The 144,179-nt window shown below is 40.1% G+C and overlaps 1 long non-coding RNA gene across 3 annotated transcripts; it reads right to left on the reverse strand.

The window, feature by feature from the left end:
* Positions 1-35,463: 35,463 nt before the first annotated feature.
* Positions 35,464-114,207, reverse strand: LOC134294779 (uncharacterized). 3 transcript variants are annotated; one of them, XR_010001481.1, is made up of 4 exons: positions 114,070-114,207; positions 107,861-107,945; positions 53,241-53,342; positions 35,464-35,885 (listed from the first exon to the last, which is right to left on the reverse strand). It is a non-coding gene; the product is annotated as an uncharacterized LOC134294779 (long non-coding RNA). The 3 variants fall into 3 exon arrangements; XR_010001478.1 differs by having other exon boundaries at positions 35,464-35,888; XR_010001477.1 differs by lacking the exon at positions 35,464-35,885 and adding an exon at positions 39,430-40,220 and having other exon boundaries at positions 114,070-114,206.
* Between the last annotated feature and the right edge of the window lie 29,972 nt (positions 114,208-144,179).

Here is a 144,179-nt window from a genome sequence, read left to right on the forward strand (position 1 = left end):
TAATAATATAATATATTGTATGTAAATATGACTTGTAAGCCGCCCTGAGTCCCCTTCGGGGTGAGAAGGGAGAGATATAAATGTTGCAAATACAAGGACTGGAGAGAGAATGAGCAATACAGTTGGTCATCCACATTCATGGCTTTCATTTTTGTGGTTTCATATATTTACAGATTAGCCAATCCTCCTAGAAGTTGAAGGTGGGAGGGCCAGGAATCATTTTTCAGTCACCTCCTAAGGACAAGAAGTGTGGTGAACATTCCTAAGCCAATCCCAACACCAGGAGATCAGCACAAGGGGGCAATGGAGCTTTCCACCACCACCACCACCATCTCAACTTTGGATAGTTCCAAACATGGCCCACCCATGGGGGATGGCAGGTTGTTTCTCTCACCCAATCCTGACATTTCATGAGTATGTGACCTCATTAAATCTTTCTGAAGAGTCTGGGGCACTCAAGGAAGAAGGGGAGACAGTTCTTTTGCCTGCCCAGTCATCTGCTTCATCCCATCCTATGTTTTCTATTTCCGTATTTACAACTTTTTCTAGTATATTTTTGTAATAAACATGTAGTCAATCCTTGTATATGTTTTTTGCACTTCTGAGAAGTATGTATACCTTCTCTCATCTTAAAAAGTCTCCAAACATCTTTCAATCCCCATTTACCCATAGTCATACTTAGTTTTGTCATGTTATTACTTTTATCTCTAACTGTTAGATTAGATTTATCTTTTACCGTGTCCATTGCCATATTCATATCTCCTCCAAAAATTATATATTTTTGTTGCCAGTTAGTTATTCTCTTTAACACTTTCTCATAGAATTCTTCTTGTTTTTCATTGGGAGCATAAATATTTACGAATACATATTTGTCTTGTCCAATTTCCCCTTCCATTATTATATATCTACCTTCTGTATCTTTTAACACCCCTGTTTTCACAAAATTACATTTTTTCGCTATGATTATAGCCACACCTCTAGATTTAAAATTGCCACATGCTTTCTCATAGTATTTTGCCCAGTTTAATTTTAGTTCATTCACTCCTTCCCGTTTTTGGTGAGTTTCTTGGAGAAAGTAGATATGTGCAGCATTTTTTTAAAGCAAACCTTCAATTCTCTTCCTCTTATACACATTCCCAAGACCTCGGACATTTCGTGTTGTCACTTTTAGTTTACCCATCATTCTTATACCATATTATATTAACTTGTGGACTCCATATTGTGCTTCCCATCCCACTTCCCCTTGAACGCATTACCATTGTGCCCCTTGTCCCCCCCCTCGTTCCTTCCCTCCTCCCCATTTATAAGGCATTCTGCCCCATACCCTGCCGCAAGGGCCATTGTGGAGAGTGGAGCCATGTTTCCTCAAAAGTCCAGCCAGAAAACCCCCCTCCCGCCCATGCTCCATAGTCTCTTTTCTTCTTTGTTTAGACTGTGGAATGTCTTATTGCCTAGTCCTGTCCTCCAACAGCTCCTATCAGTTCTCCTTCGCCTCCTCCTCCTTCTTTTCCAAAGAGACTGGCATGTGAGGGAGCAGCAGAGAGACAGTGTTCTCCAGTATCTTCTTTCTCAGAAGATAGTGGCATGGGAAAGGGAAATATTCATGGTTTCTCCACATATTCAGGGGTTGCTTTGCTCTAACTTCTGCAAATGTGGAGGGACGTCTACAACTGGAAATTGCTTCTTTCCTTCCATTAGCAGGAATCTTCATGGGGTTAAGCACCCTTCTGTAAAACAGAACTCTTCATTTCACAGGAAGATGATGCTAGGTCCAAACCATAGTCAGCGGAATGTCAGTTTAGGCTTTAACGTGTTTCTGAATTGATTCTAATTTTGTTGTCGGAATATTGTATTTATGAAAGTGTTGGAGAGATTTCTGGTATGTTAACATGGCTATCCTCTCTTGCATGTTTAATTGGGAAGGATTTACATTTTAAAAAACCCAGGAAATTAATTTATTCAACGAAGTGTATTAACATTCCATCTATACTACTTCTGTAGTGTGGAGGGAATTGACGAATGGTATTGCTGCTGAAACCTTGCACCAAATCCTACATGGTTTCTAAACTATTACTTTCAATGTGTAATGCTACATCACTTTTAGAAGCTCAGACAGAAAGAAGACTGGTTAAAGTGATTGTGAGTTTCATAGATTCCATTGCAATGAAAATTAAATAATTTTGCATTTGCTAACTGCGATGATTATAACTGGAACAAGCAAAAATTATGAATGGCTTAGGCTTGTTAAGGTCTGGTTCAGTTTAATTACAACATTCATTTGAAGGCAATATATAACCGAGCCTACATGCAGACATACCGATACAGCACATCCATACAGATGTTAAATATGTATGCACGCAGGAGTATAAAATACATACCCAGACTTGTTCATTATACCTAAACTTTTGCTTTAATCACAAAGCTTTATACATTATTTTAAACACATTTTAACACATGTTAATAATATTCATGCCGTCACTTTGAAAAATCTGCGAGATGTGGTTAATGAAGAGAAACTGCAGTATAAATTGCATGTAAAATATGCAATCCACACCAGCATAAAAGACCACACTATTTTTCATTAAATGTCCGTTAGCTTGTTGAGATTTATTCTCTATAGTTTATAAAGAGCATCCTCAGGAAACACCTCTTAAAACAACTTCGTGTGCACAAGGCAATCTTCTTGGTTTAATGAGATCCTTTTGTTTTGTTTTTTTTAAAAAAAAATTGCAAGTCTATCTCACATTATGGAAAATAAATCCTAATGAAAAGACATTCAGAATTCTCTCTCTCTCTCTCCCCCCCCCCCCCCCCCAACTTCCTTTTGAGGTCTGTGCATAGAAAAAACTCTGAGATCACACAATGTACTCATATTCCGGTAGCTATTACATTATTAATTTTTTTTTAAAACATGGTTGACAGATTGTACTAGGACTTACAAATGGAGTACTTTTTACAATTTAAGAAATAAAACAGTTCACCTTCTGCACTACCAAATGGCAAACTGGTTACCTGATTCTTATGTTGATCAGAATGCTTTTTTTAGTTCTCATAAATATAAATCTCTAAATAGGTTTTTAACACAATGATCAGAAATACTAGCAATATATGATGCAATTCAATAAACCACCAATATGGAGATTATCAACACTGTTTTGTTTTTAATTGTGAAACATATCATAGCAAGACAATAATCATTGCTTTATTGTTACAATAGACATGCCCCTGAGATTAATTTTTTAAAAAAATGCAAGCTTTGAAGTCTCCTGTAGCAACCATGGTAAACATGAGGGTAGCAATGGTTACTATAGTTCCTCTGGAAACAATACAAATTGAAGGACCCTTGGACACCCTACCTGACAGCTTTATTTGGAAGGAATTTGTGGAATACTTCAGTTTAAAATGAATGTATATTATGAATCTGCCCCAGTGGCAAAGTGCGTTAAAGTGCTGAGCTGCTGAACTTGCAGACCTAAAGGTCCCAGGTTCAAACCCCGGGAGCAGCCACTGTTAGCTCCAGCTTCTGCCAACCTAGCAGTTTGAAAACATGCCAATGTGAGTAGATCAATAGATACCGCTCCGGCGGGAAGGTAATGGCGCTCCATGCAGTCATGCTGGCCACATGACCTTGGAGGTGTCTATGGACAACACCGGCTCTTCGGCTTAGAAATGGAGATGAGCACCAACCCCAGAGTCAGAAATGACTGGACTTAACGTCAGGGGAAACTTTTACCTTTTTTATTACAGCTAAAAGCTTAGTCTCTTACCAGAATGATACACATGCTAACAATCTACTTTCCCACAAAACCAGAAGCACACAGCAGAAAAAAGTCCACAAAATTGAAAACAAGGAAGGAATGTTTGAACGTAGTGAAGAGAAGGCTCTGAGGTACTGAAAATTGTTTCGGCTTCCCATCTTTTTTAATGGACTGCACACTTAAAAATGGTACTGTTTCATTTACCATATGTTTTGAAGGGAGGGAAGGGGAAGATAAAGAGAAAGGAAAGGGAAGGAAAAGGAAAGGGAAAAGAAAGAAAGACTATGCAAGTTTTAGTTGGGGGAAAGAATATTTTGTTGTTATTTGCTGTCAAGCTGATTTGGGACCTCATCACATTAACAAAAGGATTCACCGAGGCTGGCAGGGCCCAGTGAGGGGCATGGGGAACCCATCATCCCATGTCCCGTATCACCCGGCTTCCCCCTTATGTGAGAACCTGGAAGGTCTTGGAAATAAGGCACACTCACAATGAGATTTCACTGGAAGCAAGTCTTTATTTTCCCACTTGCCCAAGTTCAAAAAGCTAGTTCTATCAATCTATTCTATTCCCACTGCTATATACTCTAAGAAAGTCACAGCAGCCCCCAGCAGGTTACATTCTGACATCTTCAGTTCCCATAATTTATTATTTATTATTTTTTTACAGTATTTATATTCTGCCCTTCTCACCCCGAAGGGGACTCAGGGCGGATCACATTATATACATATAGGGCAAACATTCAATGCCCATATACACATAGAACCGAGACAGAGACAGACGCAGAGGCAATTTAACCTACTGAGGGGATGTTCGATTCTGGCCACAGGGGGGAGCAGCTGCTTCATCATCCACACTAACGGCACTTCCTCATTCCAACGTCGTAAATTAGTTAAATTTGCCTCCCCACTTTATAAGTTGTACCTTATTTCCTACTTGATAGAGGCAACTATCTTTCAGGTTGCTAGGTCAGCAACGAGCAGGGGCTATTTTTTATTTTTTTAATTGATGGGTGCTCACCCCACCACAGGCTGGCCTCGAACTCATGACCTCATGGTCAGAGTGATTTATTGCAGCAGGCTGTTCACCAGCCTGCACCACAGCCCGGCCCCAACCTTGGGCCAAATGGGCCTTATCTCAGTTGCAACTTCTAGTCCTTGTCTCTCCCTCTTTTGTCCCAATCCTTGGCCTCCCATGTCAGAATGAGCAGTCAGTCAATTCTCATGCCTGTGTGTGGCTTCCTGACACTTTAGCCCATTTCATGGGGGAAGTGTCCACCGCCTGGTTTCCCCCATTGTTGTCTACGCAACTCGGGAAGCTTCTTGTGTTGCTACAGTGGCAGCATATGATGTGCCCTCTTCATTTTTACCATGGAGCTCTGCCGGAAGTAGATGTATATCATGGGATGGGAGCTGGTGGGCTCCATGGCAATAGTGAAGAGGAATCATCATATGAGAGGCAATTTTGCCAGTCTGATGAGGTCATTGGACTTATGACATTTCTATGAACTACAGTTTTCTGAAAGCCCATTTACACTACAGAATTATACAGGTAGTCCCCGAGTTACAAACGTCTGACTTGCAAATGACTCATAGTTAACAGGGCTGGGACAACAAGAAATGAAAAAAATCTACCCTTCAAAAGGGAAATTGACCCCTGGAAGAGTCGTCATGGGGACTGAAGCCTGCTCAACTAATCATTGTTTCCCGAAAAAAGCAATTTTTTTCCAAATCCAATTGTTACAGGGACAGAAAGTGAGGTGAAATTTTTTGAACTGGGGCACAGACAGCAAAATAAACACCATGACGTGTTAACTCTTCCCTATGCTATCCAAAGCATACACACACACACACTAGCTATGCCCGGCCACGCGTTGCTGTGGCATATGGGAATCATTTGTTGGCCAAGTAGAATAGCAGTGAATAGCCTTGCAGCCTCAAAGCCTGGCTGTTTTCTTATTAACATGGGAATCCTCGTTTGGTGAGCTGGAATACAATGGAATAGGCTTACTGCTTGTAAGGCTGGGTACTTGTGTTCTAGGGGAATGGTTTTTGGGGCTGCTAGAATTGCAATAAATAGCCTCGCTGCTTCAAAGTCTGGCTGCTTGCTACTTAGCGGAATCTTTGGTTGGTCAGCTTAAACAGTAGAGAGTAGTATCTCTGCTTCAAAACCTGGTTGCCTTCTACCAAGGTTAATCCTTTGTTAGTCTGGTTGAACTACACTGGCTGTGTTATACCTAGGGGAATCCTTGTTTGGCAAGTTGAAATAGCACCCTCAATCAAAGAGCCACTTTGAAGCCTGGCTACTTCCTTTGTAGGGGAATCCTTGTTTGGCCAAGTTGAACAGCACTGAATAGCTTTGCTGCTTGCAAGCCTGGCTGCATTCTACCTTGTGGAATCCTTGATTGACCAGGTTGAATGTCAATGAATAGTCTCAGTGAGACAAGCATGAATGCTGCAATTAGTCTCCTTGATTGGCATTAATGACCTTGCAGCTTCAAAGCCTGGCTGCTTCCTACCTGGGGGAATCCTTTGTTGGGAGGTGTTAGCTGGCCCTGATTGTTTCCTGTCTAGAATTCTCCTGTTTTCAGAGTGTCGTTCTTTATTTAGTGTTCTGATTTTAGTGTTTTTAAATACTTGGAGCCAGATTGTGTTCATTTTCATGGTTCACAGAATACACAGTAATAATAATAACAATAACAACAACAACAACAACAACAACAACAACATAATGTCTCTGATAATACACACTACTTCCTTCCCTCCTGCTTGGGCAAATTCTTTGTTGGGAAGTGTTAGCTGGCCCTGATTGTTTCCTGTCTGGAATTCTCCTGCTTTCAGAGTGTTGCTCTTTATTTATTGTCCTGATTATCAAGATTATATTGTTCTGCATTATTATACCACGGTAATTGTTATAAATTATATTTATAATCTTATATTATCTGCTTAGGACTGGATTATATGAGGCCCCTTCTACACAGCTGTATAAAATCCACACTGAACTGGATTATATGTCAGTGTGGACTCAAGATAACCCAGTTCAAAGCAGATACTGTGGATTATATTTGCCTTGGTATTCTGGGTTATATAGCTGTGTGGAAGGGCCTTGAGTCTACACTGTCATCTCAAGTTCAAATCAGATAATCTGAATTCTATCAGCAGTATGGAAGAGGCCTAAATGAGGCCTAACTCTGCCTGTCACCATTGTGACTGAGTGGGTTGCTAGGGACAAAGGGGCGGGGCCTAAAGGGGGCGGGGCCTACCCATATGACTGGCAGGTGGGGAGAAAACTGTTTTTTCACATCTTCTAATTTGGACTTTATTTTTCTAGGGTTTTTTTTTGTTTGAAAGACATAGATTTGATGACTATGTCCTTTGTGGCCAAATTTGGTGTGATTGGAATCAGTGGTTCTGTTGTCTACTCCATAGTAAAACCGCACATTACACACACACACACACACACACACACACACACACATATATAGGACTAACCAGACCAATATATATATAGGCTGTGCAAAAGTATCATTAGGCCTCGTAAGTCGGATCAAATTCTTTGAATTCGTACTTATCCAACACGTGAGCATGGCCCATGGCAAAAACTTAAGAATAAAAACCAACACTTTTTCATTTGAATTTTGTAAACCTCAGAAGCTTCCAAAAGTCAGTTTCATTTTCAACACAAGCAAGCAAAGCAAAGCCAAAAGGCTGCCATTCCTCTTTAAATTAATGGCATCATTAGGAGAGAGAGCACCAGGGAGAAAGCAGAGCTCACTGGGAAAGAGGCTGAGAAAGCACAGAAATGTTGTTTGGGAAGGCGAGGAGCCCTATGCCAGAGAATTCAAAAGGCCCAGCCCTAGAATTCTGCTCAGCACCAGAAAGTCCAATCAGGATAGAGGAGAGATTTGTTCCTCTGTAGCAGCAGCCAGCCAGAATTCCAATAAATTGTTCAATCTATAAAGAGGACTGACTAATACTTCTAGTAAGTAAATCTCGGTGCTGGTTTGGGAAGAAATCCCAAAATGGAAGTTCTATTGGTTAATATAAAAGACATTCAATGAGGTAGCTGTGGTGACTTTAAATATATATATATATATATATATATATATATATCCCTAAAATCCGTAGATGCATGAATATCTCTGAAAATTGGGATGAACGATCCCCTGTTATCTTGTGTTATTGTGTAGAAAATTCAAGAAGAGAGCTCTTGTAGTTTTTTTTTTAAAAAAAAGTTTATAATTTTTTTTAAAAATTCCCCAAAACTCTATGGATAGATGAAATGTTCTGAAACTTGATGGGCTAACAGTGGTAAATGTATTCTACCATTGTCTTAATGATGTGGAAATTGTTTTTGTTATTGTTATTGTATCTTTATGTCGGGCATGGCCCTATGTAAGCCGCTCCGAGTCCCTCCGGGGAGATGGGGCGGGGTATAAAAATAAAGTTATTATTATTATTATTATTATTATTATTATTATTATTATTATTATTGTAGCAAGTTTCACCCCAATAGCTGTAAAAAAGAAGAAGAAAGGACTCTCTGACGTTTTCCCACTTGCTCAATTACTATAACGAAAAAGTAACGAAATTTCATTACTCTCATTATAGTAATGAAATTTTCACTAATGATTCTTTAGAAATACTTTAGAAATGAAGCACCGGTGCCCCCTAATTTTGAAATGAGTTTTGAAACATTTTTTCATCGTTTGCACAGCCTATATATATATATATATATAGAGAGAGAGAGAGAGAGAGAGAGAGAGAGAGAGAAAGAGAAAGAGAGGGAGAGGGAGTGTTGTATGTTTTCCGGGCTGTATGGCCATGTTCTTTCCTAGGAGAGAATACTTCTGGAACATGGCCATACAGCCCAGAAAACATACAACAACCCTGTGATCCAGGCCATGAAAGCCTTCGACAACACAGAGAGAGAGACAGTTGTACTTTAAAAATGTACTTGTTCTGACTAACATACAAATTTAACTTAAGAACAGACCTACAGAACTTATCTTGTTCATATATTAGGGACTGCCCATAGTGCTACTACTTCACTTTAAAGGTTCTGTTCTATATAAATTAGAGATTTGCAGCCTCACCAAACCGCAATCCCCAGAATTCCATAAGGTAGAACTATTGCTATTAAGGTGAAATCATAGTGCTGTAATTCTGTTGTGTGAATGAACCCTGGTTAGCAGCTATCAGGACGTGCAAACTGAGGTCTGTGGCTTCCTTGACTGAAACAATCCATCTGTGTGATCAACCCTATACAGTCACCAAGTTTCCAAGGACAAATCAATGTGCTCTTAAATATTCCAAACACATGACTGAAAGGTTGTGCAAGATGATTTTCTAGATGGAGTTATTAAAATATTTAAGAAGTAGATCCCTGCAAAAAAAACAACAACAGATATATGGAACAATGGCTGTATTATTATTGTTTTCAATTTTTTATTATAAAGGTAAAGAAAGTGCCGCCCATCATCTTTTATATAATATTCTCCATCAGTCTATAGCAGGAGTCCTCAAACTTTTTAAGTGGAGGGCCGATTCACGGTCCCTCAAACTGCTGGGGGGCCGGACTAGGATGAAATAGTCCAAAATTAGGATTGTTGTTGTTGTGTGCCTTCAAGTCGTTTCAAACTTAGGTCAACCCTAAGTCTAAAGTTTAGGACAGAGGCCAGGTCAATGACCTTGGATGCCCATGGGCCTTAGTTTGGGGACCCCTGATCTAGATGATCATAAGACCATAGGTAAGAAAAGGGCCCCCCAAAGGCCATCTAGATAATCTCATAAAACCATAGGTAAGGAAAAGGACCCTCAAAGGCCATCTAGATGGTCTCATAGGACCATAGGTAAGGAAAGTGACCTCTAAAAGCCATCTAGATGGTTTCATAAGGCCATAGCTAAGCAAAGAGACCTTCAAAGACCATCTAGACGATCTCATAAGACCCTAGGTAAGCAAAAAAGACCTCCAAAGACCAAGTAGACTTAGGTCAACCCTAAGTCTAAGGTTCAGGTCAGGGGCCAGGTCAATGACTGTGGAGGGCCGCATCCGGCCCCCGGGCCTTAGTTTGGGGACCCCTGGTCTATAGCCTCTATGATGGCTCCTTGTCCATTCTCTCCTAGACACTGTTTTTGTGTTTTATTTTTATTACATATTTTCTGAATTCATTTTTAAGCCTTACATGTTTTACAAAGGTATCCATGTGTCTCTCCAGCTTAAGTGCAGACATAAAGCAAATCAAATTTGATTATTCATTTCTTTCAACATATATTCACATCTGATCCATGCTCAATCAGAACTTCAACTTTGATTAGTTCACCTCAACAACCTTTCATATCTTTAATTCTTTTCAACTACATTTCAAGAAGCAACATTTTTTCACTATTGAAATCTATGTTATGATGTCATTCAGGGATCTTGATCTTAACATTTCAGTTAGGATAGCTTTCTGCAACCCAAGAGCAAAACCTTTGCAACAATAGCAGAAAATCATATTTTAACCTTCCTCTGTACAAAATCAATTTACTAATCATATACCTGGATTAAATTGCTCCCAATTTCACAATGCACCTTTTTTTAAAAAATGCACTACAATATCTTCATTAATGACTCTAGTTTAGTGGTAAATAATAAGGGTGGTCAGATATTATGCTAAACCATGATAATATATGAACTACTAAGGGATAATCATTGTTGCTAGGAAAAACTATGCTTTTAAGTGTGATTGTATACTATATTCAGCCACTATCTTCACTGTAAAATTAATGCAGCTCAACATCACTTTAACTGCCATAGTTCAATGCCATGGAATCATAAGAGTGGTAGTTTGGTGAAGCTTGAACACTATTTGGCAGAGAAGGTAAAGACCTCATAAAACTACAACTCCCAGGATTCCATAGCATTGAGTCATGGTACTGTATATGTATCCCATGTCTAATACTTGCCTAGTTCATCACAATTCAGTATCCAGTACCTAGTAGAAACATTATTATTATTATTATTATTATTATTATTATTATTATTATTATTATTATTATGTCATGATCTCTGAGTAGTAGTAGTAGTAGTAGTAGTATGTTTATTTATGCCCTGCCTTTTTTCTCCACAGGGAGCAGCTTAATTTCATCACAATTTCCCCAAAGCATTGATGCATTCCCTGTTTTCAAATGTTGCACTTATTATGTGTTACTTGTTAGTGTGAATGTACTTAGAATAACAAATATAGTTATAGCTATTGGTTGACTTATAGAGAGCCCTGCGTTTCAAGAGTGGAGTGCTGACCACACAATTATGGTTTTAATTCTTAACTGTGGTTGAGTAAGCCATGTTTTGGTATGATGTCACTGAACCATGATGTATGGAGTAGCACTGGTTAGTTTAAAAAAAGAAAGTTCAACCTTTGATCCCCATTTTAGTTCAGTTTTGATTACTCAAAGCCATAGGAAAGTTAGTGATGTTTAAGGTCATGAATAAATTATGAACAATATATTTCAAGTTCACAGACAACCAATTGGAATGAATCTGAATGATGTGATGAAATGCAAAGTGGCAAAAGGCTTCCAAAAATGTCAACTGTGATTTAGGAGAGATTGAATCTGATTTCTGTGAATTCAGGAAAATGTACTTGCTCTTAATAGCTTGAAAAGTATCAAAAAAAAAAACTATGGAATTGGTTCCTCCATATATTTTATTGGCATCTGGATGACATACCACTTAAATATCCTAAAACAATGGAAAAGATGCCATTTAAAAACAGTCATCCACCTGTTTGTAAAATATACTAAGCAACAGGAAGCTGGATCTAAAAGGAGCCTCTCTTAGATGGTAGGACTTTCCCCTTCAAATTGAGGTTTTCATCCAATAGAGTTTGTCTGGATGAACAGAGGAAACAAACTGGATTGGGACCATGGAAAAAGATAGGTGTAGAGAAATTAGAATCAGTGAAGGTCAAATCTCCATGGTTTATACAAGTAGGCATATACCTAGTTAAGCTTCCACTGGCATAATAAATATCCAATCAAAAAAAAAAAAAGAAATAGTCATCTCATACGTATGAAGCTCACCTAGTTAAGTAATGTAGGGAAGGTGTAGAATTTAAGCTGAATGCAACCACTGAGCTTATTTGGAGCTTCAAATCCCTAACGCATTAAAATATCACCCCAACAGGTCTGAACCTCAAAAATGTGGATGCATTAAACCAGGTGACCAAACCTGGAAGTGCCTTCTCCTCACTTCTGGACTCCCTTTTTGGCAGAAGATGTGGCCCTGAAGCTGGCAATAGGGCCCAAGGTATGCATGAAAAATTTCTATCCCTCTTGATTTGCATTGGCACATAAATTACATCTGCTTCTACTTTTCCTTGCAGTCCTATCTAGAACCTCTCCCATCCTAAAAATCCAGCAATGAACCACAGCACTAACAGTAGCTGAAAGAATGTATTCTTCTATGTCATTTGCAGAAGTCATTTGCAGAAGGCACACATGAGTCGGTTTTGTTATGCATAAAACTTGTAGCAGCTATTATTATTATTATTATTATTATTATTATTATTATTATTATTATTATTATTATTTGAAACACAACAAGATGAGTCAACAGCAGACATTCTGCTGGCTGTTGAATTAGATCTCACGTCGGACACTTCCCAAGTGTTAGGACTGTGTGATGTATCGGCGAATAATGCGAGCAGATCCCAGTAAGGTGGCCTTCTGCAGCTGGCAGATGGTAATTTTGTCAGCGCCGATTGTGTTTAAGTGCAGGCCAAGGCCTTTAGGCACTGCACCCAGTGTGCCGATTACCACTGAGACCACCTTGACTGGCTTGTGCCAGAGTCTTTGTAGTTCGATTTTTAAATCCCCATATCATGTCAACCTTTCCAGTTGTTTCTCATCAATCCTGCCATCACCTGGGATTGCGACATCAACAATCCATACTTTGTCTTTTAACACGATTGTATATATGATTATTTACAATATATGATTACCACAGCAAGAATCACTTATGCCCAGAAATGGAAAGAACCAGTTATCTCAATGCAAGAAAAATGGCTGATAAAGATTTGTGAATTAGCTGTGACAAACAAACTGCCAAGATTTATCAAGAAGAATTCCTTGACTAAGTTTAAGAAAGAATGGGATGTATTTATTAGAGATGTGCATTTTTTCATTAGTCCACATAATTTGGATCAAATTTGTTAAATTCGTACTTACTAGGCAATATCTGATATGAAGGCATGGCCTACACCAAAAATGTAAGAATCAGAAATTTCCCATACTTGTTCATTTTAGTTTTGTAAATCTCGGAAAGCTCCCAAAGTCAGTTTTATATTCAGTACAAGGACGCAAAGCTGACAGCAAATCCAAAGGCTGTTTTAGTGCCTCTGTAAAGTAATGGAATCTTGCCATTAGGAACAGGGAAAAGAGGGAGAGGTTTTCTGGAAACAGCACAGAACTCTGGGAAATGTAGTTTGGGGGAAAAAGAGCCCTATGCCAGAGAATTCAATAGTCCCTGCCCTAAACTACATTTCCCAGAATGCAGTGCATTGTTCAGCAACAGAGACATCTGCCCCTCTTTAGCCAGCCAGAATTCCAGTAAATTATGATTTTTTCCTTGGGTTATAAATGTTACTTCCTAATTGATTCTATCATAAAAACATGGCAAAAGTTTATTAATCTGTAAAAACTTTGTATTTCCATGAGGGTCATCATGTTATAGCATATTTTGCTATCCAGTCCACCAATTTAACATAGTAATCCACCCATTTAACAAAGTTAAATGGTGCAAAAACAACGTTTCCAGAATAGAACCACTACTGTCAAAGTAAGGACTACACAGTTACACAGGAAATAATACTTTCAAACTAGGAACATGTTGTCTTTATTATTTAAAATGTTAGAAAAACTTTGAAAATCACCCAAAAATATGTGAATGAAACGTTCTGAAATTTGGTGGGGTAAGAGTGAGAAATGTGTTCTACCATTGTAGCAAGTTTCACCCCAATAGCTGTAAAAATGAGGGCGAAATAAGCTCTAGAAGTTTTCCCAATTATAGTAATTACGCACAATAGCTATAACGAAATAGTAATGATATTTTGTTATTCTTATTACAGTAATGAATTTTTCACTAACTATACTTTAGAAATCCTTTAGAAATGAAACGTTAACACCCCCCCCCCCCCAGTTTTGTAATGACTTTTGAATCATTTTTATGGATTGCACATCCTTAGGATTTATCATTGTTTTACAGCCAAGATATGGATAAACTTCAATTATTGGTTTTCTGATTTAGAAGAGCATTATTAAAAATAGAAGGGTGGCTATATCATGGTATTTAAAAGGAGCAGAAAATAAGTAAAAATCAGCAGGCAACAAATGTGAAGATGGTTTATTAGTGCGGGTTTGTTTACGTTGGGCTGATTGTCCTAAATATATTTTTGTTGGTTGTTGTAATTTAATCTATGTATATAAAAGAGTGATGGAATCCTGGCACCGAGCAAAACAACAAAACTAAACACCCCCCAACCTCGAAATTTCACAACACAATCCATCATCCACGCCTCAAGGTTGAAACCACAAAATATCACGTCACGAACCTCCACAGGGTCTAAAAAATCCCAAAAACCAGAGTTATTCAGTGCAATTCCAATAGGCCACAGCAACGCATGGCAGGGCACAGCTAGTGTTATATATTATGAAAAACTGTATACAAAAAAGTTTTGAGGAACACAGCTCCTTGAGTCCCATAGGCAGTTAAGTTCTAGGAAATGTCAAAATATTTGTTAAGCTTGAACTTTATCCCAGTTGGCCTTTGTCTTCATTGGAAATAACTCCCCCTCCAAATTTTATTCTTACACTTTCCCCAATCAATTTTCCTACCAGAAAGCCTGATGGGATACCTGAATATAATACTTGGCTCCTCTCAAGTCTTTATTTTTAAAAAACCTGTTTCCATAACCCCACTTGTCAAACAGATCTTGATTGTTCAATGTGTTGTCGAAGGCTTTCATGGCCAGGATCACAGGGTTGTTGTATGTCTTTCGGGCTGTGTGGCCATGTTCCAGAAGCATTCTCTCCTGACGTTTCGCCCACATCTATGGCAGGCATCCTCAGAGGTTGTTACCTCACAACCTCTGAGGATGCCTGCCATAGATGTGGGCGAAACGTCAGGAGAGAATGCTTCTGGAACATGGCCACACAGCCCGAAAGACATACAACAACCCAGATCTTGATTGTTATTGATTATTTTAACCTAAATGGGCTTTTCTTTAATATAGTGATTGTTCCTATTATTAAGTGACTTGGCACTGCAGAAGACTGCATTTTGTAAGATTTCTAAGCACTAAACCACAGGCTAAACAAGATTTCTACAGCTGCACAACATTATTGATCCTTTATTTGGAGCTTGACAAGCCTGGATCGGAACTTTGTGCCTGATTATTACTTCCTAGAGCTGAAGTCTGCCTGGTGCTATCTTTTTTATCAAGAGTAAATGCTACAGAAATATTTCCAGGTTTTCAATTTACAAATCAAATTCCAGTTTTCTATTATTTTAAACAGTAGACACAGGACATTATTTAAAAAAATTAATAATATCTACAGACATAGTCCAGCTTTTAGAAATTAACTATTTGTTCAGTGGGTGTGGATGCCAGCATCTTTACCCTTTACAGTCTGTCCTTGTTAATTGTATAATGACATTGAATTTTGCCACATATATATTCTGTAATCTGCCCTAAGTCCCCTCAGGGAGATAGAGCAGAATGTAAATTAAGTATACTATTATTATTTTACTGACACAAAAACACAGTATGACACAGCAAATGAGATGTATATGCTGTATTTTGTATCACAAAATTACAAGTCGAACACTTCCCAAGTGTTTAAGACTGTGTGATTTATTGTATTTATCATCATCATCATCATCATCATCATTATTATTATTATTTTATTAATTTTTAATTGTTAAGGGAGGAAAGCTAGTTGCCACCACCAGGCAATTCTGGGCCTCCTATGAGTATGCTTTACACTGAATCTCTATGTAGCTCAGTATCTCCTGCATTGACCCCCTCTCCATCTTGTCATTGCTCTGGTCACTGAAGGAGAGAAGTGCAGCCATCCACAACACCATCATGCCTTATTTCCAGCAGATAATGAAAGATTCTCCCTCCATACCAACTCTGGCTTTAGAGGGGGAAAAGCAATACCTAGGCACAGTAGCATCATGCCTTGTTTGCAATGGCTGAAGAAAAACCATCCCTCCATCCCAATTGTTACTGCTGTGGCTTGTAAGGGTGAGAAAAACATCCAGCATATGCTAATTAAATTCCCTTTGCTGGCATCCTCTTTGCCTTGTGTGTCTCGTCTTTTTAGATTTTAAGACTTATGGCAGGGAGACGTCAAATTAATAATTTTGAATTGTTCATATAAAGCACCATGTACACTGATGGTGCTATATAAAGAAATGACAATAATGATAGTTTCAGACAAGACCGTTCCCATTCTGACCTGGAGAGACCGGGAAACTATACATGGGACAATGTATATGCAAAGCCCATGCAGTACAACTGTCCTGGTTCTTCTTGTACTGGTGCAGGTGTGTGTGTTGTAGTGTATAGTGCTGTCACTATGCATTTCTCCCACAAGTGGCAGTTAAGGAAAGGAAGTCATGCCAGGGGAACAACACTCAATGGATTGTCACCTTTGATTGATGAATGCACTGGGGATGTTGAGGAGGAGGACAACACTTTACACCTACATGATTCACTTCAACAGGAACACTCTTCAGGGGACATACACAATGTCTTGCACAAAAGGGACCCTGTCAACCCTCAAAGGAAACAGGTCTTGATAGTAGGTGACTCCCTCCTTAGAAGAACGGAAGCTATTATTTCCAGACCGGATGGGATTGCTTGAGAAATATGCTGCCTCCCGGGGGCAAAAATACACCATATCACTCAGAGGCTCAGCAGGCTCATAAAGCCCCATCACCCTCCCCCCCTTATGTTGATTCATGTAGGAACCTGAGGGCACAACCACTGGAGTCATGCACTCCCAGGAGGGGCCACAGGGGAGGATCCAGACCAAGAACAATCCGAAGACCCTAAGACCTCAATGGTGGAGCAGGCGGAGGATAACATGATACATGTTACAATGGCTGTGAAGGTGGAAGAAGGCTGCAACAGACTGAGAAGCCACTCTCATTGTGTTAGCCACACCACTGCTGGGACCTCACTCTGTGAAGACTGTGTGTTGACCATCTGTGCACCGACCTCCACACATTAAAAAAAATCACGCACAAGCATCTTCCAAGAAAAATAAAAACAAACCAACAAAAGCCCCATGGCGATCAGTGAGTGGCAACAGGGGCGGGACTGTGAAATCTGGAAGCCCCTAGTCACAGACTGGCACATGGGCGGTGGATATGGACTCAGTCATTCTACCTCAAGGTCCGAGGCAGTTGAGTAGTCCGGCAGCTGTATCCATGACTGAGCAGCCCTTTTTAGGATCCGCTCTGCTCACCCCACATGGAGAAGGGGCTAGAAAAGGTGCCCTAAACATAGTCTGCCTCTCTTATCCCTGACTGGACTGCCACGTCCAGAGGGGTCACCACTCTGTGGCCAAAAAATTAAAATAAACTTTGGAACATCACACTCAACTCCTAGTGCGTTTCCATCAGCATTGCCTCAGAAAAATCCTGCAAATCTCTTGGGAAGACAGGAGGACAAATGTCAGCATGCTTGAGGAAGCAAAGACCACCAGCATTGAAGCGATGCTCCTACACCATCAACTCCGCTGGACTGGCCACGTTGTCCAAATGCCCGATCACTGTCTCCCAAAGCAGTTACTCTACTCCGAACTCAAGAACGGGAAACGTAATGTTGGTGGGCAGGAAAAGAGATTTAAAGATGGGCTTAAAGCCAACCTTAAAAACTGTGGCATAGACACTGAGAACTGGGAAGCCCTGGCCCTTGAGCGCTCTAATTGGAGGTCAGCTGTGACGAGCAGTGCTGCGGAGTTCGAAGAGGCATGAATGAAGGGCTTAAAGGAGAAACATGCCAAGAGGAAGGCCCGTCAAGCCAACCCTGACCAGGACCGCCTTCTACCTGGAAACCGATGTCCTTACAGTGGTAGAACATGCAGATCAAGAATAGGTTTCTTCAGCCACCTACGGACACCCCCCCCCCCAAGACAAGAGATGGAAGACATTTGTCCTCGAACTACGAGGGATCGCCTAAGTAAGTAAGTAAGTAACTGGTCCAGTGTTATATTTTATACAACTTCTAATTACAAAACATAAGAGTAATAATTGAGAGGACAGTTACAGGTTTCATATATCACCTATTGGCTCCTTTGCTTTAAAACTTGAAAAGGTTACTTTTAAAAATTACTGTTTCCAAAATCCTCCAGTGGGAACTGCTTGTGGTAGAAAGCCTACTGAGTTCATTATCCAATTCTTCCTCTAGTTTTTCTGGGAAATTCATAATCAGCATTGATTTGTTTAGTAGAATGAGCTAATAGAACATATGAGCACTCCCAATATTGTTGGACTCATCCCTTCACTATTGTCTATACTGGCAAGGGCTGATGGGAGCTGCACTCCAAGACTACATGATCCCTAATCCTGCTGTATGGAATGGTTTCTCTGAAAAACACCCCTAAAGGGTTACATTCCTATTGACTTGCCTCAATTCCTCTCTTCATCTGGAGAACTCTGCTTTTCTTGTTGTAGTTTGGGCCAACACATGGAGACAGTCACATTTAACTGATCTTAAGGGGCCACAATTGTAGTTCTATACAACTAAGCTAAAGGTACTGTGGTCAGTTTCTGAGCTGTATGAGGAAAGGAAATTGGAAAGGGAAACTGGAGATATTTTACTCCTATGAATTATGCACAAATGCAGATTTATGGCCTACATATGTGTTTTGTTTTTACTGATGGCTGTAACTAGACACACCTGTAAGCTGCGGTAAAGGGGAAGGATTAAAACTAAATGCAGAGAGACTGTAATAATAGGAGGCTTTGTTGAAGGAATATCTGGAGCCTTTCCTGTAAAATCTTTTATTTTCCTGGAATGCCTTCGATCACATAGCTATTAATATGAAAACTGTGATACATGAAGTAGTGGAGTTGTTTTGGTTTTGGTTAAAGATCCTTTATAATCTCCAGTGGAAATATATAAGTTTAAAATTCATGGGACTAGTTAACCTATAGCTCATCATTCCTTTGCCCCAACATCCAGATTTCACAGTTCATTCAGTAAAGCAATTAACATCAATAAGTTTGAGAATAATTGCCATTCATTTGGTGTGGATCAGTCCAGAAAAGATGTAGGTATCTATTTCCCACATTCTCAATGCAACTCTAACCTGGCTATAGAAAGGCATTCTGATGAAGGTAAATAATGAATGCTGCCTGACATATGTTTGCCATTACTTCCTGTTCCTTGCGTCACACATTTTCCCTGTTTGGGGGGATGATTAACATTTTTCCGTGGAAATCCTCACAGTGGTTATTTTGTTTCATGTGATACACTGAGCCAAACCTGGCTTGTCATTAGGCTTTGAAAGTTTTGATCGTGTTTCTTACTGCTCAGCTGAATTTCATTATGAGATGACTTTACCTCCAGTAGTTACAGATAAAGTTTCTAGAGCCTGGATTCTGCTGGAGGGCCGTGTTGTTAAACACTTCCAATTTACTTGGAACCACACTCATCTTTGGGCAGATTCTTCTCTGACAGGGCACACATTCATAATTCCCATAAAATTATCTACAAAATGGACTCATACAAAAGGCTCATCATGGGAATAGGTGGGGTTTAATTGACCTCATTTTTAAAGCAATGAATGGGTGATTTTCAAGGTTTTGTAGATCAACTGCTTCGATAAAACAATGTCATAAAACAACCCTGAACTTCCACTGCTTTTTGGCTATGCCGTTAGGGATTTTGCACTCATTGGCAGGGGCCGAGGGAGGAGGAAAGCTTGAAAGATTGCTATCTCTGTGCAGCCAACAAATGTGGTAATAAGGTAAGGATTGAAACACATTGTTGGCATAAGAAATCCTACGCTCACACCAGATTTATAACACACCCGGTTTAGTAAGAGTTGGCACTACTGCACTCAGTACTATGATAATATGCTATTGAAGAAGAAACTGCCAAGTCTCACACCTGAGGAATAAGACACACTTTGCTAGATGGAGAATTCTAAATTAAACTTCCACATTTACCACAATGCAACTTCTTCTCTTTTAGGAGCTACAGTCACACAAGACTAATGTGTGCTTCTCCAGAATACTGTTAAAATTTATTAACCCCTCAGGCATCCTTGGATGTGAGCATACATTTGGAGGAGTTACAGTTCAAAGATTTACAGAGGTGGGGTTCAAAGGAATGTAGCAGTGTCTGATATTTCATTGGGAGCACATGGAGTTGGGTAATGATGTGAGTTTGGATCAAGAAAACTTTTAAAGAAGTTTTAAGCATTTAAGAAACCCAGTTCTCATTTTTTGTGCTGACGAAATAGCTGAGCAACTGGGCATTCTGTTGTGTGCCTTCAAGTCGTTTCGGACTTATGGTGACCTTATAGTGAATCTTTTTTAACAACCAAAAAAAAAAGGCTATGCTGTATCACCTGAAAGTCAAGGAAAATGCAACATTTCAGACTAATTTATAATTGTATCTATCAGTCTTTGAAATAAGCTAAGCAATTTTCTATTCTGTGTTGTTTAGCAAATATTTATTTTATTTTCAGACTCTTACTGGCCAAGTAGGAGCCCCCAGTAGCCAAATGGGTTAAACCTTTGTGCCGGCAGAATTGCTGACTGCTGACGAATCCCGGAGAGCAGGTGAGCTCCCTTTGTCAGCTCCAGCTCCACATGTGGTGACATAAGAGAAGTCTCGCATAAGAATGGTAAAAAAAACCCAGAAAAAAAAAACCTCTGGGTGTCCCCTGGGCAACGTCCTTGTAGATGGCCAATTCCCTCACAGTTTCTCAAGTTGCTCCTGACATTAAAAAAAAATGGTCAAGTAAGGAAATTAGATTGATTTATTTGATTAATTACATTATTTCTACATTCACTCATTGGTTAATTAGTTTCCTAATATTTTTGAACAATATTTTCAAGTGCTTCTATGTTGGCTTGCTTTATTTATATGTGCCAACATGATTTATTTCTTTTTTATTGAGAAATATATACATGCTTATATATAATGCAGGGGCCCCTGGTGGCACAGTGTGTAAAGCGCTGAGCTGCTAAACTTGCGGACTAAAAGGTCCCAGGTTCAAATCCCAGGAGTGGAATGAGCGGCCACTATTAGCCCCAGCTCCTGCCAACCTAGCAGTTCGAAAACATGCAAATGTGAGTAGATCAATAGGTACCGCTCCGGCGAGAAGGTAATGGTGCTCCATGCAGTCATGCCAGCCACATGATCTTGGAGGTGTCTTAGAAATGGAGATGAGCACCAACCCCCAGAGTCGGTCACGACTTGACTTAATCTCAGGGGAAAACCTTTATCTTTACTATATATAATGCAATGTTATACAACATACTAATTGTCATTTGTAATGAGAACCTAAAGTGGTAAACCAGGAATGAAAGCAATAAAGTTCAACACAATCCTAATTCAAAAATGCACCGGCTGTTAATGGATTAGGATTACGCATATGGTTTTTCCCTACCTACTTTCAGAGTTCTGTTAACAGAGCAAAGTTGTGATAGAACTGCCTTGCTGGCTACTTGGATTTGGAGAAAATATGGTGTGTGTGTGTGTGTGTGTGTGTGTGTGTGTGTGTGTGTGAGAGAGAGAGAGAGAGAGAGAGAGAGAGAGAGAGAGAGAGAGAGAGAGAGAGAGAGATCTATTGGTAGAAGAGAGGAGAATAGGAAAAAGGAGGTTGGAGAAGAGATGCAGCATACACACACAGAACATGATACTCTTCAAATAATAATTTCTCTGGTATCAGGAATCTATTAGATGTCCCACTGAATTTCCCATGGCTTTCCTGGGAAAAATGGGACTGTTACACAGGTTTTTCTGCATAGTTTTGAAATATTGTACAGTTATCTTTTTTTAAAGTAAGTCTCTAAGATTAATATACAATGAAATTTTGGCAATGATCACCCAAATATTTGTTTTACTTAGTAACTATGAGAACAGTTCTGATGTTTTCCTCTTCTTCTAAATCCCACTCTTTTCTTTTGCTAGGTAAGCATATTTCAACAACAACAACAAAAAAGGTGCTCACATTTCTCTGTGGAGACGAATTCACCAGGGAAGTGGAAAATGTTCTTAACTTAATCTACCTTAAGTGGATTTTCTCTGCTCTAAACAGGTGAGCATTAAGTCATTTTCTCCATATTTAATGCTTGAGGTTTCCTTTCAGACCTTGAGAGGAAGTATTTTTTTAAGACCACTAAATAATGAAGCCGTAAGATTATATTATATCTCTTTCTCTGTCAAGATAGCTATTCATTTTCATAGACCCAAAACTAATAGCTTCATACAGATGACTATTGAAAGCACAGATGGCTACATAGTACCGGTGTTCTTTCATGTTTTTCTTAGCTTCCAAATTATATTCTCACATTTTACCACCTTTGGGAGTGCAGATTTTATTTTAAAAAGAAAACAGCTTCTTTTATGCAGTGAAATTCTTATTGATACTTATGAAAAATGTGCAATTGTTTTCAGTCCTTGGTAGTATACTTCCTTTAAAAAATAAATGCATGCGTATGATGTATTGCTCATATTCTGTGCTCTAAATCCTTCTATAGTTCCTAGATTGCAGAATGTAATGTTTCTTCCCTTGTTCTCTGGGAAGGGGGAAGGAACCTCAGAATTAGAGCATGACCTTGAAAAGTCTCCTTTTTTGTACATGTGTGTGGCATTTGTAGACACAATTTTCTTAACTTTTATACTTGTGTTTTCAGTTTGAATGATATACCCTGTGTAACTCTGTTTTATGCTTCACTAGCATACATACCCTTATTTCTCTTTCTTTCCTCTTTCCCCTCATACTTTCTCCCCTTTCCTTTCTCTTCCTTCTCCCTCTCTCCTTCCCTCCTTTCTCCCTTCCTTTTCCCCCTGCTTTTTCTATTTCTATCAATTTCACTCCTTTTCTTTCACAATCAAGTGACAGAAAGCCATTTCACCTAGCAATCGTCGATCTGCTTTTTCTTTCTCTCAGTTCTGGGCCCAAAGGGGGTATTTTTATTTCAATCCCCTCAATTATTTTAAGTTGGATAAAAAGGGTCCATCAAGCCATATAGGAGCTTTTGTGGTACAAACCAACCAACCACTTACATTTATATTACAGAAGATAAAAGTGTCATTTTTAATTACATAATCAAGGCCTGCTCCCTGTGACATCAGAAGAGGCTCATCTCTATCAGGTTTCTGTCCTGAAATTGAACCTCTTGGGATAGTCATGAATTAGCAACTCTAATTCATCCCCCTTCACATTCTTTCTCGTATCATGAATAAGTGAAACCTGTAAAATTGGACCTAAATGTAATGATGTCAGCACAGCAGACACTCGTTTCCCTTCCTCAGATTTAGAACTTGCCAGAATATCTTAGATTTCATTCATTTTGGTAGTAGAACTGAGCAATCTCTTTATCTATTATAACCTTCAACTTTAGGAGAGATTTGGCCTCAGAAAGGGACGAGATCAGACATAAAAACACTGTGGAATACTCTTTAAGGGCCTCATCTCAATTACCAATGTAAGTGTCCTAGGACGTTTGCCAGCCAGTTGAGGGATGGATGGGCACGCAACCCATCACACGATATCACTCAACCTCTGGCAGCGGTCTTGCCCCCATTGGTATGGAAGCATCCTAGGACACTTCCTCATCAACATGGAAAGGCTCCTGCGTTATGCGGACTCCAATGAAGTCAGCATACTTCTACCCCATTTGGGCAACAGTTCCCCCATTGATGGGAGAAATGGAGCTGTGCCTGCCATTTTTTCATGCTTGCTGGCAAAACGATATTGGGGGGGGGGAGGTGTGTGATAAACCAGAAACTGGAGCTGTTCTTAGCTTCTCCCTCAACAAAGTTTCAAGAAGCATGTATATCCATCTATATTATGCCTTTACCCATCATCAACTTTTCCCCCAGGTGTACCCATCATTTGAGCAAGTGTATAGTAGAAACTGCTGCTGAACTTGCGGACCAAAAGGTGCCAGGTTCAAATCCCAGGAGCGGAATGAGCGCCCGCTGTTATCTGCAGCTCCTGCCAACCTAGCAGTTCGAAAACATGCAAATGTGAGTAGATCAATAGGTACTGCTCCGGCGGGAAGGTAACGGCGCTCCATGCAGTCATGCTGGCCACATGACCTGGAAATGTCTATGGACAACACCGGCTCTTCGGCTTAGAAATGGAGATGAGCACCAACCCCCAGAGTCAGACATGACTGGACTTAACATCAGGGGAAACCTTTCAGCTGGGTAACTACCCCTCCCTGATGACCTCAACATATTTTGCACTTTGGCCCAGATCCGTGAATTCAACTCATGTTTTTAATATCTATTTTGTATGCTGGCTTTTTATGACTGTTTTTATCAATATTGTTGTTTTATTGTTGATTGATTTGTTTTATTGCATTGTTTGCTTTTATATTGTTATGTCCGGGCATGGCCCCATGTAAGCCGCCCCGAGTCCCTTCGGGGAGATGGGGCGGGGCATAAGAATAAAGTTATTATTATTACTATTATTATTATTATTATTTACCATTTAAAGTAGAAACTACATTCAAATGTATGGCTGAGATAAATAAGGCCAAATCTTTATCTATCAATACCAAACCAAGTGGAAGTACAGTTAACAAAGCATTAAGGATAAGAAAGAATTCTATTCCCACAATAGTATCTACAGTTTTACACAGGGTAAAAGTATTTCCAAATGGCACTTCTGCCCCAGCTCTTGATGGAACAGTTATAAAAGGTAATACCATCCAAGACAAGGAGGACATGAAAAGAACGGCATTAAACCACTCCTACTTTGTATTTATACTTCTGCATCAAGGCCTGACCAAAATAACGGAGGATCATAAATATTCCAGTTGAATGTAGTGATTCTTAATTATTCCCCTTCCAGATATTTTTAGACATTAGTCCTAGAACTCTTGACCTCCCACAGAGCTGGTTGGAACTTCTGGAAGGTGACATCTAAAACATCTAGAGGACCAAAGTGAAGACCCAATTGTGTATAGCAGGCATGGGCAAAGTCCAAGTGTTTTGGACTTCAGCTCCCAGAATTCCTATTTTTGTGAGTTCAAGTCCAAAGCATCTGGACTTTGCCCATGCCTGGGTTATAGGCTCCATGGGGCACTCTCTGTAATTGTCAAGTGATGGATGAGAATTTAACATCACTTAGTTTTTTTAATTAATCAGAATGTATCAAAAATTGCAAAATGTAGATAGGGCAGAAGGCCAATCTGACACATTTGAAATATGAAAAAATTATCTGAGTTTTCAAGAGTAATGAAAAGCTTTGGAAAAAGCTATTCAATATTTAAGCCATGTACTTTCCTTCAATAAATCTGTGCTTTCTGTGAGACATTGTATATTGTCTTTATCTCATTATTTGAAACAAGCTACGTTCACAATAATTCAGGTAGCTGCAAAGTTTGGCTGTCCTTTAATTCACAACCACTTACCCCCACATACACTTCCTCTTCTCCACAACTTGTCAGCTGTGGAAGTCATTATCTGAATGGATGGCCTCACATCTGTCAGCTGGGAAAGCAATTATCCCAATTGATAGCAGTTGTTTTAGTTGAAAATAGGCAGGTATGTCTCTTTAAATGTCCCAGAATGTTGTCATTTCATTATATAGTCAGTTGACATTACTGTGTTGTAAACATGACAAAGCTAAACAACTGCAAAATGTTACAGTCTATGGGAAACATAGGGCAAAGGAAAACTCTCAATTCAGAGTTTATTAAAAGCAGAACTATACCATTATTTTACTGCAAGGATAAAGAGATTGGAAATTGCATGAGACAATGTGAGAACAACTCCTTTACGCAAAATAGTTCCATACACTTTTATTAAACATCTCACTTTACCTTTCACTTTGCCATTCTATTTATCATTTACTTTTATTTATTTTTGTCAATCATATATAATTAAATTATATTTAATTAGTTTCCCTCCATTGAATGATAGGTCTTAATCACTTGAAAGGTCCTCAGTTGGCTGTTATCCTTCTTGTGTAACTTCTTATATTATGTGTTTTGAATAATTCCTGGTTGTCTAGAGGAGTGAGCAGAATAGCTAACAATTAGCTGCTTTTCAATTCTACTCATGGCTGCTCCTAGTATATCAATGAAGAATGATATTAGTTAGCATAACCATAATAGATTACTCAGTACATACAAATGGTCTGATCTGCTGCTACATATTGAGTGGCCCTCATCCAAAATACTTTGAAATATAGATTTTGGATTATTTACATATACATCATGAGATATCTTGGAGCTTTGACCCAAGTCTAAACATGAAATTATACACCTGCTTAAACACATAACCTGAAGGTATATAATTTTATACTCATTATTTTTTAATATTTTGTGTTCAATTCTGTCTTGCACAACTTACCATGAATCTTCTCTTTGTCTCTATCCCTGTCTCTCTTTCTCCCCAAAGTCTCAGTGTCCATGAATCATGGGCAAGAAGATATGGGCATGAAGTGACAGAATTTCATGTAATGAGAAAGGTCTGCATTTTGTGCCACTAATCTGAGCCTCCAAGTGGCACCTAATGGGGAGAGCCTGAAGCTCAGGCTTGTTGCAACTCATTTCCCTCAATAGTACACACAGGTCACGCTGCTAAACAAGCTGCAGTTATCTGTGTATAACCAATGTGCATCTCCCTGTCATACTTCTAAAATAATGGTTGAAATTTTTATTCTTAGACTCTTCCTTTTTCCATGCAGTCTTCTCCAACATGTTAGCCTTTAATGCTGAGCTCTTTGTTTGAAGTTGAGAACTTCTTGATTGAGCAGGAAAATGTAATTTCATGTTTAAAGAGCAAAGATTGTTGCTAGATCTTCAGACCTTCCATTACTGTTTTATCTTACACACTCCCTCCCAATTCGAGCAAGAATGACCCCTGTCCATCTTTTATAACTTGTCCATGAAAAAGAATTATTACAGTTATATTACACTTAATATGCCAGTATTAACCAAAAAGGATCTTTGAAGCCCATGGCAGCAATTCCATAAATGGAAGAAATGTACATTGGCACATCTGAATTTTGTTGTCTACCTTGTCATTTCCAACTCATACTGATCTTAAAGTGAAACTCTCATGGTGTTTCCTGGGGCTGACAGTGTGTGACTCACCCAAGGTCACCTAGAGAGTTCCCATAGCCAAGCATGGAATCTAAACCCAGTCTCCTGAGCTATAGTCCAACATTCAGAGCACTACACTGGCTCTCTTCACTTCATCATACTTTAGTACAATGGGTCTCATTCTTTGGTCTTCCACAGTTTGGAACTTCAATTTCTGAAGCTGCAGACAGCTTGGCCAATTCTTAGGCATTCTGGGAGCTGAAGTCCAAAACACCCGGAAGACCAAAAGTTGAGAATTGCTTCCTTAGTGTATTTAAGAACGATCACTTATGTATTATGCACCATATGCCCACCTTTTCTAGTCATTGTTTGCATGCATTACGCCAGCACACAAATATGACAATGCACTGTCCCCGAGTAAAGTAATATACAAGGTTGCCCATTGTTATCTCTGGCGAATCTATGAAGATAATATTTAAACTGGGTATACATCAAAAAGGCATATAATTTAAGAATACGTATAAGAATTTATGGATTTGGCTAAAATGGTGCAACCCAGGAATAATGGGGAAAAAATGGAAATTTGACACAAAAACAGAATTCTTGATTTTCTTTATTCTGAAACCTGGTATACCTCCAGTACAACCCATTGAGTAACACAGCAATTGCAGAGCACTTTGAATAACTGCTACTTTTAGCACTGAATTTTCACCTGCACATTTCTTCTAAATATTAGGAATAGATTTTCCCTCCCTGCCTCCAGAAAGAAACCTATTGTTGGAAACTTGCTTCAAAAGAAGCTACCTTTATACTGTACACTCTTCTTATCTATGAGGCCTTTATGTCTGGAATCCTGTTTGTGGCAAAAAAAAAAAAGAAGAAGAAGAAGGAGGAAGAAATCTCTTTCCTGATGAGAATATCAAAGCAACATGCCATTTCAGTGAAGTCTGGATGACACCTGCAGAGAAGCAAGTCATGACATTTTAGCTGACTGGTTGTTTTTTCCCCCCTTCTCATTGTGGTTTGTTGCTTCATTTTTATTTATGCTGACAGAGAAAAAGTGTTGTACATGAATCTGTTCAGATGAGGCCTTGGCAGACTTTTTCCATAATTCACATGTTTCTTCCTCTCCCCCTCCCCATTCCCTTGTTAAGTTAAGTCAACTGTATGTGTTAGCGTTATCTACATGTGACAGTTCTATAGTAAAGAGGGAAAGGACTTGAGCCCATTTGTATTAACAGCCATGGAGCTTTGTTTCCGTCTGGATTTCTCAAACACAGCCCTGTTTTATCAAGATAATAAGCTTTGGGGTCTCATATTAAAGAAAGGCCTATTTACATGTCAGCCTGGAAAAGTCATGACTGACTAAGGCTCTGTGATCCTTGAAAATATGAAGTCAAGATCAATAATATTTATTACAGCCCTATTTATAAAGCAGGAGTCATGAAACACCATGTAAGAGGAATGATGGATGTATAAAGGAAGCACGCTCTTCACATTTACAAGGCTCTAATCCTACTCTTTATGTGATTCATCTCTCTCTGCCTAATGTAGGGGTAGGAATTGTGCAGTGCTCTAGATATCAGATTGGAATTCCTATCAGCCTTCACCACCATAGCCAATGGGGAGGAAATTTGGGCACTGCAGTCTTACAGCATTCAGAGGACTGTCTATATGTTCTCTGCCTCTATCTAAACTTCTCAAATAGGTCACAACTACATTTTTAATGGAGAGCAATGAAGAGGCAAACTCATTCACTTTTACTGTGACTTAATTTGGTGCATAGTTTACTGTACCCATCAAGCATTTCTTTCTAGGGTGCTTCTTTACCATGGGTACTATTACAGAAAACAATAAAGACAGCGTAACAGAATTGAAATACATTTTATGGCCTCCATCTAAGTTCCGTTTACTGTGCAATATGGTGGTGCTTAATAACTTTATACCAACATCATAATTAAATTATCTAATTAGGTAATATACATAAAGTGCTTGTCTTGTGTTCTTGTAATTTTATTTTACTTTAAGTAATGTATTTCATCCTCCCCTAACAAAAACTCTCTGGGCGGCGCACAAGACAAAGATATGATTCTCCTCAAATATCTCTGAGGGCTGTAGGAGAAATCTATATTAAATGCAGGCCAGTCACTTCTGCCTTTTGAAAAAGAGAATAAAAAGCATGGCTATGAAAATGAGGCATGGATCTATTAAGACTGGAGCTGCCCCAGTTCTTAGAAGCTTCGTCTGTGGGTCACAGTGAAGAGCCTACTCTACTGAGCATTTTACAATGGGGATAAACTCTGATTCTCATTGTCAGTATAGGCCCACATCAGTTAACAAAGCCTCTGACAAAGAAGTTCCTTTTTACATTTTTATGGGACTTCTGCACTTACCCACTCTTTTTGTGGAGTAAGGGACAGTCTTAGGTTTACTTGGAAGTGTTTTTGCAGCATAGGCATTAAGACAATGTGAAGGAGAGCAGGAGAAACACAATGTTAGATTTCAGCAGTATATCTGCAATAAGCAATGCTTTAAAGCTTGAGCTGGGAAATAATGGGATTTTACTCTAACCAATCCTACTGTCTCTGTGTCTGCTTACATACAACAGGCAAGCCAAGCAGTTGCCTTCAGAATCACTTACTGAGGCAGTGTGAAGAGCAAAACAAACATAAACAAAAAAGGATAGAAAGGAAAGGGAGGAGAGAGAGAAAGATTAACCTGATTTACTAGTTGCCATGCATGTTGAGAAAGGATAGATCTAAAGTCAACCAGATAGAAATCATAAATAGCGACAGAGATATAAACCTGAGGTTTTCCAATATACCTCACAACCTCTGAGGATGCCTGCCATAGATGTGCACGAAACGTCAGGAGAGAATGCTTCTGGAACATTGCCATACAGCCCGGAATATGCACAACAACCCATAAGTGAGGACTGTTAAAAGAAAAGAAAAATCATCCTGGAAGAAGCTTTCATATTCTCTTGAATATTCAAAATGTTTTTGTGTTGTCGAAGGCTTTCATGGCCGGGATCACAGGGTTGTTGTATGTCTTTCGGGCTGTGTGGCCATGTTCCAGAAGCATTCTCTCCTGACGTTTCGCCCACATCTATGGCAGGCATCCTCAGAGGTTGTGAGGTATGGATAAACTAAGTAAGGAAAGGAAAGAATATATATCTGTGTCCAAGGTGTGGCAAGAGTCCTTTGTCACTGGGAGCCAGCATTAATGTTTCAGTTAATCACCCTAATTAGCATTGGAGATGTTTTGTCCCTTGCCTGGGGGCATCCTTTGTTCAGTCAAGCCTTCATTGTGTTGGTTCCCATCTACTGTTTTGATTTTGGAGTTTTGTAATACTGGTAGCCAGATTTTGTTCATTTTCATGGTTTCTTCCTTTCTGTTAAAGTTGTCCACATGCTTGTGGATTTCAATGGCTTCTCTGTGTAGTCTGACATGATAGTTGTTGGAATGGTCCAGCATTTTTGTGTTCTCAAATAGTATCCTGTGTCCAGGCTGGTTCATCAAATGCTCTGCTATGGCTGATTTCTCTGGTTGAATTAGTCTGCAGTGCCTTTCATGTTCTTTGACTCTTGTTTGGGCGCTGCGTTTGGTGGTCCCTATGTAGACTTGTCCACAGCTGCATGGTATCCGGTAGACTCCTGCAGAAGAGAGAGGATCCCTCTTGTCCTTCGCTGACCGTAGCATTTGTTGGATTTTCTTCGTGGGTCTGTAGATAGTTTGTAGGTTGTGCTTCTTCATCAGCTTCCCTATGCGGTCAGTAGTTCCCTTGATGTATGGTAAGAACACCTTTCTTCTGGGTGGATCTTTGTCTTGACTCTCATGGCTTGTTCTTGGCCTTGCAGCTCTTCTGATGTCTGTGGTGGAGTATCCATTGGCCTGTAGAGCCCAGTTTAGGTGGTTGAGTTCACCTTGGAGGAGGTGAGGTTCGCAGATTCTTTGTGCACGGTCTGTCAGGGCTTTGATTGTGCTCCTTTTTTGACTTGGGTGATGGTTGGAGTTTTTATGAAGGTATCTATCTGTGTGTGTAGGTTTTCTGTAAACTGTGTGGCCCAATTGTTGATTGGGTTTGCGGATGACCAGAACATCTAGAAATGGCAGTTTTCCTTCCTTTTCTTTTTCCATGGTGAATTGGATGTTTGGGTGGATGCTGTTAAGATGGTCCAGGAACTTGCTGAGTTCTTCCTCTCCATGGCTCCAAATTGTGAAGGTGTCATCTACGTATCTGAACCAAACAGTTGGCTTTTTTGGTGCTGTTTCTAGGGCCTGTTTTTCAAAGTATTCCATATAGAAATTTGCTACTACTGGGCTGAGAGGGCTCCCCATGGCCACTCCATCCTTCTGTTCATAGAATCCAGTGTCCCACTGAAAGTAGGTAGTGGTGAGGCAATGGTGAAACAGGGCTGTGATGTCTTCTGGGAAGTTTTGTTTGATTAGTGTGAGGGTGTCAGCTACTGGGACTTTGGTAAAAAGGGACACCACATCAAAGCTGATCAGGATGTCCTTGGTGCTTAGATTGAGGTTGCTGATCTTTTCTATAAAGTGTGTAGAGTCCTTGATATAATGTGCAGTGAGCCCAATGTGGGTTTGTAGCTGTGTAGCCAGAAATTTTGCCAGGTTGTAAGTCGGCGATCCAATGGCACTTACAATGGGTCTGAGTGGGATGGAGTCCTTGTGGATTTTGGGGAGTCCGTAAAGCCTGGGTGGGAGGGCTTCTGATTTGCACAGCTGTTGGCGTATGTCAAAGTTAATGGAGGAGTTCTTGATTAGAGTGTTCGTTTTTCTGGTGATTTTGTTAGTGGGGTCTTGTTTCAGTTTCTTGTAAATTGTGGGATCTAGAAGTTGTCTGATTTTTTCCTTGTATTGTTTTGTTTCCATGATTACTGTGGCATTCCCCTTGTCAGCTGGAAGAATGATGATTTCAGGATCTGAGTTGAGATCTTTGATGGCCTGTCTTTCTTTTCTCGTTATGTTGCTGGGGGGGAGTTTTGCATTTCTCAGGATCCTTGCTGTTTCCATTCTTACTTCCTCTGCTTCTTCCTCAGGGAGCTGGTAAATTGCTGATTCAACATTGGCAATGATGTTTTCTACTGGGATCCTGGTAGTGGTGACTGCAAAATTTCCTCCTTTTTCTAGAATGGATACTTGGTCTTCAGTGAGTTGTCTGTCTGTCAGGTTGATAATGGTCCGTGATTTATCCAGTTCTGGCTTTGGCTGTTGCTTACGGCATTTGTCAAATTTTTGTTTTTGTCTCTTGGTGTGGAGAACCATGTCTTTCTCCATTTTCTTGTAGGTAAGGCTGTCTATTTTATCCCAGTCCTGGGTATTCATCTTTTGGCTGATGTTGACCCACATCAACATCAGCCAAAAGATGAATACCCAGGACTGGGATAAAATAGACAGCCTTACCTACAAGAAAATGGAGAAAGACATGGTTCTCCACACCAAGAGACAAAAACAAAAATTTGACAAATGCCGTAAGCAACAGCCAAAGCCAGAACTGGATAAATCACGGACCATTATCAACCTGACAGACAGACAACTCACTGAAGACCAAGTATCCATTCTAGAAAAAGGAGGAAATTTTGCAGTCACCACTACCAGGATCCCAGTAGAAAACATCATTGCCAATGTTGAATCAGCAATTTACCAGCTCCCTGAGGAAGAAGCAGAGGAAGTAAGAATGGAAACAGCAAGGATCCTGAGAAATGCAAAACTCCCCCCCAGCAACATAACGAGAAAAGAAAGACAGGCCATCAAAGATCTCAACTCAGATCCTGAAATCATCATTCTTCCAGCTGACAAGGGGAATGCCACAGTAATCATGGAAACAAAACAATACAAGGAAAAAATCAGACAACTTCTAGATCCCACAATTTACAAGAAACTGAAACAAGACCCCACTAACAAAATCACCAGAAAAACGAACACTCTAATCAAGAACTCCTCCATTAACTTTGACATACGCCAACAGCTGTGCAAATCAGAAGCCCTCCCACCCAGGCTTTACGGACTCCCCAAAATCCACAAGGACTCCATCCCACTCAGACCCATTGTAAGTGCCATTGGATCGCCGACTTACAACCTGGCAAAATTTCTGGCTACACAGCTACAAACCCACATTGGGCTCACTGCACATTATATCAAGGACTCTACACACTTTATAGAAAAGATCAGCAACCTCAATCTAAGCACCAAGGACATCCTGATCAGCTTTGATGTGGTGTCCCTTTTTACCAAAGTCCCAGTAGCTGACACCCTCACACTAATCAAACAAAACTTCCCAGAAGACATCACAGCCCTGTTTCACCATTGCCTCACCACTAGCTACTTTCAGTGGGACACTGGATTCTATGAACAGAAGGATGGAGTGGCCATGGGGAGCCCTCTCAGCCCAGTAGTAGCAAATTTCTATATGGAATACTTTGAAAAACAGGCCCTAGAAACAGCACCAAAAAAGCCAACTGTTTGGTTCAGATACGTAGATGACACCTTCACAATTTGGAGCCATGGAGAGGAAGAACTCAGCAAGTTCCTGGACCATCTTAACAGCATCCACCCAAACATCCAATTCACCATGGAAAAAGAAAAGGAAGGAAAACTGCCATTTCTAGATGTTCTGGTCATCCGCAAACCCAATCAACAATTGGGCCACACAGTTTACAGAAAACCTACACACACAGATAGATACCTTCATAAAAACTCCAACCATCACCCAAGTCAAAAAAGGAGCACAATCAAAGCCCTGACAGACCGTGCACAAAGAATCTGCGAACCTCACCTCCTCCAAGGTGAACTCAACCACCTAAACTGGGCTCTACAGGCCAATGGATACTCCACCACAGACATCAGAAGAGCTGCAAGGCCAAGAACAAGCCATGAGAGTCAAGACAAAGATCCACCCAGAAGAAAGGTGTTCTTACCATACATCAAGGGAACTACTGACCGCATAGGGAAGCTGATGAAGAAGCACAACCTACAAACTATCTACAGACCCACGAAGAAAATCCAACAAATGCTACGGTCAGCGAAGGACAAGAGGGATCCTCTCTCTTCTGCAGGAGTCTACCGGATACCATGCAGCTGTGGACAAGTCTACATAGGGACCACCAAACGCAGCGCCCAAACAAGAGTCAAAGAACATGAAAGGCACTGCAGACTAATTCAACCAGAGAAATCAGCCATAGCAGAGCATTTGATGAACCAGCCTGGACACAGGATACTATTTGAGAACACAAAAATGCTGGACCATTCCAACAACTATCATGTCAGACTACACAGAGAAGCCATTGAAATCCACAAGCATGTGGACAACTTTAACAGAAAGGAAGAAACCATGAAAATGAACAAAATCTGGCTACCAGTATTACAAAACTCCAAAATCAAAACAGTAGATGGGAACCAACACAATGAAGGCTTGACTGAACAAAGGATGCCCCCAGGCAAGGGACAAAACATCTCCAATGCTAATTAGGGTGATTAACTGAAACATTAATGCTGGCTCCCAGTGACAAAGGACTCTTGCCACACCTTGGACACAGATATATATTCTTTCCTTTCCTTACTTAGTTTATCCATACCTCACAACCTCTGAGGATGCCTGCCATAGATGTGGGCGAAACGTCAGGAGAGAATGCTTCTGGAACATGGCCACACAGCCCGAAAGACATACAACAACCAAAATGTTTTTATTTACTTCATAAAGGTTTACCTCATCTGGATGCTTCATAGACATTATTGAAAAGTTGAACTCTATAGAACTGTTCTTCAGTTTTGGGCTGCAGGAACCTGTCCCTATAGTTTCCATCCTATTTCTACCTTAGATGTCAAAGTTTCTGCTTTAAAAAACCCTTACTTTGTTAAGGAATACCTGTACTGTGCTCACAGGACAGCAGTCTGGTTTAGCCTCTACCCTTCAGTGTCATCCCTTAATTTTCATCTTAATTTTCTTTAAAAATGCATTCTTGCTACATTTGTGAGCAGAACAAGGTCAGAACTATCATAGACCCTGAGATTTTACAGCCAAAAATTTAGGAATGATACCTTGAAATGTTATAGGAGGCAAACCTGAGAAATGTTACAAAGGGCAACATCTAGTTATGTCACTGTCAGTGACAGATTAATTGTTGCTCAGACCTGTACAAAACATGCCAGTCGAACAAAGAAAATTAAGGAGAATAGATAGACATTAAGTTTCAAGTGCTCTCACCCAGAGAGTCTTATTTTCCCCATGAATAAGAAGAACAAGTCCATAAGACTTGGTAACAATGTTGTGGTAGGACCAAATCTCCTCACCCTTGAAATCTGTTGTCTCGGCTTCAGTTGACTGGCCTACAATCGCAACAAAATGCACTCAAGTTGGAGATACAGGTCTTGACTTGTGGTATCAGCACAACATACACTTGGAACTCATTCATTCCTGATCAAAGCCTTTATTTTTAAACACGTTGCGATATTCAAATGAGTCCTGCTGCCTAAATAATTATGCCCTTCCCATAGGTGTAATTTCAGGCTGAAAGAATAGGTGTACAGAAAGGGGTAAAGCAGGAGAAGAAATGCTTTCCATTTGTCCAGTGTCTGTTGTCAAGTGACAAGCACATTTGTACACAACACACATGCACACACCCTGCTATTTAATAAACCCTTTAAACCACCTTAATGACCAGTTTCTTATACTAGGGAACTCATCAATATCTAGACAGGCATGGAAGCAGCTAGGAGGCGAGTCCGTTAATGAAATGTTAATGACTGAATTAGACCTGTAATAACCGAGGTAGGGTATACTGCTGTGAGTCCATTAGCATCAGCAGACCCTGCTGGGGAAAAGAAAATAAACAATGCACAATGGGAACTTTTTTGAAAAAAACTTGTTCACAAACATTTCATCTAACTTTATAAAACTGAATATATTGAAGTCACAGAACTAAACTTCTTTATAAAAAGAGATAAAACACAATAGTTGGTTTTCATATTTAATACTTAGAGTACTGGAATAGTGAAGCCTGTGTTACTCATTGGGACTTGCATTCAAACAGCTATCATTTCTCCTGATGTCACTGTGAGACAAGATGTAATCCCTCCCCTTACTAGGTGTATGAAAGTTTGCCAGTCTCATCTCCATTGGGTTAATTTTCAACAGCATTTCTATCCATTCTTATTTTCACAATACCGTAGAGTCTCACTTATCCAACATAAACGGGTTGGCAGAATGTTAGATAAGTGAAAATATTGGATAATAAGGAGGGATTAATGAAAAGTCTATTAAACATCAAATTATGTTATGATTTTAAAAATTAAGCACCAAAACATCACGTTTTACAACAAATTGACAGAAAAAGCAGTTCAATACACGGTAGTGTCATGTAGTAATTACTGTATTTATGAATTTAGCACCAAAACATTGCAATGTATTGAAAACATTGACTACAAAAAGATTGGCTACTAACAAATTGACTACAAATAAATAGAATTGCATAAAATGAACTCACAGTAATAACATTGTCAAAAATTAAATCCATAAAAAGTTCAGTCTTTGGTGCTTAGAGACACAGCTGTAGATCCAGGCGGGAAGCAGACTGCATTGGATAATCCAGAATGTTGGATAAGCAAATGTTGTATAAGTGAGACTCTACTGTATGTTGAGAGATTCCCCACCCCTTCCTGTTTGAAAATCATACAGTTTGCAGGTCTACCACCTAACCACTATAGGAATCCACCTGTTCTTATATACAGTAGAGTCTCACTTATCCAACACTCGTTTATTCAACGTTCTGGATTATCCAACGCATTTTTGTAGTCAATGTTTTCAATACATCATGATATTTTGGTGCTAAATTCGTAAATACAGTAATTACTACATAGCATTACTGCATATTGAACTACTTTTTCTGTCAAATTTGTTGTATAACATGATGTTTTGGTGCTTAATTTGTAAAATCATAACCTAATTTGATGTTTAAAAGGCTTTTCCTTAATGCCTCCTTATTATCCAACATATTTGCTTATCCAACATTCCGCTGGCCCGTTGATGTTGGATAAGTGAGAATCTACTGTACTTGCTTGTTTCCCCAAGTTGTTCTCCACTGGTGGGGATCTTTGTTGTTGCTCCACTGGCAGCAGTACTGGGGAAGGAAGGAAAGAAGTTTTGTCTTTGCATCTCTAACATCCAGCACTGTGTTGTAACAGTTCAGCAAACAAAGGACCACTGGATAGTGTAGTAGTTATCTCACTCCACCAACATGCATTTGGTACTTTATATTAGTAATTGATTTATCCAAACTTTATTTAAATCCAACTCATCCTAAAAGATAAATAAATAATTCAATGACATTGTGGAGGGGGAGATTTATGTCTAAACAATTTTCACTGGCAAACAGTGTTTGTATGTGTCAGTGATTGGGAAACAGGGGCAATAGAAAGGTTTCATTTCTTTTCATTGCCCAGAATTTAATCCAAATTGGAAGAACCTTTTGGATTTTAAGACTTGTTTTATGCATACTATTGCCACCATTGCCACCGCACCTTCATCTTCTAAGGCAGGGGTTCCCAACCTTTTTTTGGCCAGGGACTACTTGACCATCGACCACTTTGACCAGGAACCACTTTGACCAGGGACCATTGTCCAACATTAATACCAAAAGTGTTACAAATCAGTTTTTGGTCAACTTTAGATTCAGTTTGGTTATTTGGGGGTGCTGATTCAGAAAATTGCATTGGATAGAGCACATCAGCTCTAGTTTCTGATGCAGAGCATATGCCATCCAGTAGTCTCGCCCATAGAAAACTATATTTAATAATCCAGAGCTGATGTGGTCTATCCAATGCAATTTTCTGAATCAGCACCTCAAATAACCCCAGGAACAGGTCTAAAAACGAGGACACCCCTGCTTCCATGTGCTACATGGAACAGCTCTTCTCAGGGGGAGGGAAGAGGAAGAGAAGCAGCAGCCAGGAAGCTTGTTGTCATGCCTTTGGGGGTAGTCAGCCTCTCCCTTCCTGACATCCCTATTGCCTTGGCACTATAAGATGGTTTCGCGAGACCAGTCGCTCTTGTTGCAACAGTGTAGAAATGGCGAGTCTGCAGACCATATTTAAGTTCTTGGGGATCACTGGTGGTCCACGGACCACAGGTTGGGAACCACTGTTCTAAGGAGTACTTGAATACCATTTGGACCCATTATTATAATTTTTGATCCAGAATTGTCCAAATGTAATGTAAAATCGTGCTAGTAATGAGCACTCTTAATGTAAAGTTGTAAAATAATTTGATGTAGAAGTATAACTTGTTTTGGTGAGCAAGGCCTGTGCTAGTCTCACTGAAATAACAAAAACTGATTTTTAAGGAAGATGCATAAACACTGTATCTGTAGAAATATTGCAGTCTTCAATTAGTTAATTTCTCTAAATTGAACAAGTATTTTCATCCATTGTTTTTTACTGCATTGTAAAACTGTCTATTCTTCCCTTATTGAATTTTTATGCAATTTAATGATACATTTTACCTAATCTATTCATTTCTCCTTCAAATTAAAGCATGTTTCTAATTTTTAAAATAAAATTATGTGTATTTCATCTGTTCATATTTTTAAACATAAACATTAATTTTATTAATATTTTATATTTTATTTCCCTGAAGTACAAAATCCATAGAGAAGTACATTCTTGAGGTGAGATGTATTTCTTAACACAATCGGTGCTGGGAAATGGATGAAGGTTATTTTTGTCAATTTCAAATATGAAAAGATTTGTTTCTATTCTTACATGTGGTCTTGTTCATGAGCATATGCTTACCAAGTGGGGAAAAATCAAGCAAATAAGGAATTTTACTGTAGCTGCACGGGCAATTAAAATAGCCAACGTCTGCACCTCACACATTCAGAATATCTAACCCCCTGGTGAGAACTTCTCTATTACTGTAAAAAATAATAATCTTGCTATGTATTGAAATTGCCATTATAATAATACAGATTTTATTTGTATTTTATACTAAATCTATGTTTTAGTTCTTAAACAGTGGCAACAAATCTTGCCAAAAATTCACTGAAAGAGAAAGCAATTGAAAGAGAAAGGGGTTGAACCTAAAAAGTTTATTCATCAGTGCCTGAACTCATAAATAAAGAGTCAATAGTGTTTGAAAATTACTTTTCAAACACTTTTAACCACTGGGGTTGGGTTTCAAAACATGTGGATGTTCAAGTCCCATTATATATAGTGGCATACTAAAATGGTGTTCTTTATATAAAATGGCAAAATCAAGGGTTTGTTTTTTTTTTGGGGGGGGAGAATTGGTGTAGGGACATTATCAAGCCATGAATAGTCCAATCCATGGATGCAGATTCCATGGATATGCAGAACCAATGTATTAAATTTTAAATGAGGAAGGACACTGTTAAAAGTGAGGATCTATATATTTAAATATATTCAATCTGCTAACCAATCCACACTTTTGCTTCAGTTACCAAGGAACTGTTGAACAGACTAAAAGAGGTGACCAGGAAGAGTCAGGGACTTCACATGCTCCTTTTACACACTTCCATCTGCCTCTACATATCACCTTGAGCTCACTCTGTCCTTCATCCAGACCTAGCACAAAACTTCCACAATGTTTAGCATCAAGCCAAGACAAGATGGCTGCATTTTAATTCTAAGAATTGACAAGACAAAATAATACTATAACATTAATTCATAATTTAACTCAATGATAATTCTGAGAATGTCATCACACCTTCAATAATGCAATAATATAAGAACCTATTTGTGACAGAAGTGATTTCTAGGGACGTATGTTTGTATCATTTCCAACAGTCTTATAAGCAAATTCACCTTTTCTCCAGCCCCCATACTGTGCAGTGTTAACCTGGTAGACCTTAATTGTGTGAGTGATCTAGTGAATAATATTCACATTTTCCTTTTTTCAAAAAAAGGAGAGATTTTCCTGAAATGTGTACAAAATCTGTCATGCTCTCTACAAATTGCTTGTCAGCTGTGCTGTTTTCCTTCCTTTTGATGTTTTTTTTTTCAAGCTTGTTTCCCGAAGCCTTTGTCAGCTCTCTTATTGAAATTGCACTTGGTTATCAAAATTGGAAGTAACTCTTCCTGTATAGTACTCTTGACTGAAAAGTGAAATCAGGACCGTGAGATGAAATGGCCTGTGAAGATAAGGTTGAAGGTAAATTGCAATATAAGCAAAGGGAAGGGTTTGATTTGAGTCATGCTAATGGAGTATGCTCTTCTCTGCAATATGATATATCTGACACCTGTAAGAAAGATGACATAATTTGACAAAGGTTAGAAAAATTTGGAGCTCCTGAACAGGACATCATGGTGCTAGCCATCACAGGGCTCATGAAATCATTTCATCAGTTGCCTGGTTTCACTGAAACATTAGATGCCTGTAGAGATGAGTCCAAGAGCAGTAGCAGTTACTGTTTCATGGCTTAATTTTAGACCAGATTCTGGCTTTTGTAAATCCTTTAAGTCTGTGCTGAAATGTCTGCGTTATGCTCCTAGCATGTCCTTGAAAAACAGAGCCCTTTGTCCTTGGACTTAAGTTTCTCTTGAAGTTGATTCTTAGTGATTGTAATTTGAAGTTAGTCAGAAAATATCAGATGAAACACTTCCTCAGCAGAAAATCAAAATCAAAATTTTCTGCGGGACATGTTTATTATTATACATTCTCTGAAATATCTTTCACAGAATTGTCTGTACTGATCTCCAACAAAGATGTGCATAATTATAACCTCGATGGGACATGTTTCAACCCAAGTTGTGTCTCCCATGCCCCTGTCAGGCATGACTAGATTAGAAAACAAATATACCCAAAGCAACATTTGCACATGAACGACATCAAAAAAGATGTTTTCATTTGAAAGAAGGACCATTAGCATCAGGATAAGTTGAAAGCACTGCCAAAGACTGATGGGAGCTGGAGCATCCCTGGTGGTGTATGGATGCCCCTCCTTTTAAACATTGTTATGACAACTTTCAAAACTTTCCCATGAATAACTTTAAAAAAATCATACACATGCATGGCTACTGAAAAATGACAAAATGGCTGGTAACTATGTTTGCAAGTTAGCCCAAGTAGACCAGCTCTGTGTGTGTGACCAAGAGTGCATTTTAGCAACTATAGACATCTTCGCACGGCCCCTGGGACTGTGCTGTTTCACCAGCAAACACAAGTGCAAGGGAAGATGTGTGGGGTGCCCTATGGCATCCCACGCACTGTCCTTTGTTTGCACATCATATGGTGGGGATAGAACGAGGTGCGTTGGCACCCTGTCCTTGTCCCCATCTGGTGGGCAAAAAGGTGGCAACTTCTGTTGCCCTGCTGCCTTTCCCCCGATCATATGAGGAAAAGGAGAAGAAATTGCAGGTAACTCTGCTGGAGCTATCTGAAAAACACTCCCCCTCCACTTTGGGATGAATACGGGTGGGGCAAAGCCAGTGTCTGATGTTGCTTGGCAGGCCCCATTGACAAAGGGAAGAATGAGCCCAAAAAAATCCAGTGTGAAGAAGTGCTTAACCTAATAAACCAGCTGAACTTCTCCATGCACTGGTTGCCTGGTGTCTTCACTATTATAGTTATTGTGCATTGAGCTGCCTTGTCTTCTAAAACTGCCAAGAAGTTCCTATATGTATAAAAATGTGATGTTCAGCAGTAAACAAGAATTGGGAATGGTGTTTATAATGCAGTTTATAATCCATTTTAACTAACAGGCATTATACCAGTTTGTTTCCAGGGTGCTTTTAAAAACTTTAGTTATTTCTGGTAAAGTACAGCTGAGAATGGTAGATATCAAATATGTTTAATATAGCTTTTGGCCATGTTTTAAGACCAGTGTAAGAGACTTTAATAATGCTTTATAACAGGTTCATAGTTATGGTCTTGTTTCAGTCTCTAAGACCATCAAGTTAATGTGTTATATTTGTTCAGGTGGCTTGTTTGGATTCTGCAAAGTCAATGGTGGCTATTTTGATGTAACACAGGGGTGTATTCCAGCATTATACAGGGACATCTCAATTTCTCTCCCTCCTGAAGACCTCACTATGCACTCAAAAACCTGTTCTAAAGGCCACCCTATTAAAAACAGGCCACCACTAAACAGGCCACCACATCTAAAGGCCACCACTATTTAAAAACACAGTTATATTTCATCTATGATTTTATGTTGAGACTGCATCTTAAAGTTTAGGGCTATAGTGCAATAATTGTATTTTGTATTATACTAATTTTTTTAAAGAAATATCATGGGCTCGTCATTTCGGCATAAACAATTTTGAACTATTTCATATGAGCTACAATTTGTGCATAAATAAATAAATAAAACACTTGCATTCTTGCAGTTTACATTGCATGACTAAATACTAAAGAAAATGGTCTATATTAGACGAAAAATAGTTTGAACCTTGTAATACAAGGAGTTTTGAAGATACACATCTTTGCTGACTCATTAAACAATGGGAAATATAGGTGTGTGTATATGTGTGTTATATATGTTGGTGGACGCTCAGGGGAATGCTTTTGGAAAGAGACAATAATTTGTCCCTGTTGGAAATTCCCTCTGATGCAGCTATGCATCATTATGTCTGACGAACCCTAGAAACCTTGGAAAGACAAAATATGTATAAGTTGGTTGTTAAGCATATGCGATATGTTTTGCCTTGTCACTGGGCAACAGAACGTGTTTTGAAACTGAGCTCACATGCTGCCAAAATTTTAACTTTCTGAAAAGTTAAGGTGAGTTATTGTTATTGTTGTTCAAAATTTGTAGAATATTCTTAAATAAACAGGGGAGAAAAACATTCAATTTTAATGTGAAACAACCACATTTGCATTGCCTGAACTAATGTTTGAGTGGAAATATAAGTATGATTTGATTTTTTTTACTTCTCTAGTTTTTTTGTCAATTAGTTATCCAGCTCCCTAGCTCAAATGTGCAAAAATGCAAATATATGAGGAATTTGCAAACATAAATAGATTCTTTAGTGGGGGGAAGCATACAAAAATACCTATTAGGATTTTGAAACTACTGCATAACATCATGCATAATTCTATAAATTTTAATCAAAACACAACTTAAGGCTTATCTGAGTAGAGTGATAAAAGGTGATAACTTACTTCATCCCAGATGAACCTAATAGAAACACTGGCCCCTGCTAGTCTTTCCACCACAGTGTCACTTCTGGCCTTTTTGAATGCCTGGTTGAAAGAATGACAGTTTCAGCTATTAGGGACCACTGGCTCCCTGGAGATCTCTCCTTGAAATGGATCCATGATTTCTGAGCCCTATCTAGACCTGGCTGTCTCCTCTACACATTGAACATCCACTATTTATTGTACATGATTCCCTTCTCATTCATCCAGCCTTTGGGGTGAGCATAAACAGTTATGCCTGCTGGACCCCTCCAAAATGGGGTCTATAATTGAATCTGGAATCTCAACTGCCCAGATGTCTACTGCCTCCTTCCCTAAACTACGGCTACCTCTGTTTTCTAAACTCTGCTAACTATACCTGGAAGTTCTTGTACCTGGAGCCAGTTACCTGGAGCCAGGAGATATAGTCCTGATCTTTCCACTCATAACACTCTTTGTGGGGAGATTAACACTTGAATAAGTTTCAAGAGTATTTGGGTTGCTCAAGATCCTGTCTGTACACAAAGATCAAGATTATCCACTTTGATATTGCTTTTCTTAAAACAGGATATCCTATCATAAAAATGTAATCATCTGGCTTCACAAGTACAAATAGCAAAAAATAAATAAAAATAAAAATCTGGATATTGATGTTTAGACTTGCAGGAATGAAAAAGTCCACCCCAAAAATTGGGATCCAACTTCAAAATGGTAGATGAGAGCTAGGTTCAAATCCTTATGAAAATCCCAGTCCTATCATGAAGCTTATGAAATATCGTTACTCAGCCTTACAGCTCTCTAAGCACTATTATGAAGCTAAAATATGATTAACACCATCCTGTGCTCCTTGGAGGGAGGTTGGGATGAGAAATGGGACAAATATCTATTAAGCAGTCTCCTCATCTGCTAAGTAGCAATACTTTCCTCCTCCAAGATCACCCGGAATATGGTCTACAATGTGCATCCTAGCCTCCTTATCAGTACATATTTGTCCTCTCTTCCTCTTTTTGTCTCTTCAGCTTGCAGTCGTGTCAATGAGGATACGAGACAGTGCTTATGCGATCACAGTTCATTACCATGATGAAGGTGATTGGGATTTGCACGAACAATGGACTGTGACATCACTGAATGAATCAGGCAGGCAAGGGGAGGCAACCGATTATAAATGACAAAGCTCCTGTAATGACACAGGGGGACTGGGAGCGAACAGTCCCCTTAACATCATCTTTGGTAGCTGAAAAAATTACACCCAGAAAATAAAGATGGATGGTTTCAGTATGATTCATGCACAATTTCAGTGATGCCGTATTAGTAGCAGTGACATTGGAAGGAACACAAATGCTCAAAATGAGTGGTTGTCACTGGATGTGCTCTCCATGAAATGGACATGTACTCAACAGTGTCAAGGAATGGAAGATTGCACAGGGAGAAGAAGTAGCATTCCCACTCTTTTTATTGTGTTAATGATAAAATAAATGTTTGGTTTTTTAATAAATCCCTTTGAAAAAGCACGCTCCATATCTTTTTTGTCATAAAGGGAAAGAACAGATTTTTAAATGCGAAGACAATGGCAAGCCTCTTTGCTGAAAGATGTGGCACTTAGTAATAATGCAGTACATTTTGGGAAGATCTGTATTTTTTCAAAGACAAACATCAAATAGAAGAGAAAAGGTTATGTCACCTTCACCCTCTCAGTACTGTCATTTATATGCTATCAGCTCATTAAATTCACATTAGGATACTCTATGGGACTTTAGGAGCTATTAGTGCATCTAAAATGGCATAACAAAATCTCAGTTCACTTTAAGGGAGATGGCATTGCGACATTTTGTATTTCATCACTGAGTTATTATAGTCTCGGATGCATTCTGCTGTGATGGTAATGGAAGGAGGAATTCTAGAGAGGAAAGCTGTCCATTTGTTTATCCCAAGGGAGAGAGAGAGAGAGAGAGAGAGAGAGAGAGAGAGGCCGAAGTTTGATTTAAACAGAAAAGGGAGAAAACTGAAGTGAAAGTAGAGCATTAACAATTTAACCTGCATAGAAATCTTGATGGGAGCAAAATAATAAATGCCTTTATAAGATTATTTTTTAAAGAAAGAAAGTAATAAACAGGTAGCAGGAGATAGATTGTGTGGATGGCAGATTTGCTGAATGAAGCGAATTAATGAATGAATATATTTACCCAGGGCTTGTTGATAGAGGCTTTGCAAATTTACTCCATAGTAAGTTTCATGAAATTTGGCGATACATTTTCGCAGAATTGTGTGGATAGATATTGCAACCTTGATTCTTACAATCAGATTCTCCTTGAAATCCATGATCATCTTTGTTTGCTTCAACTCTGACTTATGCCAGCCCTGTCTATGGGTTTTCCTGGCAAGATTTATTCAGAGATAGTTTGCTGTTCATAGAATCATAGAGTTGGAAGAGACCTCATGGGCCATCCAGCCCAACTCTCTGCCAAGAAGCAGGAAAATCACATTCAAAGCACCCCCAACAGATGGCCATCCAGCCTCTGCATAAACACTTCCAAAGAAGGAGCCTCCATCACACTCTGTGGCAGAGAGTTCCACTGCTGAACAGCTCTCACAGTTAGGAAGTTCTTCCTAATGTTCAGGTGGAATCTCCTTTCCTGTAGCTTAAAACCATTGTTCTGCATCCTAGTCTCTAGGGCAGCAGAAAACAAGTTTGCTCCCTCCTTCCTATGACTTCCCCTCACATATTTATGCAAAGCCCTCATCATTTCTCCTCTCAGCCTCCTCTTTTGCAGGCTAAACATGCCCAACTCTTTAAGCCGCTTCTCATAGGGCTTGTTCTCCAGATCCTTGATCATTTTAGTCACCCTCTTCTGGACACTTTCCAGCTTGTCAACATCTCCCTTCAATTGCGGTGCCCAGAATTGGACATAGTATTCCAGACGTGGTCTGACCAAGGCAGAATAGAGGAGTAGCGTGACTTCCCTGGATCTAGAAACTAGACTCCTATTTATGCAGGCCAGAATTCCATTGGCTTTTTTTTGCTGTCACATCACATTGTTGGCTCATGTTTAACTTGTTGTCCACGAGGACTGTTGTCTTACTCTTAGGCTCAGAGTATTCATTGGGTTTCTGTGACTGAGCAGGGTTCTTGTCCTAGTCTAACAATAAAATAAATCAGTACTCCGCACTGGCTCTTTCCGTCAAATCAGAATGGTCTATCATGTGTTCAGTTTTCCTTTTCTTACATACTCCAGTTGTTCTTGTTTCCAAAGTACAATTCTTACTTATTTAGTATCTGTACATGATAAATTGATCTAGTGTGGTGTAGTGGTTTGAGTGATGGACTACAAATCTAGAGACCAGGGTTCTATTCCCAGATCAGATATGGAAATCCATTGGCTGATCATGAGCATGTCACAATTTCTTAGAGGAAGGGAATAGCAAGCTCCATCTGAACAAACAAACAAACAAAAAAGCCTTAGGGGAGCTGTAATTTGAAAATGGCTTAAAAGCAAACAACAACAACAACAACAACAACAACAACAACAACAACAACAATGTCTCCACAGGCTTAATAACATCACTAAGAAAATATCAGAACAATACCTGCAGACCCAGTCCTGCTTCCAGCAGCTATATCTCCCATAACAATATCCAAAAACAACGTGTCATGTTTAGAAGGAAATTGTGATGATTTCTCCTCAGTGCTAGTTTTGAAAGGTAATTATATTTTGCTTCAGAAGGACAAAGTTGCTCAATAAATTGCTTTATGCTTTTATCAAAAGAATGTTAAGGATTTTTCAAATGTTTGATTTGTTTCTTTCAGAAGGGAAAATTTTTTAGGGTTAATGAAGACTCTGATTCAGATAATCACATTGGATAGACTGTATCAGCTCTAGTTTCTTAGATATGGTTATCATGATTTTCTATGGGTAAGCAGATGAAGACTGGTAGATGGCGTAACAACAACACGATAAGAGGATTTAAAGATAGAACTGAAAAGGCTCTGGCACAAGCCAGTAAAGATGCCCCCAGTGGTGATTGGCACACTGGGTGCAGTGCCTAAAAACCTTGGCCTGCAATAAACAATCGGTGCTGACAAAATTACCATCTGTCAGTTACAAAAGGCCACCCTACTAGGACCTGTGCACATTATTCGCCGATACATCACACAGTCCTAGACACTTGAAAAGTATCCAACATGTGATTGAATACAAAAGCTAGCATAGTAATCTTGTTTGCTGTGTACTAATCTTGTTGTGTATCAAATAATAATAATAACAAGAATACTTTACTGTATTTATATTCCGCCCTTTTCCCCAAGGGGACTCAGAACGGATTATAGAATATAAACAGACACAGGCAAACGTTCAATGCCTTGTTACAATGAAATACAATGAAACACAAATACACAAAGACAAAGGCTTCTCCTTTCACCTCCGGCTCTGGAGGTGGTGCTCATCTCTGGCTTTGGGGGAGGTACTCATCTCCTTTTCCAAGCCGAGGAGCCTGCATTGTCCGTAGACACCTCCTGGTCATGTGGCCGTCATGCTTATGTGGAGCATCTTTTTACCTTTCCCACTGAGGCAGTACCTATTGATCTACTCATATTTACATGTTTTCAAACTGCTGGGTTGAGAGGAACTAGGGCTAACAGCAGGAGCTCACCCATCCCACAGATTCGAACCACCAACCTTTAGGTGGCGCAGGCTGGTGAGCAGCCAGTTGCAATAAATCACTCTGACCAAGAGGTCATGAGTTTGAGGCCAGCCCGTGGCGGGGTGAGCACCTGACAATTAAAAATAAAAAATAGCCCCTGCTCGTTGCTGACCTAGCAACCTGAAAGATAGTTGCATCTATCAAGTAGGAAATTAAGGTATCACTTATAAAGTGGGGAGGCTAATTTAACTAATTTACGACTCCATAAAAAAAATCATCCAGCCGCCATTGGAATGAGGAAGTGCCGTCGCAGTGGATGATGAAGCAGCTGCTCCCCCTGTAGCCGGAATCGAACATCCCCTCAGGAGAAGGTTAAATTGCCTCTGCATCTGTCTCTGTCTTTGTTCTATGTGTATATGGCATTGAATGTTTGCCTTATATGTATATACAATGTGATCCGCCCTGAGTCCCCTTTGGGGTGAAAAAGGCGGAATATAAATACTGTAAATAAATACATTTCAGCAGCACAAGGGTTTAACCCATTGCGCCACTGTGGCCCCTAATGTTCTGTATCTCAAAATCTAGAGTTTATAGGGGGAAATGAGTGCCATTTTTGGAATCAGCCCTTCAGATATACCAAGAAACAAGTCTAACTTTTGAGATACCAAAATGTATGATGGTTGGCCAGTGTAATGCTTGGCAAGGAAGAAGGAAGTGGGAAAGACTGCATTACAGATGGAAAGACTCAAGGAAGCAACAACCCTGCATCTGGAAGACCTGAGCAGGGCTGATGATCACAAAGTGACCTGGAGACTCTCATTCATAGGATCACCAAAAATCAAAGTTGACTTGACAGTAGTTAATAAAAACTACCTTACTTTGGTAGGAAACTGTCCTGTCCCATATTTCGTGATACTGATTTTAACTGATTAAGAATGCTATAGAAAAATATGTAACTGGTAATACAGTGGCTTATAATCCAACATATGTGGATTATGCTGTGGTATCTTCCTTCATCTGCCAGTGCAGGGAGGAAAATACTGCCTGCCACTCAATTCTATGGAACTGCCACTTGAAAGCATCTACAGTTCTACTTGAAGAGACAAATAAATGAATGCCTGTGTGGCGATGAGCAAGCATTTAACACATGGTTGTTTGATTTTATTCCTTCCCTGTCATCTTTCAAGGAATTAAGTTCTATAACTAGTTTATAATCTGTGCATTATCTTACACATCTGCCAGGTGGAAATAAAGCAAGCGTCAACATCCTTACTGTTCACTGGGGACAGAGATTTTACAATGAAAACATGAGGTAACCTTTTTCTTTGCCTGCCAAGAGATTCAGTAAACCTGGTATTTAATAAAAGTCATGGATATCTAATTTATATTTCTCTCTCTCTCTTTAGTCCACTATGACTAATTTGTATTATCTCTTCTCTGTAAATCTCTCATGAGGAAGTTTTTTTTTTCCTTTGTAGAGTTTCAGCTAATCATACATGTATCTTCATTTTTCTGAAGACACTGCTAACATTGAACCTGTTATATTCACATGGTAAAACACTTGCATTCGACCATGTCCTATGAATTCATTTCTCTGTTCTTGGGACAAGGAATTTAATTTGCTGCTACCCCAATTTTGGTATATCCTTTGACATAGCAGATACACATTTGCTACTAACCGTTTCCTCCCATGCTACTCCTGTTCAGTTATTACATACAACAAACTGAAGTAAATACTGCATCAGTTCCATGGTTTGGTATTTCAGTAGAATATGTTGTGTCAAGAAAAATCACTGTGAAAAGCTTAGTCCAGAAATTGTTTTTACAGCTGCTATAAAGCCTCATGGTTCTGTGAAGGGCTCGCTGTTACCTACACTACTCTTGAAAGCTGCTTGACTCAAAGTGGCAAATGGGTCTGTCTCCATCTACTTGAAGAACATACAGCCAATGCTTTATGCTGTCCCACGGTTTCAAGCTCATTTGTATGGGTTGGGGATTCAGTATCAAACACATAGTTTGAATTAATCAACATCCATGCTAAGCTCTGAAAGTTGTAGAAATAAACTTTTACAAGCTCTGTTCTTTTATAAACAAACCTATGTACTAGTGTCATCGAAACCAGAACAAGACATGTTTTCAACATAGGAACTCTGCATTACCAGTTCCTATGGTGACACATTATCAGTGGAAGAAGGTAGCATGTTGTTTCACAGTTTTATTATAGTATTATATTGCATTACTATGGTTTTAATTTGTCTGTTTTATCTGCTTGAAAATGTTGTCTTTATATGTATTTAGTTCTGTTTATTATTTGTTCTTTGGGCTTGACCCCAAATTAGCCACCCTGAGTCCCTGCAGGGAGATGGAGGCGGGATAGGAAAATAAAGTATTATTATTATTATTTTATTATGACACAGCAAACAAGATAGATATGCTGGATTTCGTATCACAAAATCACAAGTCGAACACTTCCCAAGTGTCTAGGACTGTGTGATGTATTTTCGAATGCTGCGTTCAGATCCTAGTAGGGTGGCCTTTTGCAGTTGGCAAATCGTAATTTTGTCAATGTCTATTATTATTATTTTATTATGACACAGCAAACAAAATAGATATGCTGGATTTCGTATCACAAAATCACAAGTCGAACACTTCCCAAGGGTCTAGGACTGTGTGATGTATTTTTGGATGATGCGTGCAGATCCCAGTAGGGTGGCCTTTTGCAGTTGGCAGATTGTGATTTTGTCACAATTATTATTATTATTATTATTATTATTATTATTATTATTATTATTAGATTGAAGTATTATCTTCTAAGAAGTCCAGAGTAGAAGTCACTTTGAAGCTGGCTCTCCTACACACATTCAGGAAGTTTACAAAATAATTTCCTGAATCTGCAGGTGTTAGGGAGCTTTTTCTGCTATAGGCAAATACAGTAGTTGTGTGTGACTTTGATGAACATTAGAAGTATAAAGGAGACCGCAGGGACCTTCTTATGGTGTTCAAGCATGTAAGACAGTGGTTCCCAACCTTTTTTTTTTTTGACTGGGACCCACTTGACCAGGGACCACTTTGACCAGGGACCACTCTCCAACATTAGTACCAAAAGGGTTACAACTCAATTTTTGGTCAACTTTAGATTTGGTTTGGTTATTTGGGGTACTGATTCAGAAAATTGCATTGGATAGACCATGTCAGCTCTAGTTTTTGATATAGAACATATGCCATCCAGTAGTCACCACCTGGTCTCCCACAGAAAACCATATTTAATAATCTAGAGCTGATGTGGTCTATCCAATGCAATGGTCTCTGCGCAAAGGAATGGAACTAAAATTGATAAAATTAAATTACAAGGAAGAAGATTCACAGACCAAATTTTCGTTCTCCTGGCCCACTGCTGGGACGCATCCCACAGGTTGAGAACCACTGCTGTAAGAGCTAATGTATATCAGTCTATTAAAAATGTGCAGTTAGTCATCGCTTTCACCAGTTTTCAGTCCAGATCAACTTTAATAGTGACAACAGCAGCATCAATTTAGAGGCAATCCACACTCCAGTATTATGGCCATTTGACACCACTTTAATTGTTATAGCTCCATCCTATTAGAGCATCCTATAGGAGCCCTGGTGGCAAAGTGCGTTAAAGCACTGAGCTGGAGACTGAAAGGTCCCAGCTTCAAACCCCGGGAGTGGTGTGAGCGGCCGCTGTTAGCTCCAGCTCCTGCCAACCTAGCAGTTCGAAAATATGCCAATGTGAGTAGATCAATAGGTACCGCTCCAGCGGGAAGGTAATGGCACTCCATGCAGTCATGCCGGCCACATGACCTTGGAGGTGTCTACGGACAACGCCGGCTCTTCGGCTTAGAAATGGAGATGAGCACCAACCCCCAGAGTCAGACATGACTGGACTTAACGTCAGGGGAAAACTTTACCTTTACCTTTTAGCTCCATCCTATGAAATTCTGGAGTTTGTAATTCACTGTGACACTAGAGTTATGCCACAGAGAAAGGTAACAATCTAAACAAAATACAAATCCCAGGGTTCCATAGCATTGAGCATGGCACTTAATGTGGCCTCAAACCGCTATGATTTTGCAGTGTGGATACAGCTTTGGCTGAAGAAAATGAAGTGGCCCACTTTGCTAGATTCTAAGATTTTAAAATAAAATAAAAGCAAAGAAATAGTAAATGATTTATAGAAAGGAGAAAGAGAGAGGAAGAAGAGGGCAGGTGGGAATTTGGAAGAGGTCCTTTTTTGACCACAGTAGTAGTAATAATAATAATAATAATAATAATAATAATAATAATAATAATAACAACTTTATTTTTATACCCTGCCACCATCTCCCCGCAGGGACTCAGGGCGGCTAATATGGGGCCAAGCCCAAATTTCCACATTAAACAAGATAAAATACAAATCACAACAAAACAAACATCATTGACATTTAACACAAATTAAACCACCATTTTAAACAATAATATAATAGCAAATAAAACTGCCAAGTAAAACAATATTGCAGTTAAAATAGTAGAAGTTCTCTTGCTAGTTATTGGATAGAGGAGCTATTGTTTTTTAAGAAGTAACTTTCCAATCTCCTAAGAAATCTGATTGTTAGTATGTCAGTAAAAGAGTTTTTTTTAAAAAAAAAAAATCACATCTTTTTTAATTAGCTTAACTGGGAGTCCAATCAGAAATAAGGAGATACGGTTTTATTATGAGATAGACTCAACAGGAAATGGGAGTGATGGCAGCATGAGTAAATTGACTGAAGGAATTACTATATAGAGGAGAAAACTCATATATGCAACATATATTCCATGAGCAACGATAGTTTGGGTTAAATAGGAAATAGAAATGATAACAAAAACCTGATCTTAGAAGACTGTGATATGCCTTCAGGGCAGGATCAGGAAATGTTTATAGAGATAAGGAAAGCCTAGAACACTGGCTGTAGGGAATTTCAATTATCTGTATAGAAAAACTGAGGAAGAACTACTTCTTTCTTGAAAACAGCTCCACAGCAGTAATATTATTCTACACAGGATGTTGACATACTAGCAAGATTAGAGACTTTGTCTCAGAGATCATGATATAATTAGAAAAAAAAAACCAAAATTGTTCCATTAAACATAACAAGATGTGGAAAACACTGACACAATAGAGGTTTTCCTTGAATATCCTCCTTTATAAAAGAGGAATCTGTTTGAAACAGAAGGTAACTGAGATTTCGCAGCTTTGCAATAAATGTCACTCTGTTTTTGTGCCTTCTAGCATTCTGGCCACCTTCATTCATTTTTGCAATTATGCTTCATCGACCTTGTCAAAATAAATAAAAATTTTCAGTGGCTTACTAACTCTAAAACATCCCTCCATAAATGTACAATGACAGATACTCACCTTGGAATGACTGCGTTGTTAACATGGTAGAGCTTCATCAATATGGTGCCTTATCAATTGCTACCATCTTCTATTAGGACTAGAGAAAATATTTAAAATTACCTGAAAGAAATGGTCAAAAACATGTTTCTTTAGTGTTGGAAAACCCTAAGAATCATGGACTGATAAGAAACTTTTCAAAATGTGCCTTAATGTGCACAAACATCACACATTTTTAGTTATGCTATGAAAGTAGCATTATAGGTGCTGCTGAGGTTAATATTTAACTAATATCCTAATGTTTTTTGGGCTCAAAGAACATGTGACGTTTGTAGAGACTATACCCCCAACTAATAAAAAATGTTATTGGCTGTTTTTATTTACTTTTTTCAAGATTTATTTATTGTGTCAGTAGCGAACTGAGGGTACATGTTGTAATGTATTTGACAACACAAAGTTTTAAAAAACTTGACATTATACTAAATGTCTTTTGACCAGTAGCTGGCCACTTGGAGTGCCTTTGGTGTTGCTGTAAGAAGGTCCTCCATTGTGCATGTGGCAGGGCTCAGATTACATTGGAACAGGTAGTCTGTGGTTTGCTCTTCTCCACATTTGCATGTCGTGGACTGAACTTTGTAGCCCCATTTCTTAAGGTTGGCTCTGCATCTCGTGGTGCCTGAGTGCAGTCTGTTCAGCACCTTTCAAGTCCCCTACTCTTCTGTGTGCCTAGGAGGGAGTCTCTTATCTGGCGTCAGCCACTGATTGAGGTTCCGGATTTTAGCCTGCCACTTCTGGACTCTTGCTTACTGAGGTGTTCCTGCGAGTATCTCTGTAGATCTTAGAAAACTATTTCTTGATTTAAGGCATTGGTGTGTTGGCTGATATCCAAACAGAGGATGAGCCAGAGATGACAATGCCTTGGTCCTTTAATTGCTGGCAGCTTCTTCTCGGCAGGATAAAGAGGGATATAAATAAATTGAAGGAGAAAATTGTACAGATCTTGAGTTATTTGCAACAGTAAAACACTTGCAAAAATTGCTCATCATTTCCTTCATGAATTAAATTAGTGAATTATTACATCCATAGTATTCACTATGGATAGTAGTTAGACATGCCAAATATCTACCAATTTTTAAAAAAAATAAGAATTAAAGACCAAGTTTTATGCTTATTTATTTTAGTGAGCCGAATAAACTCCCTTTTGACAACAGCTGATGTCTCACCCATGGCTTGTATTGTTTTGTTGAGCTCTACAATTTGGGCAATGCTGAAAATCCTATAACTGTAATATCATGTGCCCAGGGACTCCCTACCTGAAGTTATGGCTACTTATAGTACCAGACGCCAAGAAATCATCCAGAACTACAAGTAATCTCTAGATTCTGGATTGCTGTGAGTTTTCTGGGCTGTATGACCGTGTTCCAGAATCAATCTTTCCTGGTGTTGTTTCTGGAACATGATCATACAGCCCAGAAAACTCACAGTAACCCAGTGATTCTGGCCATGAAAGCCTTCAACAGCACAATCTCTAGATATATTATGTGATGGTCACCTACCATCAAAAATCAAAATCTCAGGTCAACATTTGGTTGTTTTGCACAGAAGAATCCTTTTCTTTTCCCAGACCTTTTAAATAAATAAATCTATATATTTTTATTTTATATATTTTTGTTTTTTACAAAAAAAATAATTGGATGGGTCCAAATAAAATACTGTAAACTCAAAAAAAGAAATAATTTTTTTTTCTTTGCAAGAAACCGCTCTTTTGCCAATTTTACACAAAGGAAATCCCCAATTACTTTCAGTGTAGGGAACAACATTTTCCAGTGCATGAAATAATATTTCAGCATGGAAATAGTATTTCATGTACAAAAAATACAGTGTCCTGAACAAAAATGATGCCTTTTGTGTGGAAAGTGAAAGCAATATAATGTGTATAACCGTGATTCTTCTTGTCAGGATTTTTTTTACAATGTTAAAAAAAGTTTATTGGGCCATTTTCTGAATTTTTTTTTCTGTCCTTAATGATTTATTATCAGGTTGGTTCTAAAGGCTACAATGAATATTCTCTTAGCAATTATACTTTCACCGTAATTTATTTTTCTCCTTGTCCATGGAGAGGCACATCACAAGGAAAATATTTCTTCAGCAACAGGACTGTAAAGTATGAAGCAAGACTGATTGGCCAGAAGGAATAACCATTTTAGAAAACTTCCTATGTCATTAACTCGGCTCAAGTCCACAAACAATCTCCTTCACATTGAGCCAGTAAACTATGGAGCATCCTCATACAATTAAAGGTGATTCTCTTTCAGCACCGCTTGTTTGACGTTTACCTTTTCACTTGGAGAATCATAACAACTTCCTAAGAGTTCAACCAGCAAACTGATACCTGGAAATACCTAATTCTTGGATTTGAAATTTAACTCATATGGAAGACCAAAATTGAAAAATATTGTTTATACCTCTTCCTTGCTGATCCTTCAGACTAGTGCACATAGGCTGGTTTATATAGGGAATTGCAGTCCTAAAAGTTGCATTTTCTAAACATGTGAATCAAACAGGATAAAAGGAGAAACTCACTTGTATACTAGCTGAAACTGTTTCATACCAAATGGGAAAGCATCATAAATTTAGGTACTTCCTATATATAAAAAGGATAAATATTCTGCGGTTTGGCAGTTGATGCCCTATTCATATCATATGGTCTGATTCATCCATTTTGACCTTATCTATAAGGCTGAGAAATGTCATTTCTGGTGTTCCAAAGTGCTTTTCAGATTATTTTTAGATGCAAAATGAACACATGACATTAGGAAGCAAAAGTGTGGGGACAGGGATTCCACATCCTCTGACTTCAGATCTTCTTTGAAAAATTCTGCATATCGAAACAGACTTAAGCATACTTGTGTACCATCCTCTTTACATGTTCTGTTTACCATAGTTGGCTCAGGACTGGATGAAACCTCTCGTGTTGATTATCCAGCGAATGGTTTACAAAAATGTACTTAGTCTTATTTCAGCTTCTCTTCCTGCCTAACCCACCCCTAGCTTCTAGAGTATAAATCTCTACCTTTTAAGGGTATTATTAAATATCTTCAATGTGAGGATGCAAACACTTGCAAAATTGTTACATGTCCAAACGTATCCATTGTTCATTTCCATGCACAAAATATGTGGATTTCTGTGAAAAACATGTGCATGTGGACTTTGCTCAGAATAGGTTCTGAACTGAAAAGATTCTCATCAGTCCAACATTTTTCTCACCACAAATTTTCAACTATTTTCCTTGCAAATCACCAACATAAACATTGGCTATGTTAATATATCTATTTTCTACTTCTGTGTCCTACAATTGCAATGAAATGGGGAAAAATTGGCAAACAGTACAATTTTATACCCATTATCATATAACCCAGATTTGCTCAAGTAACAACAACAACAAGGATCACAACATGTTTTCATGTTCAGAATTGCCTTATATTTGTAGTTAATGTAAGCCTTGGGAAACAATTATATGGTTTCCTTCTGAGAGCATAACAAATGCAGGACAAAACACCTCAGAATCTGAGTTGATATAACACAGAAGGAAAGTAACAACTAACCTACTGATGATCAACTTTTTTTTTTTAAAAAAAGGCTCACTTTTTGCATGAATTCAGAAGGTAAAATGTAAGCCAGTTTTGGTTCAAACCCCAAACCTTGGCATATTCTGGGTTCTTTTAATGATGCAGCAATGATGAAATCTGGTAATATGAATTACAAACCAAAAAAAAGCATTACACATTTTCACTCATGCTAAACACTGAGTTTGCAATATTTCCTATAAATACACACACACTCAGTACCACAGCTATTTTTTTACAAAGTGCAACAAATAATTTTAACGTTTCATTTCAAAAATAGTTTTCCAGCAACAGGATGGGTCCTTTAACCCATTTTGTCTTTTAGAATAGCAGTTTTCTTTTTTTAAAAAAAGGTGTTGAGTACAGTGTTACTTTCCCTAAAGCAATGGGCATAACTTTTGATAAATAATGTCCCAACCCACAACAGCACCTGCATTGGTTAGAACTTTTTCTGTGTATTCCCCTAGTGAAAGGTAGTAGGAGTAGTAGTAAAATAATAATATTTATTTATTTATTTATTTATATCCCGCCACCATCTCCCAGAGGGACTCGGGGACGCTCACAGAACACTCAAGGTGTGACACTCAAGTGCAAAACAAAACATAGACAATAAACAGTCAACACAACATCATAAATTCACAGTACCCCCAGGTTAAAAACAATAAAATACAGCAATTGCTGTAGATAAAACAGCAGTATTCAATCTCAGAATTGTAAAGTGCTAATATAAAATCTAAATGTCCTCATTCTCACACCTCAGGTTAGCTTCACCTTGCTAAAGACACCAAGTCACACACAGAATGTAGTCTTTTGTAGTTTATTTAGAAAATAGGCAAAAGATAGTTCATAAAAGGTAAATGTTCAGTTCCAAAAGACAGGTACAAAACAAGGCTGTAAGCAATAAGTCCATAGAAACATAGATCATGAAACAAGGTCCTTTTCATAGAAGCCACAAGTCCCAGCAACCAGAATATATCCACATGAGAATCCAGGAAAGCAAACTTGCTTCTTGATCAAGCAATGAAATTGCATTGACAGAGATCTCCCTTTCAGCAGACTGTTTTAAAAGCATGACATAAAGGCATTCCTTTGCCCTTTGAACTCCCGTTTATTAGCTATTCGAAGACTTCTACACAACCCTCTAAATTCCAGTCTCGAAGCCCGATTGAGAGACGTGGCCTCAGAGTCAAGGCCACTGAGCTCATTGGTGTTATCAGGCGGAGGCAAAGAGCTACCCTCCCTTTCTGCTTCTTGCACCTGAAATCCGTCATCAGAAATAACCTCCTCATTTCTTCCCATGGGAACAATTCCCTGCTCTTCATTTCCCACAGCTTCCGGTGTCCTAGGGGATAAAAGTCTTGTGACTTGAAGGTCGGGTTGCTGACCTGAAAGCTGCCAGGTTCGAATCCCACCCGGGGAGAGCGTGGATGAGCTCCCTCTATCAGCTCCAGCTCCATACGGGGACATGAGAGAAGCCTCCCACAAGGATGGTAAAACATCAAAACATCTGGGCGTCCCCTGGGCAATGTCCTTGCAGACGGCCAATTCTCTCACTCCAAAAGCAACTCCGGTTGCTCCTGACACACACACACACACACACAAAAAATTCCCACAGCATCGGAGACATCTTCAAATTCATCCTGAATCGGTTGAATCCCATCATTATGCACATGTAACCCAGAATCCTCATCAGAATCACACAAAGGCACATCAGAGTCACACAAAAGCAAAGGCTGAGTCACAACACTCATATGTATTATTAGAGAGTCTAAACATGGTTGAAGGCTTGTCAGAAAAGCCAGGTCTTTAATTGTGTGCAGAAGATTTGGAGGGTTGGTGCTAGCCTGATCTTCCTTGGGAGAGCATTCCAAAGCAGGGGAGCCACCACCAAGAAGGCCCTCTCTCTCATCCCCACCAACTACAGTTGAGACAGAGGTGGGACCAAGAGGAGGGCCTCCCCGGTAGATTTTAAAGCCTGTGCTGGTTTATAGAAAGAGATGCGGTCTCCTAGATAGGTTGGACCTGAAGCGTACAGGGTTTTATAGGTGATAACCTGCACTTTGAATTGAATCTGGACACTCATCAGCAGACAGTGGAGCTGCTTAGTGTGCTCCCTATAACCAGCTCCAGTTAGTAATCTGACTGCCAACCTTTGCACTAACTACAGTTTCCAAGCCATCTTCAAGGCAGTCCCACATAGAGTGCATTGCAGTAATCCATTCTACATGTAGCTAAGACGTGGACTAATGTGGCCAAGTCATCCTTCATTTTTTTCTTTTTCTCCTCTGTTTTCTACTTTATATTTGTGTGCTTTAGCTCACTTTCGTGATATCTCATTGTTTTTTCTTCTTTAGGGGGGCTGGGCTGTGGCGCAGGCTGGTAAGCAGCTGCTGCAATAAATCACTCTGAGTTCGAGGCCAGCCCGTGGCGGGGTGAGCACCCATCAATTAAAAACAAAATATAGCCCCTGCTCATTGCTGACCTAGCAACCCGAAAGATAGTTGCATCTATCAAGTAGGAAATAAGGTAATAATAATAAATAATAATAATAACTTTATTTTTATACCCCGCCCCATCTCCCCAGTGGGGACTCGGAGTGGCTTACATGGGGACCAAGCCCGAAAACATACAACAATAAAGTGATAAAACAATTATTCCAACAGTAAAACATCAATATCAATAAAACCATCATAGTAATCAACATATAGCATAAAATATTAAAAGCAGGAGAGTAAAACAAGGATCTGGGCCAAAGTGCAAAATATATCAAAATGGGAGAGGTAGTTTCTCAGTAAAGTGCAAAATAGTAGTGGCAGAAAAACCTGTAGTTGGTTGGGCAGATAGTTCAACCTAATAATTAATCGTCGAAGGCCTTTTGGAAGAGCCAGGTTTTTAGGCTCTTAGGCTAAATAAGGTACCAGTTATAAAAAGTGGGGAGGCAAGTTTAACTAATTTACAACATGGGAATGAGGAAGTAAGGAAGTGCCGTCAGAGTGGATGATGAAGCAGCTGCTCCCCTCTGTGGCCAGAATCAAACATCCCCTCAGGAGAAGGTTAAATTGCCTCTGCGTCTGTCTGTCTGTCTGTCTGTCTGTGTCTGTCTCGGTTCGATGTGTTTATGAGCATTGAATGTTTGCCCGATATGTATAAAATGTGATCCGCCTTGAGTCCCCTTCAGGGTGAGAAGGGCGGAATATAAATACTGTAAATAAATAAATAAAATATATTTAGGAAAAAACAGCGAACAGTATCCAGGATTCATTGGATTTTATGTTTAATAACAAAAAATGTTTAACACTTCTAAAATTATAAATTTATTTTAAAGGCAATTTATTCTGACCACAGCTGCAGGCATAATCCCAGTGAAAACTTTTATTTGGGTTAGTAAAACATTTTTATACCTTATTTTTAAATATCTCCCTCCACTAGCCCTGACATGAAAATAACAGTTTGGAAGTAAAACTGACAAATATATTCAGCCAGAGATGGATCCCTCCCCCTCTCTTATGTTCTAACATGGCTTCATTAAAATAAAAGCACCACCTTAGGGATTGCATGGAACAGAATAATATGTACCTAAATGGTATTTATGACTGGCCTAAATGTAAAGTGAATTAAAATTTAAAAGATTGTACTCAGGTAGGCCAAAGAAGTCTCTAAAAGAATGTCCATTAAGAAGATGAAAGGACCTAGAGTGCTCAAGTGACAGGGACATGTCAGGTTAGCGGTCAGGCATACCTTTACACTTAATGGCAAGGCAATTGCAAGAAATATTCCCAGCATCCTATGTTATTCACATATTTATTTTAAGTAAGGAAAACAAGGTCAGGACTCTTTTTAAAAAAGAAAGAAAGAAAGAAAGAAAGAAAGAAAGAAAGAAAGAAAGAAAGAAAAGCTGCATGAAATACAAAAGTAAAACTAGACATATTACTATAGCCAAACAGAATAATGTATAAACATATGAACACCTGATTAGAAGTAATACCTGCAGAGCAAGAATAAGGCATAGGATTGTGCATATAATGTTTGAGTTTAATACATTTTTTAAGCTTAACTGAACTAGAAAGGATACACCAGAAAATGGTATTCTCCTTTGATCCTTTAAAAAAGCTTTTTAGGAATGAATTTAGGCTAGGCCTAAATGCTACCAGTAGCTTCCATCAATACAATAAACTCATTGAACCAGTAGAATTGTACATAACTTGTTATTTGATTTCATCAACTGATTCAGTGAACCTTCCACCAATGTATGCACATTTTCTGCCATATAGTGTTATATCACACAGTCACTTCTACTCTTTATTTTCCTTGATGTTTTAAATTCTTTGTGATATATTTTCTTTGTTAGACCACATTATCAAGATCATCTGCATAAATAACAAAGTCCTTTGTGAAAGTTTTTTTTTGGTGGGGGTGCGAATGTGGATTTTGGCTGAATCCAACTTTGTGTGTTTGTGTTCCTAACCAAAAAATGAAACACAATGCTTCAGGAAACTAGGAATCTAGATTTTATGGTTTGAATCTCATTGTTAGCCTGAATCACTATATTAAACTATGCAAGTGTTGATTTACCACTGTGTGGTTGATTGAATGGATTTACTCCAGTTTGTTCTAGAACAGTGGTTCTCAACCTGTGGGACCCCAGATGTTTTGGCCTTCAACTCCCAGAAATCCTAATAGCTGGTAAGCTGGCTGGGATTTCTGGGGGTTGTAGGCCAAAACACCTGGGGACCCACAGGTTGAGAACTACTGTTCTATAAGTTGGATTTACATTTACATTTATGTATTGTTTTACTTCTTGCTTTTCCTACACAAAAATGCACACATTTAGTAAATGGGCAGAAGTGTGTGAGGAGCTATATTAGAAATATGGGATGATGTCTAGGTCCAACTTATCTAGTAATGATTATATTGGAGTCTCCATATTTATTTTTTATTTCTGTAATGTTCACTACAGCACTACGTTAAAGCAGACAATGGATTTATACAATGGGTGGTTTGGGCTCAATGTCAAATATAGTTGGTCTACTTTGATTATTTTAACTATTATCCTTTTTTTTCCCTTGGGGAGCCAAGTGTGTGAGTCACTTTGAGCAAGCTGGGCATATGGCATTATGTATATGGCTTCCAATTTTGGGGATAGTACTGCCAAGACGGAAAATGTCAAGTACATTTGGTCTTTGCAAAAGAGTGGCCATGTAAGGTAGTTCGAAGTATAAACAATGCAGTAATAGAGGCATATAATAGCAACTAGCAAAACCAAAATACAAGTAGAAAACGGCTGGATCTACACTGGAATAGAATGCAGTTTTGACTACATTGAAGTTCATTATATGAGTCTACACTAACCATATAATTCAGTTCAAACTGAATTCCATGGCAGCATAGATCCAGGCAATAATAATGGTGGCTTCTTCTCCAGTTCAGGGATAGATGTACAGGGATAAGAACCTTCCAAGCAATTGCGCAAGTGGTGAAATTTCAGGGGCTTCTTTCTCCCTGGGTTTTACAGTTATTGGGGTGAAACTGGGTAGGAGATATTTACCACTGTTAGCATATCAAGTTTCAAAAGGTTTCAGTTATCCATGGATTTTTGGGGAATTTTTCTAAGTTTTTATAAACACCATTTTTAAACAAAACTACAACAGCTATCTCCTTGAATTTTCTATACAATGACACAAGATAACAAGGGATCATTCCCCTCAACTTTCAGCAATATTCATACATCTACTGATTTTGGGAAAGTTTTTGGAGTTTTTACAAAAACATTTTTTAAAGCCACAACAGCTATCTGATTGAATGTCTTTCATATGAACCAACAGAACTTCCATTTGGGGATTTCTTCCAGCCCAGCACAGAGATTTACTTACTAGAAGTATCAGTCAGTCCTCTTTGGAGATTAAACAATTTATTGGAATTCTGGCTGGCACCTGCTATGAAGGGACAGATCTCTCCCCTATCCTGATTGGGGTTTTCTGATGCTGAGCGGAATTCTGGGAAATGTAGTTCAGGGCAGGAGCTTTTGAATTCTCGGGCATAGGGTTCCTTGCCTTTCCAAACTACATTAACCAGAATTCTGTTGTTTCTTAGGCCTTTAATTTAAAGAGGAAAGACAGATTTTTTTGGCTTTGCTTTGTTTGTTTGTGCTGAAAACAGAACTGACTATAGGAGGCTTCCGAGGTTTACAAAATGCAAACAAAAAGATATTGGGTAAGTTTTAATTTTAAAATTTTTGGTGCTGGCCATGCCCATGTGTCAAATATCACATTGTAAGTACAAATTTAATAAATTTGATCTGATTTAGGAAAACTAATGATAATTTTGCACAGCCCTAGCAGCTACCTTTGGAACTGATTTGATAAGGACTAAAACCTACCTTTCCAGCTCATTTTTGCAGCCCTGCTACCAAGTTATATACTTTTTGCAGTCTTAGTAGTTCTTGTGCTCAGGAAAACTTGAATAATAATAAAAAAGAAATCCCCCAACGTGATGGGAGGACATACAAAAAAATTGAGAAATCCTCTAAAAAGTTTTTTTCAAGTATTGGGGAATTGTGATTTAAAATTTTTGGAGTGATGGAAATTTTCACAATTCAGAACTTATTCATAAAATTTTTTTCACATGTGGTATTTATTGTTGTGTGCCTTCAAGTCATTTCCAAATGCTGTGTTTAGCACAAAAATAAAAGGTAAAGGTTTTCCCCTGACGTTTAGTCCAGTTGTGACCGACTCTGGGTGCTCATCTCCATTTCTAAGCCAAGAGCCGCCGTTGTCCATAGACACCTCCAAGGTCATGTGGCCGGAAAGACTGCATGGAGCGCTGTTACCTTCCCACCGGAGTGGTACCTATTGATCTACTCACATTTGCATGTATTCGAAGTGCTAGGTTGGCAGGAGCTGGGGCTAACAGCGGGTGCTCATTCTGCTCTTGGGATTTGAACCTGGGACCTTTTGGTCTGCAAGTTCAGTAGCTCAGCGCTTTAACATACTGCTCCCCCATCATATCTATATATATAAAAGGGTAATGAAATTTCAGCCTAGGACAAAACAACAAAACTACACATCCCAGAAACACTAAACTTGGCAGCACAACCTGTCATCCATGCCTCTACGTTCATACAACAAAAAGAAAACAAAAATAAAGTCCTAATTAGAGGGAGAGGAATAATTGTTTTTATCCAATTGCTGCCAGTTAGAAGGCTAAGCTCCGCCCACTTGGTCTCCTAGCAACCACTCAGCCCAGGGGACAGGCAGAGTTAGGCCTCACTTAGGCCTCTTCCACACTGCCTATAAAATACAGATTATCTGATTTGAACTGGATTATATGGCAGTGTAGGCTCAAGGCCCTTCCACACAGCTATATAACGCATTTATAATGGACTTAATGTCAGGGGAAAACCTTTACCCTTTACCTTAACTACCACCAATTCCTCAATATTTTATTTCCCATACCACCATGCTTCGCCATAGCAACGCGTGGCCGGGCACAGCTAGTACCATATATAATTTTTGTGTAGAAGACACTGTTCAGCTTTCAAAAACTTGCAATGGGAACACAATTGCTAAAATTATTGATCATCTCCTTCAAGAACACAATTAATGAAGTATTGTATCCCTAGCCACTGATATCACTTAGAGTATTTTGATCATCATCCAAACAAACTTCATTCAGAAATTCCTGTTCTATGAAAACTTGGTTATATTTCTTTACAAGGGGATTTGTTTGTATGCCAATAGCTGTTATTTCTACTGCTAGTGTAAGATAAAATGCAGTATCCAGTTGGGATAATGGCCTTTGAGAACAATTTTTGATTCATCATATTTCTGTATGAGTACATAGTACTCTTGTTTTGAAGATATAAATGCTTGAAACTGGCTTGCCATACTTTTTCTTGTTCCCCTTAAGGAAAAAAAAAGATGGACATACAAGGATAAGGATGATTAATGTTTGCATGTTTGCACTCATACAGGTAACCTGTCAGTCGTTTGTGAAGTCAAAGTTTTACAATGCCTTTGAGGGCTTGCAGGCTGGCTGTGAGATTTATCTCCTGCCTCATGTGGTTGCAGGCCAAACGGGTCAAGTGAGTGTGAACAGTCACCTGCTAAACTTATACAGCTTGTGAAAGAAAACAGGATTGGTTCATATTCCCCTCTCTTATGGCTAGCTGCTTTTGTTGGCCAGTCTGAAACTCTGGTAGGAGAGTTCTAAATCTCTCTCTGTCCTGCAGTGCTTTTTCAGTTTGCTTTATATTTCAAACTTTTTTGTGTCTAGGAGTGCATCTACACTGTAGAATTAATACAGTTTGACATACACTTTATCTGCTATGGCTCAGTGCTATGGAATCACAGGAATTATAGTTCATTGAAGCATCCACACTCTTCAGCAGAAAAGACTTTTAAAAACTTATAAAATTGCAACATCCATCATTCCATAGCATTAAGCCATTGCAGTAGTGTCAAACTGAATTAATGCACTTAGGCCCCTTCCACACAGCTGAATAAAATCCCACATTATCTGCTTTGAACTGGAACATATGGCAGTGTGGACTCAGATAACCCAGTTCAAAGCAGATATTGTGGGATTTTCTGCCTTGATATTCTGGGATATAGGGCTGTGTGGAAGGGCCCCTGATCTTCTCTAGAGTATTACTCTTTGATAGAGTGAATGTGGGTGGCTAACAGGTTTGGATTGATATTTTGTGGAGATAAAGAAAGTGGTAACATATTTGGCTGGGTAACTAAGTTGTTTTCAATGTTTCCTTTGTTATTGTTGCTATCTATCTATAATCTGCTTAGAACTATGGAAAGGGTCAGAAAATACATTGCCATTGCTTAACTCAAAGTGGAATATTTTGTTTTTATTTTGCAGTTTTTAAAATGCATTTCAAACTGGTTTTAATTATGTAGTTTTAACAGAACTGATGTTTGGTGTTTTAACCTTTGCGATAGTACATTCTTGGGTCACTCAGCAGGAGAAAGGCAGGGTATAAATTGAAAGAGAGAGAAAGACTGAGTGTGTGAGATAGATTCCTAATATTATCCTGTTTTCCCCAAAATAAGACCTATCCTGAAAATAAGACCTATCATGATTTTTCAGCATTTCTGAGGATTCTTGAAATATGAGCCCTATTTCAAAAATAAATATAGCTCATTTAAAAAGTCAATTTGGAAAAATAAGACTGCCCTGAAAACAAGTCCTAATACATATTTTGGAGCAAAAATTAACATAAGACCCTGTCTTATTTTGAGGGAAACAGGGTAGTTGCAGTTTCTACAAAACACCTCTCCAGGTAAATATGCTTTCTTGTTGGTGCACAAAACATACTTGTTTGTACAAGTTAAAGTATGTGGCAGGAGTGAATGAAGAAGTACTGCCCTCCAGATGTTGTCCGACTACAAATGTTCTTTATGTTTTGTTGCAGATGTACATCATTCACTATTTTGTCCTTGTCTGCAAGAACAACAAAGTCGTTTTTTCTATAGTAAGGGATAAAACAAATGCTCTTCCACAATACCCTCCTTGTAATCAAATATGCCAGCATGTTGTGGAGGAATTATTTAAATTGATTATTTTTGTTTTTAAAGCAAAAACCTGTTTTCTGTGCAGAAAAAGGATGACTTGCAATTTTTGTGTACATGCAGGAAATAGAGTACAGAACACATACAGTAGAGTTCCGGTTATTCGATATAAACGGGCGGGCCGAATGTCGAATAACTGGATCTGACGGATAATAGGGAGGCCCTATTATCCAGCAAGCCAGTTGAAGGAAGTGCCCCGTGCACGTTCCTAGGTAGATAGCAAGCTACCTAGCAACGCGCAGGGGCGCTTCTGCCCTGCCACTTGGGAGGCGCCCGTGCTCGTTGCTAGGTAGATAACAAGCTACCTAACAATGCTCGGGTGCTTCTTAAGCAGAGTGCTCACCGCTCCGCCCCTTGGGAAGCGCCCGTGCGTGTTGCTAGGTAGCTTGCTATCTACCTAGCAATGCGCACAGGCGCTTCTCTGCTCGCCGCCCTGCCTCTTGGGAGGTGCCTGTGCGCGTTGCTAGGTAGATAGCAAGCTACCTAGCAACGTGCATGAGCGCCTCCCAAGGGGCCTGGGTCGTCGGATAATACGGAGTGTCGGTTAACCGGAAGTCAGTTAACCAGAACTCTACTATACCACAAATGTTTTGTTTTTCTGTGCGGAATAATTCCTCTACAACACTTTGGTAGATTTGAATATGGGGGGAAATTGTGCAAGATTCCCACAAGTTCATTATTGTTACAAGTGAGCTTTGATGACCACTGGGAAACCTACTTTCCAACCTGGAACTAAATAATAATGCACATTTTCCTAGTCCTGTCATTGATTAAAGTCCAGCAAAAGTCCTGGACTCTAGCCCTGATTATGATAACTACAAAGACATCTGCAATTCATACATTCACAAATATGCAAATTGCTTTGTATACAGTACATTGCTGCTGAGACAGAACTGAGGGTTGATTTTCATTAATATTCTCAGGGTCTTCTGCAAGTGGACTCTAGCTCCCTCTAGAAATGATGTGCAGAGGTGTTACACAATGATTGTGAAAGGGAATGTGCCTTATCATTGCCATGGCCTAAAAACTGTGGACATTCTCTATGCTCAATTTATCTTACACTATTTCATAGTGAAGGCATGATGATGACTTCTGCCAGTCATCTCACCAGAACCAAATCCATAATTGGGCTGACTAGTTGATTCTCACCAGGCTGAAATTTGATAATTAATAAGTTTTCTCTTGGCCTTTAAGTAGTGCTTAATCTGCAGTGAGAACTAACTTAAAAATACCAATGAAACAGTTAAGCAGGTATCCTGTGTGAGAGCATGCAAATTGATGTGCATTTCCATGAAGATTTTTTGCTTCGTTGAAGAAAAAGAAAAATGTATACTTTCAGAGGCCAAAATTTGAGGTTATATTAATACTAGTGACAATCTTTGGCTAGCTAAAAACAAACCAGGCCATCCCAATTTAAACTGTTTACTAGCCTTTTCTTTTCTCTAGCTCTACCCACATTCCTTTACGCTAAACTGTTTTTCTCTGGCTGTGTTATTAACCTTTTGTTTTGCCTGCTAGTACATCAATCTCTTATATGGTAAATATGTCCTTTTCTTTAGGGTTGTAAAAGTAATATATAGGTCAGGCACCTTTTTTAATTAGGTCCCTTCCATTGCACCATAATACTGATTCCCCTCACCCAAAAGTCTCTTTATCCCTGTGTGTTAAATTTATGTGGCTAGTCCATAAACAGTTTCTAATTAGACACATGTGCATTCAGATGTGGACTTGTGTGTTATAAATTGACACTGAAGTGTATAAGAAACTGTCAGTCAGATCAAAAGTCAATCCAAAATCATCCCATTTGCAGAGCTGAGATGCTGTCACAGTTAGTTAGCCCTAAATGTTTAAAACATCAACCAAAACTTTTTTTCTAATTGAGCATGAGTTGAAAGGCTACACACTTTGATGTCTTTGCTTTTATCATTTGTATATGGCTTAAAACTACAGACTCCCCCAGCCCTGGAAATAGGAGACATCGCTTCTTATTGAAAAATATACAGGTAGGTAAATCGGTATTTGTAAAGCTGGTATACAGTTTTGAGCCATGTATATAATTCCTTACAACACAAGGACACAGAGACCAATAAAGGAAACTTTTTCTGTTTATTCTTTCACTCTGTTTTCTACTGAGCCACGCACCACATAAAACAGAAGTATCTCTTTGGAATGAATTGAATTTTCATGATGATTTTTAAAGACCATAACATAAGCCAATCTCTCCCTCTCACTCTGTGTTCTCATAAGAATTTAAACTCATTTAAATATGTATTTCACTATTTAATACATGTTATGAAGACATTCTTTTTAAAAGGACTAAAGATTATTAACTAATCATATTGGAAATGATCTGAAGGGACACAACAATAACAACAAATCAATATGAGACCCCCCCTGTGGAAATAAATCCAAAGTTTAGGCCTTTTTGATATAAAATGCAGGCAAGTGGGATCATGATAGAGTTATATAACCTTATGCATAGTTTGGGAGCAAAATGGATAAGAAGAGGTGTTTCTACATCTCTCATAATAGTAGAACTCTGTGTCTTCTTGTGGCCATGGAGAGAGAGACCATGGTGCTGAGGTAGGACGGGTCTGGTAGAGCTTTGCAGGGGAATTTTAATCCAAGTCAATCCATCCCCTGGTATCTCTCACTTAATACAGCTGCCCTTATTGGTGACCCAAGGTCTCGGAAGATTCCTTGGGGGGGCGGTTGAGTGTGACTTGAAGCAGGAACTGGGGAAAGCTCGGAAGAGAGGAGCAGGGTTGAGTGTTACTGCCATGATTGGGACCATAGCTGAAAACCCTAGTGCTCCCCATTCAAAAGCCTTTCATCAAAGACCTTTTAACTCTATTTCCCTACCTGGGGCCAGCCGTGGGCAATGTTTCCACTGTTTCTGGAGAACTTGCTGACTGCCATTTCATTCCTGGGCAGTCACTCCATATCTGTGGATGTTGAGCCATGTGGTCACTGTCTCTGGCTGCCATCTACCAGTCACCACTGCTGTTGTTGCTGTTGCCTCTGACAATTTGTGGGGGAGAGTATTGCCATTGGGTGAGCAGCAGCGGTGTTGGGTGTTGGACGAGAGGGGGGGACTTCAGTCGTGGAAGGCCGGCCATCTTGTTGCCAGCCACAGCTTGTAGATGCCATCAGTATGGCCACCCTTGTTGCCATCACTGGGGCTGCCACTGTTGGGCCCCATCTACCACCCTCCGACTTCTGACTCCCTTGGCCGGATGCTACCTAACACTGCTGCCAGTGGCCATTCTCAGCAGCATTGTCAACAGGGGGAAAGTTTCTGGTCGGATGTGGAATTGGATAGTTATCGTTGATACACTGGTTATGCTAATAAGCTACAATCTCATTACTTAGTCTACTTCCTCCAAATGGCCAAACTTCCAATGTGTGGCATGCCTTAAAATGCCCATTGACTGTAAATAAGCCAGATAACAAGCATGACAGGCCCCTTGGGCTAAAGGTCCTGCTGTTAAATGCCAGGTCCGTGATTCAGAAATGGATGATTGCGGGGTAGGGCAGCAGCCATTCAGGATCTGATCCTGGATGAGCATGTGGTTCTGGCTTGCATTACTGAAACCTGGCGTGCATAACGGAGACCTGGTTGGACGAGGCTGGGGGAGTTAACCTCACCCAGCTTTGTCCACCAGGATATACCGTGCAGCACCAACCAAGATCTGGAGGGAGGGGAGGAGGGGTTGTAGTGGTCTATAAGGAGTCCATCCCCCTGACCAGGTGCCCCATCCCGCAGTCTACCTTGTTTGAGTGTGCTCATCTGAGGGTAGGGAGCCGGGACAGTTTAGGGATTCTGCTAGTGTACCGACCACCCCGCTGCACTACAGTCTCCCTGCCTGAGCTAGCCGGGGTGGTCTCAGGCCTGGCTTTGGAGTCCCAACGGCTCATTGTGCTAGGGGACTTCAATGTCCATGCCGAGGCCACTCCCTCCGGTGTGGCTCAGGACTTCATGGCCGCCATGGCAATCATGGGGCTGTCCCAATTAGTATCTGGCCCTACCCACAGAGCAGGGCACACACTTGACTTGGTTTTCTGCCAGGGATGGGAGGAAGGTGGCGGTGTGGAGGAGCTCACCATCGCTCCTTTGCCATGGACCGACCATCACCTGATCAGGTTTAGAATCACTGCGCCCCCAAACTCCGCAGGGGTGGAGGACCCAAAATGGTCCGCCCCAGGAGGCTTATGGATCCGGATGGATTCCTGACAGCTCTTGGGGAATTTCCCGCCACCTCGGCTGGTAACCGTCGATGCTCTGGTCGCCCTCTGGAACAAGGAGGCAGCTAGGGCAATAGACACGATCGCTCCAGAACGTCCCCTCTCGAGTACCCGAGCTAAACCATCTCCTTGGTTTACCGAGGAGTTGGCAGGGATGAAACGAAAGAAGAGGGGACTAGAGGGCGTGTGGCGTTCGGAGCCGAGTGAGCCAAACCGAACATGGCTGTGTTCCTATCTTAGGGCATATGCTGCAGCAATAGATGCTGCAAAGAACGTTTTCTTTGCAGCTAATATTGCATTTGCAAAGAACCGTCCGACGGAGCTGTTCCGAGTTGTCAGAGGTTTGTTATATCTCGTCCCTCAAGACGGGATCCCTGACAACTCGGCAGCCCGCTGTGAAGCATTTGCTCAGTTATTTGCGGACAAAGTCACTTTGATCCGTTCTAGCTTTGACATCATATTAACAGCAGTCTCCGAGGATGTAGCAAGAGCACCTGCTTGTCCCATTTTGATGGATTCATTTCAATTGGTTCAGCCTGAGGACGTGGACAAGGTGCTTGGAGAGGTGAGGGCTACCACATGCATCCTAGACCCCTGCCCATCCTGGCTGGTGAGAGAAGCCAGAGGGGGGTTGGCCGAGTGGGTGAAGGTGGTGGTGAATGCCTCCCTTCGGGAAGGCATATTTCCAGCGAGCCTTAAATTGTCTGTGATCAAACCGCTGTTGAAGAAGCCATCACTGGACCCCACTCAATTGGAGAACTTTCGGCCTATTTCCAATCTCCCCTTTTTGGGCAAGGTTGTGGAACGTGTGGTGGCCACACAACTCCAGTCATTCTTGGTAGATACCGATTATCTGGATCCAGTACAGTCTGGCTTCAGGCCGGGGCATGGTACCGAGACAGCCTTGGTCGCCTTAGTCGATGATCTACGCCGTGAGCTGGACAGGGGGAGTGTGTCCCTGCTGTTTCTGCTGGACCTCTCAGCGGCCATCGATACCGTCAATCACGGTATCCTTCTGGGGCGCCTTGCCGGGATGGGGCTCGAAGGTACTGTTTTGCAGTGGTTCCGGTCCTTCCTGGAGGGTCGGTCCCAGATGGTGTCCTTGGGGGACACCTGCTCGGCCCCACAACCATTGACTTGTGGGGTCCCGCAGGGTTCAGTACTGTCCCCCATGTTGTTTAACATTTACATGAAGCCGCTGGGAGAGATCATCCGGAGTTTCGGGGTTCGGTGTCATCTGTACGCAGATGATGTCCAGCTCTGTCACTCCTTCCCACCTGTCACTAAGGAGGCTGTTCAGGTCCTGAACCGGTGTCTGGCCGCTGTGTCGGACTGGATGAGGGCGAACAGATTGAAACTGAATCCAGACAAGACAGAGGTCCTCCTGGTCAGTCGCAAGGCTGAACAGGGAATAGGGTTACAGCCTGTGCTGGACGGGGCCGCACTCCGCCTGAAGACGCAGGTTCACAGTTTAGGGGTTTTCCTGGATTCATCGCTGAGCCTGGAACCCCAGATCTCGGCGGTGGCCGGGGAGCCTTCGCACAACTAAGACTTGTGCGCTAGCTGCGCCCGTTCCTTGGGAGGTCTGACTTGGCCACGGTGGTCCACGCTCTGGTTACATCCCGTTTGGACTACTGCAACGCTCTCTACATGGGGTTGCCTCTGAAGATGGCCCGGAAGCTCCAACTAGTACAACGGGCGGCAGCCAGACTAATAACTGGGGCGGCTTACAGGGAGCGCACCACCCCCTTGTTAAGCCAGCTCCACTGGCTGCCGATATGCTACCGAGCCCAATTCAAAGTGCTGGTTTTAACCTGTAAAGCCCTAAATGGTTCTGGCCCAATCTACTTGTCCGAACGCATCTCCTCCTATGAGCCAGGAAGATCCCTGAGGTCATCTGGAGAGGCCCTGCTCTCGGTCCCACCTGCCTCACAAGTGCGGCTGGTGGGAACGAGGGACAGGGCCTTCTCGGTGGTGGCTCCCCGGCTGTGGAACACCCTCCCCAGAGATATACGGCAAGCCCCAACCCTTTTGAGTTTTAGAAAAGCCTTAAAAACATGGCTATGTGCCCAGGCTTTTAACAAATAAATGATAAAGACGACCCAGACTGTTATATGGATAAAGTTGGAGGATATTGGACGAACAGATTTTAAGCATATGTTTTATCTTTTATATTTTATACTGTATTTAATTGGTTGTAATATATTTTTATATGTTGTTGTTTTTAATGATGTATCGGCATCAAATTGCTGCCAATTGTACGCCGCCCTGAGTCCCTTCGGGTGAGAAGGGCGGGATAGAAATATTGGAAATAAAAATAAATAAATAAATTGTCCTCCGGCTTTTGTGGTACACCAGCAGGTGAGGCTTGGAGGACAGGGACGTGGAGTCACACTGGTCTATCGGGAGTCCATCTCCCTGATCAGGTGCCCTACTCTGCAATCATGGGACAGATTAGGGATTCTGCTTGTGTACCATCCACCCAACTGCACAACAGTCTCCCTGAGCTAGCAGGGGTGGTCTCGGGCCTGGGACTGGAGCCCCAGCAGCTAATTGTGATGAGGAACTTCAATGTCCATGCCGAGGCCACCTTGTGGAAGTAGCTCAGGGCTTCCTGGCCGTTATGACAACCATGGGGCTGTCCCAAATTATATTGGGGTCCATCCATATAGCTGGACACAGTTTGCACTTGGCTTTCAAAATGGGAAGGGAGGAAGGAATTGGTGTGGAGGAACTTTTCATTGTTCCGTTGTCCTGGACCAATCATCACCTGATCAGGTTTAGACTGACTGCGACCCCTAACCTCAGCAGGGGTGGGGGACCAATTAAGATGGTCTGCCCCAGGGCACTTATGGATTCAGATGGTTTCCTGATGTCTCTTGGGGATTTTATTATCATGGTGGCAGATGATTCTTTCAAAGCTCTGGTGGATCTCTGGAATAAGGAGATGACCAGGCTGGTAGACATGACTGCACCTGAATGTCTCCTCTTGCTTACCAAAGCCAATCCAGCCCCAGGGAGCTAGCAGTGATGAAGCAAGTGAGACGGAGACTAGAGGGCCACTGGCAGAAGATCCAGAATGATTCTGACCAAGCATGGGCTAGAGCCTCACTTAGGGTCATACCTACGATGAAGGCAGCCAAGAAAACTCACTTACTGCCTGCATCGCATCTGCAACTAATAGATCGGTAGAGCTGTTTTGAGTGGTCAGAAGGCTTCTTTACCCCAATCCTTGGAGTGGGACCCCTGACCACTCGATGGTTTTGCAGATAAAGTTGCTCATATCCGCTCTGACTTGAATGCTAGCATTGTTGCAGTACCAATAGATGTACCTCGGGCACCTATCTGTCCTATTTTAATAGATTAATTTCAGTTTGTTCAACCTGATGACATGGACAATATTCTTGAATTGATGAGGACAACCACCTCCGCTCTGGTAGCTTGTCCTGGCTTCTTAAACAAGCCAGAGGGAGATTGGTGGAATGGATTACAATCTCTCTCTCTCAGAAGCCTGCTTGCAACAGAAAAATGGAACTCCAACTTGGCTAAAGACACGTCACAGCTTTCTTCTGTTCTGATTGGCTCAACAGACAGGGCTCACAGGGAAACCCCATGTGGGTACAGCTGCCTCTCCGCGTTCCACATGTAGCCAAATGAAACCAAAAGTAGCCATGGTCGGCAACTATGTGGTCTGTTGCAGCCAAAAAAATGGTGATGGCACTCATGCTGTTACAGCTAGCCAAATGAGCAGAACCAGCCACAGCCATTTTTCAAAACTGATCTGTGCACAACCCTAGCAAGAAGTCTTCTAGCTAAAAGGAGAAATCATATAGTGGTGGATCTTATAGTAGGTCTTTATTTCCATCATTAAGCCCCTTTCCTTAAGGATCACTGGCTAGAGTCCACTCACAGTTCTGCGGTCCCAAGGTAGGCTCTTAGGAGCTGTAGTTTTAAAAGGTCATTGACCTTCTCTGCCAAAGAGTGCTGGTGCCTCACCAAACTCCAACTTCCAGGATACCATACCTTTAAGCCATCACTGTTAAAGCGGTGCCAAACTGCATTAATTCTACAGTATAAATGCACTCTGGGATAAACATGCAAGTGGCCTCTAACTCCACCCAGTTTGCCTCCAGACTTCCTACATTTGATTGGGGATCCTAGAGAAAGCACATGTAACCTCCCTACATGCAGTTTGTACACTCAAAAATAATCCAAAAAGTCTCTCTAATGTTATGCTAACCTGTAATGTGCACAATTGCAGAAACTGCTGTCTGCATTACCTGTGCCACTCATATATGTGGGCAAGCTATTTCACACAACCAGTGTGCCATCCTAGCCAGACAGCAAACCTTCCAAAAGATACAGTGGGAATATTCAGCAAGACGAACCTGTCCTCTTTGTATAGAGAACCTGAATCTCTATACAAAGCCCATAGCTACTGCTTCCTATGGTAAAATAATAAAAGTGTATTTCTAGCTGTTTCACTATCAGCTTGAAGGTACTGAGGAAAAAATAATAAAAAGACTTCTCATGGACACATAATCAATTGTACTCCATTGACAGAAAATACATCTTCAGGACTTCTGTCTGGGCAACAGCCTAAGATAATTCAATGCTGTATGCGTGACACTAGAGATACTAGCTCTGTATCTGAGCTCTGGTTGAAAGAGGGGTGGGAAAGAAATACCACAGAGCCTTTAGGTATCCGGCAGTGATTTTAGCTATTATTTTTCTCTTTTATGATGTTACCTTTTAAACTGTCTTTGAGATCTTTGTTGTAGACTAGTACCCTGTGGCATTGGCCTGGCGTTAAGACACTTCAGTGAGATACAGCACATAAAAGCATACCCTATAAGTGTGACGAATGGCAATGACAAGGTTGGGCTGGAGCTCACTTGTGAACCATCTAGTGAATTGAAAAGGCCTGCATGCTCCGCCTGCTAGGAGCAGTGTAAGAATCAGGGCAGTGCCAGGTTGTGTGCCAGAGGCAGCTAGCTTGCTGGGAACACAAGGGAAGTGTACAATCCCTTATTAACATGCCCAGCATCTCAACTCGCACTTTGGAAAACAAATCTGGAGTGTCGGCAACCAACTACGATCTTAATAATAATCTAGATGATGTGTGGAGAAGCCAAACTGACTATTTCTGGAGCTTTTAAATTATGTAGTCAGGATGGCAGTGTGAGGTGGGAGGGATACAAAAGCTCTGCCGAGGTGTCTTCAAAGTACAAGTGCTGGTATTAAAATAAAGTGGACAGAATTGCTTAAAAGCAATGCAGCTCAATAGACACATGGGTGTTAAGAGCTTTAGGACCTAACTCCTAAACACATGGGTGTCCTTAATGTATACCACATACACAATGCAGTCAATGTTTGTTTGTTTAATTAAAGTCAAGTGCATGGAACCTGATAAGGACCACTACACAGTACCCTGAAGGCAGATTGCAATTCTGACTAACAGAAAGGAAAGCAAGCAAGCAAGCAAAATAAAAGGTGCCTTCAGTGTTACAAAATAGTAATTGAAATATGTTCTTATTGTAGACTGTAACTATCCTGTTTTAGATAGGGTTGGGCACATTATATCTTTGTTATTCCATTTCATATCATCCAACTGACAGGGAAGGCCCTGATTTCCTGTGTTGTCCATTTTTTCAAATGCTTTAAAGGTGTTTCATTTCCTTGCTCCTCCTATCACACACCCCTTTTATATTCCACTTATTTCAGTTACTACATACTGATTTTTACATGTAAAAATTGTTTGCACTTGGTTAATTCAATAGAGAGGAGTGGTGAGGTAATACAGACTGGAAAAAGCAGCCTTTTATACAGCACATTGACACTGACTCTTTTGGAAAATGCCATGGAATAGCCAGAGACTACTGCAAAATTGGGGGTTGGGTAGATGGACTGCCACCACATGTTCCTAGGTTGCCTGAGCCTGGAGATTGCAGGATGGCAGTGGGAACCAGCCCAACTGTCCTCACTAGCCCTAAGTTGGGGGAGAATTCGGGCTTTCCCCTAACTTTCAGAAATATGGGGCAAGGCTGCATTAAAGTGGTCTTGCCTTGTGTCAACCTGAATCAGCCTTGTGTGGCATGTGGCCACCACAGGGTTGATCCTAATGTATACTGATCTAAGCGGTAAATGTAAATGGGCCCTCATGTATGTGTTCATTCTCCCGTTAGTAAATTTGCCACCAGATCAAACTCTGATGTTGCTGGTCCACACATGTTCTGCATTTCTTCTGTGAAATACTGGAGGATAAAGAACCCCTCAGCTGCTTTAAACACACCTCAGTTTGCTTCTTTCCTTAGGTAGAAGAACCTCTTTGTATTTTTTCATCCTTTGTTAAAGTTGGATTTCCATCAATGTTTCATTGATACACAGATTGTGGGTCTGGCTCCAAGAGAGGCTTGGGCAGAACAAAACACAAGTACACAACTTTGAACCTGTCTACATGATTACCCATACTTGCTGTGTGGTTGCTCCTGGCTGTCTTTATGACATTCTGAAATATCCAGTACTTATTGAGGGGCAAGCCTTGTTTTAAGTTTAATTAGGGGATGCTCTGGAGTTTGACCAAAACTTCAGAACTATCCTACTGCAAAATACACTAGTTGTTGTTTCTTATGTATGGACTTAGATCAGGGGTCCTCAAACTTTTTAATCCGAGGGCCGGTCCACAATCCTTCAGACTGTTGAGGGGCCGGATTATCATTTGAAAAAAAAATACAAACAAATTCCGATGCACACTGCACATGTCTTATTTGTAGTGCAAAAACAACAACAACAACAACAACAAGAATGAACGAACAATACAATATTTAAAAATAAAAACAATTTTAACCCAACATACATTTATCAGGATTTCAATGGGAAGTGTGCTCCTGCTTCTGGCCAATGAGATAGTCAAGATAATTATGATTGTTGTTGTTGTTGTTGTGTACCAACAAGTCATTTCAGACTTTGGGCGAGCCTAAGTCTAAAATATATTTATTTATTATTTATTTATTTACTGCATTTATTTACTACATTTGTATCACACCTTTCTCACCCCAAAGGGGACTCAGAGTGGCTTACAAATTATATGTACATACAATATATTATATTGTTAGCATAGCACAATATTAGCATTATATATTACTATATTGAACTATACCACCATACTGTAACATTATTAGTAATATTATATGTAATATAGAATATATAATTAATATTATTATATGGTATTATTATTAGCAGGCCTGTAGCGAGGGGGGGGGGGTTAGGGGTTCAACCCCCCCCACCAAATTTTTCAAGTTATAAAAAAAATCTCGTTTACTCATGAATTTTAACTGGTTAACCAAATCCCCATGCTAAGTCTATGAGATGCAAAACATTAAGAGTCCCTCCAGGCACTATCTCAAGCAGATATTGACAGGTTTGTAGCGGGGAGGGGTATGTGCTAGGGGTTCAACCCTCCCCAAAATTTTCAAAACCCCTCCCGAAATTTTTTTCTGGCTACGGCCCTGATTATTAGTGTTCTATTGTATTACATTATAATATTATTATCAATATTATATGTATATACAATATATTATATTATAAAATTGAGGGCGGGGGCCAGGTAAATGACCTCGGAGGGCTGCATCCGGCCCCCAGGCCTTAGTTTGGGGACCCCTGACTTAGATAGACCCCATAACTGGGCTTTCTTGGCAAGAATTATTCCAAGGAGGTTTATAATTGCTTACTTTGAAGGTTAAAGATCATCAAGATCACCAAGCCAGTTTCTGGGGACCTCATCAAATAGAAATTGCGAAGACAGGCGACACTGAGGAAACCATAGAGCAGCGTAAGGCTTTGTCCTCTTAATGTTGGTGGTCATGGGATCTTATCCTAATGACATTTCTGTGCTATCCCCGGCTTCCTCCCACATCCTCTGTGATGTCTTGTGCTGGCCCTGCTTCTTGGCACTGCAAGCCTACTGCCGGCACGGAGCTCAACAGAGCCCTGATGGAAGTAGCCCTGCATCATTTGATGGGCTGTGGCAGACTCCATGCTTGCAGTATGCTGGCAGCAAGCTGGCAGTGCTGGGAAGTGGAGAAATTAATCCATGTGAAGAGGTCGTAGGACTGAGCAGGGATTCAAATCCTGCTCTCTCCGACTCAGACCACCACTCAAACCATAACACCATTCTAGGTATGCCAGACCCAGGAGTTATTTTCTGTGCTATTTCTTCAACTTCTTTCCTGCTATGTGGTTCTCTGTCTTTTTCCTCCTTCTTGTTGTTTTTCTATGCTGAAAAGCTCCACACACTTTCCTGTGAGTAAGTCCTGATTTTATCTCACTATGGTCTGACTGTGCCGCAAAAAGTGAACACAAATATCTGGCCTGAAAGGTTTGTCTCAGCCTCATCAAATGCACTGAATTCATTTAAAAAAATATCTAACACTATTAGCATTATGTTTGCATACAGAATATGCCAGAGAAAGGAAGGCCCACCTAAAGATTAGGATTTTCCTCCTCTATTTCAATTGGAAAGCATGAATTATCAGACTGAAAAATATGAGTTTATTGAGATCATTTAATCTACCTCTTTCATAGGGAATTTCCTGACAACCCAGGTAACACTGGAGCATTTATACTACCAAACACAGGCAAGGTTGGGGAAGAGCCTGAAGTGGGAAGTGCCAAAATGAATAAGAATATAATAACATTTTCTTGATGAAATAATGCTTCCATGTCAGAAAAAAACCCTGAAACTGTCAGCATTCCTTTGTAGGGCTCTCTCAGGCTTAAGAAAGGGTCCTTGACAGTTCTCGCACTGCCTTTAAATATCTTATTGAAATGTAGATTAAGACTGTACATCTTATAATAGTTGGAAAGCCTTTTCATTTTAAGTCTTGTAGAAAACCAAGAATTAAGTAAGTATTAACTTTAGCAGTTATATTTCAGCGTTTTTCTTCAGGTTGATCCCTCCCAGACCTAATATTTAGATTTATTTAAAAAGACAGTAGATTACCTGCCAGTACAGTAGGATGGCATTATGCATTCCTAGCAATTGCTATAAAGTAAGATTGATTGCATCCATAACGTTCCTGTCTTTCATGCATTTTATATAGATTCACACAGAAACCTTTTCATTCCTACAGGCATTTCAGTGGTTCCATTTTTATTTCATTATTTTAAGACTCGCTAACACAGTTTACCACTGTTTTATCTCTTTTTTCAGCTGTATAAGTCATGATTCGAATACATATGGAATATAAATTGTCAATCAGAATATTTGTTTATTCAGTTGGTTTATTTTGGTATTCTAACCGTCAATAAATTAGTCTTGCTATGGTTGCTTTGTACCTACTGAATTGTATATATGAAACTTTTACATGTACCAAAGACATTTTTATGGAAGAACAAGGGCTTGCAAAAGTTTTTTTTAAGATTACAACTACCAGAATCTTTGGGCAGCATGGTGAGTCTAGATGTATTTCTAAAACTGAGTGTTTTATGTCTAAAGTTAAAATGGTGTCTACTAGCCAAGAGATTTGGATTCAGTACAACTGGAGAAAAGAGATGCCATCACTAATGCTTCAGAAACGCCCACTATATTCTTTTCTCTGTCATATCAAGTGAAGGGGAACAGTGTTTGGAGCGTTTACCATTGTTTGAGGCATGTGCTTAGATTCCAGGGAAGTTGAGTGAATGAATTAGGATTTGATATAGCTGTCCTCCCATGTCCTGTCCATGTTTCTGCTGTGTTTTGGCTGTTTCGATGGCAAAACTGCACCAGTACAAGATTGCTTTCCATTTTGTTCCAACATATTATTCTTTTGCATTTGAAAGCCAAGTTCCATACTAAAAAAACATTTCTCAAAGTCACTAGCAATGAGTAACAGTATGAGCTGGAAGAAAATATCAGAAATGCAGCAAGCAAGAAATCAAATTTAGTAAGAGAAGAGGGAAGCATTCTGGTGCCATGATTTCTGTTTATTTCCTGTATGGAACTCTTCAAGCCTCTCATCAAATTCCAGGGAGGTTGAGATGCACCATACTGCCCTTGTAGCCAATGGAATCTACAGTCCTCTCTTCCAACGTCTGCATGAGAAAGGAGCACAAGGGGAAAGTTTCAAGCAGATTTTGGCCAATGTATGTGTATGCAAATATTTGAATGTAGATAAGAAAATATTGTTCCTGGCTCTTATGAAACAGAGTGAGAACAGTTCAAAAGGAAATGATTCATGAATGGGTGAAGATAGAGTCTCGGTTATGCAGAAAGTGTAATTCAAAGCAAGTTAACACTGAAATAGTGCATGGGAAATTATCTAACTCCTCTGGTAGCAGTTAAGTGCAAGAACTTAAACGTTTTGGCAATCTCCGTTAGAGGGTACTGGCATGCTTTTTTGTGGGTTTGGGGAATGCTATTTAAATAATCCAGGAAATTATTTTCCGTTTTTTCTTCAAGTATTGAAATAAATTTGAATCTGAGACCTACCCTTGAGTTATGCATATTTGGTATTCAATTGGCATGGCCAATTGAGCAGCATGGCCAACCAGTATTTTGTAGCCATGAGCAACAGCCAAGTTAATAATCTGTAAAAGATGTAAAGTACAGGAAAGATATTCTCTTCTTGAATGCATATTTTCTCTCTCACACACACACACAAAATAGGAAATATTAGGAAATAATCAAGTGACTCTTTAGAAAAGGAAAACAGCTAAATGGTTAGAGTATTTACTGTGCACACTTTATAAGGAATTATTCCATTTTTTAAAAAACATATTTTTTCCTTTCTATATTTTTTAAAAACCATGATTCTTTTCTCTTTCAAGAAAGTGCAGTATTTTATTTCTGCTTATTAAACAATAAAAATATGCAATCTGGTGGGAGAAAAAATCCTTCTAAAGAAACAAATATATATACACACACACCAGAACCTAAATATAATTTAGTATACGTCTTTCATCTATACCCACCTAAAGGAATAATACAAACAACTTGGTCACTGAATTTGTAGGAAATGCTGAATGCTTCATCCTGAAACAGTTGTTTCAAATGATGATGCATAGCTATATTTAATATCAATGACAGATATAATTGTTGTAATTAAGCTTAAAATTCTGAAAATGAACAAACATGTCACCCCTTCTCCCAGTTCATAGACAGATCTCGTAGACTGCTCTCATCTTTTTCACTTTGTTAACTCAGGTAATTTTTCATCTGCAACGTAACAACACAGTCAAGACAACAAACTTCCCTAGCATCTGTTTTCATTTAGCATTGTTTCTATGTGGAATTGGGGAAGGTTGAATAGTCTGCTGGTGTCCATCTTTGTAAGAACTACTGTCAGATCTTCATATCCACTGGAGTTTGGTTCCTTTGATAGGAAAACCTGTAGATGCTTTGAATCACATTATATACAATGGCATAGTCCCTTATATAAAATGACAAAATCAAAGTAATCTTTTCAAACAATGGATGGTTGAGTCCATGGGTACACATTCTGGGGGTTCAAAGAGCCCACGGTATGGTATTTTCATCCACTAAAGGCCTGTGATGTCAAAAAGATAATTCTGAGCTCTATAAAGAGTGTCAGAAAAACTGACCAAGAAAAATAAAAGAGAGAAATATTGTGGTCAAGACCTTGTAAAAAAGAAATTATATTCTAACCATGAAGTCTAGGCTGCCAAAAAGGGGGAGGCTAGAAAGAACCTGCTTAGTGATACTGCAAGGGAGTGTTCTTGATGGACTCCTGCAAACTACCAATGACTGTTTGGGTCAGGGAGGAGAACAGCAACATCATATGCTACCATAAACCACCATGGGATTTTTGTCAGCCACCTCCTCTCTTCTAAGACCCCTTCTACACTGTCCTTATATCCCAGGATCTGATCCCAGGTTATCTGCTTTGAACTGGATATGAGCCACCATTGCCTGATAATCTGAAATCAGATCCTGGGATATAGGGCAGTGTAGAAAGGGCCTAAGAGGCTTCACCTTGCATACATCAAAAACTTGAATGTGGCCTGAAAAATGGTAACAGAAAAAGAATGAAAGCCCACTAGAACAAGTTGCAAAATAATAATCAGCATTTTCTTGGCAAGTGTGATGTTACAGTCCTATCAGTTCACCTTTATGATTGAAATAATCAGCTAATTTTAACATGTTTTATTACCAAATTCATATATAGAATGATTATTTTACAGGTAATGGCCAGAAAAGTGTTGATAAAATACTGTTGATAAAATTTTTACTTTTTAAAATAATTTTATTAGAAGTTTTCATTAAGATAAAAAGAAAAAAATATGGGGGGAAATGTGGAAGGTTAGTATGAAAGGGAAGAGAAAAATAAAAATAAAGAGAAAAAATAATAACAAAAAGAAAAGTAAGAAAATACAGTAGAGTCTCACTTATCCAACATAAATGGGCTGGCAAAATGTTGGATAAGCAAAAATGTTGGATAATAAGGAGGGATTTAGAAAAAGCCTATTAAACATCAAATTATGTTATGATTTTACAAATTAAGCACCAAAATATCATGTTTTACAACAAGTTGACAGAAAAAAGTTCAATACACAATAACGTTATGTAGTAATTACTGTATTTACTAATTTAGCACTAAAACATCGCAATGTATTGAAAACATTGACTACAAAAACATTGGCTACTAACAAATTGACTACAAATAAAGATAGGATTGCATAAAATGAACTGACAGTAAAAACATTGTCGGAAATTAAATGCGTAAAAAATTCAGTCCTTGTTGCCTAAAGAAACAGCTGTGGATCTGGGCGGGAGGCAGACTGCGTTGGATAATCCAGAACATTGGATAAGCAAATGTTGGATAAGTGAGACTCTACTGTAATATATATTGTTGACTTCCAATCCTCTTCATTGTGATATTTTTTGAAATCTAAGAGATATCTTAGATTCTCTGAATTCAACACAAAGGCACTGCATTGCATGCAACATGCATATAAGCACCAACATAATTTAATTCATTATTATATTTCATGATCTGAATTCAAATAAAAGAGAAAACTCATTGGTAAACTCTTTGAGAAAGGGGAAAAAATCATGTCTCAATGGGCAAAGAATTAGGAGCCCTCTGATCTTCTTACAAAAAAACTCTAGACTTTTGTTCGGAATGTTATAGTTCCAATTAAAGCTAGGCCAAGTACTCTAGGACAACTTTGTCCATAGTTGTAGTGTTATTTTTGCTGGAAAAACACAACACCCCAGAACATTTATGTTTCAATTATGTTTATGTTGGAATGACTGATTTGAATCATGCTACATACATTGAATCATACGAAATACAATATGCGAAGCTCATGCAAAAATATCCTATTGACTACAGAGAAGCTAGTCAGGTATTGGAGAGAGAAAAATCCAATGCTTATTCCTTTTTAAAATGCCCCTCATTGTGTGTATATAGGAGAGAATTTCTAACTTGATGATAGCTTGCAAGTTACATGTACTAGATTCGATATTTATCTAGAGGAAAGAGTAGAACATACCTATTAATATCACTCCTTCTTTCTAAACAGCATTTGTTTTGTTTTTTTAAAAAAATACATTTTACTAATTAAAAACATGGAAAAAGAAGCCATCTTCTTTATACAACTTTATTGCAATATCTGAATGACTGAGCTCTTTTGCTCCCTCTGTTGGCTCTGTTGCTGAATTTAGTCAATAAATAAAATAACCTTTTCAAGTGAGTAAAATTTCTAGCCATTCTAGCCAAATAAATAAATAAATTTGAAATGATTTCTAGTGCAGAATTCTAATACAGCAGCAGAGGCAAGGAACCTGAAAAACACAGTATTTTATTTTTAATTTGCTATTTAAAAGAATTTTTATTCTAATTTTTATTCTAAAACAAAGCAATATGGGATTGAAGAATTATGATAGATGTGGGAGCCCATGTTATGAGGAAAATAAAGTCACTTGCATTGATAACTAGACTTTAGATTTCCTGTCTATAAAAGATGCAAGACTATTTGCATTATTTTCAAATCTTTGTACTAGATTTTTGAACTTATCCTCTATGCTGTCATACATAAGAGTCAACCTTATTTGTTTGTTTATTTATCATTCACTTACTTTTTGAGATTATGTTTAGTATAGCAAAAGCAATTGGTAATGTCATGTATAAGCTGATCTTAAGTATAAAGTGAGCACCTATTTGGAGCCAAATTTATGGATTTTGATATGACCTGTGAATATGTCAAGGACCATTCCAAAGAGAATGGAGTGCCAATGACACTTCACTGCTGCCAACACCATTTTCCCACCCAGGTATTCAAAAGGGAGTTTTTCTACACCTGTGTTTCTTTTGAAAAAAAATTATAATTAATGTGACATTAGCTTCAGTGTCCTTCATTGTCCACATTTCAGTTATGACCTCTTCACACTTACATCTCCACTGCTCTATTTCGCTGATGAAATGGCAGGCGAACAGGACATCTCACACCTTCCCTCCTCCCCCATTACAAGGAGGGAACGGGGCAAGGTGTGTTGGTATCCTGTCCCCATCAGATGGGGACAATGGTTCTGTTTAACATCTTTATTAACGACTTAGACGAAGGGTTAGAAGGCACGATCATCAAGTTTGCAGATGACACCAAACTGGGAGGGATAGCTAACACTCCAGAAGACAGGAGCAGAATTCAAAACGGTCTTGACAGACTAGAGAGATGGGCCGAAACTAACAAAATGAAGTTCAACAGGGACAAATGCAAGATACTTCACTTCGGCAGAAAAAAATGGAATGCAAAGATACAAAATGGGGGACTCCTGGCTCAACAGCAGTACGTGTGAAAAAGATCTTGGAGTCCTTGTGGACAACTAGTTAAACATGAGCCAGCAATGTGATGCGGATGCTAAGAAAGCCAACGTGATTTTGGCCTGCATCAATAGAAGTATAGCGTCTAGATCCAGGGAAGTCCTGCTCCCCCTCTATTCTGCCTTGGTCAGACCACACCTGGAATACTGTGTCCAATTCTGGGCACCGCAGTTGAAGGGAGATGTTAACAAGCTGGAATGTGTCCAGAGGAGGGCAACTAAAACGATCAAAGGTCTGGAGAACAAGCCCTATGAGAAGCGGCTTAAAGAACTGGGCATGTTTAGCCTGCAGAAGAGAAGGCTAAGAGGAGACATGATAGTCATGTACAAATATGTGAAAGGAAGTCATAGGGAGGAGTGAGCAAGCTTGTTTTCTGCTGCCCTGCAGACTAGGACGCGGAACAATGGTTTCAAACTACAGGAAAGGAGATTCCACCTGAACATTAGGAAGAACTTCCTCACTGTGAGAGCTGTTCGGCAGTGGAACTCTCTGCCCCGGAGTGTAGTGGAGGCTCCTTCTTTGGAGGCTTTTAAACAGAGGCCAGATGGCCATCTGTCGGGGGTGCTTTGAATGTGATTTCCTGCTTCTTGGCAGGGGGTTGGATTGGATGGCCCATGAGGTCTCTTCCAACTCTACTATGATTCTATGATTCTATGAATGAACATTGCCATGTTGACCTTTCCCCCACAAAATGGGAAAAAAGACAGAAAAATTCAGGTAGCTCTGTTGGAGCTACCCAAAACATAACTTATGTTCTACTGGTGGCAAGGAAGCAGCTTTCAATGGGGATCAAATTGGGTAGGGCCAACCAGGCCCTATCCCAGAAGAGGAGTAAGGTAAATTTAAAAGTTTCCCCTGACATTAAGTCCAGTCATGTCCGACTCTGTGGGTTGGTGTTCATCTCCATTTCTAAGCCGAATGACCTCCAAGGTCATGCCGACTGCGAGGGACGCTGTTACCTTCCCGCCGGAGCGGTACTTATTGATCTACTCACATTTGCATGTTTTCAAACTGCTAGGTTGGCAGAAGCTGGAGCTAACAGCGGGCGCTCACTTCGCTCCCTGGATTTGAACCTGGGACCTTTCGGTCTGCAGCTCAGCACTTTAAGACACTGAGCCACTGGAGGCCCTATCCCAGAAGAGAAGTAAGGGGCCAAAAACCCCAAGTGTGATAAGGTCCTAAGAGTCTATGAGAAGACAGCGTAAGATAAACCTTCCCTTATTGGTCTTTTCTTATTCAAAAAGTATTAACACCTGGGTAGGCTGCAGTAAGAAAGATGGATATGTGAAAGAATGAAAAACTTGCATGAGTTATTGAAGATGGAAGGATTGCTGATACACTCACTTTGAGTTCTGCTCACCACTGCTGCCAAGTCTTACTTCCTCTGCTGCTAGGGAAATGGCATACCTGCCCTGCCCATGATGGCAGTCAGGGTAACAGTCGGGCAGCGTCGTTGAACAAGGTTTTGAAGCTGTGGCTGTCTGAACTCAATTAAATTGACCCCATTCTGAACGTAATGCTCCTGAAATTAGTTAGTCATTTTATATTAACTTTTCCAAATCCCTTACATCATTCTCACTCTGCCTAATTTATATATCGAGCTAACACTATTTTTCTCTCTGCATGGAAACTGATATGTATTTCATGTACATAACTTGTAAGCATTTTACAGATAGTTCAGTAGTAAATAAAGATAATACAGAAGGACACTTATGTGTAGAAATCCTAGCCTAATTTGAAAATTCGAGAAGCATTTTCTCATTATTCTACATACCTCTTGAATAGAGTTAGTTGGGACAGAAGATGGAAAAAGATACACCATGAGCAATTTGTTGAGGTGGCTAGAACTGTTATTAATAGTTCACATGCGGGGGACTTCATTGGCAGAGGGGTGTCCATACAGCCTACCTGTACCGATGTGGTCTTGGCATGAATGGGCATGGCCGGTGCACCCTCCCTTCCTTACACCCTGTTTCATCCTCAAAAGAAAGGGGAGACCTGATTACTGTTCCTGGAGGCTTCCCTGTAGTTGCACAGCACTCCGTGATGGTGCCATGGAGCTTTGGAAAGGGAATCCCCTTTGCAGAGCTTATTTATTTATTTATTTATTTATTTATTTATTTACAGTATTTATATTCCGCCCTTCTCACCCCGAAGGGGACTCAGGGCGAATCACATTATATACACATAGGGCAAACATTCAATGCCCATATACACATAGAACCGAGACAGAGACAGACGCAGAGGCAATTTAACCTTCTCCTGAGGGGATGTTTGATTCTGGCCACGGGGGGGGGGGGGAGCAGCTGCTTCATCATCCATTGTGATGGCACTTCCTCATTCCAACATCGTAAATTAGTTAAATTTGCCCCCCCACTTTATAAGTGGCACCTTATTTCCTACTTGATAGATGCAAATATCTTTCAGGTTGCTAGGTCTGCAATGAGCAGGGGCTATTTTTTATTTTCACCCCGCCACAGGCTGTCCTCGAACTCATGACCTCATGATCAGAGTGATTTATTGCAGCAGGCTGCTCACCAGCCTACGCCACAGCCCGGCCTGAGCCTGGGGAAAGTGGGATGGCTGTGAGGTAGTTCCCATTGTCCCCATACCTGCAAAGATCTGGATCTTCAAGGAAGATCCAGATTTTTGCATGTATTTTTTAACCCGGGTGTAACCGGGGTTAAAACAGTTTACCCCAGATAAATCTGCATTAGCCTGGGATTGTCGTTTGAATGCACCCTGCCTAATGTGGCATCTACACTGCATTATATGGCTGTATATATAGATGGAGCCCTGGTGGCGAAGTGTGTTAAAGCACTGAGCTGGAGACCGAAAGGTCCCAGGTTCAAACCCCGGGGGGCGGCGGGAGCGCCCGCTGTTAGCTCCAGCTCCTTCCAACCTAGCAGTTCGAAAACATGCCAATGTGAGTAGATCTATAGGTACTGCTCCAGCAGGAAGGTAACGGCGCTCCATGCAGTCATGCCGGCCACATGACCTTGGAGGTGTCTACGGACAACGCCGGCTCTTCAGCTTAGAAATGGAGATGAGCACCAACCCCCAGAGTCAGACATGACTGGACTTAACGTCAGGGGAAACGTTTACCTTCTATAGGTCTGAATAAGGTGCTCCATAAATGAATGTAATTCTCATAATTATCTGCATTCCATTTTGGTGGACATTTAAATTGCCATATTTTCTCGAATCTAATGCTCTATTTTTTTTGGCTAAACTACATTGCCAAAATTGAGGTGGGCATAAGATTTAATGACACATTAGAATCACATAAATACACCTGTGTGAAAAAGTCTGGAGGAATTTTGAACCATAGATGCTGGACGAGTGTGTGTGCAAAAGAGAAGAGGCTGCCACAGTTCCTGGTGGCAGCCTCTGGGAAGCACCTAAAGAAGAAGGAGCACCTGGCTGGTGACTCAATCATTTCTGCCACTTAGCCATTGATCTTGCCTCCGGAGCAGCTCTCGGAGTCTCTCCGACTCAGTCCCATGCAGTTCTCAACTGGCCTCATTTACAAGGCCTTCAAAACCTCATGAATAATGTTAGTTAGGAATCATGTGAGGCTGGTAAAGGGCATGACTTCCCAAATGGTCTCATTCATGCTGCCTCCCTCCCTGATATGCTATGCCTGTGCTGTTGGGCATATTACATTTGAGGGCGAATCCACTTTTTGTAATGGACACCTTCAAAATTGAGGTGCACATTACATTCGATGACACATTACACTCAAATAAATACGGGTATTGTAAACAAGCATTTTGAAGTGTTAGTGAACATGCTAAACAGACTTATTTATTTTATTATTTAAGTTATGTCCTTTCTTTATATTCCACCTTTCTCCCCACGGGGACTCAAAGCAGCTAACAGCCACTTCGGTCACAATTTAAAACAAAGCAAATACATTTTTTAAAAAAGATTAAAATACAGTTTTAATGTAATAAATACAAAGCATTTAAAATTCACAATTACAACATAAACAGACAAAACACCTCTGCCTAAGCATTCACGCAAGTGTAGCCACCATTTCATATCTGCAAATACAACCATTCATGGTTTGAAATATTTTTTTAAAATTCCAAAAGTCAAACCTTGATTTTGCCATGTTATATAAGGGATACAATGCTACCATGTCCCTGTATAGAATGGGACTCAAACATCCACAGATTTTGATATCCACAGGGGGACCTGAAACCAAATCCTAGCAGTATCTATAAAAAAATATGATATGGTACATATCCAGACCTTCCATGGTGATTAATATATGCATGTCCCAAGGTTGAAGAAGCATTCTCTGTTAGTTGCATGTCATCTTCTAAAGCCATTTCGAGATCTCCAGGCTCCCCTCCAGTTAAAAAAGCTTTATTTTTGTTCTATAGTGAATGCCCCACCCATCTTCCACAGGAAAAAAGAGATGGCCGCACTAGTTTGTCTGGACAGCAGACTGATTCACATTGAAGCTGCCTATGCTGTCCACACTGTGTTTGAAGTGCAAGACTGCTTTGGAGTTTTGGTAAAACTCTGGAGCATTTTGTAACTTAATGCAGTGCTAAAACAGTTCACTTTGGTTTACTCCGTACTAAGGACCAGAAGTTGCCAGACTATTTTTAGATATCCAGAGGTGACTTCTGGTCTACTTCAGGTTTAGGGCTAGTGTAGACAAAGGGGTTTCTGAAACATTTCATCATATAAAAACAAGCAGCTTTTCCCCACATTACTAAACAGCTACTGAAATACGACCCACTGGATAAGAGAAAATTTTTTATCATTTATTTCTTTATGCTCATATTTATTATTGACCAGTCATCCTGCAGTCTCTTAAGAGGGACAGTCTACTTCTTTTCTTTGTGGATATGATCTCCCTTTAGGTGCATCTACACAGTACAGTTAATGCAATTTGGCACCACTTTAGCTGCCATAGCTTGATGTTATGGGATGATGGGAGTTATAGTTCCATGAGGTCTTTAACCTTCTCTGCCAAAGAGTGCTGGTGTGCCGCACTAAACTACAAATTCAAGGATTCCATGCCATCAAGCCATAGCAGTTAATGTGGTGTCAAACTGCAATACATCGAAATATAGATGCACTCTCACTAGACACTCATGTGGGCTTGAAATGAGAATTGGGATTTTATGGATACAGTAGAGCAGGGGTCCTCAAACTTTTAAAGCAGAGGGCCGGTCCACAACCCTTCCGACTGTGGAGGGGCCGAATTATCATTTGAAAAAAAAAAACTAACAAATTCCTATGTACACTGCACCATACCATATTTAACAATACCATATTTAAAAATGAAAACAATTGTAACCAACATAAACCTATAAGGATTTCAATGGGAAGTGTGGGCCTGCTACTGGCCAATGAGATAGTCAAGTTAATTAGGACTGTTGTTGTTGTTGTGTGCCTTCAAGTCATTTCAGACTTTGGGTGAGCCTAAGTCTAAAATTATTTATTTATTCATTTACTACATTTATTTACTACATTTATATCCCGCCCTTCTCACCCCGAAGGGGACTCAGAGCAGCTGTATGTACATACAATATATTATATTATTAGCATAGCACAATATTAGCATTATATATTACTATATTGAACTATACCACTATACTGTAATATTATATGTAATATATGACATATAATTAATATTATTATATGGTATTATTATTAGTATTATATTGTATAACATTATAATATTATTATCAATATTATATGTATATACAATATATTATATTATTTAAAATGATATAAAAATATTATATTATAAAACTGAGGGAGGGGGCCATGTAAATGACCTTGGAGGGCCGCATCCGGCCCCCGGGCCTTAGTTTGGGGACCCCTGCAGTAGAGTCTCATTTATCCAAGCTAAACGGGCCAGCAGAAGCTAGGATAAGCGAATAACTTGGATAATAAGGAGGGATTAAGGAAAAGCCTATTGAACATCAAATTAGGTTATGGTTTTACAAATTAAGCACCAAAACTTCATGTTATACAACAAATTTGACAGAAAAAGTAGTTCAATACACAGTAATGCTATGTAGTAATTACTGTATTTACGAATTTAGCACCAAAATATCACAATATATTGAAAACATTGACTGCAAAAATAGCTTGGATTATCCAGAGGCTTGGATAAGCGAGGCTTGGATAAGTGAGACTCTACTGTATTACAAAAGCAATAATGGCAATTTAAACTGGATGGTAATGGTGGTGAGCAGTTTTGCCAATGTTGTTTCTGCGAAGAAAGATATTCAAGCTGAATTCTCCAAAATGAAAAGGTCCCATCAGTTCTATTACTTCCCTTCCTCTACTTTTTGATGATACTCCAACATCCACCCACATAAGCCAAATAATTCAGAAGAAGAAGGCAGTCAGTCAGAAACACAGACTCTAAGATATCCAGGCCTTTATTATTAATTTTCCACATTATTAATGATACAAGCATTGCCAGAATTTGCTGCCAGTGAATTGGGACACACTCTAATAAGACAACACAGACTTTGGGAATATTTTGCCTCCTCTTTCGCCTATCAGTAATTTCTCTGGGTCCTCAGAATCCAAGTATATTGACCTCTTGGACATAGTGCCAAGCCTATCTATTTATCTTAGCTAGTTTATGTGGGAAGTACATTGTGTCTAAGTGATTGGCTAATGCTAGTGTTTCCAAGGCTTTTTAAATTATGGTTGCTCCAAGTAATTAATCTAAAGCTAGTCTGCTTTTTGTGAGTTACCAGTAATGTTTTTCTCTTCCCTGTTCCTTCCTTCTCCTGCATTTTAGCATAACGTATTTTCATAAAGTATTGTGGAATTGCAAATGACTTGCATAGTAATCTTGAGTAAAATTAATGGTCTTATTATAATTGGTAGTCTAAACTAAACTAGACCCACTGGATCAACAGAATCTTTTTTTTTTTTTTACTGTTAATCCGTTTATCAGCCCTTGATTCAATAGATCTACTCTGTCTGGGACTAGTTGCTTAATTTTGCAAAGTTTTGCATAGCAAAATTATGATTCAATAATAACATAATACATCAGAGCTTTCTGTTATCAATTTGAAGTTCATTCGCTGCAGTGTTATTATATTTAGCGCTCAGATACCTTGATCTTTCTGATCTGATATGTCATTCTCAGGTCCCTTCTAAACTACAAAGATTATCTGCTTTGAACTGGATTATATGGCAGTGTACACTCATATAATCCAGTTCAAAGCAGATAATGTGGATTATCTGTTTTGAGAATTTGGATTGTATGACAATGTAGAAGGGGCCTCGGGCAGCCTAACTGAAAAGCAGCACCCTGAGTTGGATTTGCTTGGAATAAGGGAAAGTCAGTGTGGTAAAGCATCTCTGCTTATAAAGATGGAAAGAATATTTTTAAAATGTTGAAACACATTTTTAAGCAAACTTTGCTTGAAAAATTTTGGAGCTTTGCAACTTAGGATATTCAGTGCAAATTTTGCATGCAGTTTAGTATAGGAGGAATAAAACATTTATATTGTCTTCTAAATATATAAAGTTTTAATCATGCTTGTTTTTCAAATATATATATAGCTTTGTACATATGTATCTCAAGCCCCTTAACTGTAAAGTTTTCTGAGACTAGTTGTGTTCTGCCTTGTAATCCATTTTTATATAAAATACAAATACAATGAATTTATTTTCTACCCCGAATGTTATAATGTGACCCTTGTTCTGAGTCCTTGTTGAACCTTTACTCGCTGATAGGAAGAGGGTGAAAATTTCCTTCTTAGATCCTGAAACAGAAGCTTTATTGACCCCTTTAATTCATTCGGAAGATTGGCTTTTATGGTGGATGGTGGAGAATCATGTTAAGAGATATTGCTTAGTTATGCAGATGTAACCAAGCAGACAATCCAGGATATCACCACTCACATTTTATTAAAGGCTAGATATACCATAATTGATTGACACATTGTTTGGCATAAGTACTATACAAGTACTAAATATACAAGAAGTATCCAACAACACATACATAGTACTAGTGATCTAAACGGGGTTGATAGCGTAAAACAAATTTAGTTAGTCAAAACCCGAACATTTCAGAAGTAGATTACATTGAGCATCAGTGTAGTTCTATCTATATAATTTGCTTCTTGTTTTATAATGGTGATTAAAATAATTTAAAATATTAAGGTAATTAAATGGGGTGTGTTGGGAGGGGGAAGCAAGGGGTTACCCTGTTTCCTCTTTGCCAAGCTCATTCTGAATAGCATGTTTGGCAGCCACCAAATGACATGGCCTGCATAGAGTTGATTTTGACGAAGCCTCTGGGATGTGTTAAAAAGTAAACCAGATCAAATCACGTACTGGAAAGCATAACTCAGTCAAGAAAAACTGGATGATTAAGGGTGACATGGGCAAGGCAAGCTTTGCCAGAGCTCAGGATAAATATTTGTATCCGTGTGAAGTGAAAGCTTCACATCGCTGATGTCAAGCAGCTGGAATTTTCATTGTTTATAAACTTTTGTTGTTATACTTGGGTTTTGGCAGAAAAGCTACCAAAGATGGGGATGGGGGGAGAGATTGTGTGTGCGTGTGTATTGAGGTGGGAGAATAGTACAAATCTTTCCTGATTTGAATTTTGGTATGGCAGCAGATTAAATAGGAGTAAGACGGAGTCTTTATTTTTCCCCTTGAAAGCAACTGTACTAACATCTGAGCCCTTGAGACAAATATGGGTCACCTGTGAATCCACCACATTAATCCACTATATAAAAAAAGCAAAATAAAGAGTCAAACCCCTAGTCCCACTGCAGGATCCTCCAGACAGACATAAAACACATATTAAAGCAAGTATGATAACAAACTTAGCAGGCAATGGGAATGCACTATACGTTATGGAGCATGCATGCATTCACAGATAACTCTAGCAAGTCAGTCAAGCAAACTACCTGCCAGAGGACCACAATTCCAGCAGCAAATCTTACCCAGTGGATTTTGTCATAAGGAAATCATATTTAGGTTCATTGTATAGTCATTTATAAAACAGATATTTGTATTGTCTCTCCCAAAACAGTGAAAAAGTAAAATAAATCGGTTCTGCACAGTGGTCTCTTGAAAGCAAGCAAGCAAGCAAGAACAGTAGCCACAATATCTCACTTGAAGTCACAGCAATGAAAAACCTAATCACCAACATAAAATCAAACCAGATTGTTGGAAGTGTAGGAGCAACATTTGCTGACCTTAATTTTATTTGTTTCCATAAGAATGCCTTTTTGCCAAAATTGTTCTTCATTGATTGTTTAAAGGAAAGAAGTACTGGGAAATTATTGGAGTCTGGTGTTGCATTCCTGGTCCTGTCTCCAGCACTGGGCACATGTCTTGGCCCAACATTTTTAGAATTATTACAGTAAGTTTTCATACCATTGCCTCTTGAACATGCAGTATTCCTAGCAGTAGAATAGGAGAAAAAATGTCACCATGACAGTAAGCCATGAAGGGGGTTATGAAGGAGCTATTGGCTATATGGTATTTTTATGAGTCCACATACAATTTTAAGAATTAAAGTCTTATTTTATCATTGCCTCTAAGGTTTCCAGAGCTCAGGTCTTTGCCCTGAGTCTCCAGGTTTCATGAGTCCTCTCCAGGCAAGTTGTTGCTGCTGTTGTTGTTGCATTCCTTCAAGTAGTTTCTGATTCATGGAGTGATTATCATAGGATTGTCTTTGCAGAATTTGTTTGAGGATGATTTGCCCTTTCCTTTAAGGCTGAAAAGTATGACTTGCCCAAGGTCACCCAATAGGTTTCTATGGTGGCATGGATATTTGAAGCTTGGTCTTATGGAGTCCTAGACGTAGTCCAGCACTCAAACCACCACACACTCTGGCTCTCATCCAAGTAAGAGATAAAGAGAAATTCAGACAGATACTCTACTTTTGGTGGTTTTACCTCTGGGCAAGAGGACGTTTTTCTGTGAAAATCCAAACTCAGCTATTAGAGCAGCAGGTTAATACAGTTGAGTAAGGCTATATTTTGTTGTTGATACTCACAAAGCTGGAATGTAACCAAAGGAAAGCAACCAAAATGGCCAAAGATCTAGAAATGTATGAGGAGCACTGCAGCTTAGGCAACTGGATATGTTTAACCTGGAGAAGAGGGGACAGGATAGCCATGTTTAAATATTTGAAATTATATCATTTCAAAGTTGGAGCTGGCGTGTTTCCCGCTGCTCCAGAGACTAGGACACAAAGGAATAGGTTCAAACTAAAGGAAAATAGATTTTACATAAACATTAGGAAGAACTTTTTGATGGTAAGAGCTGTTTGATAGTGGGCTGCACTGCCTCATGATGGAGGCTCTTTTTTTAGTGGTTTTTAAACAGAGGCTTTGTGGCTATTTATCAGGAATGCAGACTGCAGCCAGGAAATCAGAAGATGTTTATTTCTTGGGAGGAGAGCAATGACCAAACTCAATAAAATAGTGAAGAGTAGAGACATCACACTGGCAATGAAGGTCCGCATAGTTAAAGCAATAGTATTCCCCATACTAACCTATGGATGCGAGAGCTGGACCATAAGGAAGGCAGATTTACTAGATTTATCTGCTGCTTCAACCAATGTCCATAAGGACGATAAGGAAGGCTGAGCGAAGGAAGATAGTTGCTTTTGAACTGTGGTGTTGGAGGAAAATTCTGAGAGTGCCTTGGACCGCAAGAAGATCCAACCAGTCCATACTCCAGGAAATAATGCCCGACTGCTCACTGGAGGGAAGGATATTAGAGGCAAAGATGAAGTACTTTGGCCACATAATGAGAAGACATGAAATCTTGGAGAAGATCATGATGCTGGGGAAAATGGAAGGAAAAAGGAAGAGGGGCCGGTCAAGGGCAAGATGGATGGATGATATCCTTGAAGTGACTGGCTTGACCTTGAAAGAGCTGGGGGTGGCCATGGCTGACAGGGAGCTATGGCATGGGCTGGGCCATGAGGTGACAAAGAGTCGGAAGCGACTAAATGAATAAACAACAACAAAGTCAGGAATGTTTTCCTAATGCATTCCTGTATGGTAAGGGGTTGGACAGGATGGTGCTTGTGGAGTCTTCCAACTCTATGGTTAATGGGTATATGATTCTATTTACATAGTTAGCCTCCTCTTTCCCCACTAAAATTTACTTTCCATTCTGCTCTGCATCTCTATACCTTGTAGTTAAAAGCAAGTGGATGGGTTTAAATGTTCCTTAGACTGTCTCCTGTGAGAAGTAATGCCTTTATTTCTCCTTGACCAGGGAACAATTCCTTAAGCTATGATTTCTTTTTTAATTTCCTAATAGGAATAAATATTCTCTTAATCTGCATGTGCATGTGCATATGTGTGTTTGAGTGTGTGTTAGAATGCAAACTTTATCTTTTTGTCCTTCTCCCTTAGAAACAAAATGTTTTAGCAGATGTCCTATTTTCAATAAGGATGGGTGGGTGAGAAGCAAGATGTTGATTTACTTGGGAAGAGAACCCTGGACTTTGGGGGAATGTGCCCAAGACACTTAAGAAGATAAACGCTTAGGCCAACGAAGCTCTTTCACTTCTTTCCCTCCTCATACAGTTAAATGGCAGCTATGTATGTGTATCCTTGCATTTTTTGCAATATCTTACTGAATAGATTAGCTTATTAGAGCATCTCAAGGGGTTGGAGATGGGAATTTAATCTTTAGCTATTTCTTTCTCTGTGTGGAAAAGAAATCAGGATTCCAATGCTAAGTAATATTTTCTCAAATAAAAAAGCTCTTGCATTGAGCCATAAGCTGTACATTACACATAATATAGGAGGCAAGGTCTTCATATGACAATTTAAGGGGTTGATCCAAAGACTATTGAAGTCAATGGGAATTTTTTGGGATTAAGACTTCCATGATCCAGTATCAAAAGAATATATTTCGAGATGAGATGGACATGTTTTATTTCAAGACAAATTCCTCCTCCGTAGATGAGAGCTTAGTGAAGGGATAGTTTGTATGTGTATGGAAATGGGGGTGGAGGGGGGAGGTGAGAGAAGCTGGGCAAATAAATTAAGGAAGCAGATGAGCTTTACAGCTCTTATTACTCCAGGCAGAGAATATACTGAAGCAGCTTTGAAGGTCTTTGAGAAGAGCTGTTTCTATTTTGATCTGGTGGGAAGTTGCATTCTATAAAGCTGGGGCCTTTCAGAAAAAAGGACTTTAAACGGGTGCAAGACAACTCAGCGGGCTAAACTGAAAACAAAACACCCCTAACATAAGGTATTCAGTAAGGGTATGATAATTAGAATTCCCCCAATGATAAGGCTGGTAACAAAGGCATAGGACCGCTTTAGGCTGTGAAGTGTTTGAAGAATCAAACAGACAGAGAAAATCAAGGGTACCACAGAGATTGTTGGGTAAATGTGGCTGAAATTTGACTGCTTGGTAGGAGGGACAGTGAGGTTTGTTCCTAGACACTTTTTTTATTCTTAGATATTTTTGTATGAAGTTTTAGGAGAGACAGAGAGGGAGAGAAAGAAATACGGAAACTACTAGATAATATTTTCCTAGTCAACTAGTATGTCCTTTTCTCTCTTTCACCTTCCATTATCCTAGATCATATTTACACAGGTCCAAAAGTGCATCTTAATTCTAGCACTAGCCTTCACATCAAACACAGTGAACACTCTATTCTGTAACATTTCCAGATCTTTTCATTGGCTGAAGGTTATAACTTGGGATAATATTAACACAATTTTTTTCTGGTTAGAATCAGAGTTGACCAAATGGGAAGGGACACAACAGGGTGCTTGGGGGGGGGGGAGGGCACACACTACTTGAATCATCACCTGAACTTTTGGTCCCGTCCTACAGCACTGGAGATGTGTGACCAAACAATAAATGAGTGTGATCAAGATGGCAAAAGTTATTAATGAGGATAAACACACAAGCTAAGAGAGCCTGTAGCAGTTTACTTGTGCTTGGGCCTACTGGGAAGGGTAAGATCCACCTGTTTTCTCCCTCAACTGAAAGCAAACTGCCTTTGTACTTTGAACTGTGTCCTGGTTGGTTCATCAAGTACTCTGTTGTGGCTGACTTCTCTGGTTAAATTAGTCTGTAGTGCCTTTCATGTTCCTTGATTCGTGTTTGGACACAGTGCCCCAGCATATTATTTAAGAACAAGAAATGCTGGACCACTCAGACTAAATAGAGAAGCTGTTGAAATTCACCAGCATGTGGACAATTTCAACAGAAAGGGGAAAACCATGAAAATGAACATAATCTGGCTACCAGTATTAAAAAAAAACTCTAAAATCAGGACAGTAAGTAAAGAACAACACTTCCCAACAAAGGATTCCTCCAGGCAGGAAGCAGCCAGGCTTTGAAGCTGCAAAGCTATTCAATGCCAATCAAGCTGGGCAACATTGACACTTGCCTCAAACAGACAAGAGTTCTTTCTCCCACCTTGGAAATTCTACAGATATATTAACTCCACTTGCCTAGTTTCAAACAGATTTCACAACTTCAGAGGATGCCTGCCATAGATGTGGGCAAAACATCAGGAGAGAATGCTTCTTGAACATGGCCAACTCAAAGCAACCCTGAGTACATATGGTTCTCAAAGCAGTTTGGGACTCAAAACTGAATACGTGTCTCTCTCTATTTTTACCTGCTCAAAGTCTGTAGGTGTCCCACCAGAAAGGTCAATACACTGTGTTGCATTATAGGAGAAGGTCTTTTCAGCCATAGCTGAATTGTGGAATGCTTTCCCTGGGGACGCAATTGTTACCAGCACTAATTTTTCTTTCATCAAATTTAAAATATTTAATCTTTTACATATGTTTTAACTCATTATGTCTAATGTGCTTTTGGTGTATTGAAATTGTTTATATTATTTTAAATCATTTTGTTATTAATTTTATTTGTAAGATGGCCTAAAAGTATTTTGATACAGGCAGGATATTGTAGGTAATCAATACATATTCCTTCTGCTGATAGAGGTAACATGGATATGTTGTTGGAGAACACGAGGTGGAGGGTGAAGTTGCAATCATGCTCTTTTGGTGGGTTTCCCTTATACAATGGATTGATCACTGTACAAACAGAAGGCAGACTAGATAGCCCTTTGGTCTGATCCAAAATGGCTCTTCTTATGTGCTTATATTGGTGGTGTAACACAAATTCAAAACTCGGGTTTGTCATCTGCCAAAACAGAGTCTTGCCCTTGCTGCCTAAATGAAACCAGCAACTCCAGCACCACAATTCAACATCATTTATCTATATTAGTAATAGAACACAATTCTCTGATGGTATAATTAAGAAGTCTTCCCTTCAGGCCTAAATAGCGTATGATCTTGGAAGCTAAGCAGGGTCAGCCCCAGTTAGTACTTGGCTGGGAGACTACCAATGAATTCCAGGTGCTGCAGGCTTTTTTTTTTCAGAGAAAGAAACTGGCAAAAACACATTTGAGTATTCCTTGTCTAAGAAAACCCTAGGAAATTAATGGGTCAGATCAAACACACAACTTCTAGTCCCTGGGATTCAGAGACCTGAATCACTAGTTACTGTAATTCCAATTAAAGTACTTCCTTGAGAAAAGATTTTGCAAGCTAGGTAATCATCATCATCATCATCATCATCATCATCATCATCATCATCATCATCATCATCACTGGATTGTAAGTATTCACATCTCCCTATCCTGTTCTTCTGTGAAAACAACCCAACCAACAATGTGGGATATTATTATTATTATTATTAATAATAATAATAATTTTATTTTTTTACCCCAAGGGGACTTGGGGCGGCTTACATGGGCCCAGGGCCAGGCAACAAACAATATAAAACTCAACAAAAAAACAAATCATAAACAGATAAAAGCACATATACCAATAAACAATAAGCATACTTTGGTAAAATCCTGGGTTGGCTCCTAAAAGGGGAAGTGGGCCAGGGTATTTGTCTTTCTGAAATTGGTTTGCTAACACAATTTCAGACACTACCTTCTCCCCACTTTTGCTTTGAATTCAGACATATTGTGTTTATGTCTGGTAGCAAATGACAGGTCAGAGTGAGAATGTGGTATTTCTTTCCAGACCTGATAAGCAAGTAACTATCCACATGACAATGGAGCCTTCAGTTCCTCAGACTGAAAGATTCTGAAATGATGGGGCCCTGTTAGCTTCTGGTGATGTTTCTGTATGTCTCTTCCTTTTTGCATTGATTTGTGTTTGCTTATCTGATAACGGCGCTCCATGCAGTCATGCCGGCCACATGACCTTGGAGGTGTCTACGGACAACGCCGGCTCTTCGGCTTAGAAATGGAGATGAGCACCAACCCCCAGAGTCGGACACGACTGGACTTAATATCAGGGGAAAATCTTTACCTTTACCTACCTATCTGATATACATATTGGTATATTCCCATTTTTAAAAAAATTAGAATGAAGAACTAATAAATTCATTCATCCACTCCTATTATTTATTTATTTATTTATTTCCATCATTTCTATGCTGCCCTTCTCACCCGAAGGGGCTCAGGGCGGCTCACAATCTGGCAAAATTCAATGCCATATATAGTACAAAAAATAAAACATAGGTAATTAAAACAATCAGTTTAGCATAATACAATAAATACATTTAAAACAGTACAATAAAAATACTAGGACTGAAAGTGTTTAACTACTAAATTCCTGTATATTAAACCATAGTAAACTTAGTTTGAGGTTGTTTCCCCCATGGAACATTTCTCAGCTTCAATATGTATATGACAATCAGGTGCAACATGGTATTCTCTTTGCAGTGAATTTCTGCAGCTGGATCTAATCAACTTAGTCAAATAGGGAAGAATTTTATTTCATTTTCTAAGAATTCCCCAAAATTTGTAAATGTCTTCACATTCATAAGAGAGAAAAAAAACCCCTCCTGAGATGTAAAAGATTTAAATGTGGGAGTAAATAAAACTGAAAGACTGTTCCATCTCTAATTGTAAGATCACCTGTTGGTGTGAAGTACAGCCATTTTTGTCCTTGTAGCCCAGAGAGGAAGAGGATTTCATTTTGACACCACTGTCAGCGAGGGAGAGAGGAAGAGAGGGAGATGCTACTAAAGATTTACCTAAGCTTAAATTTTTGGTAGTACTCAAGAACTTTAAAAAGAACCCATTAGAAAAGGTGAAAATTTTCAAGAAAGAACTAGGACCTCATCACATTGAATGATATTGCCTGTTGTGGTGAAGTGCAGCCATGTTTTGTTCTTATAACCTAGAGAGGAAAAGGAATTCATTTTGATACCACTGTCAAAGAGGGAGAGAGGAAGTGGGGGGATACTACTAAAATCTTAAAGGTAAGGTAAAGGTTTCCCCTGTCAAGACCCAGGCTGCAGAGCACCAATAACCATACACAGAGGCCAGAATCTATCTAATATCTTTATTGTAGGAGTATATAAAGTTAATAAAAACAAGAGTAGAAAATAGTCCAGAAGTAGACCTTTCAGGAAAGGTCAAAATTAGTCCAAAGAAACAATGTCCAATATGAAATATTAAGGTCCAAAGTTGTAATCCAGTAACCGAAACACTCACTTTGCCAAGCAAAGTGAGGGGAGATGACAAGGTCCTTTAGCCCATGAAACTTAAGCAAGGCTAGGAAGTAAACTTGATTCTTGGAACACTAAGCTTAATTCAAGGCAACAAGAAACGAGGAGCAAGAACAGGATCCGTGGTAAATTCGTGGTGAGGTCCGGGAAGCAAGGCAAGGTCCGTGGAGCAAGGCAAGGTCCTGGGAAGCAAGGCAAGGCTGGAAACGGGAACAAGGGCTTGGACGCGGGAGTAGCGTAGTCCACACACAACCTACTCCCGAAGCTGACGAATTGACTCCGCAAGGTTCCTACGTGGGCAAAACACCTAAATAGGGTCTCGTTTTCCCGCCAAAGAACAATTTTCTGGGGAACCAGAACCGAAAGCCATTCTCTGCGTCCAGATGCATGACTCCCTAAAGTTTCCCATGGGAAGCAGGCTTAATCAGCTGAATGCCTGGCAGCGATCCTAGCGCTCCTGCGAGAAGCCTCCTGAGCGCTTTTCTGTTGTTTATAATAATCACGGCGAGAAAATGGGGGAGATTTCGGCTCAAGGCTTGTTTGGCAGACTTCTGGAAGGCAAATCTCCTGCAGGTGCAAGGGCTCCAATTCTGGCTGAAAAAGCTCCAATTCTGGCTGAAACGGTGGGAAACCTAAGTTTTCCTCTTCATCTGTCACAACAGTGCTAGGAACAGGACTACAAGGCCCATGAGACATCACATCCCCTGACATTAAGTCCAGTCGTGCCTGACTCTGGGGGTTGGTGCTCATCTCCATTTCTAAGCTGAAAAGCCGGTGTTTTCCATAGACATCTCCAAGGTCATGTGGCTGGCATGACTGTATGGAATGCCGTTACCTTCCCGTCGGAGGGGTACCTATTGATCTACTCACATTTGCATGTTTGCGAGCTGCTAGGTTGGCAGAAGCTGGAGCTAACAGCGGGCACTCACTCCGCACCCCGGATTTGAAGCTGGGACCTTTTGGTCCGAAAGTTCAGCAGCTCAGCGCTTTAACACACTGAGCCACCGGAGCTAAAAAACTAAAATCTTACCTAAGCTTAAATTTGAAGTACACAAGAGCTTCTAAAAGAAGCCATTGGAAAATATTAAAATTTTGCATGAAAGAACTAGGACCTCATCACATTGAAGCTAAGAAGCTGGGGGACAGTGGGGGGACAGTGGGGGACAGCAGGTAAACCATGGGGCAATGTAACTGCGTTTTCTTGCCATTGTGGGTTGTGGGATCCCTTCCCCATGATGTTTCCCCACTATCCCCAGCTTCCTCCCTGGCTTCTTATATGAGGCGTCAGGTATACACGACTCCTTTGGGCTCTGTTTCTATGTACTGCTAGCACTGAGCACAACTGATCCCCGCCAGAAGTAGCCCTGTGTCATCTAATGGGCTACGAGAGATTCCTGTGCCAGCAGTGCAGAGAAGCACAGAGAAGATGCTTCTTGACCTCAATGTGATGAGATCCCTAGAGAGACTTTCACTGGAGTTTGCCTAAAGTGGGATTTATGGTCAATTTGGAACTTCCACCTCAAGTGAAATACTTAATAGCTATTCTGGGAAGTGGAAACAGTTTTGGAAAAACTAAGAACTTTTTTAGGCAGGCCAAAACCTCCAGAATTACTGCAAATAGTAATACACTACTGGCAGTCTTCACAATGCATAATGACTTCCCATGTTTTGTTTTGTTTATCTGACTTTGGCTCACTTAGGCAAACTCAAGGAATGCTCCAGAGTTTGTAGGATACTCTTGGGTATCTCAGTGCTTCAGGGCATTCTGGACAGCTTTGTTGGTCCCTCTTTCTTGCTGGTTGCCAAGGCACCTGGTCTAACATCGGCAAACATGGTTACAATGACCAGGCTCTTGGACATAGCTCTGTGGCCAGGTAAGAGCAGTGGTGGTGACATGAGATCCATCTCGACAATGCCCACAGATTTAGCTTTGATCCAGGGTGTTCCAGGCCAAATTGATACTGGATGAACCTGCTTGTTGTCAGCCTAAAACCTGTCCTAAGCAAAATGTATTACACATACAAGCATTAGAGTTAGACTGAGGTGGTCACTCTTTCTTTCTTTAAGCAGGAGCCATTTCCTGCATTCTCATCAAACTACAGTATAGTGCAATAAATGAGAATATAAGGGAAAGCAATGATCTCTGATTCAGTGTAAGAAAGGAGACTTGCAGTCCATTTAATCTCCACCTGTCTTTAAAAGTATCCTGAAAACACTTAAGTTTAAGAGTGTAGCTCCAGGTCAGCTTGATGGGACGCAAGCAACATTAAATATAACTGGAATCTTTCTTACTAGGTTCATCTGCACATGAGGGAATTCCATAGTGCTGATGGCAATTATGTTGGGTCGCTTTACATAATTTTTGAATTTGTTCATAAATTCAATAGAAATAAGGTGAGGTTATTAAAAAATAATGTGGAAGAAGGCAAAACTGCTTTCCATTCCATCCCTTCCCAGGTAGGAACTGGCATGAATTGCGCTCACTTCTTCTCATGAAAGCTACCAAAGCAGCTGGCATAAAGAAGCAAACAGAAACCAGAAGCTTTCTGGTTGTATCTCTCTTCTGTGGGATCCAAACAGCTCCCAATTCTGCCCAGCAAGCCTTCTGGCAGTGCTTCAAGCTAATGGCTTAGAGGTGAAAGGCTTCAGATCCCATTACTTGTCCCTTGAGCTACCCACCGTTCCTTGTGTCCCCAGCCTTTCTTTGAAACACATGGCTTCCGCAGGCAAAGCATTACGTATAGCTAGGAGCAGATGCAAGATTTAAAACCAATGCAGCAAAGGATGGTGCCTTTACTTGCAGTGATGGCTCTTAAAAGCAGAAACAGCTTGAAAAAGTGAAAGGTTTTCTCAGGCTGTTTGAGGGTATACGTTTAGATGAACAAATGCCCTTCAGGAGTAGAAAAAACACACACTAAACCAAAATATATGACATTCAGTCAGCAGACATATAACAAATAACAAAAAGAATCCTGAAAATGAATTTTACAATGGCATAACTTTGTACAGTAGCTGGAATTAGTGAAAGGAAATCTTAGTAAGAACAAAATATTTCCTAGGCATTTAAGCAAAGAAGTTTCCGTAGCAATTATTTCTAGCCAGTCGTTCAAAGAAATGAAAAAAATGAATGAGAGACAATGAAGGATAGAAGGAGGGGAAAAGAAGACTCGAGAATGTTTTTTTTTTTAAAGTTCAGGGAGGGAAGAAGTTTTCTGCTAATTTAACTTTTTTAAAGACCCGTTTTGCAAATGTTCCTGTAGATGGAGCTACACTCTGCAATTCGACATTTTCTGCTTCTCACAATGAAGCAATTGTTTCCTGTCTCCATTTACCAAAAGCTTCTCTCCCTCTTCTGTTCTTTCTGGTTACATGTTCTATTTATTTTAATGTATACCTTTGTGCAAAGCCTGACTCAAGAGTGGTTAGATACCCCGTTGATATGTGGCCTTCGAGGGAGAGAGGGATAGGAGTGGAGCTTATTCCCATGACATCCCTGTGCTTTTGTAGAGCCAAAAAAACCCCTTCACAGGAACACCTAATCCTTGGGCGCCATCCAAGTACCACAGGCTTGCTGTACAACTGACACGGGCCACATGGGACCCTTGAGAGATTTAGGTGTGTCTCTCTGAAGTCAGCCCACAGCCAAACATGAGGCAAATGTGCCCAGACCAAAGAAAATAAATTATGCGGGCTCCAATTTTCAGCAGTTATGATGTATTAAATTACACATCTGAAGGGATTAACCCTTTGGAACCTAAACACAGTTTTGTCGTGAACTCATTCCTGGAGGATTCCTGCTGTGCGTCTTGCCTGTATTTCAAAGAAGTGTGGGTCATTGATCACAGAACTGCAGCACTAATTGAAACATGTGCCATAATTAACTGGGATGCTTTAAGAAAGAAAAACAGATACCTACCTGAAAGGAAAGGACAAGAAAGGAAAGGAAAAGAGAGTGGAGAAACTGAGTCCATATATCTGGCTCTCGGTCTTAGAAAGGAAGGATCTTATTTACCCAGACAGGTTTAACTAATACTGTAAGGTATTTTCTTCTTTTCTTTTCTTTCTTTCTTTCTTTCTTTCTTTCTTTCTTTCTTTCTTTCTTTCTTTCTTTCTTTTTTTTTTAAAAAAAACTCTTTTGGAACTCTGAATGCAATTTCCAGCACTTAATTAGTAATGCATTTATCACAATTAGCCTGGCCCCTGTGGCTACTTCTTTCAGGTTTAAAGAAGTAGTCGAGAGGCAATGGAACTCCACTTTAATCAGCCCTGAAAAGCTCCTGGAAAAAGCATTCGCCCTGGGTAAAGAGATATAAAAAGTACATCCTTTCCCTGCCTCTTGGAAACATTTCTGGTTCTCCGCAACCATCTGTAGCATCAACTCTGCAGTACATTATGTTGCTGAAGCGTACATTCTGGAAAAAGAAACCACTGACGTTTTCTTTCCCTTTGAAAAGTTACTCTTTCCCTCTCCACAATTATCCCCCCCCCCCCCGCTTTTTAACTAAGGGATTTTATGGCAGACGTCTTGCAAGTACCATAAATGCTTTTGACTATAGGGGAGGGACCCTTGCATTGAATCTTTGTGCCACTTGGTTTGTACATAATATTCCCAAGAAGCAAGGACTGTAAATTATATTCAGAACATCCAGCAAACATTTCTTCAGGTGTGTTCACATAAGCATTCATGCTGTGAGCTGGCCTACATCAGTGGTTCCCAACCTTCAGGCTTCCAGATGTTTTGGCCTACAACTCCCAGAAATCCCAGCCTGTTTGCTAGCCGGTAGGATTTATGGAAGTTGAAGGCCAAAACATCTGGGGACCCACAGATGGAGAACCACTGGCCTACATCTTCCTAGGGGTCTGTATGTTGTCATGCAATCAGAAAGGAACACCACCAGAATTTTTTGCTTTATTTGTTGAAATACTCATGCTCAAGCTATAAAAATTAAAAACAAACTAAAACTGGTATCTTATAGTAAGTGTCTACCTTTTCAAAAGTCCAATTGCTGTGCATATGTGTTCCAAACAGATGAGATCCATGTAATCCATCTGTGGTTCTAGAGTAGCTCAGAATCACATCCTAACTGACTCATTACCATTCAGCTACAATATGGTCCTCCCCTCTGAAATAGTACTATTCTTAGGCTCCTGGCAGCTTCTTTGGTCAGAAACCAAGAGGCCTGGTACACTATAATGGTTTATCTCTTAGTACCATTACAGAGGGGATGCTCACATTAGGTCATATGGACTGCCCTCATAACAAACTAGGCCAAAACAAAAGTTCTTTTCTGATGTTATTTACACTTGCTAGCTTATGGGTTTAAGTGCAGGGATAAAGTGTATGTGAGAGTCCCAAATGTTTCTTCATCTTTTACCAGTGATTAGAAATTAAGATTAAAAACTACTTAAAGTCCAGGGAGTTGTGGCATAGAAGTTCTGGTGCCCATTCACACTACACAATTATAACTTAATTGTTCCACTTTAAGGACTTTATTGTACAAGGCTGGCAAACCAGCATTGCAGGATGACGGTCCCTATTGCACAACACTATGTGCATCCTGCTGCCAGTTTCCTTCCCTGCCCCCTGTGATTCTCCTGTACCTTGCTATAATAATAATAATAATAATAATAATAATAATAATAATAATAATAATAATAATAATAATAATTTTATTTTTATACCCCGCCCCATCTCTCCGAAGGGACTCAGGGCAGCTTACATGGGGCCAAGCCCAGTCAACAGCAATAAAAGCAAAGCAATAATGGGCAAACCCATCAACAGCTCTCAATCCCTCAACATTCCCATCATCTACCTTGCTACAATGGGTCTCTTCTTCTTTTGTGCCAGTATGCCAGCATTAAAGTGACACCAGGAAATTAAAATCTGGAATTCCTCACCTGTTAAAAATATAATTTTTAAAAATGATGAATCAGTGCAATCGTTCTAATGAATAGAGGGATCTATAAATGAAAATGTGACTGTAGTGGAATAGGATCCATGTGATAAAATCCTAAATATCGAGGTCCCATCTTTTGGAATCCTGTGATTTGCAGTTTAGGAAGGGTCATTTCAAATTCTTAGCTGGAGAGGTCCTCCAGTGCCTCACCAAACTAAAAACCCTAGGATGCCATGAGATAGAGCCATGGTGGTCAAAGTGGAATAATATTGCTCTAATGCTAAAGTTTGAATGGGTCCCTAGAGAGCTGTTGCATCGAATGGGGGGAAGCCAAAGTGGTTTGCAATTTAAAAATTGGGCAGAGGAAGAAAGGGACTGCAGAGGAACTGATAAACAAGTTCTACCTAGTTTGGGCATTGTAATTGCAAGGGAAGAGAGACAGGGCCTTCTTGGTGGTGGCCCCTCATCTGTGGAACTCCTCTCTAATGAAATCAGAACAGCACCCTCCATCCTGTCTTTAAGGAAAAAGCTTAAGACATGGTTATGGAACCAAGCATTCGAGCAGTAACTGTAGCAGTGCAATAATGAGAATAATTTAAAGTGATTGACTAATGGATTGACCCTGGACTATGATTTTGAACTTGCATGATTTTAACTGATGTTTTAATCACTGATGTTTTAATACTTGGTTTTAATTGTAATTGCCATTTTTGGAATTGTATGTTTGGCATCGAATTGCTGCCTGTTGTGAGGCCACACTGAGTCCCCTTCAGGGTGAGAAGGGCAAGGTACAAGTATGGAAAATAAATAAATTCAGCAATTGCAAAGTAGAGTTTATGGTAAAGTGGGATTATGAGTAAGCTTCTTTATGTAGGTGCATGTGTCTTCAAAATCTGGCTACCAGTATTAAAACACTTTAAAGTCAGGACAGTAAATAAAGAACAGTACTCAGAAAGCATAGGAATTCCAGACATGTATCAATCAAGGCCAGCTGACACCTCCCAACAAAGGATTCCCCCAGGCAGGAAGCAGCCAGGCTTTGAAGCTGCAAGGCTATTCAGTGCTAATCAAGCTGGCCAATTACAACATTCATACTTGCCTCAAACAGACAAGAGTTCTTTCTCCCACCCTGAACCTTCCACAGATATATAAACCCCACTTGCCTAGTTTCCAGCAGACCTCAACAACCTCTGAAAATGGCTGCTATAGGTGTGGGCAAAACATCAGGAGATAATGCTTCTGGAATGTGGCCATACAGCCCGGAAAACTCAGAGCAACCCAAAACTCTAGTACTTTTCAAAAGGAACAAAATTGCTTATAATGTCTTTCGGAAGTAAACACGTTTCAGGATTAGCACTCTCACCTACCCACCTCATTTTGGTCCATTTTTGGCGTTGATGGTTTCTTTTCTTCTTTTTTTCTGCCTTATTTTACTTTTCGATTCTTTCCTTCTCTTTAGGTAATAGAACAGCAGGGCAGGATTGCAGAAGTGAGTGCCTTTGGGTATATCTGCACTAGCACTGCTGTCACATTTCATTTTATGCCATATCACTTCACTTTCCTTCCTGATTCTGCCTTTGAAATAAGCAAAATGTAGCCCCTTTCCCCTCATGTGTCTATTTTGTGCATAAAGCTATTGAAGCAAAGCAGAATCTGGTGACTCTTCAACACCTTTAATTTTGGGGCTTCCTTTAGGGCTAATATTAACTTAAATTTTAATAAGGGTCCCCTCCAAAGGGAGCCCCTGTGGCACAGCGGGTTAAACCGCTGAGCTGTTGAGCTTGCTGACCGAAAGGTTGGTGGTTCAAATCCGGGGAGCGGAGTGAGCTCCTGCTATTAGCCCCAGCTTCTGCCAAACTAGCAGTTCGTAAACGTGTAAATGTGAGTAGATCAATAGGTACCGCTTCTGCGGGAAGGTAATGGCGTTCCATGCAGTCATGCTGCCACATTACCTAGGAGGTGTCTATGGACAATGCCAGCTTTTCAGCTTAGAAATGGAGATGAGCACCAACCCGCAGAGTCGACTAGACTTAATGTCAGGGTAAACCTTTACCCCTCCAAAGAAAATGAATTAACATTACCCCTCCATACATTTCAATTCACTTTAGTGTTCTTTGTTTACTTGGGAAACAAAACAGCCATATCTTCTTCACTGGTAGATTGCTAATCATGAAATCGATAGGCTTGCCCATTCTTAGTAGCTGGAAGCTTTTAAGCAGAGGCTGGATGGCTATCTGTTGGGGGTGCTTTAAATGCGATTTGCCTGCTTCTTGGCAGGGGGTTGGACTGGATGGCCCACAAGGTCTCTTCCAAATCTATGATTCTATGATTTATTGAATAGATGTGGAAGGAATGAAGCCCCAAAGAGATTACTACAGCCTTGTTCAAAAAGATGTCACTCACAGAGACCACAAGGATTGTTACTGCTTTGGGACCCTTGCTGACTTTATTTTGGACTTGCAAAATAACTAAAGCTTTAGAAGACAAAACATATTAATGGAAGTCCTGCATAGAGAGCTTTCTCTCACGCATAAATCATACACATTTGTTTCTCTCACACATGATTTGCTTTTTTTATTTTTACATCTCAGTCTTCATCCCCTTTCCCATAAGAATTTGAACGGAGCTGGTGGGTGTCGACCCAGGTTTTTATGCTTAACAATTCCTTTTCATGGTTTTCAGCCAGACTCTTAATGTAAGTAAAATGTTGTTTTTGTAGCTGAATTATTCCTCTTTTTTGTGCTCATAAAACACAAAGATCTAACATGACAATGGGCATGTTGAAGTCAGCCCTTCATCAAGGCTTCTGGACTCCATCAAATGGCAATCTCTCCTAAGGCCCAGAAATCTCTGGCTTTCTCAACAGTTACATTTTATTGCAGAATGGCCTAAAGCCACATGGAAACTGGAATAATTTTTTTCATGGAATCTGGATCCCATTCTCTCTACCCCACCCTGCAGGTAAAAACTTTTCTCCCAGAGTTAAAGTTGGCATCAAATCAAATAATCTCAGTTTAAAGACTAATGACCAAATGTTATTTCTTGTTAATTTTCATATGGTTTCAGCTATTTTCTTTGGGGGTCCATATAGTGGTGGAGGTGGGATTTGTTCAAAATGTATGGCAAGTAGAAGGAATGCTGTTCCAATATGGATATAAAGTTAGCTAGATCTCAACACGCCCAACCCAAGGTAGAGAAAGGCACAGCACTCTTGAATTTCTGTGTAAATAATGAGCTTTTGCCCATGCGACCAGGCTGATTTTGTTTCAGTAGGGCAGTCAAACATGTGCAAAGGAATGCATGAATGAATTTGCTTTGACCACTAAAATACAGAGGAAACATTTTGTATTCAGAGATGCTTTGTTTCTGTTACAGTGCTTACAAAAGTATTGTCAAGATTAATGACATTTGTAAATTCTGACTATACATATAAGTGTCTCTATTCTTACTATCTAAACATTGCCATGCATCCATATAGTTTGATATCTATTACAATTCCTTAATGTCTGATAAAGTATTTTATGAAGCTTGCTGCCATTTCCTGCCCAATTAGGCTATAAGGCCCCAGTATATTAATACTGGGAACCCTCGGTGGCACAGCGGGTTAAACCGCTGAGCTTCTGGACTTGCTGACCGAAAGGTTGTCGGTTTGAATCCAGGGAGTGGGGTGAGCTCCCACTGTTAGCCCCAGCTTCTGCCAACCTAGCAGTTCAAAAACATGCAAATGTGAGTAGATCAATAGATACCGCTCTGTCAGGAAGGTAGCGGCACTCCATGCAGTCATGCCAGCCACATAACTGTGGAGGTGTCTAAAGACAATGCTGGCTATTTGGCTTAGAAATTGAGATGAGCACCAACACCCAGAGTCAGACATGACTAGATTTAATGTCAGGAGAAAACTTTTACCTATATATTACTAAGTCAGATTTGTATTGTCTACCTGGCATAAAGGTAGTTCAGAAGCAAAGGACTTTTCAGGCTTTACTAGCTCAAATTGGTCCGCTAAAGATGATCAGGGCAGGATTTTCATTGGAGCATTATGTTGTGGCACACATGAAGAGTTTGGCTTCCTCAGAAGATGAAGAAGATATACAGCAACTCAATTCTTCTCCGCAGCAAAGGAAGTGGATTTTATTAACATACCTTAGGCTGGATCTAGACTCCAAATAATGCAATTCATGAATAATCAAAAGGTAAGTGCGAAGTCTGAAGGCAATGACCTCCACATGTTCCATCTAGCAAGTTTTCACATGAATGACCCTGATCTATTATTTTGTACAATATAAAATAAGATTAATTGATCTTTTGATAATTATGCTTTTTTCTTAAATTTGAGCTAGTGCTGCAAATCTGCTCTTGCTGCTGGTGTTCTTTGAGGGCAAGGCCCCTCAAGAAATTTGAAGAGAGTGGCATTCACATCCACATTTCTCATACCATTGTAAGAGGTCAAGTTAATTAATAAAAGGGGCACGGCTGGGCTGCAAGCCCAAAATTGGTCTTTCCTGCATGGATATACATGGTTCATACTCCCAACTTCCCCCGATCTTTGTATTATGTGATATTTAGAACTTTGCCCTAGCAGTTGCCAGAAGCTTCCTGCTTCTAGCTGCTGTTGTCCTCGTACACTTGATCTATGTCATATGGGACAAGAAAGAGCCTCTAGTGCTTCTGCAAGAACTGAGATCACCACACAAATGCCATTTTCCTTCAAGTGCAGTAGAACGTTAATGCTGATTCGTCCTTAAAAACAAAACTTAAAACACTTTGTGGTTCTTTTCTAAGAACTAACCTTTACTTGTGGAAGATAGGGCTTCTTTAACCTTCATGAACAAGGCCGTTAAGAACACAACATTCAGTTCATGTTTGCTTATTTCATATGTGTTTGGTGCATAAATATTGGGTGCTTTTTCAAAGAAAATTGCTTCTCTCTCTAATTATGTTATAATACAATATTTTTCTTTTTTTAAACTTTATTTATAGTTTTGAATAGATACATTGAAAGTGGGGGAGCATTTTGGTTGATAGAAAAGTAGGAAACTAAGTTATTTAAAAGGGCAAGAGGGTAAAAAAGGAGAAATAAAATTGAATAAAATAAAATAAAATAAAAAATTTAAAAAACCATTTTTTTTTTCAATAAAAGAGAAGGGGGTATTGACTTCCATCCATATCCATATTGTCTTCGATCCAATCCTGGATCTCCTCCGTTTACTATCATTCCTTATTTATGTTTTAGCTTCCCTAAATTCATGTCTTTCTTGTTACTCTTATCATCGTTTAGATGTTCTTGAATTATATTATAGTGAATTTCTTTTCTTTTCTAATAAAGTCTAAAAGTAGTTGCCAGTCAGTACATTTCTTTGGTAAACCCTGTTGTTTCCTTATTAGATATGTTAATCTGTCCATATTCTTAATTTCCATTAATTTTATTAACCATTGGTCTACGTTCGGTACATCTTCTTGTCTCCAATTTTTTGCATATATAATCCTCGCTGCAGTTGTCATGTAATTAAATAGGAGTTCGTCATTTTCTGTTAATTTTATGTCTGTTATTCCCAGGAGTACATGTTCTGGTCTCATTTGGTATTTAAGGTTCAAAATTATTTGAGTCAACTCATGAATTTCTTTCCAAAATTTTCTAGCTTTTTCACATGTCCACCACATGTGGAAAAAAGATCCTTGCTCTTTCCTACATTTCCAACAGGTGGTTTCTAAAGATTTATTAATATAATATTTTTCTTAGACACAAAGTCACAGAATATTCCAGTAATATCCTTTCAAAAAGAGGGAGGGGAAAGAGATAGAAATAAGAACCCTGGATTTCTGGTTAAGCCATAACTTTGTGTAGACCAGTGGTTCTCAACCTGGGGTCCCCAGATGTTTTTGGCCTTCAACTCCCAGAAATCCTAAGAGCTGGCAAACTGGCTGGGATTTCTGGGAACCCCAAATGTAGAATTTGTAGGCCAAAAACATATGGGAACCCCAGGTTGAGAACCACTGGTGTAGACAAAGTAAAACTGGCATTGTCCTAGAAGTTGCTCTTTTGAAAACATAACCATAGTCTCACAGAGTACATTATTGAGAGAATCATGTGTCTATCATGTTGCAGAGATTGCATCTAAACTTACCGAAACAATCTAGAGTACCATGCTTTGAAGCTACCCTGATGCAATGTGTGAGCATTTTCCAAAGCCCTTTTGATGTCACTGAACAAAAGCAGCTTTATAGCAGACCCTTGCTGGTGATGCTGCTTCTGGTGAGGTCACAATAGGGCACCCATACATGTAGTAACCAGAAGTCATATCACCAGCAAGGCTATGCCAATGTATTATTTCTAGTTGGCAACAACAGTGGAGGGTCTCTTGGACATGTGGACACTATTTTGTACTATAGACATCCCAATCCAGTTGTCCATACCTCAAAGATACAGCTTCCCATTGAGCCAGAATTAATAGCTGGAAACAGCATTTCTGCTACAAAACCAACCAAACCATGTGGACTCCCCAGAGCAGTTGCAAGGTGGGCCCACTTGGTTTGGCTTATGTAGACATGGCCTCATTTATAGCATTTTGATGCCACTTTAACTGCCATGGCTACATCCTATACAGGGCCGGCCCAAGGTAATTTTCAAGTGTAAGCGAACAGAATTTTGGCGCCCCCCCAAAACAATCGGATATCGAATTGTTGGCAGTTGTGAGGCTACCCTGAGTCCTCTTCAGGGTGAGAAGGGCGGGACACAAGTATGGGAAATAAATAAATAAATAAATAAAATCAGGACAGTAAAAAAGAACACTCAAAAACAGGGGAATTCCAGACATGAAACAATCAGGGCCAGCTAACACCACCCAACAAAGATTCCCTCAGGCAGGAAGCAGCCAGGTTTTGAATATGTGAGGGACATTCAATGCTAATCAAGGTGGCCAACTGCAACATTCACACTTGCCTCAAAGAGTTCTTTATCCCACCCTGGACATCATTCCACAGATATATAAACCCCACTTGCCTAATTTCCAACAGACCTCACAACCTCTGAGGATGCCTGCCATAGATGTGGGTGAAATGTCAGGAGAGAATGCTTCTGGAGCATGGCCAGACAGCCCAGAAAACGCACAGCAACTCAATAATGATAATGATAATGATAATTTTATTTCTTACCCGCTCAAGACGGTTGACAACATTGCTAGAACACATAATAATTTAAAAACACTCCGTAAAATATACATATGGAAACATATTTCCATAAAATACACAAAACAAAAAGGAGCCCCGGTAGCGAAGTGTGTTAAAGCACTGAGCTGCTGAACTTGCAGACCGAAAGGTCCCAGGTTCAAATCCCGGGAGCGAAATGAGCGCCCGCTGTTAGCTCCAGCTTTTGCCAACCTAGTAGTTCGAAAACATGCCAATGTGAGTAGATCAATAGGTACCACTTCCGGCGGGAAGGTAACGGTGCTCCATGCAGTCATGCTGGCCACATGACCTTGGAGGTGTCTACGGACAACACTGGCTTTTTGGCTTAGAAATGGAGATGAGCACCAACCCCCAGAGTCAGACATGACTGGACTTAACGTCAGGGGAAACCTTTACCTTTACCTTACACAAAACAAAAATTAGACATAGAGTGGAAGTTTAAACAATATCATGAAAAGGGCGAGAAATCTGCCCCTCTCCATATGGTATGAATCAGGGGTCCCCAAACTAAGGCCCGGGGGCCGGATGCGGCCCATCGAAGCCATTTATCCAACCCCACGGCACAAGGGCAGAAGGGGGTTGGGCTAAGTAACCCAAGGGGTCTCTTCTTCTCTTACAACCATTATTATTATTATTATTATTATTATTATTATTATTATTATTATTATTATTATTATTAATATTGAGGCTGGGTGGCCATCTATCAGGGATGCTTTGCTTGTGCTTTTGGTGCACAGAGGCAGAAGGTAGTTGGACTAAATGGCCCAAGGGGTCTCTTCCAATCCTATTATTATTATTATTATTATTATTATTATTATTATTATTATTATTATTATTATTGAGGCTGGGTGGCCATCTATCAGGGATGCTTTGCTTGTGCTTTTGGTGCACACAGGCAGAAGGGGGTTGAACTAAATGGCCCAAGGGGTCTCTTCCAATCCTATTATTATTATTATTATTATTATTATTATTATTATTATTATTATTATTATTATTGAGGCTGGGTGGCCATCTATCAGGGATGCTTTGCTTGTGCTTTTGGTGCACACAGGCAGAAGGGGGTTGGACTAAATGGCCCAAGGGGTCTCTTCCAAACCTCTTTCTTCTTCTTCTTCTTCTTCTTCTTCTTCTTCTTCTTCTTCTTCTTCTTCTTCACATTGATGCTGGGTGATCATCTGTCAGGGGTGCTTTGCTTGTGCTTTCGATGCACAAAGCAGAAGGGGATTGGTGACTCTGGGGGTTGGTGCTCATCTCCATTTCTAAGCCAATGGCCCAAAGGGTGTCTTCCAACCCTCTTTTTTATTGTTATTATTATTTATTTATATATTTATTTATTATTGCTCAGTGGCCAACTATAGTCTGGCCCTCCAACGGTCCGAAGGATCGTGAACTGGCCCCCTGTTTAAAAAGTTTGGGGACCCCTGGTATGAATAAAGAAATCCACTGGACTTAACTGGCACTTGTATCTTTATTTCTATTGGAAGAAGTGAGGCACCGTGGAATTAACATAGTTTGGCTCCACTTTCACTGCCACGGCTCAATGCTATGGAATCCTGGGAGTTATAGTTCGGTGAGGCATCTAAACTATTTGGCAGAGAAGGTTTAAAGACCTTATAAAACTACAATTCCCAGGGTTTCATAGCATTGAGCCATGGCAATGAAATTGGAGTCAAACTGCATTAATTCCAAAGTGCAGCTGCCCTTTGGTGAGATATATGCATCCCTCTGAAGTACACCACTACAATATACACTACAATATACTCTTAGGCCCTTTCTGTATTGCCATATAAAATGCAGGTTATCTGCTTTGAACTGGATTATATGGCAGTGTAGACTCAGATAACCCAGTTCAAGGCAGATAATGTGGATTATCTGCGTTGATAATCTGAATTATATGGTTATGTAGAAGAACCCATACCCTGCCATATAAGATCCAGACTATCTGCTTTGAACTGGATTATATGGCTGTGTAGATGCATATAATCCGGTTCAGTGCATATGACCTGGATTATCTGCCTTCATAATCTCAATTATGTGGTTATGTAGAAGAACCCATACCCTGCCATATAAAATCCAGACTATCTGCTCTGAACTGGATTATATGGCTGTGTGGATGCATGTAATCCGGTTCAGTGCATATGACCTGGATTATCTGCCTTCATAATCTCAATTATATGGTTATGTAGAAGAACCCATACCCAGACTATCTGCTCTGAACTGGATTATATGGCTGTGTGGATGCATATAATCTGGTTCAACGCAGAAAATGTGGATTATCTGCCTTGATAATCTGTCTTCTATGGCTGTGAAGAAGGGGCCTTAGGAAACTATAAATCCTAGGAGTAGGCCCACATGTTCCAGCTTCTGGAACATGGCCAGGCAGCTGAAAAACCTGCAGCAACCCAGCCTCAGGCCCCTCCATTTCCCCCCTCAGTTGCCAAGTTGGCCCAGGCCTGCCCTGGAGACATGCCTGGCGAAATGCTGGGAACAGGGACGGGTTCCTACCTGCCCCGTCTTCATGGCTGAGAGGGTCCCCAAGGAGGTGCATGGCAGGGGCACAGGCCTGCTCGACCTGCCAGAGCTCCTTCCAGCCACGGAGGGCTGCCGGGCGTTGCGGGAGGAATCCAGGAAGGGTGCAGGTGGAGCAGCAGGCCCAGAGGCCTGGCCTCAGGTCTTGTTCAGGGGCAAGAGGGCTGCAAGGGCGAGAGGGCCGAGTGCGAGAGAGGCGTGAGTGGGCTGAGTGCGAGAGGGGCGTGAGTGGGCCGAGTGCGAGAGAGGCGTGAGTGAGCCGAGTGCGAGAGGGGCGTGAGTGGGCCGAGTGAGAGAGATGCGTGAGTGGGCCGAGTGCGAGAGGGGCGTGAGTGGGCCGAGTACGAGAGAGGCGTGAGTGGGCCGAGTGCGAGAGGGGCATGAGTGGGCCGAGTGCAAGAGGGGTGTGAGTGGGCCGAGTGAGAGAGAGGCGCGAGTGGGCCGAGTGCGAGAGGGGCGTGAGTGGGCCGAGTGCGATAGAGGCGTGAGTGGGCCGAGTGAGAGAGACGCGTGAGTGGGCCGAGTGAGAGAGACGCGTGAGTGGGCCGAGTGCGAGAGGGGCGTGAGTGGGCCGAGTGAGAGAGATGCGTGAGTGGGCCGAGTGCGAGAGGGGCGTGAGTGGGCCGAGTACGAGAGAGGCGTGAGTGGGCCGAGTGCGAGAGGGGCATGAGTGGGCCGAGTGCAAGAGGGGTGTGAGTGGGCCGAGTGAGAGAGAGGCGCGAGTGGGCCGAGTGCGAGAGGGGCGTGAGTGGGCCGAGTGCGATAGAGGCGTGAGTGGGCCGAGTGAGAGAGACGCGTGAGTGGGCCGAGTGAGAGAGACGCGTGAGTGGGCCGAGTGCGAGAGGGGCGTGAGTGGGCCGAGTGCGAGAGGGGCATGAGTGGGCCGAGTGCAAGAGGGGTGTGAGTGGGCCGAGTGAGAGAGAGGCGCGAGTGGGCCGAGTGCGAGAGGGGCGTGAGTGGGCCGAGTGCGAGAGAGGCGTGAGTGGGCCGAGTGCGAGAGGGGCGTGAGTGGGCCGAGTGAGAGAGATGCGTGAGTGGGCCGAGTGCGAGAGGGGCGTGAGTGGGCCGAGTGCGAGAGGGGCGCGAGTGGGCCGAGTGAGAGAGAGGTGCGAGTGGGCCGAGTGCGAGAGAGGCGTGAGTGGGCCGAGTGCGAGAGGGGCGTGAGTGGGCCGAGTGAGAGAGATGCGTGAGTGGGCCGAGTGCGAGAGGGGCGCGAGTGGGCCGAGTGAGAGAGAAGCGTGAGTGGGCCGAGTGCGAGAGAGGCGTGAGTGGGCCGAGTGCGAGAGGGGCGCGATTGAGCCGAGTGCGAGAGGGCCGCGAGTGGGCCGAGTGCGAGAGATGCGCGAATGGGCCGAGGAGTGCGAGAGGGAGCCTCAACAGCGCCCCCCTTGACGTGCGCCCGAAGCGGCGGCTTAAACGGCCTCCATTGTTGGACCGGCCCTGATCCTATAGTATCCTGTAATTTGCTCTTTGGAAAGACTCTAGACCTCTCAGGAACAGAATAATAAAAGCCTCATGAAATTACAAATCCCAGCATTCCATATTCCCAGAACAATACAAATGCAAGATGTGAAAGAGAGCCCATTTGTTAGAAAGTAAGTTCTACTGATCCTGAAAGCATTTAATTCTAAGTGAGTTCTTTAGGTTGCCCAATCATCTATCTTGTTATTTTGGCATAAATTCTATTGAACTCAGTGATACTTCTGCAAAGATATAGATGTATAGGCTAACACTATGAAGTTTCCCCAACCCTACAACCTCACCCTACAATTTCCCTTCAAATGGATCTACATTTTATCTCTAGAAATTTGAAATGTTGAATTCTGAAACAGTATATCTAGAAACGGTATAAAATTAGAATGGTTCTTTGAGTCAGAGAGACTTTACAACAAACATAAGCCTGTGCCAACACGATATACTTCATTATTAATAATGAACTTTGGATTTCAAAGTGTGTTTTTTTCACTGTATGCAGACTTTGTTAGTAGGTATAGATGCAGGACTGCTGTGAAAGGTTAGCCTAGATTAGCTAGTACAGTTTTGCTGCTTGGGGAAAAATACTTAATCAATGAAAGCTTTTTTTTTAGGTTTAATGCAGTGATGATATGAGTTAATGGTGTGTTATCACCTGATAACATAACTCCATGTGAGGTAAGTTGTCCACAGGTCTCTGTTCCTGCAGAGCTGATGGCTTTAGGGTAACACACTGCTGTGGACAATGTACAATGCAACTGTCTTAAATCTTTCAATTGACCGGCCAATTAATTTCTTCCATAAACTGCATGATGTGGGGCGTGCATCCACTTTGTCTAGCAGTGAATTGTCTGCTGTTAGAGACAGCTGCTTTAGGACTGATGACAGAAAGGATTACGAGCAAGATGGTTAGGATCCTGTTGGTGGCATACACAAGAGTAAGTTAGCCTTACACACGTGTAGGGGATTATGCAGAGGTCAATTTTTCCTTCTGCACTGTGCAATAACTAAAGCATCCCTCCATCTAAAGCATCTCCCAGCCTTTCCATGTTCAGTGGGGGTGTGGGTAGCTTGTAAACGGTCTAGCTATGCCCTCTAGTTAGATGAACATGATTCCATTCTCCATTGAGATTTCTATAGCGCACTAGCAGACCTTTGTGGATGATATAGCCATTTTCTATCTGGTTTATGGAGACATAGCCAGATATGTCTATGATTTTCCTCCCCACTTAAATTCTGCATCAGACATGAAATGTCTGGGAGGAATAACAGAGGCTCTATGGTCATCCAAAGGGCAGTAATGGGCAGCTGTGATTTAGTTTCATGTGCAGAATCATTACACTATTCTGTCCCTTCCAAAACTCTTCCTAATCTGCATCTCTTCTATGCCCCACATATGGTCCTGGTTCTTTGGTGAGAGGAAGCATATTCATACATGAAAAAATCCAGAAATACACACCTTCCTAGTTAAAAAACATCCAGGAAGCACTTATGGGACATGCTTCATATTCTCAATTTTACAAATACACTAGAGATCAGACATGAATAGGTTTATCGCTAGCCTTTCTATGCAATGTAGAGTGTTAAACACGAAGAACAACTGTGGTCGGGGGGGGGGAGTACTCCACTCCTTGGAATCTCAGGTTAGATATCATTAAGGAGGAGATGTGAACATTTTAGTTCTGAGCCAAGATTTTATAACAAACATATTTTTAGGTTAAAATGATCTGGAAATGGAAAGCGTCCAGAGGAGGGCGACTAAAATGATTAAGGGTCTGGAGAACAAGCCCTATGAGGAGCGGCTTAAAGAGCTGGGTATGTTTAGCCTGCAGAAGAGAAGGCTGAGAGGAGACATGATAGCCATGTACAAATATGTGAAGGGAAGTCATAGGGAAGAGGGAGCAAGCTTGTTTTCTGCTGCTCTGCAGACTAGGACACGGAACAATGGCTTCAAAATACAGGAAAGGAGATTCCACCTGAACATCAGGAAGAACTTCCTCACTGTGAGAGCTGTTCGACAGTGGAACTCTCTCCCCGGGGCTGTGGTGGAGGCTCCTTCCTTGGAGGCTTTTAAGCAGAGGCTGGATGGCCATCTGTCGGGGGTGCTTTGAATGCGATTTCCTGCTTCTTAGCAGGGGGTTGGACTAGATGGCCCATGTGGTCTCTTCCAACTCTACTATTCTATGATTCTATGATTCTATGATTCTATCTCCGCATGATTTGCTGCATTCTCCAATTAAAACTACCATAGACATATACAAAAAGAATAGTTCAATAGAAGCAGATGAATTTTTATCTGTTTCAAAATGATAATATCAGTGATACACAATAGTGTTTTACTTGGGAAGGCAATGCAGCAAGGACATGTGTTTTGTTGTTATTGTTGTTTATTCATTCAGTCGCTTCTGACTCTCTGTGACCTCATGGACCAGCCTATGCCAGAGCTTCCTGTTGGCCATCGCCACCCCCAGCTCTTTCAAGGTCAAGCTAGTCACTTCGAGGATACTATCCATCCATCTTGCCCTTGGTTGGCCCCTCTTCCTTTTTCCTTCCATTTTCCCCAGCATCATGATCTTCTCCAAGCTTTCCTGTCTTCTCATTGTGTGGACAAAGTACTTCATCTTTGCCTCTAATATCCTTCCCTCTAGTGAGCAGCCGGACATTATTTCCTGGAGTATGGACTGGTTGGATCTTCTTGTGGTCCAAGGTGCTTTCAGAATGTTCCTCCAACACCACAGTTCAAAAGCGTCTATCTTCCTTTGCTCAGCCTTCCTTATCATCCTTATGGACATTCAGAGCCGTCCTTAGGTAATTTTCAGGAGTAGGCAAACAGAATTTTGCCCCCCCCTGCAGTGCGGGAGGTGGGGCCGCATGGCACGGGAGGCAGGGCCTAGGTCTAGGTCCCTGGCCGCCTTTGCTCCCTCCCCTCCCTCCCTCCTCGCCCCCTCACCTGCTTCCCAGGAGGCGGAACCACGGTGAGGCCCCACATGTGAGGAGTTGGCTTCTTCCTCTTGGGAATGCTTTCTATTCCCTTCCCTGTGCACAGAGGAGGTTCTACCTTGCAGAAGCCGGCTGCGTCTCACGCCCAGAGGCTCGGGGAGGGTGCGCAGTTCGCACAAAGCTCCAGAGTCCCACCACATCTGCTCTCGCCAGGCCGTGCGGGCCACATGGCAGTAAGGCCCAGGCCGTGGAGAGAAAGCCCGTCCCAAAGGTGAAGGAGGTGGGGGAGGGGTGGCGCCACCCTCCCGGGGGCCTCGATGGTGCCCCTGGGACGATGGTGCCACAGGCAAATGCCTAGATTGCCTGGTGGTTGGACCGCCTCTGTGGATATTGGTTGAAGCAGCAGAAAAATCTAGTAAATCTGCACAGGTGACTGGGGCCCATACCTTTCTGAGAGACCCACTGTATTTTGTGAAATGTAACTCTTAACCCTCTTTACAGATCTGATGAAAAAATCAGGAATGGGAAATCTTTCACTTCCTCCACTTTAATTTTTTTAAAAAAAATTCCATGTGAAAACATTATCACAGTTTTTCTTTTAGTCTGCTAAATTTTGCAAATTCTTTTCAGAACCAACCTAGAGCAATCTTTCCATCCATCAGCACTGCACCAGATGCAGCTATTCCCTACATTAAATGTACCATGTTTTTCAGCCTGCCATGTACAGTGTTTGAGAAGTGCCAATTTTAACAATAAACTACAAAATTCAAAACCAGATTTGTAACCATCAAGTATTAGAGCTCCCTCAGCCAAAATATTGCCTTTTTGGTGTTAACTTCCCCGGATGCCATGTCAGTACATGCAGGAATGGGAGAAATTATGATCACTTTGCATCCTATGCTGTTCTGCCCTTGTGATTTTCTTGGCCACTGTGTTTCCTACCTTCCTGCTTGTTCTGAGCATGGCTGTTGGTGGAATTCTGATGGCTCTTGTTTTATGCCTAAACAGTTCTAGCTTCCCCTTACCATATGGTCATCCTGATGTTACCATTTGCCTCAATCATCCTTTTTGTAGCTGCTTGAACATCTTAATTGATCTCATGAGCTATGTTAGGGATTTATAACAGACATCAATGTAATTCATCTCATAAGCACGTAACTGTCTTTCTCTCCAATTGGAGACATGCATCTCATGCATCTATAAATATGCCCCAAACAGCTTTTTATCCCTGTGGTGATATAAACATCTTGGAAAGATCATCGGGACTGCGTGCAAGTCTTCTGAAACCAAAAGTATTACATAGTGGTGTCTCTACTTCTGTTTGCGATGCACTTCCCTTTTGTTTTGAATAGCAGGGGCATAGCAAAATACCTTTTCCCAAGTGGGAAACTTTATTATAAAAGCAGAAAGGTTGTTATGGTCTTAAGATGGTTTACTGGTGGTTACAATCTGCAGACCAACTCAGTGTTCAAATTCCAGACTATGTTTTTCTTAGGGCTTTTCCAGATGCTGCTCCTTACCCAGAGAAAAGCAAAACCATATCCTGAGTTTGCTTAGAAAAGACTGCCCAGCACACATTTCCACTGTCAAATGATTTTGGAATCAGCAAGAATGACTGATACGTGCCTTCTCAGTATGGAATGTGGTTTCTTTTTCATCTTGGTCATCTATTGCATGGTGTGAGCAATATTACCATGTTGTACAGAGGACCTGGAGAAAAGACTGCATCTCCAAAAATTCCCAGTTAGCATAGACACTGGTTATACTTATTTTGAGATCCTGGAAGCTTTAGGACAAAAGTTACTTTTTAAGGCTCTGACATTGTGTCACATGCCCTTCTCCTATCTTCCTTCACCATCACCATTTTCAGTGTCTCATCACTAAATACAAATTTAACCTTTAAAAAAAACCCTAAGGTAAATGTAATGGTTTTCCCTTAACATTAAGTCTAGTTGTGTCTGACTCTGAGGGTTGGTGCTCATCTCTATTTCTAAGCCAAAGAGCAGGCATTGTCTGTGGGCACCTCCAAGGTCATGTGGCCGGCATGACTCCAAGGAGCACCGTTACCTTCCCCCTGCGGCGATACCTATTGATCTACTCACATTTGCATGTTTTCAGATTGCTAGGTTGGCAGAAGCTGGGACTAACAGAGGGAGCTCTCCAGATTCGAACTGCTGACCTTTCGGTCAGCAAGTTCAGCAGCTCAACAGTTTAACCCTCTGTGTCACCTCACCCATTCAGATGTATATATTAGGGCTGTGTAAAATTATCATTAGTCCCACAATTTGTTATTAATTTGTTAGATTCGTGCAAACGAATCGCTACTAAGAAACATGCAAAAAGGGGGGGAGAAAAATGTAAGAATTGGAACACTCAGCAATAATTTTTCTTAAGATTCTGTAACATTCAAAGCCTCCTAAAGCCAGCTTAATTTTAAGTACAAGCATTAAGCAACTATGGTAAAGCCAAAGAGGCCATTGCTAGATCTAGACTACTTGCCAGTCACCATAAGAAAGGTCATCTAGCTGGGCTGGGTGGGAGACTGAGGACACAGCATTCTGGGAAATGTAGTTTAGGAAAATGAGATCACCTGTGGCTGAGAATGCAAAAGGCTCTGCCCTAAACTTCATTTCCCAGAATGCAGTGCTCAACATCAGAAAGCCCAAGGCGGATTGTAACAAACAGCCATTTAGAATCAATCTAATAATAATAATAATAATAATAATAATAATAAATAAATAAATAAATAAAATGATTGAATCTGCAAGAGGATTAAAGTAAGTAATAGAATAAATCTATGCTAAGTTGAAGTTCTATGGTTACTTGTGTGTCATATACACACATTGTTAGACAGACATTCAAAGGGATTGCTGTTGTGGCTTTTTGGGGGAGAAATGTTTCTGTCTACAATTTTTAAAATCCCCAAAAATCAGTAGATGTGTGAATCTTTCTGTTGATTGTGAAGATTGATGCCCTGAGTATTTTGTGTATTGTATATAAAATTCAAGTAGATAGCTCTTGTAGTTTTTGAAAAAGACATATTGTTTATAAAAACTTCAAAATTATTCAAAAATTAGTGGATTGGTTCTGATAGTTGGTGGGCTAACAGTGGAAACTGTGTGGCACAATTATAGCGAGTTTCAACAGAATAGCTCTAAAATGAGGGGAAAATGAGCCCATAAAGTTTACCCACTTAATGAAAAAAAAATGAAAAATTTGTTACTTCATAATAGCTTTAAAAAAAGGTCCATAATTTCAGAAACATCCTCAAAAATGATTCACCCTTCTCCCCAATTTTGTAATGAGTATTGAAACATTTTTTTCATTGATCACACAGCCAATGTATCTCTGTGTGTGTATGTGTGTGTGTGTGTATAGGCTGTGCGATCAATGAAAAAAAATGCTGATTATTTCTATATTATCAAGGCATGTCCAAGACATTTAGTTGCTGGCTTCAGAGCAGCAAATGGAGCCCCTTCACAACACCAAGTCAGGATGTATAATATCCAGCAAGATATTTTAACACTTGAGGCAAAAAATCTCATAACTACTTATCCCAGTAAAAATACAATCACAATACAATGTTCCCTCACTTATCACTGGGGTTAGGTTCCACCCGCAATAAGTAAAAATCCGTGAAGTAGGGATGCTATATTTATTTTAATATTTATACACTATTTTAGTAGTTATACACTATTTTAAGTCTTTATCAACCAATCGTGTGTTGATAAATCGCTTCCTTCTCCTCCTGTTGCCGCTTGGGCTCCTTTTCTCTCCCTTCGGCTTCTCCTCCCTCCCTTCCTTAGGCTGTAAATTGTAATTTTTTATGATTTATAATAGTCTTTTAGAGTTTATTGAAAAACCGTGAAACAGCGCATCCGCGAAAAGTGAACCGCAAAGTAGTGAGGGAACACTGTATATTAAATACTGTATATACTCATGTATAAGCTGACCTCATGTATAAGTCAAAGACAGGTCTTGGGTACAAAATTACTGATTTTTATGTGATTCATAGGTAAGCTGAGGGAGCGAGCCATTTTTCTGCATTCCAAAAGGTCAGATGTAGTGACATGGCAAGGGGAATAGGTGGGATCAGTGCTTCTTTTGTGTTTCCTAGGTCAAACTGAGCTCTTGCTTAAGAGTTAGTGTATAGTACACATGTTGACCCACTGATAAGTCAACCCTTTTTTTTGGGATTATTGGTTGACTTAAACATGAGTACAGTAGAGTCTCACTAATCCAAGCCTCGCTTATCCAAGCCTCTGGATAATCCAAGCCATTTTTGTAGTCAATGTTTCCAATATATCGTGATATTTTGGTGCTAAATTCATAAATACAGTAATTACAACATAACTTTACTGTGTATTGAACTACTTTTTCTGTCAAATTTGTTGTATAACATGAAGTTTTGGTGCTTAATTTGTAAAATCATAACCTAATTTGATGTTTAATAGGCTTTTCCTTGATCAGTCCTTATAATCACAGATATTCGCTTATCCAAGCTTCTGCCGGCCCGTTTAGCTTGGATTAGTGAGACTCTACTGTATATCCAGTAAATATAACAATTGACTGCTCTTCCTTAACATTCCATATCTACTGCCTAATGGCAGGGCCAGCCCTATCTTATCGTTTTAAAAAGCCCCTTACATTTCCTAGCAAGAAAATTTGGTATGCTTCCCTGCTATTATACTGATGAAATAATCAGTACTACTGTAGTAATATTTGAGGGGGGGGGGGGAGAGAAATTTCCTACACTCCCTTCTCCAGAAAGTGTCTTAGCAAAGATCAGTGTTTCCCATCAATGACCGCAATGCAGAGAAAAGTATGTGCATTCAACCCAGCTCCACATTATCTTATAGTCTCCTTCTCTTCTTGCTGCACTGATCAGTTTGCCACCAGAGGGTTTCCTGCTGTGGTTGACCTTTTCCTGCACTTCTGAACAATGCTTATATCCCCAGGGACAATGTTTGGCAGAGGGCTGTACTGGCAAAGTACCAACATTTAGTCACCTTTCTGCCTGAGTGAGCTTGTCAGTTCTACATTACAATGAATTGAACCTGGAAGGTAGTTCTCAATGTTGTGAGTTCCTTACCTTTATGTTCTCAATCACACACCTTGATTCTTTGCCACGAGATAGTTACGCGACCAGGCTGCTGTCTTTTGCGTGTTTCTGTGCTTCCTTCCAGGGTTGTGACAACTTCTTCTTAAGACTCGATCCAGCAGGCATTAATTTCTTCCTTAAGAGGAAAATATGACCCATTTCTTTTCAGGAGAGCAGAAGGCTCCTTAAGTGGACGGAATAAAAGATGAGGATTTACCACTAATCTTTCTCTTACGGGCCTTTTTTGATTGACATTGCATGAGATCAAATGACAAAACAAAAGAAGCACATGCTGAATTTCAGTCCAAGACCTTAGAATTAGTCAACCATAGGAAACAAACAGACTGGATAGTTTGTTTCATTTCAATTTGTAAATTAGGTTTGTTAAGAATTAGAATACAGCAAGGGAGAGCTAATGTAGTAGAGTAGTTTCAGTGTTGGACTAGGACTCTGGAAGTCTAGGGTTCAAACCCCAATGAGCCACAGAAACCTATGGGGTGTAAGATACAGGTCATATTCTCTCACCTGTAAAGGAAGGCAGTGACAAGTCTCCTTTAAACAAAAATTTGCCAAGAAAAGTCTGTGATAGGTTCACCTTAGGGTTGCCATAACTGAGAAACAATGTGAAAGCATACAACCACTACCACAACAAGGAACACTATCACTTTAACAGCAGTTAGGAAAAAAGTTGGCTTATTTAGTTATTTGTTTATATCCTGCTTTATCTCTCCCGAAGGAGACTCAAAGCAGCTCACCTGATACTTCACCTTAATTTATAATACTTCCAAACAGTCAACTTAATGCTGCATTTACCAACTGGCACCTGTCTCAGCACTCAATGGAAAAAGGCTGTGGTTTGGCTTTAATTATTGTTTGTTTTATGAATTATAGTTAGTTTTAATTGTACTGTAGTTTTATATGATGTTTTAAATTTTTGTATTTATGATTTATATTTATGTCGAGTTTTTGTATTGTCTTAGATTCGTGTGGCATCGAATTACTGCTGAGCATTAGTCGTTCTGAGTCCCTCAAAGAGGAAGAGAGTGCAGGGTATAAAAAAGGAAGTAAATAAATAAATTGGGCTATGTGCTTTTAGCTTGCCTCCATTTTCATTAGGAGACATTGCATTTAGGTACACTCAAGCCTGAGGCTGGATTTATACAGCCATATAATGCAGTTTGAGTTGCATTATAGAGTCAATGTAGACCCATGTAATGCAGTTCAGTGCAGTTCAAACTGCATTATATGGGTCTGCATTGACCATATAAGGGAGTCAAACTGCATTATATGGCAGTGGGGATCCAGCCTCAGCCATTCTTGTCTATAAAAGAGCCTGTGACTGAAAAAGTTTGCTGAGGCTTGTAAGAAAAAAAAGACAAGGACTCCAAAGTTTAAAACAATGTGAAAAGTAAACACGTGAAAATGGTAACAATGCAAATAATTTGCAGAAGAGTTTAAAGTCAATGTAATATCTCCTGTCTTAGGCAAGAATCACCCTCACAATTCATACACAAAAACACAGTATTTGAAGCTAGTAATCACACTGACAAACAGAAGACTGAAGAAAACCTTAGAATCAAGCTTGTGTTTGCATGTTAACAGCCAAACAGCTGGTTTAAATTTTAAATTTTGTATTTTTATTAGAACACTGACTCTTGTTTATCGTTATTGATTTTATTGGGTTATTATTGACTCACTGCACCCTGTGGGCCTATTAGTGCAAAGCTAGTAAAGCATTAAAGGAAAACGTAGGCTTTTCAGTTCCTTGTGCTTACAGTGCTTGCTTTTTATCCCTGACTTTTTAAAGCAGTTGCTAATATGGAACAGTTTCACCGTAATACCCAAGGTCCAGCTATCATTTACTACTGAACAAATTACATTGTGCAGAGTATTTGGGAGGAAAGCATTCTGGCTCAGTTTATTCTTTATCATTCCTTGACATATTCAGGCAGAATTCATAGATGGGTCTATATCACATGCCTCCCTTGCCCGGGGGGGGGGGGGGGGGAGGGGATCTGGATCTTAAAGAACTATAGGATACCTAGCAATCTGACAAGTGAAGCTTTTTCTTGAAATTGGGTGGAAAAAGCAGCTGATATAACCTTTAAAGGAGGTAATTAGACAAGGATGAAGAAATAGATTTATCACATCTATGTAAAATGACAATTAAACTAACAGTATTGTCTTGTAATTCAGTTGCATACAAGTTGATTTTTTAAATGAAAATAAATATGCCCTTCATCCTAGAAAACCTGAAAAATCTAAGGACTCTTCCACACAGCCCTATATCCCAGAATATCAAGGCAGACAATCCCACATTATCTGCTTTGAACTGGAATATATGGAAGTGTGGACTCAGATAACCCAATTCAAAGCACATATTGTGGGATTTTCTGCCTTGATATTTTAAGGTATTGGGCTGTGTGGAAGGGCCCTAAGATTGAAAAAAGGGGGAAAGTCCCCACATGTTGATCCATCAGCTCTTGAATTCCTCCTTCATGTTGTAAGGGCTCATATACATACAGGTTACCCATGATGGTAGCAATCTATTGCATGAAATTTCCCCATCCACTTGAAATGAGGAAGAACTAGAAGCTCCAACCCAATGGCAAGCTCCTACAAAAGAAGGGGGGTTTCAAATATCAAGCAGGTGATGGCCAGCCCAAGACTCTTTTTTTGTTCTCGAGGAGAAGAACACAACTTACCATGTCACATACATGTAGTCCTTCAACAGCAGCAATGAAACTGGCAGTTGACTATTATTTTAATTTATCCCCCATACAAACTAATAGTGGACTGACATGCTGATAATATCATGTATTCATTTGCTTTATTAATATCCCAACTTCCCTGCAGTAAGCTCAGGTCAATGTAGATTGTTCTCTTCCCTTTATCAGAAAATAACTCTCAGGCAAGTGCAGCTGAGAAAGAGTGAGGGCCCTTCCACACAAGGCCAAATCCCAGGAGAAATTGGGATATTTAATCTCAGTTCCTTTTGGATTTTCTTCCCCCTCCCCCAACCTCCCAATGCACCATATCAGCTAGATACTCTAGGCTTTGTCGTAGTACAATCCATATTTAAAAATGATATTTTAACAGCTGTTTTGGAAAAAGGGTGCAAACAGGTGCTGTTAAAAAACCATAAAGTATATTATATGAATCCATCAATATTATCCATGCAAAGGCTGTATTAGAGAAAGACCATTGTTCTGTATACAGCAAAGGTGTGCAAATGAATCGGAAGTGTTCATCATCCAGAAGTAAATCATATGTTTTATACTTACCATGTGTATTCCAATGCACACACATGGTGCACGCCAAACATTAAGAAATTGAACCTATTCATTGCTTCAATTCTTAAGGTACAATTTCTTCATAAGTTGCTGTGACACAGTTAAAATTCACACAACTTTGGTAAAGCAAAGAGAATATAACGTGCTTAAAAACCAATTCTTTTACCTTGGAATTTTGCCCCATCGTTGCCATAAGGAAAATGCTGTGAGCATGACTAAACTTAATGGAGATTGAGAACACAGCCATCTTAAATGTAGTTTTGGAAAGTGAGGACTCCAATGGCAGGTAATGCAAAAGGCCCTGCCGTAAACTATATTTCCCAGAATGCAATTCTGCTGAGGACCCAAATGAGGGCTGAAAGATCCAAATGATATCTGGCTGCAGCAGTCTCCATTTAGAATAATAATAATAATAATAATAATAATAATAATAATAATAATGCATAAAATTATTGAATCTGCAAAGATGACTAAAGTAAGCAAGTATTAAGGAAGTTTGGCAAAGACAAGAGAACATAAAGTGCTTTCAAAATCATTCCTTTTACTTTGGACTGTCACCATAAGGAAAGCACTGTGGGGGCAGCCAGCCAGCCGTTTAGAGTCACTAATAATAAATGAAATGATTGAATCTGCAAAGAGGACTAAAGTAATAGTATAAATCTCTGCTAAGTTGAAATTCTGTGGTTGTGTGTCATAAAGACAGACATTCATTCAGGGGGATTGCTGTGGTCGCTTTTGGGAGGATAAATTGTTTTAGTCTAAAATTTTAAAATCCCCAAAAATCTGCAGATGTGTGAATTTTTCTGAAACTTCTGGTGATTGATGCCCTGGTTATCTTTTGCATTGTATATAAAATTCAAGTAGATAGCCCTTGTAGTTTTTTTAAAAAATGTTGTTTATAAAAAAATTAAAATTTGCCAAAAAGCCGTGGATAAATGAACCATTATGAACCATTACTGACCCCCGGTGGTGCAGTGGGTTAAACCACTGAGTTGCTGAACTTGCTGACCGAAAGGTTGGTGGTTCGAATCTGGGGAGCAGGGTGAGCTCCCACTATTAGCCCCATCTTCTGTCAACCTAACAGTTGAAAAACATGCAAATGTGAGTAGATCAATAGGTACCGCTTCTGCGGGAAGGTAACAGCACTCCATGCAGTCATGCTGGTCACATGATCTAGGGGGTATCTACAGATACTGCCAGCTCCTTGGGTTAGAAATGGAGATGAGCACCAACCGCCAGAGTCGGACACAACTAGACTTAATGTCAGGAGAAACCTTTACCTTTACCTATGAAACTTGATGGGCAAAGAGTGGTAAATGCATACTAACACTGTAGCAAATTTCACCCCAATTGCTTTAAAAATGAGGGAGATAGGAGTCTCTGAAGTTTTCCCACTCACAGTGATGTTTTCCTTATTGCTCATGCATAGTTGCCATTAACGAAGTAATTATAAAATTTCGTTAGTCTTGATAGAGTTCTAAAATTTTCGCCACTTAAAGATTAGAAACACTTTAGAAATGAAGCACCAGTGCCCTCTAATTTTGTAAGTACAGTAGAGTATCACTTATCCAACACTCGCTTATCCAACGTTCTGGATTATCCAACGCATTTTTGTAGTCAATGTTTTCAATACGACGTGATATTTTGGTGCTAAATTCGTAAATACAGTAATTACTACATAGCATTACTGCATATTGAACTACTTTTTCTGTCAAATTTGTTGTATAACATGATGTTTTGGTGCTTAATTTGTAAAATCATAACCTAATTTGATGTTTAATAGGCTTTTCCTTAATCTCTCCTTATTATCCAACATATTCGCTTATCCAACTTTCTGCCGGCCCGTTTACGTTGGATAAGCGAGAATCTACTGTACTTTAGAAGCATTTTTATGGATCGCATATTCCTAGTATATAGTATTGATGTCTGAGGTTACACCTAAACTGTAGAATTAATTTAATTTGACACCACCTTAGTAGTCATGGCTCAATGCTATGGAATCATGGGAACTGTAGTTTTACAAGGTATTTAGCCTTCTCTGCCAAAGAGTACTGGTTCCTCACTGAACTATAACACCCAATATTCCTTAGCATTGAGTCATGGCTATTAAAGTGGTATCAAACCAAATTAATTCTACAGTGTCAATCCAGCCTTAGTTTTCTCAGAAAACCAATATCTTATTCATAATCAATCAAATTCAGCAAAATAGAAAATCAGAGAAGATATTCATCATCCCCATACAACAACAACCTGCAATTTAACTTTTCCTGAATAGTAAATAATACCATATATTCATCACTACAATAAACTAGAGAGTGCAGAAATAGATACAATTACATGAGCTAACTTGCTGATAAACTATAATAGTGCTTTGTGCGTGTCTGTTCAAATTGGTGATGTTTACACAAAAACCTTATTACACCAGATTGTACATAAAGACATCTTTGGGGTAGGCGGGGTGAGAGAGAACTTTTGCAAGTTACTAGTTGGGGGGGGGGATGCTGAACAGTTCAAAACCATACACAACTGCAATCCCATACATGTTTACCCAGGGATCTGCCTCCTTTAAATCAATAGGAGTTATTTCCAAGGAGATATACTGTTATGCTTTCAGAAAACTGCTATAAGAAAGAAAGAGATGCCATTTAAAAAGCTTTTCTGACAGGTTGGGTAACATACTACTCATCAGACACAAAGAAGACAGTAGTTATTTACAAGGCAGGTTGGTGATTTCATTCAACTAGTAAAGCAGATCTTTACTTGTCTCACTCTCCTATGTGAGAAAAAAAAGACTACCACAGTGTTCTCTGTGCCTGTTTGACAGAAGAAAAAAATTATGTTCGTCTCAACTGAACTTTCTCAATTGCGAGGATATTTTTGTGTTGCTGAAATGTAGTAATTACGGCAATGTTATATGGACTTTGAAGAATAAGAAGTCACCAGCTGCTTCTAGTTGATGGCTACTGAAACCTCTGTGAGAAAGTTCTGTGTAAAGCATGGAACCTATAGCCACTGGACATCTTATTTATGCAACGGTGCATGCAAAATGAGCTTGCTGTGATGGTGGATATTTCTTGCACCATAGCTTGACAAGAAAAAAAAATCTCAGCGAAAACTGTATCAAAGCTCTCCTAATATTTGCAAAATAGCCTGCAAAATACATGAAGTTCAGTGCCTTTATTTTGCTTCCCACCACAACCCACATCTTCCAAATTCCCTCAGCCTGATGTTGACCATATTTTGCAGGCTTGTTCCCTTCCATTTCTTTTACAGTGGAACTTGAAGTATGAGAATGTCAAATTATGAATCAACTGGCTGTGTGTATGCCCCCACATAGTCTCCAAGACAGCTGGTGGTAGCCAGATCACACTTGGCTTAGTTGAGGCCAGGAAAAATATTTCTTCAACCTTGGAGGAGGATTCTGACAAGAGGTTGGCATGGATAAAACGGTTGGTTGGTAGGAATTATCTGAGTGAATTCAGACCTGTGGACAGCCTGCAATTTATAATTACCTAGAATGGCAGTTGTTTTTATTATTTGCTGTTGTTTTCCTCTTCTTTCCTCCAATTTCTTGGTACTATTAGTTTGTCTCTTCTTTCTTTTTCTCCAGATCCTTGACTTTTTCATCTGTCATCCTTACTCTTGTTCTCCTTACCCTCCCTCATTCTGTCCCCTTGATATTTTTCTTCTGCTCACTCCTCTCTAATCCTCCTCTCTGCCAGCTTTAACAGCCCATGATTTCAATTGGAAAAATCTGCCGCCAGTATCCCTCCTCCGCAAGCATTAATGGCCATACTCTCACAGGCCTGCCCTGCCCTTCTCTCCCGTCATCTAATTTGAGACACTGAGGGGGCAGAGAAAACAGATGGTTGGCATCTATGATGATGATGATGAAGATGATGATTCACTCCTTGAAATCCTGGTGAAACATATCTGAAATCAGTGAGAAAGGAGCAGGTCTGACATTTGACAGAGACATGTGAAAAACCAAGAAGTTCTAAGCAAAGGTCAGCCTCATCCGCTTGTTATTTTCCAGATGTACTGATCATAGGCAATTAATTTGACACCTATATTGAGAATGCACCTCTCTTCCCAACATACCAAATTTCATTTGTACAAAAGATAAAACTCAGTTTAGGAGGTGGGAGGCAAAGCTATTTAAAAAAAAGCAGAAATTATCCCCAACCCTGTTTACGCGGGATTATAACCTCATAGTCATGTTGACATAATTATTAAAGGAGTTATTGTACAAAACTTAAGGAGGTTTCTATATGAGCACTGTGGCAGAAGGTTCAAGGACTGACTCCTTAGCTCTAATCTGTCTTTTCAGTTATTTCTATTCTGTCCTAAGGTAAAGGTAAAGGTTTTCACCTGACATTAAGTCTAGTTGGGCCTGACTCTGGAGGTTGATGCTCATCTCCATTTCTAAGCCAAAGAGCCGGCGTTGTCTGTAGACACCTCCAAGGTCATGTGGCCGGCATGACTACATGAAGCATCATTACCTTCCTGCTGGAGTGGTACCTATTGATCTACCTAACTCTCTGTGCCACTGGGGGCTTCCTCTATTCTGGCCTAAAAGCCTGGAAATAACCTTTCACAAAGATGTATTTTTCCCCAATAATTTTGGGTATAGCTATGTTGAGTTGTTGAGTATCCCTTGTTCAAAATGCTTGGGGCTCAAAGTGTTTGGGATCTGGGACCCCCCCCCCCCCAGATTTTTGGGATATCTGTATTTGCTTATTCATACATAATGAGATATCTTGGATATAGAACCCAACACTAATCACAAAATTTGTAATATTTTTATACACATTGTCTGAAGATAATTTATGCACATCTTTAATAATTTTGTGCATGAAACGGGGTTTTTTTACAATGAACCCTCAGAAAGCATTTATTAACATTTTCAAATTTATTCATATTTGAAACAGAAAAAAACAGAATGTTAAAAATATGAACATGGAAACAATATTTGCAGGAGAAGAACACTGAATGATCAACTCTTGAAAGTCTGGCTTTTTATCCCAGCATATCTAGCCACCTACCCTTCTAATTGTTGCACCATATACATAAGAACGTGGGCTGGTTCTTCTGTGAATGAATAGAATGTAGCCATTTAATAGAAAAGAGCTAATGTGGAAGAAAATGTAAACAGAAAATAAATTTTCAGCAAAAATATAATGTTAGGAGACAGGAGTATAAAATAATAAGTGAAATTCTGGCTCTACTTTCTGAGACTGGGATCCCAAAAAAATGGAGGTTCAGGTAAATGACCTCTAGTTTCACCTATCATCTTCAGAAGCAGAAATATGCCTCCCGATTAGCGACACTGCCAACTTCTTTTCCTCATTTCTGCATGGGCTTTTCAGTTTCATCCCTGGACTTAGCACTGAGATTGGAATACAGATTCACTCAGGGAGCATACCAATCCCATGGGGACACAATTAATTATCCCCAAAGGAAATCCCAAGCCCATCATCCCAGGACTGCAGTTTGTTGTCTCATCAAGGAACTCACCCCTTCTCATCCCTGATAGCGATCAGCAACCATTGAGCTGAGTAAAAAGGATCTGGCACAGATACAGAAAGACTCAACATTCTACCAATAAAAGGCCTTAAGTTTCTCACCACACTGTATACCAATCACAAGCTATAAACATGACAATGAATGTACTCTGAACCAATGAAACTGCAGGTTGTCATTTGTACCAATCAAAGCAATGTCTATTCTTTTCAAATGTCTATAAAATGTCAATGTCTGTAAACATGAGGCATGTTAGATGTGGGGAATTCCCCTTACATCAGGCCCGTAGCCAGGATTTTGATTGGGGGGGGGGGGGCTGTGTCTGAGTGAGAGAGGATCTACCCTAGCAAACCTTTTGTATTGTTTTCCCAATACCCCCATGCATATGGGATATATTGAGCATGGTGATCAGATCATGATATGAATAAACATAACAGTTTAAATAATAAATGTAAGGCCTTCTCACGGACCACCCTGAAGCCCCTCAAGCCCCCCCCCCCCCCCGGCTACATGCCTGCCTGACATCTTTCCTTAGAGACTTGAAGCAATGAACTTCTAATTCTGCTAAAGTCACAGAACTTCGATGTATTCAAGATTAGAACTCGGAGAATGTTTACTGATTTTTAGACTATGTCACCAGAGATGATACCTTCATATTCTCCCTCTAAATCTCTGTTGCTGTGTTATTTGTGTGAAAATGTGTCAAAATATTTATTTATTTACTGACAGTATTCTCACCTTGAAGGAGAACCAGGGCAGATCACAGAACACATATATGACAAACATTCAATGCCGATTATACAATGACAAGACAAACAACAGATAGAGCAGTGGTTCTCAACCTGTGAGTCCCCAGGTGTTTTGGCCTACAACTTCCAGAAATCCTAGCCAGTTTACCAGCCGTTAGGATTTCTGGGAGTTGAAGGCCAAAACATCTGGGGACCCACAGGTTGAGAACAACTGAGATGGAGGTATTATAAGCTCCCCACATCATCTTTTTGGCATCTTTGGAGGCTGTGCTCAGTTCCAGCCACTGGGGATACTCTTGCTCCATTTCTTTGTCGAAGAGCTTTCTTTGTTTGTAAACCCTTTTCTCTTTTTTCTGATTTGAATGCCATGCCTAAAATACCTCATTGCTTTAATGTGGTTCCTATTTATCTATTCACATTGCTGTTTTTGATCTGCTAGGTGGGTAAGGAGATGAGCTGAACATTAGGAGCTTACCCTGACCTGGCTTTGAACTGTCAACCTTTTGGTTGGCAAGATTTACTGCAGCTGCAGCTGGTGATTAACCTGCTGTGCTAAAGCCCCCAAAGATGCCAACCTCTGTCTGATTTTGGAAGCTAAGTAGGGTCAGTTTTAGACTGGGAAACCAACAACCAATACCAGGTGCTGGAGGCTATATCGTGGAGGAAGAATCTGGCAAAACCACCTCTGAGTATTCTTTTCCTAGAAAATCCCTATGAAATCAATAGGGTTGCCATAAGTGAACCTACAGCTTGAAGCCACACACTCATACACAGACACAGACACAGACACAGACACAACTTTGAATTATTATTTTTTGCTCTTTTGACTGGATGCAATTTCTTTCCAAATCATTAAACACGGTTGCCTTCAAACACCTAATAAATAATCTTCTTTTATCCTGTAGTTCTCTCTCTGATTTTTTTCACCCACAAACTGTGCAAAAATGGCAAGCTCCACAAAGCAAAGGACAACAAAGAACCTGGAAAATCACAAAGACTAAAATCTGCAAAATGTACCTCATCTGACATTTATATTTGAACACAACATGCTCATGATAATATTAACATCAGAAGGAAATGGCCTCACATTAATTGATTATGCTGATGATGTTACTAACAGAAATGCAAATGGACTAAGCCTCTCATGTGAGACATTTAAGAATTGTGTGTGACTTTTTGTGTCACTTGTCCTTTTCTAGAAACAATGGACCCAATTCAATTGTCATTGTACATAATTGCATGACTTGACTAATGACTTCAGGGTAAGATACAAAACCACTTCAGCAGAGGTATTTCAGTTCAGTAATCCCTGGATAAGCTGTGCACCTACTTCATAATCAAAGGTTCATAGTTTGACCAATAAAGTAATCACAAGAATTTCAGGAATCATTATAGTTGAGATAAACACTACAGTTGAATAGAATGGGAAGCAAGACACAAACCCATGAACCCATGGTTTACTAGATTTGATTCAACAGATTTTATTCTCTGTTTCAAAGCAGTATTGAAATAACATTTGCAACATTTTATAAAAGAAATCTAATAAGATCTGAGTCACTACATCAGAATTTGCCAAATTTTCTCAGTGATCCTTCTGATCTTACACAGTCAAAAAATAATCTGAGGTACTGTCAAAAACCGGAGCTTCATTGAATAAAAACTATGATCATTTATTTGGATGTTTTGCAATTGTCTGTCAGGGTGTACTCTCCCCCAAATATCTACCCAAATTTTGAATGCTATTTAAAGCCCCTGCTCCATGTGTCCCTAGAGCTTACTAGTGGTTGCCTACTGACTATAGAATAATTCCTCGCAATAGCACACTGGAGAGGTTTGCCTAGTATGCCCTTCATCATCTTTTTAGCACCAGTAAAATATCTTTCCATTTACTCAAGATTTGTTTTGGATATTTTTAAGGAAGGGATGTAGACAGTCATTATGGAAAAGAAATAGCTGTATGTACATAATCATCATGGTAAAGAGGGAGGTATGATGAAAATAAAGACACCCACAGTGACTCTACATCTTGATTAGGAAAATGTTATTTTGACTTATTTGCTTCTTGTCTGATGCAAAAATTCAGATAACGGAAATTCTAAGGTTTGATATCAAATGCCAGCATTTTACAGAACTACTCAATTGATGCTAGCTTGTTTTAATGTGTTCCAGGACACATTTTGAGGGTAGTGCACTTCCATCTGTTTTTCGCAAGTTTACAGTAGTGCATTAAAAATGTTCTAGGAACACGAAACTTCACAGGCGCCAGTCCCACCTCCGTTCTTTTGCGTGCTTTGGGTGTACTAGACAGGGCACCATTTAAGGATCTTATAAATGCACTTTGTAGTATTTCCAGCTGTTTGGGTCCTGCCAGTTTCCAGCTATCAGCTACATAAGATATTTGAGAAGAGCTTTCTTTTTTCACCTCTAAAAGTACTCAACGAAATGAGAGAATCAAGGCTCCTCCCAAGACACATCATCAATTTTCAAAATAATCATTTTTACCATGAAGGAGATGGCCCCTTCTCAATGAAACAAGATCAAGGTACTGGGTTTTGAGGTTATGTGTCATAGCACCTGCATTTTTCAAGACTCTTGCCTCTCATCTTTTTAATAGTGAGTGAAGCATGGATCCTCCCAACCCCAGCAAATTACTCATGTGAAATTGCTTACATATATCTATTCAGGAAGCACTATGTTTTCAGAAAACTTTAAAAGTTCACTTGAGAAGAACCATACTGCATTTGTTGAGCAACAGGCTTATGTATTTTGGGGTGAATCGCTATCTGTTTCTGCTTGCCAGATACCGAAAGCACCCATATCTGTTTTCCAGTGCCTCCCAAAAATGGGTGTGTTGCTGAATGGGCGTTTTCATTTATCATGTGAAAAAATGACTCTTTTCAGCCCACTGGTGACAATGGGGAGATTACGAGGCTCCCCTTTCCCCTGGGAGCCTTTCCCTTCTTCCCTTCAAGGGAGCCTGTGTGTCAGCAGTGGGGTGAAGAAAGCACCCTATCCAGTCCATTTATTGGGGGGGGGGGGATTTCCCACAGGCTCTCCTTCCATATCCTTCATTAAGACCTGGATTTAAAAAAACATCAGATTTACCACTCTTAAGTTTCTGGATCCTTCCCCTTCTGTTTGTAGAGGAGACTGGGTTTACTTATTCTTAAATCTGCTTTACTCTAGAAGAGGGCAAGCGCAAACACTTTCTTCTTTCCCAGCACTAGCAGCTTTCCAAGGCATTTTAAGGAGGCCCAGGGAAGAAAGAGCGATGACCTGGAGCTCAGTTGAGCTATCCTCCCTGGACTACCTTAAAAATCCCCTCCAATCTCCTTTCTGCTTGGGATTTTGCTTCCTTAAAGTTGTTTCTACTTTCTACTCTAGAGTAGAGGTAGGCTTCTCTTTTTGGTTGCTGGAATTACTATTATTAATAATAATATTTTAGAAGTATTTCCTGAAGGAGAGGAAGGGAAGGAGAAAAAGAAGGTAAAAGGGCGAAAGCCTCCAAACACAAATGCGTGCACCCCACCCACCGTCCCTCAGATCCCCAACTCCCAGTCAGTCCCACTAAATAAAAAGAATCAGGAAAATAAAGGAAAATCAAAAAGATTCAACTGTAATGCCAAATAGTGGAGGAGGATCTGAGATTTCCTCCCAGTTGCTTTCGTGTCAGGCAGGTTTTTGTACTGGGAGGACCCTTACCGTTATGGGCTCCTGAAGTACCAAAGGAAACTGAGGAAACAGAAGAAACAAAATATATGCACATATCTATTGAGCAGTGCTTTGCTACTTCCTGGGTTTGAATCCCAGCATCTTCAAACTCATGTGGAAAATGTTACCATTTAAATGCCTGGGAAGCCATTTCTTGCCACCATAGACAGGACTGAACTAATTTAATCTGTGAGTTGGCAGAAGGTGTCTCCCTTTGTTCTATTAGTCGTCTCCAGACATTCTAACTGTCTCTGCTAGGGATGCATATGCATTTCATTTTTTCAGTTTTTTTGTTAATAATGTTTCAAAATCCACATATTTCTTAAAAATAATAAATTTGGATATGAAAAAAGCATGGAAGTAGAATTGACAAATGTCTTGATTTCTTTCTTTCTTTCTTTCTTTCTGATCAACTCTTTCCAGGATGATAAGGAGCCACTCTTTGGATTCAGTCTATCAACCAGGTATTGATAAACCAGGTACAAAGTTATCTAACACACATTGTCTACGACAGTAATTCCCAAATTCTGGTCTTCTGGATATTTTGGACTTCAAGTGCCAGCAACCTAAATCAGTTTGGCCAATGGTCAGTGATTCTGGGAGATGAAGTCCAAAACATCTGGAGGACCAGAGTATGGGAATCATTGGTCTACAAGAATACCATTGGGGATATAGAGACTGCTGCATAAATCCTTTTGTTCATTTTGGATAAGAATTTACCAATATTTGCAAATGCTGAATGGAAGGGAAAGGTTTACAGAAATTATGGTTGTTATGTGCCTTCAAGTCACTTCCAACCTGAGGCAACTCTATGATGGTTTTTGTGGGAAAATTGATTCAGAGGGAATTTGTCATTGCCTTTCTCTGAGGCTAAGAAAAAATGACGTGCCTAAAGTCATCCAATGGGTTTCCATGGGAGACCAGGGATTTGAACTTTGATCTCTCAGCCTCAGAGGAAGGCAATGGCAAACCTCTCCTGAACAAATCTTGCCAAGAAAATCCTGTGAAAGGTTCACCTTAGGGTTACCATAGGTTAGAAATGACTTGAAGGCACACCACAACCACAATTTCTGGAGTCCTAGTCCAATCTTCAAACAATGTTGGATCTCTCTTTAAAAATAATAGAAAGCAGTAAATGCAAAACTGACATTCTTTCATTCTCAATTTTGATCACCAGAGCTTTCTCTGTGGTATCTGTCTCACAGTGAGTGACTGTCTTAGCCCACCGAAAAGAAAATACCTGGTCTGTATAGTACACATTGCTGACCAGTGTGGTGGTCTTCAGATAATAGCAGCCATTATACATTTCGATCCATGATATATAGTTCCTATGTGTGTATTCCATTTCTTTAGGCACCTTTTAGGTCTTATATTTGACATTCACACCAGATTGCAGTATACCTGAGTTACTTCACTGAACAAGAAGTGGCCTAGTTATTTTTTATTTTTGGCTTTGTCTTAACTCATTCTTTCAGTAGAAGCAATTTAATCTGAAACAACACCTCCCCCTGTGGGAAGCAGCTTTTCTAATTTCCAAAATGAATAACATACAGGGGTGGGGAAGGAAATTGCAAAGTGGGCTGGAAAGCACTTCAGAACATTTAAGTTTTCTGACACATGTCCACAGTCACCAGAATAATGTGCACGATTTCAAGGAGTTTGTGCAAAGGTTGTTTGAAGGCCCCTTATTTAATTTGTCGGCTCTTATTACAAGGAGGTTCCACAATTTATAGTGCTATTCCAACACTTTCATGTGATGTGTTTTGTCCTTTCCCACCAATATCAAACTTCAAAGGCTATAGAGTGCTTTAGATGAAACACAACTTAATGATTTTATCTCATAATGGATTCTGGGAATCTTTCCTATCTGATGCTGTTAAATATGACAAATGAAATGAGAGTTTGTATTCCCAGCTGTAATGATTTAACATATGCTACCGAACAGCAAAACACTCCTCCACTCAGGTCATTGCAGGGTATGGACTCACAAGAGTGGAGTGGGACTCCTGAGGGCCAAAGGACATGTGGAGTGAGGACATAAAAGATAGAAGAAGATTCCACAGAAAAGGAAAAGGGGAGACACTTGCTTTCCAGCAGCAGAAATGTATCTTTGCTTGAGCCAAAATGTCACTGTTGAGCACAACTACAGCTTCTCTTCCCTTTGATTCCTTGAGAAGACCTTTGAGGAATAACACATGCCAATAAGCATGTCACTATAAAAAATAACTTCTTTAAAACTTAACAGTAAGATTGGTGGAAAGCTGCAAGAGATAAGGATGGCGCATTTAACTCCATCCTCCCCACCCAAAATTCTGATGAAAATTGCCTCTCCCATCTTACTATAAGCTTGTGATGGGAGTAGGGAATCTCCCATCATTGCCAGTTGTGAGTTGCTATAATATCAAGTTATATGTGCATTAAAAGCTGTTTCTATAATTAGGCAAAGTGATAGCTAGGTGGAGGGCTCAGGCAACTTCTGCTCAGGGCTAGGAAGATAACGTTATGGTCAAAACTCAATAATTTTGCTCCCTTAGAATAAAGAGTAATTTCAAACAGCCTACCTTGTAATTCCATCCGTTACTGCTGTTGTATCACCAATATTGAAATAAGTTTCTGGTGCCATTCAGATTAGCTTCTCTAGGTGGAATGACTGGAGTGTCATGTCCTTCACTTTAGACAATGAATTGTGTGTTAGCTTCCCCACAGTGGTTGATGTCAGTGGGATGGTGAATCCATTCTAGAGATTAATCTGAAGCTGAAAAGAAGTATTATGGGTGCTGAGTCATACAGCCCCAATAGGTTCAGCAACATGGATTACTTCTTTCAAGTTCAGGGTAAAAAAAGAAGAAGCTGAAATCACTGTCCAACTGATATGGAAGCCACCAATGGCTACTGGCTAGCCCTGAGTAGATATTTATTTTAGAGTTGCTAGGAACGGAAATTGGTTGTGTAAAGGAGGAAAATTCATCAGGTGTTGCTTGTGTGACAAGCAGCATCAGATGAAATCCCCTCTTTTAAAGAATGATCTAAGGAACAAGAGCCCAATTCTTTATTTCACCAGGCAACCCATGTCTCTCTGTGTATGAGTGTTTACACATGCACAAGGAGGCATGATGTGTGTATTGTTGATCAAGAACACAGCTATTCTATAGATATAATGAAACTTGTGCTTTATGTCTGATATATTTCAGAATGATACGGTTAGCATCTCATCTACCTTGCCCGTGCCTCTTAGATGCCTTCTTCTAATCTTCTCTAGCACCAATGTTGGAACTGCTCTCCAAGGCACAATTCTCTATGCATGTTGATCATCATACTATGTTGAGGACATCAGAACTTAAAATGAATGTTGATGGAGGCCCAGTCTGAAAAAGGTCAAAAGAACACTGTCATCACTGGCAGTAGGAACTGGATGGATTTGTTCCCACTACAGTCAAAAGCCTGGTGCTCTTTCAGTTGACATTTGAGAATCTGAGTCTGATACTAAGATCTGTTGTTATTCTCTTGACAAGTTATATTTACATATTTTAGGGAATTTCAGATTATTGCTTTATTTTCTCCTCTTCTTCATTAAAGGTCATTGAATGTTGTGGGTGTCTAGAAAATAATGCACTAATTGTGAATGGCTATGGAAATACAGTTAAGCAGCTGTCTTGAGACACCCAGTACTGCTTTCAATGTATTGCTTTTGAAGTTAGGGAGTGGGAATGTATAGAAAATAACAGTAAAGC

This window comes from Anolis carolinensis, chromosome 1 (genome assembly GCF_035594765.1).
Source record: "Anolis carolinensis isolate JA03-04 chromosome 1, rAnoCar3.1.pri, whole genome shotgun sequence".
Taxonomy (NCBI): Eukaryota; Metazoa; Chordata; class Lepidosauria; order Squamata; family Dactyloidae; genus Anolis; species Anolis carolinensis.